Here is a 126,718-nt window from a genome sequence, read left to right as displayed (position 1 = left end):
GTAAAGGGATTGGCATTAAATCTCCTCTAATCTGCCTTTGTTTCCAGGGCTGCCCTCATTTTGAAATATGAGAAATCCATCCAAAGAAGTTACACCTACAGATCTTTACCCATGCAATTTCCTCTGCCTACACTGCCACTGAGAGCCCTGGAAGACTCCTACCCATCTTGCACTCAGGAAGACAGACCCTTCTCTTAGAGTCTTCCCTCCCTACAACCTCCCCACACAGCTATAACCACTTCCTCCCCTGGGCAACTCCTATCCCCCTCATGCAGTTCTGCTATTGTCCGCTCTACTCTCTACCACCATTGTGTGTTTCCATATCTGTGACCCTTAGCAGATGATGAGCTTCTCCAGGGCACAGTTAGGGCACAGTCTGTTATTTTTCACAGCTGTGTCCCCAGACCCTAATAGAGTGCTTCACACACAGTGGGCATCCAGAAAGGCTATTGGAGTTGAGCTGGTGAGATGGCTGGGCCCCTGTGTGTCCTTTCTCTGTGACTGTTTTAAACCAACCATCTTCCTCAATTATTAATCCAGTAAAACCACTTGGCTGTGCCTCAGCCCCCATCTCTGCATATTCAGGTTGATCAACTGTGGTTCTGTGGGCAAGAGGGCTCCTAAGGGAAGGACAAGGTGTGAACAACATGGAGCTGATGGCTACACCCAACAGTATCATTCCTGCTGCTTCTTATGCACCTGCAGGGCATCCTGCAGTAGACAGCAAGGTAGACATATTCTTGAACAAAAGTGGCACCCTCTTTCAGGGAAGACTGCAGGTCAGGGAACAATGAGTGTGAAAGGAGAGAGGAAGAGAACAGCAGCAAGTATGTCCAGGTGGAGCCCAACCACCATAGCCACTAATGATGGGGCAGAGGTTGCTACAGGCACACAGAGCACCAAGGACTCCAGAAAGATGATCTGAGCCCTGTTATGTGGGAAGTGGTGTTCAAAGCAGATGGTTTTCTACATTTTGAGGAGTGGAGGTTTTTCTAATGGAGAAGACTAGGTCTCAGGAGCTGGTAAGGAGGAGGGCTGCTATAGTGACAGTTCCTGTCCCCTTTGAGCTCCCAGATACATTCCTGACGGGAGAGGGCAGGAGTGAGCATTTGAAAACTATAGCAGCTCACTATCATCATGTGGACCCATGTGACATGACTGTTTGGCCTGAAGAATCATGAATTACATGACAAATAAAACCTCAAAGTTCTTAAAACTCAAAAGAAATAGAAGACATTTAAGCTGAGCTTGTGCACTTCCTTCTCTCATTATCCTTTCTGTCAGCCCTGCTACAAAATTTTTACTCAGCCCTTACCAACTCTTTCCATCCTTCTGGCCTGTATGTCTCCAGCTTAGCTTCACACTGGCCCAAGTAGGTGGCCGTCTGATTGATAAAATGTATTCAGTCACAACTATCTCTCCAGACTACTTTTCTTTTCCTGGGAGCTGGTTGAACGGCCTGAAATGTCTATCATTGTAGTTTTTCATCTGTAGATAAAGGGTTTCACTGGGAAACAACCTGTTAACGTCCATAGCTGCCCCTGGAAAGTTTATGCAAGAATTCTTCTATTTATCTGTGTACTGATTCAAGGCAAACGGGGTGAATGTCACGTGCCGGTGTTGTGCCCAGCATGGGCAGGAATGCACAAAGTCCCTGTCCTTGGGAGGAGAGTCCCAGTAGGAGGAGAGAGACTCATAAATGCCCTTTATGGTGGTGTGCACATGGCATACCTCTGGAGCCTCTGGTTAACAGAGCCCTACAGAGAGGTAATTAAAAGAAGTGCTGCAAAGCTTGAATATCAACAAGGGACAGACATGGGAGGCTGGGAGAAAATCCCCAGGACAAGTAAGATAAAAGTCCAGAGAATTCTTTTTTTTTTTTTTTTTTTTTTTTGAGACAGAGTCTCACTCTGTTGCCCGGGCTAGAGTGAGTGCCGTGGCGTCAGTCTAGCTCACAGCAACCTCAAACTCCTGGGCTCAAGCGATCCTCCTGTCTCAGCCTCCCGAGTAGCTGGGACTACAGGCATGCACCACCATGCCCAGCTAATTTTTTCTATATATATATTTTTAGCTGTCCATATAATTCTTTCTATTTTTAGTAGAGATGGGGTCTCGCTCTTGCTCAGGCTGGTCTCGAACTCCTGAGCTCAAACGATCCGCCCACCTCGGCCTCCCAGAGAGCTAGGATTACAGGCGTGAGCCACCGCGCCCGGCCAGAGAATTCTGATAAGTTTGTGTCTCTTTTCAGTGGCTCCTGTGGGCTCTGTTAAATAGGATTATGCTGCTATACCTGGTTTACAGATGTAGAAACTGAGGATCAGTGATTGCAAGTGACTTCCCTGCAGGTATTGATCACAAGAAAATATTATACATCAAGCTAACATGAAGGGAGGTGAAAAGTCCTCTGCCGGTCTTGTACATCAGTGTGCAACACCTACCGCTCCCTGATAAGGCTCACTGTGGGCCATCGTGAGACTCGGGAATGAAACAGCAAATTGTTTGAGATTCTTGTTCCTATCTCCATGGTTATTCCCAGCACAGCTCCCCTGTGGGTCTACCAGAACAAAGGACTCTATCTCATTCCAGCAGGGAGCAGGAAAGGTGCAAAATCTGACCATAGTAATGGTATTGTTGAGAGTATCTCCCTCTTCATGCTTCCAAACAGAGAAGTCCACAGAATACTTGCACACTAGGAGCAGTTATAGTGTCATTTGATAACTATCAACAACTTAATTAGCTCTCCTAAACTTAAATCCTTTTTTGTTCTCTTTGAAACAAAACTGCTAGAAAAAGAAATTGGTTCATCTTCCTCCAAAACATATACTCACCTATGAGTATTTTGTAACTAAGCCTAACATGACCATTCACTTGTCCTGTGAACCTCAGGAACTGAATTGATTGGTTGGAATCTATACCAACACTATAGACTAGTCATTGGTTCGAACTAAAATGTAGCTGGCACTGTGTCCCAACCAATGTCAATGGATGTGCCCTGCAAGGGTAAATAATAGAAGGCATATTCTTTGTGCTACTTAATTCTAGAGAAGGTAACACCTCCTAACATGAAGAGATTTGCATAGTAAGAGTCATGTTGAATGAGTGAAGGAAGATATTGCATGTCAGAAGAGCAGCCGAACCACCCTGTGTCTGCCGTATACTCACTCCTGTATCAAAGTATTCCTCATGCTGGGCGCGGTGGCTCACGCCTATAATCCTAGCATCTGGGAGGCCGAGGTGGGAGGATTGTTTGAGCTCAGGAGTTCGAGACCAGCCTGAGCAAGAGCGAGACCCCATCTCTACTAAAAATAGAAAGAAATTATATGGACAGCTAAAAATAGATATATGGAAAAATTAGCCAGGCATGGTGGTGCATGCCTATAGTCCCAGCTACTCAGGAGGCTGAGGCAGGAGGAGACTCTGCCTCAAAAAAAAAAAAAAAAGGCATTCATATTCATCATGTACTTTTAAATCTCTGCTTGAAGTGATTAGGATACAAAGGTAACTAAGACCCAGACATTATTCTGTTTGCAAATAAAGACAAATAAACAAATAATTACTACACAGCCAAAGAAAAGTAATTATAGATGTAAGGGAAACACAGTGTCCTCGTCAACATCGAATGGCTCATTTTCTTTCTTGGTGTCGTTATCATTGAATCAAAGTTCAGTCTCAAAGAACATACAGAGAAGCATTAGGCTCAGATTATCCGTATCAGTGCACATGTTGTCCAGGGACTTAGTGATGTCAGGAGCATCATCACTCTGACATTTCTGTCTTTTTATATGGTTAGCTCAGGTGCTTACTCCTCTGGGAAGCCTGTCCAGACTTCTCACTGACTAAGGAATTGCTTGCTGTATAGGGAGGCAGCATTGTTCAGGAACAACTTGGTAATGGATTCAAACTTCAAGGTCACAATCATGAGGGTGTATACAAATGAAAGTAAGACTATTTTCCTATAACTGGGCACCCAACTCCCCATTCTTCTCAGCAGGGCAAAACTTGGTTTGGCCAAATGTGTGGGATCTAAGTTTTGGTTGCTGGAAAACAGAAGTTGTCAACATTTCTGGCCCTCATGGCTGGGGGTGGTGGTGAGGACAGTGGGAGGTCCAAGGACGTTCTCTCTTGGCATTGGAGGAGGTGAGGATCTCACCTGAATGTCATTGTGCGTTGGTTGGGCTTTGTGTCTGCTGTGTTCAGGGCACGTGTCAAGCACTAAATATGAAACAGTGAGAATTGTTGCCCTCATGAAGCTTATATTGTAACAGGAGAAAGACAAACTGAGCAAATAAATACAAATAATATTGGATTGAAAACTGGGATAAAATCTATGAAGTAAAAGCATCTTTTATTTAAGCTTCCTGCAGCATTAAGCAGCTGCTCTTTCTTTTTTTCCTTTAAACTCTATCCTCCTTTGAACGATATAAAGACAACAGAATCAACAGGACTTGGAGGATGGGAAGTGTGAGACCTTGGGCTTGTCTGGGCCTGTTTCCTCATCTGTCCATGAGGAAAACTGGCTAGACTTGACCCAAGAGGACCAAGGACTTCCTTATCCCAATGGGAAGACTGTTGCAGGACTGCACACCTCTGTTGACTCTGTGTCTGTATATGATTTTCTGAGTCATCCATCCCCTTTATTCTCCTTCACTTCTTTATATCATTTAGGGTCCCCCAGGTCTTCCAGCCCAGTTTAAAACCAAGAGCTCCTCTGGCCAAGAAGGAAAACAAAGATGGAATACAATGGACCTGGGAGAAGACAGCTGCCCATTTAAGCCAGTAGTTCTAAATTCTAGAGTGGTTTTTCAACTGGAACTGCCAAAAAAACTCTCACACACAAACTCCCACTAACACCCTCACACTGGCTCACACATAGGCCTTAGCTCAGTCAGCAAGAGCTGATATATATGATTCTAAGTGTTTTCCCTGCATTAACTTACTCAGTCTGTCCAACAACCCTATGACATTGATATTGTTACAAATCCTATTTTACAGATGAGGAAACTAAACCACAGAGAGGTTAACTGACATGCAAGGTTCCATCTCTAATTACTAGCAGAGCCAGGATGCAAGTTTAGATCTTCTAGCTTTAGATCCCAAGGTCTTACTGTTCAGCACATGTTCAGCCTTGGCCAAGGCCACACGGAATTCCTGAGGAGCAGCACTACAGCCCAGGCCTCCTCAATGGGGAATGCCCAGAGCTCTGTCTCCTGCTCAGGGACATCGTCAGGCCCCCTAGAAAACCCACTGATGAGTGCTTGGGTGAGGCAGGGGAAGTTTTTTCTGCTCTCTGGGCCCTGGAGTACAAGCACCTCACTGAACTTTATGGCAAAGAAAAGAGCAGGAGGAGGAGGAGGAGGACAATCACAACTGATCACTTTCTACTCCATTCCAGAGCTTCTATTTCCTGAATAAAATAACCACTAACATCTCCATGGCACTTCCCAGTTCCTAAAGTCCTTCCCATCTCTCTTCATCGATCCTCATGACAACTCTGTGAGATAAGTCATCCTGGGATGATTTTAATTCCCAATTTATAGATGTGGAAGCAGACACATGGGGATGAGACTTGCTCACGTGATTAAACCGCAAAGCCAGGGCAGGGAGGAAGATCTTACGATTCCAGATTGTGCCAGTGGCAGGCTTGCTAGGGTTTCAAGGGGCCTCCTGAAACCACTTGGCAGGTTCTGCCAGCGTCCTGCAGGGTAAATATTTCCTTCCACTCCTCTAAGCACATTGCCAATGTATTTAGAAATGCTACAGAACTGGTTGTGACTACAAAAATGACATGCACCATTCTTCTACACATTACAGAATTGTGTATTTTCTGAACTCACGATTTCAGCAGAAAGTGGGATGTTGCAAATAGTTCTGACATGTTGCAATCAAAACCATTTGGGTTTCTCAGATAGCAGAAAGTAAAAGGTCATGAAACGAATCAGCAAAAGAGAAAAAAACCTCAGACAACATGGGTATTATAACATTCCTGCTTTGAGGAAATTCCTACGACTGCTCCTATCACCCGTGGAATAAAATGTAAAGACCTCTGGGTAGCAGCACAAGACTCTTTTCATCTGACCTCAGCTGGCTACTTCAGTCTTGACTCAGTTCGGTTCTTCCCGTGTGTATAATGTTTCAAGCAAATTGTATGTTTGGCTACTCCCTAAGATCCTGAAAGGTGACATGTCTATGTCTCCTTGTATCTGCCCAGGATGTTCCTCAGATCCTAAAAAAAATAGTAGCAAACGAAATACAGCCATAATCAAAAGATGATATGCCATGACTAAGTAGAATATTACCCTGGGACTCTAGGGTAGTTAACAGAGAAAAAGTGTAAATACCAATATCTCAACAGCAGATTAAAGGGGAAAGGTAATATGAGCCTCTCAATACTTTTAGGGAAAGCATTTGATAATATTCATCTCCCATTATTGATATAAAAAATCTTAAATTACTAATAACAAGACCTTTTGTTAATCTGGTAAATGTATCAAAAGAATTAAAAATTCATCCTTAATAGTTTTAAACAACTATCCTCTATACATTTTTTTTGAGACAGGAACTCACTCTGTTGCCTGGGCTGGATTGCAGAGGCATTATTATAGCCCAGTGCTATGATTCATCGCACGGGGAAAGAATGATACAGCAAAGTGTGAACAAGACTGTCACAGAGGGAGTCATAACCTGAGACCCTAGGTGGGGTCCTCTAGTGCAAAGAGAGGACTGGAAAGACCCGCGGAGTTAGGGAAGGCAGAGATAAGGGGATGTGGAGCCTCCTGGGGTGGGGTGGGGCTTTCCAAATGAGTGACACTTGGCTTATACAGCCATGAACAGAGGGGTGCTTGGACAGAAGGGAAGGAGAGAAGCATTTCAGGCTGTGAGAATGGCCCAGCTTAACCATCACTATCATTGTTCAATATGTCATTTCTTGGTTACAACGTACAGTGTCTGAACTGAGCCAGTTTTAATTACTCTTTATAGGGAAGTAATCCACTTACAGGCCATGCTATGCACCTTGTACTCCTTGGGTCTGTAGGAGGCTTGAGGCTGGACAGGGCCCTCTATAAAGTGACAGGGCTTAGCAGGACCCATGATGACATGTCCCATGTTTCAAGCAAATATATCTGAGATTCTCAAAAATGCATAGAAATAAAATTTATATAAAATTTATATAACATAAAGTCACCATGTTAAAGAGGACAAAACATTGGGATTTAGTACATTCACACTGTTGTGCAGTCATTGCCTCTCTCTAGTTCCAAAACATTCCATTACTCCAAAATTAAATCCTCTACCCAATGAGAAGTTTCTTCCCACTCTCGCCTATCCCCAGCCCATGGCAACCACCACTGTGTGCTCTGTCTCAGTGGCTTTACCCATTATGGATGTTTCATATAATAAATATAATGGACTTTTATGTTTGGCTTCTTTCATTTAGCATAATGTTTCAGGGTTCATCCATTTTGTAGCATGTGTCAGTACTTCATCCCTTTTATGACCAAATAATATTCCAGTGTATGGATAGACCAGAATGTGTTTACCCACCTATCTGTTGATGCGCATTTTCATTGCTGCTTACGCCTTTTGCCTATTGTGAATTGTGCTGTTATGAACATCTGAGCACATATATTTGTTTAAGTAACTGTTTTCAATTCTTTTAGGTATATAGTTAGGAGTGGAATTGCTGGGTAAAAATGGTAGTTTAGTGTTTAACATTTTCACAATCCCAAGACTTTTTTTCATGGTGGCTGCACCATATTATATCCTCACTAGCAATAGGGGAAGATTTCAATTTCTGCACATGTTTTTGAACACGTGCTATTTTCCTTTTTTAAAAAATATAGAATCCTAGTGGTCATAAAGTGGGAAAATTTTCTGTGATTTTGACTTGGTAAAAATCTGTGAGAATACAGAGGGCAGATGCAGGGATCCTGCCCAGCCAGGAAAGCTCTGGCAGGACAAGGCAGAATGTTGCAGTCAGACTTGGTCTAAAAGACAGTTTTGAGATAAGAAAGAAGCACGCACAGCCATAAGGAAAAGAAAGGCATCGTCCCTGTTCTCCCTAAAGACTGACGACTCAGAATTTCCTAATAAAAGTCATTTTTAAGGCAAAAAAAAAAAAAAAAAAAAACATCTGTGAGAACAGATCAGAGACAGAGGGTGGCAGAAAAGGGTGTGGTGTGGACCTGAACCAGGGGGCCCATGGGCTTTCTCTGGACTCCAGGGACAGCTCTTCTCCCTGCTCTGTGAAGAGCTGGCAGGTAGGGATCCTGAGAACATGACTGATGTGCAGGCCCTGTGTGAGTTATTTAAGGTCCCTCAGCCTCAGTTGCCTAATGTATAAAATGAGTGTTAATGATCATGTGTTTCCCTCCCACAGGAGCCCAGCCCAGACCAGACCCTGCCCTGTGGCCTGCAGGGGGCTTCAGGTCTAGATCTGTGAGTCTGGCTGGTTTTGGCCCTGGCTGGAGGGAATAAGGCACATGGCCAAGCCTGGTACCTGACCCTTGGCTGTCCTACCATACATGTTGTCTCAATATGAAAGAAGTTCAACTCATGGCTGAGAGAGGACAAGAGTTATAGAGTAACCCCAAAGTACATTGTATGTTTTGTTTTATCAAGAAGGGGAGATGTGAGTTCAAGTTTTACTGATTAACAGGTTGGGACTTTGCTGAGGGTGGACTGTTGAACTCTTTCCTTCTCATCACCCATGTTTAAAGAGCTCTCACACTGACTGCTATGTGAAGAGCCACAGATGTCATAAATATTCTGGGACTTAATTTTCTGGATCTAATTGGGGCTGGCTGTGTCTGCCCAGCTGTATGGATGAAAGTTTTGAGGGAGACCACCCACCCCACCTTTTTCCACCCCTTCAGGGTCTGGAAGCCCCCACCTGTTAAAAGTCCTTCCACTCACCTGCCCCTCATCTGGGGAAGAAATTGTCTCTACACATTTCCCCGAATTGAGCACTCTGTAGGCAGGAAAAAGACAAATCCCCAAGGAGTCATAGAAGGAGGAGGGAAAGCTCATTCCTTCTGCACACACACAGTGTATTTATAAAACGCATTGAGATTTCAGCTGAGCAGAGTGAGTTATTCCACTTGAGCACAAAGTCACCAAAAATCTCAGTAATCAAGATCAATTATATTCAAATGCCATGTTGTAAAAATATCCATATTAATGCAAAAAAATCTATGATGAACTAAATGTCAAAATTTAAAATAAGGACGGATTCCATAGTTTACCTTTGTTTACACACCAGGGTTTGTGCAGGTCAGAACGTGTGTGCACCCAGGACATGCAGTGTTTCACAGTCAGGAGTCCTCATCCTGTCACTTGTACTGAAATACATAGTATGGACTGGTGATGGATAGAGGGGTGGAGAGATGGGTGACAAAGCAAAGAAAACAAAATACTAGGTGGCAGCTCTATGGCTATTAACAATTATTTCCATTGCCCTGTTCCCATTTTCTCTATTTGAAAATTGTCACTGTAAAATTTTGGAAGAAGCAGTCAGCAATATTTTTAACAGTTTAAATGCTTTTCAAATAGCACCCTCTCCTCAGTCCCCACTACCCCTGCCCTGGTCAGAACCTCACCACCTCTGTGGCCATCACCCTGGCCCAAGCACTATCATCTTTTACCCAAATGCCTAGGAAGGCCCACACCCCACCTCCCACTTCCACTCTTGCCCCCTCCCAGCCAATGTAAACACCCTCTAGTGGGTTCCCAAGGTACTTAATAAATATCAGACTCCTGCATTGGCCCTGAGATTCCTACCCGCCCCCAGCCTCTTCTCCTTTCACTACCTCACCTCACTCACCACCTTCCAGCCACATGGGCCTCCAGTCATTCATCAAAGCCAAGCCCTTTCCTGCCACAGGGCCTTTGCACTTGTTCTTGCTGCCAACTGGGAGGCTCTTCTGGCTGTTCATGACACCAGCACTAATTCTTCTTGGCTCTGTTTAAAATACCAACTCCTCAGAGAGGCCTTCCTTTACCCTCCAGGTAACCAGATCCCCCTATTACTTTGGATGTCTGCACCACATTCATTTCCTTCTTGGCACTTAAACAATATGTGATTGCTGGATTCCTCTGCCTTCCTGTTGGATGTTTCTCTCCTCACTATGATGTGAGCCCCTCGAGGGCAGGAATCCCTAACTGTCTAGGTTACCTCCATATCCTTAACACAGAGACAGTGCCTGGCACACAAGGGTTCAACAGTTGCTGGTGGAATTAATCAAAGACTTGGAATGCTATGGGACATATGCATGATAGTCCGGGTGGCTCCAGTCTCCTTTCACAGGCTCTATTGCTTCTCAGAGTAGCTGATCCCCAGCATGGCCTGTTCTCCTGCAAGAGCGTTTCCTCTCTTCTCTCTGAAGGAGTGGGCTGTTCAGCTTCCCCCAGGTCTCATGTCTCTGCTAGAAATTGATTACTTTTCGCTGATTCAGTACCTATCACCACTATAGGAGGGCAGCCTAACAGAAGATGAAAAGTTTGGAGCATTTAGGCACAGAGCCATCAGACCCATAGCCAATCTAACCTTCCTATGTGAAAAGCCACTCCAGTAACCCACCCTGGGAATGCAGGAATAATTCAGCAGGAACAACACATGTCTTGGCCAGCATGTCCTACACAGTAGGCATTATTCAGAATGTCTTCTGTATTTCATTTATTGAATCCCCAAATCATTCTATGAGGTACATATTAATTTATTTTACAGATGATAAAACTAAATCCCAGAGCAGTGAAGGAACTCCCCGTGTCCCAGAGCTGATCTATTTGGAGTGTGATTAAAACCCAGGTCATTGAACTCCAGAGTTGCTCCAGACCCCATGGCTATCTTTATAAAAATGTTCTTTGGGGAAATATTTGCAATTTTTTGTGTACAAAAATCCACACACAAGTCTGTGTCCTCTATTCACTTTCAATTGTTGCCAAAAAACCTGTTGAAATGAAGTCCATGGCCTTTAGACTCCTTGATCGTGGGCTGTCCTTTCCTGAGCCTATTCTAGACTTTCATTCAGACTTCTTTTCCTTGCCCAGGTAAATCTAGACCTGCTCTGTACAAACTGTGGCCACTAGCTATTGAGCACTTCAAATGTAGCCACTCCAGATGGACATTTGTTATAGAATGTTATATGCACTTCCTGGTAGAGTTAAGTCACCAGAGAGCCATAGATGTTATGGGAGAGACTTGCTTGTCATCTCAGGAAGAGCCAGCTTACGGAAAAGAGATTAAAAAAAAACAAAAAAACGGAGCAAGTGCAGGTTAGGAAAACAGTATGATTCATAAGTCATAGAAGCAAAACAAGAGAAAAAGAGGGAAGGCAGGGGAAGGGAAATTCCCTGGAGAGCATGAGAGGGTGGAGCATTAGAGAAAGGAAGAAGCCATGCATTCAGCAAGCTTCTCTCAACTACCTGCTCTTACTCAACCCTGCCTTAGAATTTTCAGGTAGAATAATCATAAGAAAAATAGTCTTTCCTTATAAGAACTCAAAATCTAGTTAAAATATAAATTAACTTAAAAAATTTGAAATCTGTTCACTGTCCAGATTCCTTCATCAAAAAGTACTTCTCCAACTTTTAATGAGCTTGGACTAGGGCCCAATCTCTCAGCTAGTGTCTTCTACAGCAGCGGCTCCTGGGAAGGGTCCTCCTTCCGGCCACTGTATGAGGCAGCCTCGGGCCGGGGCATCAGGCCCCGGACCCCCAAGACCCCAGCAACAGGACATCAGAAAGGAGACCGGGTGCCGCAGGATGCAGGGCTAGAAACACAGTAAGGAAAAGACCTGTTGAAAGATCAAAAATTTGGAGAAAGTGATACATCCCATTTCTTGTTGTGATTGCTAAGAAGAAGAAAATAGCTTCCGGATTGGTACAAGGGCTTCTGGGGCTGTTTAACACAACATTCCTCATTATTATCCTTGGTAGGTGGTCTTCAACTGTGCTGTGTACAGATCATCATGTTGTCTTCTTGATCTCTAGATTATGCTTATCGTAGGACAATGTTAGTGTTTTACCTTGCAAGGACTTAAAACTAAACACAAATTACAAAGTCTGCTTCTTCAGCAGTCTGGTCCTGCCATCAATTTAATGGCCAATCCTCAGTAAAGGTTGATACACTAAAGTCACATACTGTAAATATCCTTATTTTACCATAATGATATTTTTAAATGTTAAGGTATCTTATATAACAGGATTTTTTTTTTTTTGCCAAACTCTTATAAATTATACTTGTGTTTTTTCCTCCAACTAAGGTGAATACAAAATTTAAAGTTTATAGCCTCTATTCTCACAATGGTCTTTGGAGTCTTGTGAATAAATGAGGCTACCTAGGGAGAAAGTCTAGAGGGAAAAGAAAAGAGGATCTTAGGCAAGATCAGCACCTGAGGACTGGCAAGAGAAAGAACCCGCCAGAGAAACTGGAAGGACCAGCAAGAGAAGGAGGAGCCAACCTGGAGAGTGTGGTGCCCTGGAAGGCAGGGGAGGGGGAAGATGGTTTCCAAAGGAGAGAGTGATCAAGGAGGCAATGTTGCCGAGAGATTGAACAAGATGATGACAAAAAATGTGCATTGGCTTTATCAACATTGGTGACATTAATGAGAGCATTTTCAGTGGCATAGTGGGGGGAGCCAAATTCCAGTGGGTTGTCGATTTCTTCCTTGAAAGTAACACATATATATACAATTACCTAGTTAAAGATCAAATAATCAACTTAAATCTATTACACACAAAACAAGATTCTTTGTTCCCCTCCCTGCTCCCAAACCTGTTTCTTCCTCATCTACATGAATGGACCCTCCATTACCCCAGATTCTCAGTCCAAAATGCCTGTATGACGCTGTCTCATACCCCACATCCAAACCTTCAGCAAATCCTGTTGGCTCCACTTTCAGAATATACAGAGTCTGGCAACTTCTCATGACCCCCAACATTTCAGGTCCAATCCTCCATCCTCTGCTCTGGACTGTTTGCAGTCTTCTAATTAGGCTCCCTGCTCCTCCTCTTTCCTCTCTGTAGTCTCTTCACCACCTAGGAACCAGATAACCTTTTGAAAATATAACTGACTTAACTTCTCCTTTCAGAACTTTTCCAAGTCTTCCCTTCTCCGAATAAAATCCAAAGTCCTTACTTAGCTAACATGTCTTCCTGGATCCTGCCAGACATGCTCCCATTTCTGGGTTTTGCTCTTGTTATTCTCTTTGCCTAGAACCTGCTTTCTCAAGACCTTTGTACAATTTTATCCTCCTCTTCATGTGAGGTTCTATTTTGAGAGACCTTGTCTGATTACCTGTGATATTTTTAAAACATGTCTGCAAATTCTTTAAATTCTTCTCATCGACAGATGGAGTCTAACTCTTCTCCTCCAGAATATCATCTCACCTAAGCGACTCGCTTCTAATAAATAGAATGTGATGGCAGTGATGCTGTGTTACTTCCAGACTGGGTCATAAAGAGCGATATGTGGGATGCTTGCCCTTGGAACAGGGCTGCCACGCTGTGAGGAAGCCCAAGACACACTGACAGGCCACAACACAGGTGTTCCAACAACAGCCTTCACTGTGGTCCCAGTTGACAGCTAGCATCAACCATCAGACATGGGAGTGAGGGAGGAATCCTTCCAGATGACTCCGGCTCCGGCCTGTTTGACTGCAACCACATGAGAGCTCCCGAAGGAGAACTGCAAAGCTCATCCCAGTCACCCCCCAAAATATGAGAGAGAAAATAAGTGAATGCTACTGTTTTTTTTTTTTTTTTTTTTTTTTTTTTCGTTGAGACAGAGTCTCACTTTGTTGCCCAGGCTAGAGTGAGTGCCGTGGCGTCAGCTTAGCTCACAGCAACCTCAGACTCCTCGGCTTAAGCGATCCTACTGCCTCAGCCTCCCGAGTAGCTGGGACTACAGGCATGCGCCACCATGCCCGGCTAATTTTTTCTATATATATTTTTAGTTGTCCACATAATGTCTTTCTATTTTTAGTAGAGACGGGGTCTCACTCAGGCTGGTATCGAACTCCTGACCTTGAGCAATCCACCCGCCTCGGCCTCCCAGAGTGCTAGGATTACAGGCGTGAGCCACCGCGCCCGGCCAAATGCTACTGTTTTAAGCCACTAAGTTTGGGTCCTTTGTGATGAAGCAACAGAAAACTGGACCACAGTCTTTCCACCGTAACACTCTCTATCAATCTCTAGTCTCTCATAAATAAAAAAAAGATTTATATTTGTAGACTTTACCACTGACATACTATAAATTTATGTGTTTTGTGTTTCCTGTTCTACCCAATACCCTGGAACATCTGCTGCATGAAAGTAGAAAACTTTGTTCTCTTTGTAGATATATCCCCACTACCTAGAATGGTGTCTGGTACATAATAGTCACTTGAGCTCAATTTTTATTTGTTCAATGGATGCACCTGTGGCCCTGAGCTTGAACAGATCCAAGTTGAACAAAAACAGTGAGGGTGTGAAAGCATCATGTGACTTGGAAAGTACCAGACAGAAGATATTTGTTATTATCTCATTATTCTTGAGGATATGTCTACTTTCCCATTAATGATCCTTAATTATGATATTTTTAATAGAAATGTTGGGAATATTTTTCCTTACTTTTTTAAAAAAAGGCAATTTATTTTTGAAATAGATATTAAAATTCTGGTGAGTTTACAAGAGGTTCCTAGTCTGTAAGAGTGACAAAGCTTCTGAACTCTATAGTAGCACTGTTCCAGGATGACAAGGAGCATGTTATTCTCCTTGTTTCCCTAAGCAAGCAGCCCCAGGCCAAGACTAGAGCCAGGCTGAAAAGGTATTTGCCAAAAGAAGGATCATCTTACCCTATGTCCTTCATTGGAAGAGAGGACTCTGAGCCAGAAAGTTTCCCTATAAACCACCATAAGCAAGATCAGCTGAGGGTCTCTCATATTTATTCATTGCTGATCCTTTTTTTTCTTGTTCAATTCAATTTTTTTCCTATGGGGACAAATCATTGCATTATTCCCCATCATAGCAAATGCACACTGAGGGAAGACCTTTTCACGTTGATGTCAACTTTTCTTCACATAGTTTTTACAGGTTTGAGGTGAGATTTTCTTGCTATTATTGTGGTTTTATGGTCAGAGACCCAGGAAAGCCTGAATCCTGCCCTGCCAATCATCCCAACCCCTGGAGACTCAGGGAACAGTACCAGCCTGGGCTCCAGCTACCAGTTTATAAGCATCTGAGCCACATCCAGTGTCCTCCATCACTGGGCTCGCTGGGAACAGGTGAGCTGGAAAATAGTCTAGGTCTGCCTTGCTCCCCACTCTCAGCCCCAAATCTGAGTCGAAGACCTGTGGGTTCAGGCCCACTGTGGACAAAGGGAGATTGCTGACTGGACTTCAGCAAGATGCATAGGTAGAAGAGGACTAATCACAATCAGGGCCAGGCTGGGAGGAAGGCAGCTCCATCCCCAGATGCAGACACTGTGGGGCACACTGTCCTTCATGGAACACGGGCCGAAGATCTCCTTGGCCTCTGACCAAGTGGATATGTAATTCTCTTTCTTTTGATGGGGTCAGGGAGATAGAAAAGGAATGGGTTAAGGCAAAATCATGAGGGGAAGATGGTAAATGTTCTTTCTCCAGTGTTTGATGTTATTGTCATCATCATCATTATCTACAGCAGAACACTTTTATTGCATTGTTTTAAACCAGGCACAATGATAGAGTCTTCTGAGTATGTGGTAATTAAGATGAACAAGGCTTTTTTTTTTTTTTTTTTTTGGAGACAGAGTCTCACTTTGTTGCCCAGGCTAGAGTGAGTGCCGTGGCATCAGCTTAGCTCACAGCAACCTCAGACTCCTCGGCTTAAGCGATCCTGCTGCCTCAGCCTCCCTAGTAGCTGGGACTACAGGCATGCGCCACTATGCCCGGCTAATTTTTCTATATATATTTTTAGTTGTCCGTATAATTTCTTTCTATTTTTAGTAGAGACGGGGTCTCGCTCTTGCTCAGGCTGGTCTCGAACTCCTGACCTTGAGCGATCCACCCGCCTCGGCCTCCCAGAGTGCTAGGATTACAGGCGTGAGCCACCATGCCCGGCCAAGGCCTTTTTATAGAACTTAAAAAGGACCCAAGGGTCCCATCTGGGGCAGAGTTTGGGGTGAATGCGAATGATGCTAAGAAGAGCATGAAAATGACTGTCATAGAATTGGAGTCCTATGGAGCTCTAGAGGGGAAAGGAGACCCTCTTCTGGCTGGGGACACTTGATGTGTGTTCATTAAGAACATCATATTTTATCTGAGCCTTGAAAGAAATGTAGAATTTTATAGAAATAGCCAAAATGGACCAGCCTGAACAGCACAAGTGGGAATTGGAAAAGCGTGGTGTGCTTGGTACAATGGTGAATTCTAGACTGACTGGAAGTGTCAAATGGCCAGAAATTGGAGAGACCTGGACTAAAAGCCAGTTGTAGTGACCTTCTGAGAAATGCTTTCCTCCACTGCACTCCTCGCAGCCCAGGATATTACTCTGTTGGGTAGGGAACCACATATAACCTCTCCAGCCACAAACTCATCTTTATGAGGCCTTCCTCTCATGTCACTCTCCAGGAAAACTTGTGGAGAAGCTCATTCAAAGGATTAGGATGGCCCATTCACTTCATGTTCTTCACACCCAGAGAACCAATGCTAGGCCAGATCTCCCTTGTTTTTTTATCATGTGGATGGCAGGCCTTTCTTTCCTAGAAAAAAAGAGAGCACATGGTGGGACAGGGGGGTCTGCTTAGGGCTCATCAGGGTCAGTGGAGAGGACAGTCACTATAGGTCCTCCTGACACGAAAGCCTGGACCTACAGGAGACTATCCAATAGGAGGCAAGGCCAGGAGTGGGGTGGCTTCCAGGAGGATAGTCAAGCCTGTCCCCATGGGTTCAACACAGAACACGGGAATGCTGTGCGAGTGTGGCAGGTAATATCTGTAGAGAGAAAGAAATTGTACTGCATGAAGGTTGAGGGTTAAGGAACTGTGCACACCCATGGTGGCTCTCAGAGGGGCATCTCTTTAGCACAGGCCAGCAGCACGGGCCTTGGATTCCTGAGTTCATCATTTTCGTGTGGAATGTATGACCTGTCCACCTTCTCCAGAAGATCTGCAGATAAATTTGCATCTGCAGATGTGGTTCTGCATCTTTCGGGCAGATTCTATTCCCCCTTTGGTGTTCTGGGAGTACCCTGTGCAAGGGTCACAAAGCCGCATACTTGGAAATGACCTGCTAGAGCAGTGAGGGGGACTCCCCAGCCATGGTGACAATCTAGGACAAGAGGTCAGTGTTCCCCCTGACCTGTCTGTGCACCTGTCCATGAGGTTCATTTCCTTCCCAGCACAAAGACCCTGAGGGTGAAATCTGCTGTGTCACAGCCCATGAACCAAGCCTTCAGGCTGAACAGTTTCTTTAGAGCTCCCTTCACATCCTTGTTCCTTAGGCAGTAGATGAAGGACACCAGTGAGGGTGGCCATTTGGGCATCTCTTGAGGGCATAACATCTGACTGCAAACTCACATCAGGTCACTAGCTCTCTCCTCAGACTTGAGCCTCAGTGGCAGGGTGCCGTTATGGTGGTGCAGCCATAGAGGATTGTATTCTACCCAAGGAACCTCAACCCTTGTGTCATCATATCCAGGGAGCTCCTGATGATGGTCCCCAGCACCGGATCAGAGGGCGGCTGGCACAGTGCTGCTGTACCCAAGAGAGCTGCAGTGTTCCCACTCCTCTAGCCCTTAGGGAGTGCTACTCCTAACGCAAGGGAAAGTACAGTGCCCCAAAAGGGTAGACCCTCGGACAAAGGAAACCAAAGGGAGCACTTCTCAGTGTCTGAGAGCTCTTTGCTTGGGGCTGTGAGAGGCAGTTCCACTTTCAGCAGAGACACAAACTGTGTGCTCAGCTCTGCAAGGGAGCAGTGAAATACTATCCCACTGGCCAAGTGGCCTCTTTGCTTGAGCCCAGGCCTAGAGAGAGAGGGCTTCTCCCCCGTCTGCCCACCGCTGCAGACACAGCCCTTACTGCTCCCTCGGGAAACTGGCACAGGCCAGTGGAAGGGCAGCCTATCTGGGGCTGTGTGGAGGACCGTGGCTTGGCCTCCCGCCTGTGCTTGCAAAAAACGTGGGTCCCCTCAGGGAGCTGCAGTGTTCTTCCCACAGAAAGCGGGAGAGCCAGAGAGCAGGAGAGCTGTGTGTTTGAGGTTGTGGGGGAAAATTCCACATTGCAGCCATTTCCAGAGGGCACAGAGGTTTAGTGTTGAGCTGGAGGGCAGGCATCTCCTAGGCTCTGGGTACACTGCAGACTGGAAATAAACAGTAGTGCCTGACCGAAGTGAGTATCACAAGCGTCAGGACAGGAGCGTAACAGGGAAACAGATCACGTTCTTACCTGAAGTCTCATCACCAGACAGACCCTCTCCTCTGCGGAGACCTCGGGCATTTCACCAGGAGCCCAAACACTCCTCGATGCCCCCATCAGGGCAGGTGGTGGCACCAGCCACTGGGGGACCCAAGGGCGGGCTTGCTTGGTTAAGCTCCACACAGCTTCACGCCTTCCATGACTGAGCGCAGTGCCCAAGCCACCGCGCGCTCCTCCAACCACCAGAACTCTCTAACCAGAGAGCTTCTTCCCCCCAGAATGATCCAGCATAGACCTTACTAGTACCACCGCCTGCTCTTACCTGCAAGTGCCGCCTACTGACCTGGAGGTCGAACTGCACAACCCAGTACAAAATCTGCTGGCACAAGGACAACACGTTCGGGAATGAGACCTCTGCCACCCCGGCTCCACAAGAGGCCATGACCCTGCCCACATGCACAGCACATCACTACTACAAGCAGCATTTGGGAAAGCCACCACACTAAGGCTATCTATTCATATGACCGAGGAATTCCCAGAAGTAAACCCAGATGACCCTACTCAACATACATTGTAGTCACATCCTCAAGGGGAGATAAAAAGTTCCATCCAAACAAAAGTAAATTCAAAAATAACAAGAAGTGACAGTTTCTCCACATGGGAAGGAAGCCCCATGAAGTTTTGGACTAGCAAATTACCTACTAGAGCAGTCATGGTGACAATCAAAGACAATGAGATCTGAGTTCCTCCTGCCCTGTTTGTGCATCCCTGGGGCACAGACATAAAGGCCCTGAGGGGGAAGTCAGCTGTGTCACAGACCACAGAATAAAGCCTTCAGGTTAAACAGTTTCCTTAGGGCTCCCTTCATGTCCTTGTTTCTCAGGCAGTAGATGAAGGGATTCAGCATGGGGGTCACCACCATGTACAATACTGAAGCCAACGAAGCCTTGTCAGGGGAGTGGGAGGATGAGGGACTCAGGTAGACCCCTGTGATGGTCCCATAGAAGAGGATGACCACAGTCAGGTGGGAGCCACAGGTGGAAAAGGCCTTCTGTTTACCACGGGCAGATGGGACCCTGAGCACAGCAGACACAATGCGTGTGTAGGAGACAAGAATGCCAAGGAAGGGCATGAGGACGATCGTGCCCCCCAGCAGCAGAATCATGAGGTGATTGAGCTGGGTGTTGGAACAGGAGAGCTGGAGCAGGGGAATGAGGTCACAGAAGAAGTAAGGAATGATATTGCTGGCACAGAAGTCCAGCCGTGCCATGAGCAGGGTGTGTAGCAGGGAGTGGAGGCTGGCAATGAGCCATGAGCTCCCCAGCATCAGGGCACAGACATGCAGACTCATCTTGGAGGAGTAGTGCAGGGGGTGGCAGATGGCCACATAGCGGTCATAGGCCATAGCTGTTAAGAGGAAGTTGTCCATGTTGGCAAGCAGGATGCAGAAGTAGATCTGGGCTAGGCAGCCACTGTAAGAGATAGACTGAGTCTGCGTCTGGATATTCACAAGCATCTTGGGGACTGTGGCAGAGATGAAGCAGAAATCCACCAGGGAGAGGTTGCTGAGGAAGAAGTACATGGGAGTGTGGAGGTGGGTGTCTGAGCCAATGGCCAGGATGATGAGCAGGTTCCCTGCAGCGCCGACTAGGTACATGGCAAGGAAGAGCCCGAAGACCAGCTCTTGCCTGTCTGGCTGGCTGGAGAGCCCTAGCAGGATGAACTCAGAGGCCCTCGTGTGGTTCCTGCTCTCCATGGGCGACTCATCCTGCCAGGAGAGCCAAGCAGTCACAGAGGAGTAGGAGGTGGAGGTTTCCGTGCCTCCCTCTGTCCTACCTACACTCTCTCAGCTCACACCTAGTCGCATCACTGTGCTCATTTGGTACGAACCTCAAAGAAGGCTCTCAGACTATTTTAAAAAAAAAAAAACCAAAGCCTGAAGCAGGGAGCCCTACATCCTTGACAGACCCCAACGTCAGGGTGTGGTTTATGTTCCCGCTAAAATGCTACTGGCTCTGGACTGAGTGAGCCCCATCTCCATCTGCCATCACTCAGTGGAGAATCCTGGTGGTGTATGGCCATGTATTCAGTGCTGGCAGCAATGAGGGGGTTACTTAGAGTGTTTTATCCCCCAAATTTTCATCACACTCTCATTCTTTGATATGAGCAATTGATAGTGTCTCAAGATTAAGTAAACAGCTATAGAAATGTAGTTCCTCCCACTCCCCACAAGAGGGCCACCGGAGGTCATTTCCATATGAAATTGTGGGCGCACAATGGCACATGTGCAGAACCAGAGAGTATCGTCTGTACACACCCTCCTTCCCGCACACCTCTTTCCCCTTCAGTGCTTTGTCTCCCTTAGTCTCGGACCCCCATAGAGCCCAGGGCTCAGGGGGCTTTGGCTTCTTCTCATCACCAACTCTAGGTACCTTGGTTACGTGCTGATGCTGGGGATGGAGCAGGTCAGGGCAGCCTGGACAGAAGGGTCTGCTGCCCGGGACGGCTCAGCCAGTGTTTCTGCTTGGGCTTTACCCAGGAAAGGCCTCAGCCCTGGAGAGTGATCACAGACAGGTGGGAGTTGCCCCTGCAGATACCAAAGAGAAACTGCAGGTGTAACATTGCTCAAGGTCACAGAGATTATGGCAGGGCCACATGGGGATCCCACTAAATTGGAATTCATAATAGTTCACAGAGACTTCAGCTGAACTTTCGTTAGACATAGCATAAATTATTTTTCATGGATTCACAAGAAAGAGTGGGATTTAGGTATGAGAAAGCAAATCTATAAAGAGAAAGAGGAAAAAAGAAAGGGCTGGAGTTAGTGTGCTGATTGGGGATGGGGCACAAGCAATGGGGACATCCATCTAGGAAGGCTCTGGGGTGGGGTCTTGGCCCCTGGGACCTGGGTGGGGGTGAGAGGGGAAATCGGTCTTGGGAGGCTGACTTTGTCCCCGCCACGATGTTGCTGAGGTCCGGCCTGCTTGGAGCAAGGAACTTACCAGCACGGTCAGGCAGGGCAAAGCAGGGATGGAGATCTCAGCTACTCGGGACCTCCCAGCTGGGTTCTTGGCCTGTGCTGAGAGCTGTGCCTTTGTATAGCCGATAAATGGCCCATTTTGAATTGGTGTTTTACTGATTTGATTCTTTTAGGGACCAATCCTTTTGTTCCTTTGGTAGGATTTTTTTTGGAAAATGAAAACCATAAGATGGAAATGCAGGAACCTAAGAGGAGAGAAATCTATTTGTTGATAAGAATAAATGAAGAGAAACGTATATGATACTTGACGTGGCTGAGATCTTCATCTGATCCGTGCTCAGTAAAGAGCTTTTATGAGGTGATGCGAGAGAAAAGAAACAATACAGGACACTTTTGTCATTCACAAAAATCTTCTGGTCAGATGTGAAATATTTGCATCAATACCTAGGGCCAGGAAGCTGACACTTATTGAGCACCTGCTGTGTGTCACATACAGGGCTAGCATGTACACGTGTTTAATTCCATCCTCACGCCAGCCTAGACGAGGTCAGCATCATTATTCTTTTACAGATAAGTAAACTGACACAGAAAGTGCTCAAATAATTTCCCCCAGAGACATCAGCACTTGATTTTAGGTCAGTGTGATTTCAAAGCAATTCTCCTTCATTTCATGGCTTTGAAAAGACACAGGAACAAGTGCTACTAGGAATCTTAAACTCTAGATATGTGTATAAATGGATCGGGGAGTCCTAGGGTAAGCAGGTTGGAACTGGAGTAGGTGAATGGTGCAGGACATGGTTGGGGAGGGAGTCTGTCCTGGGGAGAGAGCACCCATTGGTGTGGCTGCCGTGTAGATGCAAGGGTGACAATGCATGTGTGCAGGGAGGCAGTGTGTGCACTGACAAAGGCTTGACCTTTCCTAGACTAATATTCCCTCCCAGCCAAGGGTGCCCGTGTCCTCCCTTCACTTCCAATACCCCCAATTTTTCCCCATAGATATAGGAGAAGAAAAATCTTCTTGTTACTACTTCCCAGTTATTAGAAATATTCTCTTTCCAAGGACTTCTATTTTAAGAAAACCAAAGCTGAGAAAGTGTCACTAAAAAGAGAAAGGGCTTTCTCCCTAGTTTCTGGATCACTGCTGTCATGATGAAGACATCTTCCGCTTTAAAAATCCACCCTTGACCTTCATGGCTTATCAAATAAAAATAAATGACTACTTAAAAATACATAAAATATTCCCAAAGATGCAAAAAGAAGTAGAAAACATGAATATAATACTAATACAGAAAAAAATATAAAGTTATTAAATAGTTTCTAAAAGGGAATCTGGGTCCAGTGAAGAAAAATTTCTAACATTCTAGGAACCAATAATTCATTCAACAATTAAAAAATATAAAAATGATAGCATGTTAATTATCTGAAAATGGATATAGTAATAATGTTTGCTTAAAGGTGGTGTTGTGAGGATTAAATAACAAAATGCACAAAACATGCTTAGAATAGTGTACTGCACATAGTACACACACTGTGAACATTAGCTATGATTATTATTACTATTACTCAATTCATGTTTAGAGGTAAATATGATTGTAACCTCAAACTAAACATAGACAATGAAAAGAATATTTTAGGCCAATTTTGTTCATAGACATAGATACAAATGCCACAGATAAAATATTTACAAATAAAGAAAACAACGTTTTGAAAGAATTAGCTGTTAACCTCAAAGAAATCTATTAACGTAGTTGATCACAAACAAAATATCGAAATAATGTCATTAGATCCAGATAAGGCATCCAGATGAATTTATCATTGCCTTATAGATTAAAACTCTCAAAATATTAGAAGTGTTTCTTTAATATAAACTGTGTATTTTAAAATGAGTCAACATATTTATTGAAGAACACTTCAAAATTTTCCTTAAGAAGACATGAATGTTCTCTATTATCATTCCTCATTTAACATTTCCGTAGAAATACTGGTGATGCCTATCTGAAAATAAAAAAAGAAATAAAAACATAACATTTTGCAAAAGATATATTTATAACTAAGCTATTAAAAGAAATAAGGCAATTGTTAGAAATCGTTTAGCAAAGGTGCAGAATATAACATCACACAAATATGAATTAATTGCTTACTGATATACCAACACAAAATAATAATTAAACGAAGCAATGAAAAAGATGATTTTATTCCCACTAATGATGAAATTGAATATTTGAATTTGGATTCAACTTGAAACATAAAATATTTGTTCAAAAAAAGTTATAACATAAAGTTAAGGAATATGTAAGATATAAGTAGATTCTAATTGAAAGGCATACATATAATTCAAATGACTATGCTTTTCAAGGAAGTATATAGATATGTTATTATCTATATACTTGTTAATGTACTTAACTTAATAAATTAATAAATGTACACTATAGACCAGGGAATTTATTATGTAGTTAAATGTTAGCTATTTAATTCTGCTCCAAACTCTATAGATAAGAACTCTTATCTAACTGAGGCTTATAGAGATTAAGTAAATGTGTAAAAATGTAAGAATTTAATATTTTGAACCACACAGGAGGAAACAAATAAGATGAAAAAAGAAGATAACTGGTTCAAAGACATTTGTTGAAATATCATTCTTAAATTTTAAAAATTTGAAACAACCAAATGTTCAACATAACAGAAGGATATATTTGCAAACTATGACATATCAATGCAATTGATCACTACACAATAAAAATGACAGTGTGTCAATTTCTGGATATTTGTCTATGATATAGATTTAAAAGCAGAACAAAAGATATCCTATAGTACAGATGGAATTTGTGACAAAATGTTTGCAGTAGAATTATACATACACCAACAAAAATAAGATGCTAATTTGGAAAGCAATGGGAACAGGCTGAGGTTTAATTTCCACTAGTTTATTCCCTGCTGAGTGCTTACATTCATTGTGATGCTGGCAATGAGGGAGGCCATTCAAGCAGTCAAGCTGTCCTTAGTACCAACAAACATGTTCTGAGGTCTCTTTCCAGGTTAAACATTAGAAGGGATTGGAATTGCCAGACAACAGAATTGCTGGAGAAGCCTCCATTGTAGGGAACAAGGGCAGGGACTGAGAGAGGTTGTCCACGAACCAAATCCTCTGTGATTTAGGAAGTGTGCACTCTGCTAAAACAATGGGATTGGATTCCTGCCTAGATTCCAAGGTCCCCTATAGGTTTCAGGTTCTGCTTGTCTTGGGGAAGTAGAGGAAGAGGAAATGGCTTTTGCCTGAGATATTTAGGGGCTTTGGGGAAGGAGGGTCTCTTCCTGCACCCACAGTGGCACTGACCTGTCCAGTTGTCTGATTTCTGCCCCTGCCCCCTCCTGAGTTGCTCCTCCTGTTTAAGGAGGGCAGAAAGCTCACAAGAAGCCTGAGGCTGGAGACACAAGCCTGGGCCCCATGGAAAGCAAGATGAGAAAGCAGTTGGGTAGATGGCAGGGTGGGACAGGTGGTGAGGAGAGCAGGGCCCCATTCCCTGATTCCTGGGCCAAGGAGAAGTGTGTGGGCCTCACACTTGGATTATTTGCAGGGTTACTCTTGGGCTCTAGGGAGCAATCCCCATGGGCATAGTTAGAAATAAATATGTAGTAATTGCCTGGGGTCCTGCTGGGACCATGTCTCCTGAGCTGCAGACTTATAATCTAATTTATCTTGTTGATTCTATCTCCAAAGTTCATGTTGATGTTTAACTTCCATATATATGTAGATTTTCCAGTTGTCCTTTACTGTTGACTTCTAGTTTTATTTCATTGTGATTGGAAAAGATACTTTGCATGATTTTAATCTTTGTAAATTTATAAGGACTTGATTTGTGGCCTGACATGTGGTCTATCCTGTACAATGTTCCATATGCACTTGAGTAGAAGGTGTATTCTTCTGTCCCTGGGTGGCATTGACTGCATTATTCCTTTTTATGTTCCGCCCTCTCAAGTTAAATGTCATTAATTCCATGTGTGACAGTAAAGTGATCTAGGTCCCTTTAATTTATTAATTCATGCAGCAAATGGTTACTGAGCACTTATTCTGTGTCAGGCTCTTTTCTTGGTACTGTTGAGACAACAGCAAACAAAGCAATGTCCTTACCCTCATGGAGCTTACATTCTAGCAAAACAGACAAGAGCTATAATATAAATAATATCATACTACCTCATGGTAAGTAGGATTTAAAAAATAAAGTAGAAGAAGGGGGAAGATAATGAAGAGTTATGCTGTAGACAGAGTAGTCAGGGAAGCCCATTTTGGCAATGTAACATTTCAGAAGATATCAACAGGAAATGAAGGAGTGTCTAGCAATTCCAAGACCTGGGGAATGATGTGTGCAAAGGTCAAGTGGAAGCTGGCGTGTCCAAGAAATGGCAAGGGGTCGATGTGACTGGCAATTAAATTAAGCAAGGAGTTGCAGATGAAATGGGAGAAACAGCCAGGGGCCAGATCATATACGGCATTTAAAGTCCAAATAGGTCCTTTGAATTTTCTCTAAGTAGGATATAGGGAGAATTTAAAGCATTTTAAGTAGTAGAATGAAATGATCTATGTTTTGAAAGGATGGTTCTAACCACTGTGTTTAGTATAAGAGCAGAAAAGGGATGCAACTTAGGAGGCTATTACAATAGTTCAGGAAGGATATAATGGTGAAAATGGTAATGTATAGTCATTGTCTTGGTCAGTTGAGGCTGCAATAAGAAAAATACTATAGACAGGAAGGTTTAAACAACAAACATTTATTTCTCACAGTTCTGGAAGCTGGGAGGTCCAAGATCAAGGTGGACCAGAGTCAGTGTCCAGTGGGAACCTGCTTCCAAGTTCAGAAAACAAAAAGGTGAAATCATGAAAGTGAAGATTCCTACCTGATATGGCAGGACCAATTTAGACCAAAGCAAGGCACAACGTACGTTTTTAAAAAGTTAAGTTTCACAGGGGAGGATTCTGAACACCTAGTTTAGCACAAGAATCACACTAGGCACTCAATAAATATGTCTTAAATATAACATATTATAAGCATTATTTGTATGTATTATGATATATATATATGTATACAAAACGTATTATTCCTGCCTCCTTCTGAATTCTTATATATTGTGATCCAAAGAACTCTAAGGGTCTATGAATACAACTTTCTTATCATCTTTCCTTCCTTCAGCCTATCTTTAATCACCCTTAATTTTCCATGTTTCCAATATGAAACAATATACTCCTATTTTATACTCCATAAATACCCTTTGGTGGCATGTTTTATGTATGTTTTCTGTTAATGAAGATAATAAGGGGAAAAGGACTTCATATCTTTATCTTGCTATCTTTCTTCAGAGTGTCACTGGCCTTTATATGCCTTCTTTTAAAGGGAATATTATTAAGTTTTTGCCTAAATCTCTAAAGATCTCAGAACATGGCCCATGGTGCTTGATTGACTGACATCAAGTTAAAATAGTAGAATTTGCCATATCATTCTTGCAGCAAAGAGCATCAGGGATCTAGATCCCTGAAAAGTCTTAGAGACACACCCAAATCAATTTAAAGAGCTTTTCCCATTCCACTCTAAACTGGGGGTAACTCTAATGCAGTCACTAGGTGATAATATCTCTTCTCAACACTCTCCTCAGAGCCTTAGCTACATCCTTATTCCGAAGAGTATAAATCAAAGGATTCAGTGTGGGAGTAATGATGCTATAGAACACAGAACCAACTTTGTCTTGCAGTGGAGTGCGCTGAGACCTGGGCCTCATATATGAGAAGATGCAGGCACCAAACCAGAGGGAAACAACAATGAGGTGAGAGCTACAAGTGGCAAAGGCATTTCTCTTACTCCCAGCTGAACGCATATGAATGACACTGTGGACGATGAAGGCATAGGATGTAGAAACCAGTAAGATAGGGAGGAGGAGAAGGAGGATAGTGCTGATATACACTGTGGTCTCATAAACAGAGATGTCACCACATACCAACTTCACAACAGCTGGGAACTCACAGTAGAAGTGGTGGATTTTCCGAGCCCCACAGAAAGGGAAGTGCATCAAGGTCACTGTGTGAACAAGGGAATTCATGGATGCCCCTAACCACGACATAGCAGCCATCATCAGTCCCACCTTTTTGTTCATGAGCACAGTATAATGCAGTGGATGGCAGATGGCGACATAGCGGTCATAGGACATGAGAGCTAGGAGAAGACACTCCGCACCACCCAGGGACAAGTAGAGGAAGTGCTGGGCAGCACAGCCCACAAAGGAGATGGACTTCTTGCCCGAGAGGTAGTTGGTAGCCATCTTGGGGATGGTTGTGGAGACGTGCATCAGGTCCATGAGGGAGAGCTGGCTGAGCAGGAAGTACATCGGTGTGTGAAGCCGGGGGTCAGCGCAGATGAGGAGAATGGTGAGACTATTGCCACTGACTGCAATAAGGAAGACCATCATGGTCAAGGAGAAAAGGAAAAGGTGGGTGAGAGAGTCATCAAAGAGCCCCTCAAGGATGAAGTCAGCCAGATAGGTCTGATTCCTCTGCCACATGTCCCCTTTCTCAGTCCCTGGGGAAACAGAGAGGAGATGAAGGGTGATTCCAGAAATGCTGGGGTACAGACTACCTGACAAAAAGCACTTTGGAGTGCAGGAAGAATTCATGAAGAGAGTTGTTTTTTTCTATTTCTAATTATGCAACAGCTCTAATAATTGAAATAACATTTTTTTTAAAGAGAAAACCTAAAATCTGTCTTCACAAGCATGATCAGTCTGATTCTGTACTATATTAAGTGCCAAACTTCTAGACTCATGTCATTAAGGGGAAAACACGCATTTGTGTGCATACCCACAGGGGCATGTACATGTTTATATATATGCACACACACACACACACAAATAGGTTTGGGAGGGTTTGCAGGCAGTTTCAGGGTGTTGGGTTTTTATTGAGGATTTTTTCCTTATTTTATCAGTGAGGGTTAACCAAACATTCTGAACAGGGTCTGCATGTACGTATACAAGTAACAAATTTTGTTAGGAACTTTGGCCTTACACAGTTGTGGAAGAAGGTAAGGCAGTCTGTATAAGGCTATCTCACCTTTGTGTCTGATGCTGGAACTTGAATTCCCTGGGGCAAGTTGTCAATAAGGAAAGTTGGATGTAAAGAGGGGCCGATCAAGGACAGGCTGGTACCCACAAGCATGAGCTGTAACCCACAAGGGAAGACTGAAACCCATGTCAGTTCTTGTTGCCTCTGCAGCTGGTGGTGTGGGTATCTTGCAGAAGCTGGGGCTCCTCTTAGTGGCACTGATGCACACATCCGGTGAGGTCAGAGGAGCTACAGGAGGACTCAGGGGCCCATAGAGCAACTGCAGGCCCAACCGCTGCTTCACACCACTGAGCTGAGTCAGCAGACCAGTGACAACTGTGTAAACCGCAAAACAGCTGCTTTCCCTCAGCCCTTTGAATCTCTCATTCTCTTCTTGGCCCACCTTAACTAGAAACACACGAAAATAGGAATTCTGGGAAAAGTAGTTTATCCTAGCCAAGCCACCATCTTCTATCAATTTGGCACACAAACACTACTTTTTAAGTCACGCTTAATCTCTAAATAAACACAACAAATTCATGTCTCTAACATGATCCAACCACCTGCAAACAACCAAACACATGCTAACCTTTTCCCCAGAAGAAAATACAAAGGTAGATTTGGGAATTTTTGTTTGTTTATTTGCCTTTGGATGATGTTCGTTCTTCCCCTAACTGAGTCATATGTCCCATTTCATATTTTGTAACTTAAAACAAAAATATTTGATTAATATATATGTAAAATATTCCTACAGAAACAAAGAAAAAGGAATCATTACTATTAGCTACAGAATAGATCATCCTACACAAGTACTAACCCATTCCTTGGATGTCAGCCCCCTTTTCCCCAAGTCTCCTGCTATTGGCCAACGGACCCATGAATAAAGCAGCCACGGAAGAACGGATAAAGATTTTGAATGGCTTCAACAACAAGAAACACCCACCAAGGCCAATCTGGCTACAGCTGCTGCTGAGTGCCCAATGTGCCAACAGCTGAGACCAAAACACTGAGTCCCAGAGATGGCACCATTCCGGGATGATCAGCCAACTACTTGGTGGCAGATTGATTACACTGGACCACTTTCAACCGGCATGGGACAGTGAGTTGTTCTTACTGAAATAGAAACTTACTGTGGATATAGATTTACCTTCCTGACCTGCAGTGCTGCTGCCAAGTGTACTATCTGTGGATTCATAGGATGTTTTATTCACCATAATGGTGTCCATGCAGTACTGCTTCTGACCAATGACTCATATGACAGCAAATAAAGTGTGGAAATGGGCCCATGGTCGAGGAATTCACTGGTCTTACCTTAGGTCCTCTATCATCCTGCAACAACTGGCCTGACAGAACTGTAGAATGGCCTTTTAAAGATCAGCTAGTTGGCAATACTTGCATTGCTGGGGCCATGTCCTCCAGGATGTGATGTATGCTCTAAATCTGCATCCAATTTATGGTGCCGTTTCTTCCATAATGAGCATTCACAGGACCGCAAATCAAGGAGTAGAAAGCGTGAGTCCTATCACTATAACCTCTATAACTATGAACCACCAGAAAAATTTTTCTGTCCTGTCCCTGCACTTTGAGGTCTTGCACTTTTAGAGGTCTTAGTTCCAATGGGAGAAATTCTTCCACCAGGTGTTACAACAACGATTCCATTTAATTAGAGTGAAGACTGCCACCCTGCCCTTTTGGGGTCCTCTTAGCACTAACTGAAGGCAAACAAGGTTTGTCTATTAACTGGTCTGATTCATGCTGACCCACAAAGGGAAACCAACTTACTACTTCACAATGCAGATAAAGAGACACCTAGAGTCAGGAGATTTTCTAGGGGACCACTTTGTACTCCCATGTGCAGTGAAATAAGTAAATAGAAAACAACCCAATTCACAGAGGACTGTTAGTGGCCCAGATCCTTCAGAAATGAAGGTTTAGGTCACCCCACCAGACAAGAAACCATGATCAACTGTAGACAAAGGGCATAGGGAAAGGGTAATGAAAGAGGGTATTTACAAATACCAGCCATAAACATGTGAGCAACTATGAAAACAAAAACTGTAGTAGTTATGGGCATTTCTTCCCTATTTTGTATATGTACATGTGTGTATATACTTACATATACTGATTATTTTTCTTTCTTCTTGTCTGTCATTGACTTATCTAGCATAAGAGGTATTAATAATAGTTAACTCATATCTCAGTATTTAAGTTATGGGATGTTGAGGGTTAGGGTCCAGACATGGGAACCCCAGGAGTGGGACAGCAAGACTTTGCCAAAGAGCAACCTGTGGACATCTCAGTTCATTGAGCAAAAGCTGCTTGACCTTGAGGGGAACATTCCACTGACCAGGGATGTCTGCAAACAGACCCTGCCTTGAAGCCTGAGGGCTACAGCCTGGATGTCTGCAAAGGGCCCCCCAGGCTTGTAATCTGAAGGCGGAGAGAATGATCAAAGGATGTCAGCCCAGCAGATAAGAGCAGTTTGCTATTCTAAGCCCGAGGCAATATTCCCATCTCTCTCCTGAGTTCATGTCTCAGTAAGTGAGGAACTCGATAAAGTGAAAGAAGTACGTGGTCTCTTTGTTCCCGTTTGGATTATACACTTTACTACTAACTCATGAGCTTTTCACGTGAAATCATTGTAATCTATAACATGAAAAAGAGAATAAAAACAGGTGCTAGACTTCAGTCAATACCACTTGGCTCGCAGGAATGCTGGTAGTCCCCTGACATTCCCACACCCTTTCACTTTACTTTTTCTGTCTGTGTCTTTGTCTCTCCCGTCTCTTGCAACACACACTGCCAGAGGACCTGGTTACATCAAGGGGCGTCGCAAACCTCTGATAATGAGATACAGTAGGGAGAGTATCAATAAAATAGGAGTAAAATGAATTTTACCCAAGGACAAAAATAGGAATTCTATATCATTTTAAGGGGAAAGGGGCTTTATATCTTCTACTTTTTGGAATAAGTTTAGCATGTTTTGGGTTGTACATGGAATAGCTGTATCAGGTAAGGTATAAGCATAACTGTGGCATTGGCTTTATTTGGAGAGGAAGTATGATTTCAAAAGTGACATATATGGTACCAAGGTGACACATAACAAAGGCACCATACTTATATACTGGAAAACCAAAAAGAAATATGCCGCAGTTAGACTTGAGAGCCTTCAAATTATGAATCAGGCTGATAAAACTGGATTGTAACTTTTAATCAGTCAAACTTGCCAATCTGCCCTGTATTCAATTTGCACATATATCTCACAGATCAGAATAAGAACTTGATCTTCACAGCGAAGCATGACTCAAAAAAATTGATCCTCCAAATATACACCCTGTCCTTCTTGGTGATTTTCCCACTGGACATCTCACTAGACGTTCATGCATTGCAGATTACCTACTAACTTTTTAAGCAGAGAACTCTGCACTGAATGCACTCTTTAAAGAATAATTTCATTGGTAAGAAAGAGGTCACATCTATTATCTCTTTCCCTACTAATGCAGCCTATGGTCTCATCTTTCTGGCTCTCACCTCACACTGGTATTTCACACTCAGCTTCTTATCAACTAAAAGCCCAACTTCCCCCACTCCAACCCAATCGAGATACCCACACACTTCCCTTTTACCAAGTATCCAAATACTTCTCTAACTCTTTCCTCATTAGCGTCCACCTTTCTCTTAATCTGCGTAGCGTATGTTGTTCACCATCTGACCCATGTGTCTCTTCCATGCTCAGCAAGTTTCCTAATAATGTCCCATTCTGATTTGTGACTCTCACGTGGCTTGTTTTCTCTGCCTTCTCGAGAACCTTTCTTCATGGACTGACCAAATATCACTCTCTGACTGAAGTGATAAGTGGACAATACCCTAGTTTCTAATAAACTTTCCTAGATATCTCAAGCCCCATCATTATCTTACCTGGAATTTCCTCTGCAGAGACTTGTGGGCAGACAAGCATAGATGTGAAATGGAGAAGGCAAGATAGGTCCACACTGACCAGCTTAGCTGCCAATGAACAAAACAAGCCTTTGCTGAGGTCCTCATCAGTCTTCCTTTCCTAAGCCTGGAACTCTCCATTTACTGGTGGAATGCCATGGAAGGTATTGTCCCGACACAGTCATCCTTGCTCAAACTAATTACCCCAGTGAAAGAGCATCACCAGGAGAAACAGGAAATGTGCCTGTTCAGATTTTGACCTCCATCACCACATACCACGACAGATTAAGTACCTCAACTTCTTTACCCTCTACTAGTTGGGCCTTGGAATGATGCATGTGCTTCCTCTGTCTATAAATATATATTGGAGCCAAACCTCCATCCCAATATGAAAGCTTGGGCAATAAAAATTTCCATGAATGTTACTTTATTAAGAAGGTAAATTTAATACCAGCTTAATCATCAGTATATTCACACCCAAAGGAAAATCTGTTTTGGGTTTTCTGTTGTTTTGGATCACTCAAGGCACTCTGTTCTTAGCTTTATAGCTCCTTCCCTACTTCATAAGATATAAATTTGGCTTATGTAGTCCTAAGACCTGGAGAGCCTTCCTGACTGCACAAATGTTTCAGCAACAGTAATCACAGTGGCTAGAATGAAAACAGACTTCATCTGCTGTGAGTCAATCATGGAAAAGGAGCAACATCTGTGAGAGAGAAAAACATCCCCTAACCCAGAGGACCTATGATGTCAGCTGAGGCAAATTGAGGACACTAAATAGATAGCATCAGGGATTCCAACCCAGAGGACACATCTTGGATCCTCTCTGGGGATCACATTACTCAAGACACCAATTAGACTGTGCTGTGTACATGGACTTAAGCATCCTCAAATGGCTTTACTTGCAGTTTGTTTGTAGGGGTCAGGAGAATGAGATTTTGGGGGAGTTCGCCTGTGAAGATAGCATGGGAATATTTTCTCCAGGAGTCAACTAACTGTGGAGACAAACAATCCCTACAGTCTCTCGATTGTTTTTCATTTTAGAACCCAGCTCTCTCTAGCCCCTTTCCATCCAACCCGTTTAAGAAGACAGTCTGAGTAATATTCAGTTTCTCTTGCCCACAGGGCCCTTTTCAGGGTTTTTCATATGCGATGTCATAGAAAAGAAGTCAAGGAATAGAAGCAGGCAACTCCTACCCTAGCTGTTGGTCATACTCCAATTTTATAGGCTACATTACCATAACATGTCAAGAGATTTCAGATACAGAAGTAATATAAGAAAATTGTATATCACTCCTTCTTCTCCTCATTTACTCCCAACTCATTCTCATGCTCTTCCTCTGGGTTATAAGGATTATGTTAGGTTATTCTTTGTGTCTCTGTCTCCATTTAGATCGTAAAAATGTCTTATTTCTCTGAGCTTATCTTGGCTTGATATTGGGTTTTTTGTTTTGTATTGTTTTTTGGTTTTTGTTGTGGTTTTTGTTTGGTTGATTGGGTTTGGGTGGGTTTGTTTGTTTGTTTGCTTCTATTTTTTGCTATTGAGTGGTGGGATTCTCTTATACATTTTGGATATTAGCGCTTTATCAGATAAGGTCTGCAAATAATTTCTCCCATTCCATATTTTGTGTTTTCTTTTCTTTTCTTTTTTTTTTTATTTTTATTTCATCTTATTGTTATGGGGGATACAGAATTGCAGGTTACATACGTTGTCCATGTACCGCATTTCCTCCCATTTGTTGTGTCCTTGCTGTTCATAAGCTTTTCAGTTTACTGTGATACCACTTGCCTATTTTTCTTCTGTTTTCTGCTTTTGGTGTTACACCAAAGTAATCACTGCAAAAGCCAATACTGTGAAGATTTAATCCTATTTTCTTCCAGGGGTTTTTTTCATTTCAGGTCTTACATTTAAGTTGTTAATTCATTTAGAGCTTTTTTGGTATATACTGTAAGATAACTATCCAATTTCATTCCCTTGCATGTGGATATCCAGTTTTCCCACCACTATTTATTGACAAGATTATCCTTTCCCTATTATGTATTCTTGGCACCCTTGTCAAAGATAAGTTGACCATATACACCCCAGTTTATTTCTGGGCTGGCTATTCTGTTCCATTGATTTCTGTGTCTGTTTTTATGCCAGTATCATACTGTTGGATGATTGTAGCTGTGGATTATGTTTTGAAATCATGAATCATAATGGCTGTAGCTGTCTTCTTACTCAAAATTGCTTTGGCTATTTGGGATCTTTTGTGGTTCCAATGAATTTTAGGACACTGCTGGTGGGATTGCAAATTAGTGCAACCCCTGTGGAAAGCAATATGGAGATACCTTAAACAGATATAAGTAGACCTACCATTTGATCCAGCAATCCCATTATTGGGCATCTACCCAAAAGGACAATAGACATTCTATAAAAAAGACATCTGCACCCGAATGTTTATAGCAGCACAATTCACAATCACAAAGATGTGGAAACAACCCAAATGCCCATCAATACATGAGTGGATTAGTAAAATGTGGTATATGTATACCACGGAGTATTACTCAGCTATAAGAAATAACGGTGATATAGAATCTCTTATGTTCTCCTGGATAGAGTTGGAACCCATTCTACTAAGTGAAGTAGCCCAAGAATAGAAAAATAAGCATCACACGTACTCACCAGAAAATTGGTTTCCCTGATCATCACCCAAGTGCACATTTGGGAATAACACCAATTGGGTGTCGGGCAGATGTGGGTGGGGGGAGGGGATGGGTGTATACCTACGTGAGTGTGATGCGCACTGTCTGGGGAATGGACACGCTTGAAGCTCTGCCTCGGGGGGAGGGGTGGAGGGATATGGGCAATATACATAACCTAAACTTTTGTACCCCTATAATATGCTGAAATTTAAAAAAGGGAAAAAAAACAGAAAGTTGGGGGAAATATAGACTAAGAGGTTTGATATGTGTGTCTGGAGTTCAGAAGAAAAATAAGAATGGAAATGTACATTTAAATAACAAAACCATATAAGATTACTTGGGAAATGAGTGAAAACAGGGGAGGGGCCTGAGGACTAAACTTGGGGCAATCCAACATTGAAGAAGTTACAATGATGAGAAGACATGAAGGGCCAATGAATTTGGGGTTAAACTGAGTGCAGTGCCCACTGAAGAAAAGTGTTTCAGAAAGGAAGGCATAATCAACTTTGTCAAAGGCTGTGAAGTGAACCAAAAATTGACCATTGGGTGTGTTAATGTGGAGGCCACTTGCGATATTCATACTAACGGTTTCCATACGGCAACGATGATTAAAAAAAAAAAAAAAAACAACTAAACTGAGCTCCAATGAGAAAAGCAGCAGAAAAAGTGGAAATATTAAGCAGGAAATAAAAAACTGTTTTCAGCAATTTTTCTATAAAACTCTTTAGGCTTTGCAAGAATGAGGGAGGATTCTTTCTAAGATGGCAGCTATGAAAGTATGTCTATCTGTAGGCTGATAGTATTAATCAAGTAGAGTAGGAAAATTAATGACACAGAAGAGAGAAGGAATAATTTCAAGAGCAAGATCCTTAAGATCTGGTGCACAAGTGAAGAGGATGCGATAGGTAAGAGATCTCTGCAGATCACATGCTTATGATTACAATGTTAGACCTTCTCCATGTTGTTAATCCAAATAATCTGGTCCCCAGTGGATAAATTCCACTATTGCCTGTGCCTGGGCTTGTTTTGTGGAAGATTGGGCAGTAGGTGAATACGGTCAGTAGTCTTCAGATAGATTTCTTCAGTCCTCCCACTGATTCTGTCATCTTCCCTGACTTCCTGCAATAAAATTCTTTTCTGCTTAGATCATTCAGAGTTCATTTCTCTCACTTGAAACTAACACATAATCTCAGATAACCCTATTTTTCCCATTAAACATACGAGATTACTGAGGCCTGGAGAGGTTAAATAATTGACCATGTATCACACCGTTAGCAAGTGAGACTTAGGTCTCATCCAAATCATTCTGATTCTGAATCACAATGCTACAAACCCTCAGAAAACAGAAGCTGAAATAATGAAAGTGAAGATTCTTACCTGATATGGCAGAACCAATGTAAACCAAACAAAGGTACAATATACATTTTAAAAAAGTTAAGTTTCACAGGGGCAGATTCTGAACACTTAGTTTAGCACACGAATCATGCTAGGCACTCAATAAATATTTCTTAAATATAACAATAATTCTGTATATGTATTATTATGGTATATGTATACAAAATGATTGTTCCTTCCTTCTGAATTCTTACACATTGTGACTGAAGGATCTCTAAGGGTCTATGAATATAACATTTCTATCATCCTTCCTTCCTTTCAAACAGCTTTTAATCACCCTTAATTTCCCATGCTTCCAATATGAAGCAATACACTCCAATTTTATACTCCATAAATACCCTTTGATGGCAAGTTTTATATATGTTTTTGTTAATCAAGATAGTAATGGGAAAAGGACTTTATATCTTTGTCTTGCTATCTTTCTTCAGAGGCTCACTGGCCTTTATATGTCTTCTTTTAAAGGGATTACTGTTAAGTTTTTGCCTAAATCTCTAAAGCTCTCAGTACATAGCCCATGGTGCTTGATTGACTGACACCAAGTTAAAAAAGTAGAATTTGTGTAAACCACAACATTCTTGCAGTAGTCAAAGAGCATCAGGGATGTAGATCCATGAAAATATCTTACAGGCACAGCCTAATCAATTTAAGGAGCTTTTTGCATTCTATTCTAAACTCAGGGCAACTCAAACACAGTCATTGGGTGATAATATCTCTTCTCAACACTCTCCTCAGAGCCTTAGCTACATCCTTATTCCGAAGAGTATAAATCATAGGATTCAGTGTGGGAGTAATGATGCTATAGAACACAGAACCAACTTTGTCTTGCAGTGGAGTGTGCTGAGACCTGGGCCTCATATATGCAAATATGCCAGCACCAAACCAGAGGGAAACAACAATGAGGTGAGAGCTACAAGTGGCAAAGGCATTTCTCTTACTCCCAGTTGAACGCATGTGAATGACACTGTGGACAATGAAGGCATAGGAGATAGAAACCAGTAAGATAGGGAGGAGAACAAGGAGGATAGTGCTGATATACACTGTGGTCTCATAAACAGAGATGTCACCACATACCAACTTCACAACAGCTGGGTATTCACAGTAGAAGTGGTGGATTTTCCGAGCCCCACAGAAAGGGAAGTGCATCAAGGTCACTGTATAAACGAGGGAATTCATGGATGCCCCTAACCACGACATAGCAGCCATCATCAATGCGACCTTTTTGTTCATGAGCACAGTATAATGCAGTGGATGGCAGATGGCCACATAGCGGTCATAGGACATGAGAGCTAGGAGAAGACACTCCGCACCACCCAGGGACAAGTAGAGGAAGTGCTGGGCAGCACAGCCCACAAAGGAGATGGACTTCTTGCCCGAGAGGTAGTTGGTAGCCATCTTGGGGATGGTTGTGGAGACGTGCATCAGGTCCATGAGGGAGAGCTGGCTGAGCAGGAAGTACATCGGTGTGTGAAGCCGGGGGTCAGCGCAGATGAGGAGAATGGTGAGACTATTGCCACTGACTGCAATAAGGAAGACCACCATGGTCAAGGAGAAAAGGAAAAGGTGGGTGAAAGAGTCATCAAAGAGCCCCTCAAGGATGAAGTCAGCCAGATAGGTCTGATTCCTCTGCCACATGTCCCCTTTCTCAGTCCCTGGGGAAACAGAGAGGAGATGAAGGGTGATTCCAGAAATGCTGGGGTACAGACTACCTGACAAAAAGCACTTTGGAGTGCAGGAAGAATTCATGAAGAGAGTTGTTTTTTTCTATTTCTAATTATGCAACAGCTCTAATAATCGAAATAACATTTTTTTTAAAGAGAAAACTTAAAATCTGTCTTCACAAGCATGATCACTCTGAAATTCCAGAATTCTAGACTATATTAAGTGCCAAACTTCCAGACTCATCTAGTTAAGGAAAATATACGTGTGTGTGTGCATGCACACCGTGGCATGTATATGTTTATATATATGCACACACATACAAACACACACGCACATAGGTTTGGGAGGGTTTGCGGGCAGTTTCAGGGTGTTGCGTTTTTATTGAGGATTTTTTTACTTATTTTATCAGTGAGGGTTTAACCAAACATTCTGAACAGGGTCTACATATACATATACAAGTAATAAATTTTGTTAGGGACTTTTGCCTTACACAGTTGTGGAAGAAGGTAAGGCAGTCTGTGTAAGGCTATCTCACCTTTGTGTCTGATGCTGGAACTTGAATTCCCTGGGGCAAGTTGTCAACAAGGTAAGTTGGGTGTAAAGAGGGGCCAATCAAGGGCAGGCTGGTACCCACAAGCATGAGCTGTAACCCACAAGGGAAGACTCAAACCCAGGTCAGTTCTTGTTGCCTCTGCAGCTAGTGGTGTGGGTATCTTGCAGAAGCTGGGGCTCCTCTTAATGGTGCTGAATGCACACATCTGGCACGGAGGTCAGAGGAGCTAAAGGAGGACCCAGGATCCCATAAAGCAGCTGCAGGCCCAACTGCTGCTTGACACCACTGAGCTGGGTCAGCAGATCAGTAACAACTGTGTAAATGGCAAAACGATGGTTTCCCTCAGCCCTTGAATCTCTCAAGAATTTCTCCTTGGCCTACCTTAACTAGAAACACACGAAAATAGGAATTCTGGGAAAAGTAGTTCCTCCTAGCCAAGCCATCATCTTCTGTCAATTTGGCACACATACAAATCTCCGTAAATTATACTTAATCTACAAATAAACACAACAAATTCATGTCTCTAACGTGATCCAACCACCTGCAAACAACCAAATGCTAACCGTTTCCCCAGAAGAAAATACAAAGATTTGGGATTTGAGAATTTTCATTTGTTTGCTTGCCTTTGGATGATGTTCATTCTTCCCCTAACTGAGTCATATGTCCCATTTCATATTTTGTAACTTAAAACAAAAATATTTGATTAACATATATGTAAAATATTCCTACAAAACAAAGAAAAAGGAATCATTACTATTATCTACAGAACAGATCATCCTACACAAGTACTAACCCATTCCTTGGATGTCAGCCCCCTTTTCCCCAAGTCGCTCTTGTCATTGGCCAATGGACCCATGAACAAAGCAGCCACAGAAACATGGGTAAAGATTTTGAATGGCTTCAGGAACAGGAAACACCCACCAAGGCCAATCTGGCTACAGCTGCTGCTGAGTGCCCAATGTGCCAACAGCTGAGACCAACACTGAGTCCCAGAGATGGCACCATTCCCGGGATGATCAGCCAGCTACTTGGGGTGGCAGATTGATTACACTGGACTGCTTTCAACCGGCATGGGACAGTGAGTTGTTCTTACTGGAGTAGAAACTTACTGTGGATATAGATTTACCTTCCTGACCTGCAGTGCTCCTGCCAAGAATACCATCTGTGGATTCATAAAACGCTTTATTCACCATAATAGTATCCATGCAGTACTCCTTCTGACCGATGACTCATTTGACAGCAAACAAAGTGTGGAAATGGGCCCATGGTCATGGAATTCACTGGTCTTACCTTAGGTTGTCTATCATCCTGCAACAACTGGCCTGACAGAACTGTAGAATGGCCTTTTGAAGATCAGCTAGTTGGCAACACTTGCATTGTTGGGGCAATGTCCTTCAGGATGTGGTGTATGTTCCAAATCTCCATCTAATTTATGGTACCATTTCTTCCATAATGAGCATTCACAGGACCACAAATCAAGGGGTAGAAAGAATGAGTTCTATCACTATAACCTCTATAACTATGAACCACCAGAAAAATTTTTCTGTCCTGTCCCTGCACTTTGAGGTCGTGTACTTTTAGAGGTCTTAGTTCCAATGGGAGAAATTCTTCCACCAGGTGTCACAACAATGATTCCATTTACTTAGAGTGAAGACTGCCACCCTGCTGCCCTTTTGGACTCCTCCTAACACTGACTCAAGGCCAAGAAAGTTTGTCTATTGTCTGGTTGGATTGATCCTGGCCCACAAAGGGAAACCAGTTACTACTTCACAATGCAGATAAGAAGGAGACACCTGGAGTCAGGAGATTTGCTAGGGTGCCTCTTTGTACTCCCATGTCCAGTGATATAAGTAAATTGAAAACAACCCAATTCACAGAGAACTTTAGTGGCCCAGATCCTTCAGCAATGAAAGTTTAGGTCCCCCCACCAGAAAAGGTTAGGTTCCACCAGACAAGGAACCATGACAAACTGTGGACAAAGGGAATAGGAAATGGGAAATGAAAGAGGGTAGTTACAAATACAAGCAATCAACATGTAAGCAGCTATGAAAACAAAAACTGTAATAGTTATGGGCATTTCTTCCCTAGTTTGTCTATGTAAGTATGTGTGTATATATACATATATATGCTGATATACTGATTATTTTTATTTTCTCTGTCATTGCCTTATCAAACATAAGAGGTATTAATAATAGTTAACTCATCTCAGTATTTAAGTTATGGGATATAATTGGGAGATATAAATTAGATAGGAATAAAATGAATTTTACCCAAAGACAAATCTAGGGATTCTATATCATTTTATGGGGAAAGGGGCTTTATATCTTCTCCTTCTTGGAATAAGGTTAGCAATTTTGGGGTTGTACATGGAATAGTTGTATGAGGTAAGGTGTAAGCATAACTTTGGCATTGGCTTTATTTGGAGATGAAATATGATTTCAAAAGTGATATATATGGTACCAAGGTGACACATAACAAAGGCACCATACTTATGTACCTGAAAACCAACCAGAAATATGCCCCAGATAGACTTGAGAGCCTTCAAATTATTAATCAGGCTCATAAAACTGGATTGTAACATTTAATCAGTCAAACTTCCCAATCTGCCCTGTATTCAATTCGCACATATATCTCACAGATCAGAATAAGAACTTGATCTTCACGGTGAAGCATGACTCAAAAAAATTGATCCTCCAAATACACACCTTATCTTTCTTGGTGATTTCCCTACTAGACATCTCACTAGACGTTCATGCATTGCAGATTACCTACTAACTTTTTAAAGCAAGGAATTCTGAACTGAATACACTCTTTAAAGAATAATTCCATTAGTAAGAAAGAGATCACATCTATTATCTCTTTCCCTACTAATGCAGCCTATGGTCTCATCTTTCTGGCTCTCACCTCACACTGGTATTTCACACTCAGCTTCTTATCAACTAAAAGCCCAACTTCCCCCACTCCAACCCAATCGAGATATCCACACACTTCCCTTTTACCAAGTATCCAAATACTTCTCTAACTCTTTCCTCATTAGTGTCCATCTTTCTCTTAATCTGCGTAGCATACTCCATCTGACCCATGTGTCTCTTCCACGCTCAGCAAGCTTCCTAATAATCTCCCATTCTGATTTGTGACCCTCACATGGCTTTTCTTCTCTGCCTTCTCAGGAACGTTTCTTCATGGACTGACCAAATATCACCCTCTGACTGAAGGGATAAGTGCATAATACCCTAGTTTCTAATAAACTTTCCTAGATATCTCAAGCCCCATCATTATCTTACCTGGAATTTCCTCTGCAGAGACTTGTGGGCAGACAAGCATAGATGTGAAATGGAGAAGGCAAGATAGGTCCACATTGACGAGCTTAGCTGCTGATGATCAAAACAAGCCTTTGCTGAGGTCCTCATCAGTCTGCCTTTCCTAAGCCTGGAAATCTCCATTTACTGGTGAAATGGTGGAAGGTATTGCCTGGAAGGTATTGCCCTGACACAGTCATCCTTGCTCAAACTAATTACCCCAGTGAAAGAGCATCACCAGGAGAAACAGGAAATGTGCCTGTTCAGATTTTGACCTCCATCACCACATACCACGACAGATTAAGTACCTCAACTTCTTTACCCTCTACTAGTTGGGCCTTGGAATGATGCATGTGCTTCCTCTGTCTATAAATATATATTGGAGCCAAACCTTCATCCCAATATGAAAGCTTGGGCAATAAAAATTTCCATGAATGTTACTTTATTAAGAAGGTAAATTTAATACCAGCTTAATCATCAGTATATTCACACCCAAAGGAAAATCTGTTTTGGGTTTTCTGTTGTTTTGGATCACTCAAGGCACTCTCTTCTTAGCTTTATAGCTCCTTCCCTACTTCATAAGATATAAATTTGGCTTATGTAGTCCTAAGACCTGGAGAGTCTTCCTGACTGCACAAATGTTTCAGCAACAGTAATCACAGTGGCTAGAATGAAAACAGACTTCATCTGCTGTGAGTCAATCATGGAAAAGGTGCACCACCTGTGAGAGAGCAAACACCCCCCTAACCCAGAGGACCTATGATGTCAGCTGAGGCAAACTGAGGACACTAAATAGATAGCATCAGGGATTCCAACCCAGAGGACACATCTTGGATCCTCTCTGGAGATCACATTACTCAAGACACCAATTAGACTGTGCTGTGTACATGGACTTAAGCATCCTCAAATGGCTTTACTTGCAGTTTGTTTGTAGGGGTCAGGAGAATGAGATTTTGGGGGAGTGCACCTGTGAAGATAACATGGGAATATTTTCTCCAGGGGTCAACTAACTGTGGAGACAAACAATCCCTACAGTCTCTCGATTGTTTTTCATTTCAGAACCCAGCTCTCTCTAGCCCCTTTCCATTCAACCCATTTGAGAAGACAGTCTGAGTAATATCCAGTCTCTCTTGCCCACAGAACCCTTTTCAGGGTTTTCCGTGTGCCGTGTCATAGAAAAGAAGTCAAGGAATAGAAGCAGGCAATTCCTACCCTAGCTGTTGGTCATACTCCAATTTTATAGACTACATTCACATAACAGGTCAAGAGATTTCAGATACAGAAGAGATAGAAGAGGATGGCATATCCCTACCTCTCCTCCTTATTTACTCCCAACTCATTCTCATACCCTTCCTCTCCATTACAAGGATATGTTGGGCTATTCTGTGTCTCCATCTCTACTTAGATCCTAAAATGTCTTGCTTCTCTGAGCGTATCTGGGCTTAATATTGTTTTTTTGGTTTTTTGTTTTTTTTTTTTTTTGGTTTGGTTGTGATTTTTTGTTTGTTTGTTTTATTGTTGTTGCTGTTGCTGTTTTTGTTTTGTTTTGTTTTTGCTACTGAGTTGTAGGAGTTCCTTATACGTTTTGGATATTAGCCCTTTATCAGATAGGGTCTACAAATAATTTCTCCCATTCCATATTGTGTGTTTTCATTTTGTTGTGTCCTTGCTGTTCATAAGCTTTTCAGTTTAATGTGATACCACTTGCCTATTTTTCTTCTGCTGCCTGCCTTTGATGTTACACCAAAGAAATCACTGCAAAGGTCAATATTGTGATGCTTGTACCATATTTTCTTCTAGGAGTTTTATGATTTCAAGTCTTACATTTAAGTCATTGATTCATTTTGAGCTGATTTTGGTGTATACTGTAAGATAAGAATCCAATTTCATTCTCTTGCATATGGATATCCAGTTTTCCCACCACCATTTATTGACAAGATTATCCTTTCCCTATTATGTATTCTTGGCACCCTTGTCAAAGATAAGTTGACCATATAACCTGCGTTTATTTTCGGGCTGCCTATTCTGTTCCATTGGTCTCTGTGTCTATTTTTATGCCAGTATCATACTGTTTGGATTATTGTAGCTGTGTATTATATTTTGAAATCAGGAAGCATAATGGCTGCAGCTGTGTTCTTGCCCAAAATTGCTTTGGCTATTTGGGGTCTTTTGTGGTTCCAGTGAATTTTTGGATTTTTTTCCATTCCTTTAGAAAATGACATCAGGATTTTGATAGGGAGTGTGTTCAGTCTGTAGGTAAACATTTTTAACAATATTATTCTTCCAATTCATGAACATGGAATGTCTTTCCGTTTGTGTTTAATTTCTTTCATCGGTGTTTTATAGTGTTCAGTATACAAGTCTTTCATATCCTTAGTTTAGTTTATTCCTAGGTATTTTATTCTTGTCAATCCTATTGTAAATAAGATTTCTTTCTTAATTTTTTTTGAATAGTTGGTTGTTAGTGTGTAGAAATGCAACTGATTTTTCTATGTTGATTTTGTATCCTGCAACTGTGCTGAATGAATGTGCTTATTAGTTCAAAGAGGGTTGTTTTTTGGTGTACTTTTTAGGGTTTTCTACATATAAGATCATATTGTTTTCAAAGAGAGGTAATTTTTCTTTCTTTCCAATTTGGAGATCTTTTATATCTTCTTTGATTCAATGGTTATTCAAGAGTTTAATTTCCATGTATTTATGAGTTTTCCCATTTTCTTTATTGATTTCTATTTTGATTTTACTGTGGTTTCCCATTATCCTTTTGTTATTGATTTCTATTTTGATTTTACTGTGGCAGAAATGATACTTGAATGATTTCAATCTTCTTAAGTTTTTTTTTTTTTTTTCAAAAGGGAAGATGACAACTTTTATTTATTTGGCTGATTTTTTTCCAAAGTTCATCTTGGGAGCAGTTTTTAACCATAGGTTCAAACTTTTTCTTGGGTTGCAAAACTGCATCTGATTGCAAGTATGACCCAAAACATTTGTAGCGCTTCAGCTGAGAGGATGCCAGTAACTGTTCAACATCACAGTTCAAAGTCCCGTATTGTAAAAGCAGTTCTTGTAGTTTATGTAACCAGCAGATGAGGGGTTAACTCGTTACAGTGAACAACCTGTACTATTAGTTTACAACGTTTTTACATTCAATTACCACATAGTCCAAGTCTAATTCAAAACAAAATATACATGGGCTTAATTATTCAAGAACACTTTACTATTTGTCACTTAATTTCATGATTATATACACTCAGTCCAACTTTTTTGGTTTGACTTAGATTTTCACTGGATAAGTTCATTCTGTAAATTAAAAACAAATAAATGCTATATTTTCTCTTCTCCCACAGCTAAGAAATAAGGGTTTAAAATGGCAATTACATAAGTTTATTTCAATATTTCTTAAATTCACTTTAATTAAAAAAAACTAATTAAATAACCTAGCACGAAAGCTGTATAAAGAACATCAATGTAAAAGATACAAAGAAAATCATGATTCTAACATATCTATGATAGAGAAAAAAAATTTAGGTCTGTAATACTCTAAATATGCAGTCAACTAGCCTATTTTTGCATTGTCGAGCATATAAACACATTTGTACTTGCAGAAATCAGAATGACAGCATAGGAATTTCTATTGCTCTTTCAAGGTCCAACATTTCCCATGCTGCCAGTTCACTTCAGACATTTTATTTCCTTATCCAAATGACTAGCCAGTGTAACCAGGAGTTTAAAAGGTATCACCTTTAAGCAGGAACGCTTCTCAATTTTAAAGCCCATAAAATGTATGGTGTAACTTAAACATTGATATTTCTTCTAAATAATCTAATCTTGCAAATGTGCAAGAATCCAATGTAATTTTTATAATTACTTTTGTGTTTTTATTTATTATCTGATACTTTTTAAGAGGTAGGCCCTTCACAGTTGATATCCAAGTTGTTGGACTTAAGAGTCTTGGCAACATGCACATAATATTCTAGCAGGTAAATATTTTAATAGCAAACATAACTGCTTTTTAAAATGTGCTCAATTTAAAAGGGGAAATACCTTTGGAAACAATTTAGTGACTCTTGAACTTTTAAATATTCATTGAAATCCAAGCAATTGCTAGTATTTGTTCTTGTTAACATGGAAGTACAAAAGGAACTAATAGGTTCTGATTAAAGCTCCCGTATTTCCCAGAAAAATAAAAGCCCAGAAATTTGCAGACATAATAAAATTTATTTAAATTTCATGCAATCTAATAGCCGTAAGTATAGTTAAAAGAAGCTGTAGGACAATAACTTTGCTCTGTCCATAAGATGTAGCCTCATTCATGAAACGAATGGGAATTCCATAGTTAAGAAAGCACTATTGGGTTAAGTTTTATGTTTTGTGACTGAAAATAGTCTGACTAGGCTTTTCTTTTCTGAGGAGCAAGATTACAGGAAAGGCATTTGTCATTAAATATACAACTACAAAGTATCTTATGTAGAGATAAATCACAATCTAAAAGAGGCCCGGTCTTTGATAAATGGCCAACACTCAACATCAAGGGGGCTTCTGATAAACCCAGAAATTGTCTCTTCCAGTTCTCATGAAAAATTTCAAAGTCATTATATAGTTACAGCAGAAAGTCACCCTTCAATCTAAAAACCACCACAATGCTGCACTGTGGTTCATCCAAATCATGGTTAGCAAATTTGAGCTTTATACTTAAGAAAACTCAATTTTAAATAACTGAGATAAAACTTACACTGTGCTTGATTCTATTTATCACTGGTGATTTTAGTCTGTGCAGATTCTGATGATTCTAAATATGTGTTCATTTAGTTGCTGGATATAGATTTAGCCTTAACCAGCAAGGATCATCCAACCTTTAAAGTTACCGATAGGAAGAATAAACTGAGTACTTGTAGAACTGGCACTTGCAATGGATACGGTTTTCCTACGAGATGCATGCAGCTCTTATAAATACTAAAAGAGGCATTTTTGCCAGGTCTTAACATGCTTTCTTTATTGTAAATTCCACTAATTTAATGAGTTAATAGGATTTTCTGTAGAGGTACAATTTCATTAAGCTTTACTTATAAAAATTACAGTATGCTGTTCTTTTATTTTACAATTTACTGTATTTAAGAAATCATGTTAAAATATAAATTGGCAGAAAATAACTGATAAACCTAGTAAAGCAGTGTCACAGTTGGATAAAGGGATTTAATTGTATGTATGCACTGACCATCAAAAGAAGGGATCAGACTAATCCTTTCCTTTAATAAAAACTTCAACATTGTTTGTAAATGCCTCATTTAAAGGAGTGGGTAGGGAAAGAGTTTAGAAAAGTCCAAGTAATAAAAGGTATTCAATTACTTGGTAAAGTTAAAAAGCTAATGCAACAATGTTACATCCAGATAAAAAACATTATTCAAAAGCAATTCAAATACCGAAAAGGATTTCAAATTGAATATTTTATTAACATGGTAGTTGTCTTTATAACATGTGCACACACACTCGCACACTCAGAATGATCTGCCTGGGGAAAAATTACTAAATATGCCTAAGGGGAAAATGAAAAATAAAAAAATTCCTGTAGGTTTTCATTATTGTAGGCAATTATGTCCACATCACTTACAAAGCTATTGCCAAATCTGTCCAAGGAAGCAGAGTTTGAAAGGGGGAAAAAATATCAGGAAAAATTCAACAGTGGCATAGCAGAGCTCTCAATATGAGAAAGCTGACATAATGTGGACTTTTGCTGTGAATTTTTTCTTTGCAAAATATGGGGAGAGGTTTATCAATGGGCAGAAAATAAAAGAAGGCGGTGTGAAGTAGGCTTTTGCAGTCAATTTTCCTCACAGTATTGTGCAGGGTCATCAAGAAAATGCTTAGTCTTTCTCTGGAACCAGTTTCAGAACTTTTCCAATTGCAATGGTCTTACCCTCGTCTCTTAAGGTAAAACGACCCATCTGAGGGAAGTCTTTAAAGGTCTCAAGGCAGATGGTTCCTGCTGTCCTTAAACGAGCAATGCATACTTGATCTTGCTTCACAAAACGGGGTCGAGTCTTACTTTTTTCTCCTGACTTTTTGTCTACCAAGCAGATTAAGGCCGTTATTTCCACTTCCTCAATACAGGTGTGAATATGCAGCACCGCATTATACCCTGGGCAGATGATGGATTTGTGCTCTATAATCACTATCTGGGCATCAAATGTACGTCCAGAATGACAAAGATTATTAGGATCACAAAGTATGAATCCAGGAAGAATCTCCTCTTCTTCAATTCCTTTCAGTCTGATTTTGAGGTTTTCACCTGGGGCTACAGTATCAGTCTCTACATCGTCAGAAAGTATTCCAAGAACTTCCACGTTGTGCTTGTTTGGCATCATCACGAGCTGCTGGCCTTTACAAATAGATCCTGATTCCAGCTTTCCCAGGACCACTGTGCCCATGTCCTTGTACTTATCCACAATTGGCAGCCTGATTGGTCCATCAACTGATCTATTGAAGTTTGGCAAATTATCCAGATATGGAATAAATGGTAATCCGATGTACCAAGGGCAGAAATCCGACTGCTCTTTGAGATTTGCTCCAGTCAGTCCCGAGCAGGGCATGAAGTGAATGTCCTTTTTGGGATTGAAGCCAACTTTTTTCAAAAATGGCACTAGTTTCTCTTTACATTCTTCATATCTCTCATTGCTCCAATTTACTGTTGGATCATCCATCTTATTAATGAGCACAATTAAGTGTTTTACACCTGCTGTCTTTGCCAACATTGCATGTTCTCTCGTCTGTCCTCCTTTTTCAAATCCAGTTTCAAACTCTCCTTTCCTGGCTGAGATTACTAGCACAGCCAAATCAGCTTGAGACGCACCACCAATCATATTTGGGACAAAACTCTTGTGGCCGGGGGCATCTAGAATTGTGAAATGCTTCTTTTCGGTTTCAAAATAGGCACGACCCACTTCTACTGTTTTACCCTTGTCTCGTTCTTCCTGGTTTGTATCTAAGGCCCAAGATAAGTACCAAGTTTCTCTGTTTTTTTCTTTAGCTTCTCTTTCATACTTTTCAAGTGTCCTTTTGTCAACCATTCCAGTCAAATACATTATTTGTCCTCCAATGGTTGACTTGCCAGCATCTACATGCCCAATGAATACTACATTTACATGTTCTTTTTTAGGAGCACCTGGCGGTGCAACCACAGATTTAGGTTTTGGTATTTCCTCTTCCTCCTCCATCATTTCATGGGCACTTTCCTCTGGTGGCCTTCCATCTCCCAAGGAACTACCCTCTGGCTCTACTTCACTTATTTCTTCTTTGTGCTCCCATGATTCTTCTGGGGACATTTCTGTCTCTCCATTTTCTACAACAGGTTCTGAAAGGTCCATGCTAACAGCTGAATTTGAACCTTCACACAACGAATGTTCCTCTTGAGAGGATTCCACAGGTGCCGAAGGGCCTCCCGCGCCGCTGCCGGCTCCGTGGTTGTTGGCGGCGGCGCCAGCGGGAGGTGGCGGAGGCTGAGTCGGACCCCGGAGGAAGGACGGCACGAACTCGGCGGCGTGGACGTTGGGCACGAAGGGCTTGGCGTTGACGTTGAGTTGCCGGCTGAAGGCCGCACTGAGGTGCTCACGCTGGGCCTCGGCCCCCGCCGCCGCCATGGGGCCGCCGCCGCCACCACCACACGGGCCCGGCCCGGGGGCTTCCATGTCCGCCTGGTCCCAGCAATCGGGCGCCGACTCGCTGCTGCTGCTGCCGCTGCTGCTCCCGCCGCCGCCGCCGCCGCCGCCGCCGCCGCCACTGCCCGGATCCATGATCGGGGGGGCCGTGTGTGTGGTGAGGAGAGGGCGGGAAATGGAGGTGGGGGCGACCGACGGGGGAGAAGCAGGCCGCGATGACCCGGCGAAGGCAGCGAAGCAGAAGGGCCGGGGGCTAGCGACACGATCCCCGGCGTCGCCGCGGCGGCAGATACAGTCCTGACTCCGCACTAGCGACGGCGGCGGCGGCAGCTCAACCCTCCTCCTCGTGTGTGCGAGCGGATCTCCTTAAGTTTGTTAAGACTTGTTTTGTGACTACCATGTCATCTATCCTGGAGAATGTTCCATGTGTACCTGAAAGGACTTGTATTCTGCTGTTTGAGAGTGAAATATTCTGTATATATCTTTTAGGTCCATTTGGTCTATTGTTGTGTTCAAGTCTGCTATTTCATTATTGATTTTCTGTCTGGATGATCTATTCATATGGAAAGAGTATTGAAGTCTCCTAAATTATTGCATTCCTATTGATTTCTACCTTCAGATCTATCAATGTTTGCTTCATATATTTAGGTGCTCTGATTTGGGGTACATGTATATTTAAAATTATTATATTTTCCTATTCAATTGGACTTTTGAAATTACATAATGACCTTTTTTGTATTATGTGACTCTTTTTTACCTACATCTATTTTGTCATACATAAGTATAGCCACCTCTGCTCTCTTTTGGATATCATTTGCATGTAATAACTTTTCCTATCCCTTCACTTTCAGCGTACATGTCCTTAGATCTAAATTGAGCCTCTTGCAGACAACATTCAATTGAATCTTATTTTCTTTAATCCATATGGCTACTCTGTCTTTTGATTGGTGAGTTCAGTCCACTTACATTTAAAGTAATTATTGATAGGGCCGGGCGCGGTGGCTCACGCCTGTAATCCTAGCACTCTGGGAGGCCGAGGCGGGTGGATCGCTCGAGCTCAGGAGTTCGAGACCAGCCTGAGCAAGAGCGAGACCCCGTCTCTACCAAAAATAGAAAGAAATTATATGGACAACTAAGATATATATATACAAAAAATTAGCCGGACATGGTGGTGCATGCCTGTAGTCCCAGCTACTTGGGAGGCTGAGGCAGTAGGATCGCTTAAGCCCAGGAGTTTGAGGTTGCTGTGAGCTAGACTGACGCCACGGCACTCACTCTAGCCCGGGCAACGGAGCGAGACTCTGTCTCAAAAAAAAAAAAATAAATAAAAATAAAAATAAAGTAATTATTGATAGATACGGACTTACTGTTGACATTTGATTGACTGTGTTCAGTCCGTTTTGTAGTTCTTTTGTTCCTTTCTTCCTCTCTTGCTGTTGTCCTTTGTGTTTTGATTATTTTTTTTTTGGTTGCATTATACTTTGATTATATTCTCTTTATCTTTTTTGTATCTACTGCAGGTTTTTGCTTTGTAGTTACCATAAAGTTTGAATAAAACTTCTTACAGTTATAACAGTCTATTTTCAACTGATAACAACTTAACTTTAGTCATATACAAGGACACTACACTCTTACTTCCCCCCAACACACACACTTTATATTACTGATGTCACAAGTTGCTTTTTATACTGTATATCCATTAACAAATTTTTATGGTTATAGTTATTCTTAATACTTTTGTCTTTTAACTTTTATACTAAAGTTAAAGTGATGTATCCATCACCATCATTGTCCTACATTATTCACTATTTGTCTGTATCTTCACCCATGAGATTTATATTTTCATATGTTTTTGTGCTGCTGTTTGGAGTTCTTTCATTTGAACTTGAATATATATAGAAGTCATTATGTTAATTTCAGATGAACTACACTTTAGACCAGGGAAATTACCATGAATAAAGAGGTGTATTATATAATGATAAAGGGATCACCTCTCCAAGGAGACATAACAATCCTAAATGTGTGGATGGCAAACAAGCACATGAAAAGATGCTCAATATTATTTGTCATTAGAGAAATGCAATGGAAACAACAATGAGATACCATTACATACCTATTGGGATGGCAAATAACATACCAGAAAATACCAAATTCTGGTGCAAAACTGAAGTAACAGGAACTGTCATTCATTGCTGCTGAGAACGCAAAATGGTATGACCACTTTGGAAGACAGTTGGGCAATTACCTATAAGATTAAACAGATTTACTAAACACACTCCTATGTATTCACCCAAGCGAATTGAAACTATGAGACTTATTGAAAACTTGTGTTCACAAAGAAAAAAAAAAAAAACCTTTACACAAATGTTTATGGCCACTGTATTCATAATTTCCCGAAACTGGAAGCAATCTAAATAGCCTTCCACAGATGAATGGATTAGACAAACATAGATTCAGAGGATGGAATACCATTTACTCATAGAAAGGAGTGAGCTACTGATTCACACAACAACATGGATGAATCTTAAATGCATTTTTCTAAGTGAAAGAAGCCAGACAAACGGATATATATTGTATGATGCCCAATTAAAGGACATTCTGGAAAAGCTAAAACTATAGGGATAGAAGTGTCCAGGATTGGAAGGGCAGGTGGATGACTGACTACAAAGGGGACACACAAGGTAATGTTAGGATGATGAAACTATACTACATGTTACTGGAATGATAAATACATAACTGTATGCATTTTTCTAAACCCGCAGAACTACACATCACAAAGAGTGAACTTTAACATATAGAAAATTTCAAAAATTAACCACGATGTTGGAAGATTTCCAGGATGAAATGCAAACTGTAAGAAAGAATCTAAATATATTATAAATATATTACATAACCTCACTGAAGATGATGGGGCAGTAGAGAAAGAAGCTGCACAATGTAACTTTAGAAAATAGTGTTTTGATTCAAAAACATAATATAAAAACAAAAGAAATTGTACATAAACAGTGTACTGTAGTTGGTAAATTTCTCACTGGGATACAGGTTAACAATTCTGACTCTGCTTTACATGTATGCTGGGTTACAAATCAGTGGATGGTGAATGGTGATAGCCAAGTTTCTCACTACAAGAAAAGAAAATTGCAGACAAGAAAGGAGCGAAGGCTGCAATGAATATTGTGAAACTAGATTAGAGTCGGAGAAACCAGTATCAATTCATGGTTAGGTGAATACAAATATAGATGAATATAGAAATAATTATAGGAATGTGTGTATATATGGGTTCATTGTGTATACATGTATCTATCCTATCTTTGTCCACTGACTCTGGGAGAAGTGATACCCAGTAGCAATGAGCACACTCAGTGCCCAAATCTTGGTTTCTTAATACCATTCTACAATGAAAGGAAATAAAGCTTTTAGGAGGTTTTAGCACCGGGGAAATGAAAATACAAGATGATCCTGGGCATCCTTTAGTACCAGAAAGTAAGAAGGTGCTCGGGAACATAAGTATGGAAATAAGTTAAAAGAACAAAAGAGCCAATCTGAAAGAGTTTCTAATTGCCAAAGCTGGAACAATTTGAGTAACAAAATAATGTGGCATTCATTAGATAGAACCCAAAGGATAAAATAAGTTTCCATGAGCCCATTTTGATATAAAATATTGAATAACAGATGGCAGAGAAGTGATCCAAACATAAACATTCCAAGATATATATATAGATACTCCCCTGTCCCCAGGGTTTGAATTTACTTTTCATCCCTCCCACCCCAGCCCCTAAGTGTGAGTTAGACTTAGTGACTGGATTTTATTGTTTGTTTGTTTGTTTCAGAATTTTATGGGAGTATACCTATGGGGGTACACACATTTCGTTTACCAAATTTGCTTTTGTACAGTTTGAGTCAAAGTTATAAGTGTGCCCTTCAGCCAGTTGGTGTGCACTGTACCCAATAGGTGTGAATTTATTTATTTTTTCCTCCCCCCCCTTCCAGCTACTTAATTTCCCTTGAGTTTTACTTCCATATGTGCACATAAGTGTTGATATATTAGTTCCAATTTTGTGTTGAGTACATGTGGTGTTTGTTTTTCCATTCTTATGATACTTCACTAAGAAGAATGGCCTCCAATTCCATCCAAGTTATTACAAAAGATACTAGATCAACATTTGGTTTTATGGCTGAGTATTGCTCCATGGCATACATATACCACATTTTATTAGTCCCTTCATGTATTGATAGGCATTTGGGTTGTTGTGATCTTTGTGATTGTGAACTGTGCTGCTATAAACATTCCAGTGCAAGTGTCTTTTTTATAAAATATTTTTTTCCCTTTGGGTAAATACCTAGTAATGGGATAGCTGGATCAAATGGTAGGTCTACTTTTAGTTCTTTGAGGTATCTTCATACTATTAACACTTTCCATAAAGGTTGTACTAGTTTTCAGTCCCACCAACTATGTATAATTGTACCTTTCTCTCCACATGCTCACCTGCATCTGTTGTTTTGGGACTTTTTGATGAAAGCCATTTTCACTGGACTTAGGTAATACCTCATTGTGATTTTGATTTGCATGTCCTTAATGATTAAAGACAATGAGCATTTTCTCATGTGTTTTTTGGCCATTAGTCTGTCTTCTTTTGAAAAGTTTCTGTTCATGTCATTTGCCCACATTTTAATGTAGTTGTTTGGTTTTTTTCTTGTTGATTTGTTAGAGTTCTTTGTAGATTTTGGTTGTCAGCCCTTTATGAGATGTACAGCATGCAAATATTTCCTCCCATTATGTAGGTTGTCTATTTGCTCTATTGATTCTGTCCTTGGCTGTGCAGAAGCTATTTAATTTGATCAGGTTCCACTTACTTATTTTTGTTGTTGCTCTGATTGCTTTTGGGGTCTTCCTCATAAATTCTTTGCCTAGGCTGATATCTAGAAGAGTTTTTCCAACATTTTCTTCTAGAATTCTTATACTTTCATGCCTTAGGTTTAAGTCTGTTGTCCATTGTGAACTAATTTTTGTGAGAGGTGTGGATGCTGTTTCAGCCTTCTACATGTGGCTTTCCAATTTTCCCAGCACCATCTATGGAATAGAGATTCTTTACTCCAGTGTATGTTTTTGACTGCTTTGTCAAAGATCCAATGGCAATATGAAGATCGATTCATAACTATGTTCTCTGTTCTGATCCATAGTTCTATGTCTCTGCTTTTCTGCCAGTACCATGCTGTTTTTGTCACTATAGCCTTGTAGTATAGCTTGAGGTGTGGTAAAGTTATGCCTCCTAATTTCTTCTTATTATGTAGAATTGCATTAGCTATTTGGGGTCTTTTCTGATTCTATACAAAGTTTAAAACTATTTTTTTGAGATCTGCAAAAAATAACATTGGTATGTTAATGGGGATTGCATTGAATTTGTAAATCACTTTGGGTACTATAGACATTTTAACAATGTTGATTCTGCCAATCCATGAGCATGGTAGGGTTTTCCATCTGTTTACATCATCTGCAATTTCCTTCCTCAGTTTTTCATCATTTTCCCTATAGAGGTCTCTCACCTCCATAGTTAAACATATTCCTAAGAATTTTATTTTCTTTGTTGCTACTGTGAAAGTTATCATGTCTTTGATTTGATTCTCAGCTTGACTGTTATTAGCATATATGAAAGCTATTGATTTTGTAGCCTGAGACTTTGCTCAATTCATTTATCAATTCCAGGAGTCCTCTCAGTTGAATCTTTGGGTTTTTCTAGATATAAGATTATATCATCAGCAAAAAGTGATAGTTTGACATCTTCTTTCCCCATTTGGATACTCTTGATTTCCTTTTCTGTTTGATTGCTCTGGAAAGGAATTCCAGTACTCTGTTGAATAGAAGTGGTGATAGTGGGCGCCCTTATATGGTTCCAGTTCTATGCAGGTATACTTTCAATTTTTTCCAATTGAGTATGATGTTGGTTGTGGGTTTGTCATATATGGCTTTAATTATTTTGAGGTATGTCCCATCTATGCCAATTTTGTTAAGAGTTCTTATCATAAAAAGGTGTTGAATTTTGTCAAATGCTTTTTCTGAGTATATTGAGAGGATAATATGGTCCCTGTTATTGCTTCTATTTATATGGTGAATTACATTTATAGATTTGCATATGTTGAACCATCCTTGCATCTGTGGGATGAAGCCCACATGGTCATGGTGAAATGTTTTTTTGACATGCAGTTGAATTCAGTTGGCTAAGATTTTATTGAGAATTCTTGCTTCTATATTCATAAGGAATATTAGTCTGCAGTTTTCTTTTTGGTTGTGTCCCTCCTGGCTTTGGTATCAAGGTCATATTGGCTTCATAGAATGAGTTAAGAGGATCCCTTTCTTCCTAATAGTATCAGATAATTTCTGCAGTATGAGTACCACTTCTTTTTTATAAGTGTGGTAAAATATAGGTGTGAAACTCTCTGGTCTGGGACTTTCTTTGTTGGAAGATTTATTTTATTTTATTTTATTTTTGCTGCTTCAATTTCAGTGCTTCATATCCGTCTGTTCAGGAATTCTATTTCTTCCTGTTTGAGCCTACGGAGATTGTGTGTTTCTAAGATTTTGTCCATTTCCTCCACATTTGCAGGTTTATGGGCATAGAGATTTTTATAGTATTCAAAGATGATGTTTTGTATATCCATGACATCAGCTGTGATTCCGCCTTTTTCATTTCTAATTTATCTTATTAAAGTCCTTTCCCTTCTGCTTCTGGTCAATCTAGCAAGAGGCCTGTGAGTTTTGTTTATCTTTTCAGAGAAGCAACTCTTTCTTTCATTAGTCTTCTCTATAGTTATTTTGTTCTCAGTTTCATTTAGTTCTGCTCTGACCTTGGTTATTTCTTTTCTTCTTCAGAATTTAGGATTGGTTTGCTCTTCCTTTTCCAATTCCTTGAGACAGTATCTGGCTTTTAAAGCACAACTATGGAAAGAGAAATATGATAACTTTACAACGGAGAAATTTGACAAATGCTACCTTGACCAAGTGGTGAAGATTAACATCACCAATGAAAAGACTTGCCCTCGAGCTGGGAAGCCAGGGAGCTCCCAGCCATCATGGCCGCACATCCTGGGCCCCCATGATGGTGGCCCAACCACTGCCTGATACCCAGACCCTCTCTGGATTCACCCAGTGGGGAACTTCTGGTCTCCCATTCTAGGAATCATGGAGCTCTCCAGAGGGGATGATACGCCAGGATCTACTCCTGCCTGCCCTTCTGGAGAGGGCCAAAGATACGGACTGATCTTCCCTCCCTGCCTCTTTCCTCCTCCTTCCACTCCATGGGCCAGAGACCACCTGACCACCATGGACATGACACTTGAGTGCAGCCAGACTGAGTCCACAGCCCAGGGCCAGGGCAGGGTCACTCCATCCATGTGCAGCCAATAGCACCAACATGAGGAAACCACCAACTGTGCAGGGTGGGCGGTAAAAGCTTGGGTCTCAAGTCTCTGGATGCAAATGGTTGAAATCCCAGATGACCAGAAAAAGTGTAAGATACTGATCACCAAACTGTCTTGGGGAAGTATTAATTGCCAGCCTGGGAGCAAAAGTTTCTGTCTTGAAATAAACTAATAAGTCAGGTTATACATTTAACAGAGTAAAGACTTGGAGAAATACCTAAAGAAAATTGAAAACTGACAGTTTCTTCTCAATCCTGTTTGTACATCAAGAAGCATCCAGACTTTCTGGGAGGTTTTTTTGTTTTGGGGTCTGTTTGTTTTTTTTTAAAATACATACAGACATGTAGATCCCATCGCATACTTGATGAGAACAGAAGGGCTGATATCAAGACTCAAAAACCGAGGCAAAAAAACATGAAGAATAAAATGAGCAAACGAAAAGTTTTTCTCAGTTGACGATGCAAGTTCTTTGCAATATTAAGTATGAAGGCAGTCACAAAGGCTTGACAAAAGAGGAAAAGGTTTGGAATTGTTGCCACCAAAGATGTAAAAAGAAGTAGAGGGATGAAAAGTAAAGTTTACCATGCTGCTCAAAGAGCCCACTTGAAGTCAGAAAACAGAATTTGTAGTGGAATCAATCAACCTCTGATAGCCCAGAAGGAACAGTGGAGGAAAGGTACTGATGAGTTTCCAAAGGATTAGAAATTAGTAAGGCAGGTACTGGAGGAAGTCCTGATGGGCAAGTATATTCATTTCCTAGGTCTGCCATAACAATGTACACAAACCAGGTGGCTTAAAAACAATTGAAATTTTTGTCTATCCTCTTTTGGAGGCTAGAAATGAGAAATCAAGTGTTGGCAGGGCCATGCTCACTACAGAGCTTCTAGGTGAGAATTCTTCCTGGCCTGTCCTAGTTTCTGGAGGCCCCAGGTGTTCCGTGGCTTGTGACAGAATAACAAGCTCTGCCTACAACCCCTGCTTCCATCTCCCAGACCCAACTTCCCTGTGTTTTCACTTGGCATTTTCCTGTGTTTGTACACAGACATATGTGTGTGGACATATGTATAAATTTCCATCTTCTTAAAAGGACACCAGATGTACTGGATTGGGGCCCACCTAAATGACCCCATCTTGATTATAGCTGCAAAGATCCTATTCATAATTTCAAATAAGGTCATATTCATAGGTAGGACGACTTCAACTTTTTGGGAAGACAATTCAACCATAACAGCAAGTATCCTGGGAAGCTAAGAAGTCAGTAGAAATTGTTGAATGAGTTGTCTGCTCAGATTGAAAAGAAAGACAAGCCAGGATGGGCTGAGACACACGAAGCGGGGGTTAGGAAAAGTGCTGAGAGTTTCTAAGAATCATCATTAAACCACTGCCAGAGAGTATTTATTGAAAATCTAGGAGAAAATATATTAAAATGTTAGTAGTGGTGGGATTATAGATAACTTTTAATTTTCTTGTATGTTCCAAATTACACATAGGTATACATGACTTTTATACCAAAGAGAAACAATCACTATTTTTAAAATAACTATCAGTAATTGTCACAATCCTCTGAGTACATATAATCTAGAGCAGAAAGTAAAGCCAGGAAAACATATACAGGATAAAAACATATAACAAAATAGTAACCTGAAACAAAGATGATGCTGACACCCAATCAGCATTCAATAAACATTTACACATAAAGGTAGAGTAGAATAGCGTGTGGGATTTCATCTCACACAAATCTGGATTTTAATCCCAACATTCCTATTAACCAGCTAAGCAATCCTGAGCTAGTTACTCTGAAGTGTTCAGTATTCTCCTTTATACAAACAGGATTTAAATTTCCATCTTCATTTCAAGCTGCATTATATGAAGATGCCAGGACAATGTAGATATTTAACACAGGTTTCTCAACATGGTCATTACGACACGAATGACCTCCTATAAAAAACCTATGAAGTTGACAAATGTACAGTAAACGGTTGAGGGTAGAGACATGGTCAGGAACAGAGAACAAGTAGCATGGGCAGAGGGGAAATTTCCTCAAGGTTCTGAGCTGGAAAACTGGGAGACATCAGTACTTGCTGAAAAGAAGAGGCATTGCATGACTGGACAGAAAGTGATTCTGTACCTTTGACATATTGCAGAAAAAGTGAGATAAGCCTATACCAGGGGATGTCCACGCTATGTGCCTATAGTGCCAGTTAGGGTACCTCATGCTGCAAGTAACCTAAGGAAATGGAAATTGCCTTACAAAATAAGGGAAGGGATTAATTATCTCATATAGCAAGAAGCTTCACATTAGGGAAATTCGAATACTTTAACTGGGGCAACAAAGACTATGTTTCTTACACCTTTTCACTCTTATTGTATTCTCCTAGGTTCCAAAATATCTGCTAACATGAGAAGTGGGGCTATGTCTTCCAAAACATCTCTTTCTTAAAGCTACAAATACATTCCCCAGAAGCACTGTGAACAATTTCCTGTCCCATCATCACTGGCCTGAATTACCTCCCATGGATCTGCCTCTTCTGAAGCACATGTAGGGTGAAAACCAAATGGTTCAATTAGGGAGACTCAGAAGATGGACTACCCAGGAGACTGGACATATGAAGCCAAAGAAGAGGGTCAGGGGATGTGTGTCACTGAGCTAGGGTACAGGGAAGGATTTGGGACCAGGGGAAGAATAGCCTCATTTCCCATCAGTCACTCGTGGGATGACTAAAGATGCTAATGGACCTAACCAAAAAAACGGCCGGAGACGGGTGACAAAAGAACAAGAAAAAGTATGTAGGTGCACTCCATCCATGGCACTGTAGAAGGAGACACTGCGAGCCTCATGATCTAGGTAAACCCCCACCCGGTGAACAGCTGGTTCTTTGTTGGGGGGAATTAAAAGCAGGTTTTTTAGGGGCCGATAGCCAGCTGAACTCCAATGAATAGCCCAGATTCCCACATGGGGGGACATACTTGAACTATCAGTAATCCCCATGATGTCCTCCTGACACACCCCCACAGCAATCTCCAGGCCACCTCTGTTCTCAACTTCCCAGTAATGCTTCCCTGAGGTGAAAACGTTTTTTCCCAGAACACAGGGTAAGTGTTGAAATCTCTCAACGTGTGTGGTCTTCTGAGAATTCTTCCATCCAGCAAAGTAGTTCCATGCTGTAGAAAACACTGGCCATGAACTCTCTGATGCTGCATTTTTCACATATCTCCCTTCCTGGGCAAAGACAAGTTTGGGATGAGCTGTGTCTTCAGCTACATTTACAGCCACTGCAGAGAAAATGAGAGTTGAGGTAAGTAATACAGCAGCTTATCCCCAACCCTCCTCCAGAAATGCCCCTCTTTTCGAATGTCACTTTCCTCCTGCTCCTCCCAATAAGCACTGTTAGGGATGACTCCTCAGCTGGGCCTAGCAGGCCCTAGGATGGCTTCTCCCAACCAGACATCCTCATTTCCCTTCTGCTCTGAAAGGGTAAGCCCCAGAAAATGGAGAGCTCATTATTTCATGACTCAAGTCTTCACAATCAGCATAAAATCTGGAGAGAGATTAACAAATTCTGACTTGTTTCAGGACTAAAACCAAGGTTTTTGACTAGCTGGTTCTTGTATGGGTACACACAGATGTCACGTAGATGAGGGATTAACAGAACTGAACTCATTATCCTATACCCCTTTCTACCTCTTGGGACTAACTCCCTTACATGCAGATGTCTTGTATCCTATGTTCTCTAAGTTGTCAGAGCATTACCTCCACACAAACACTCATGCTTTCAAATCTTGAATTTATTCTTAAGTCTTCTCTTCCTCTGACTCTCAAAGACTAATTAGTCACGAAGTCCTATCATTTCTCCTTCTGAAATATATCACTTTCTTTTCATCCTCTCCACTCCTGTCACCACTCCCTTTATCCCATCTCTCACCTTAACTCTGCAAATTCCCTTCCTCCTCAGACTCTCCTTGTCTGCTTACTTTAAGGTTCTTTTTTAAAAAAAAAATCAGGAATGTACTAGATTTTGGCAAATGCTTTTCCTGTATCAACTAAGACAATCATGATTTTCCTTTCTTAGTTTAATGATATGGTAAATTACATTGATGTTCAAAAGTTAAACCAACCCTGCTTTTCTGGGATAAATCTCATTCATTTCTGAGCACAGCAAAGCCTTGCTAATAAAAAAGAAAAAGAAAAAAAAATCTTGCTTCATTGTGATTATTATATATTATCCTTTTAATACACAGTTGGATTCAATTTGCTAATATTTTTCTCAGAATATCTTTATCTGTATTCATGAGACACATTGATCTATAGTTGTTTTCTCTTGTAATGTCTTTGTCTGATTTCGGTAGTATGGTAATGTTGGCCTTACAGAAAGAATTGAGAAATATCCCTTTGTCTTCATTTTTTTATAAGAGTTCCTGTAGAATTGGTATTTATGTCTTAAATGTTTGGTGAATTCACCAGTGAAGCCATTTGGGAAAGTTTTTAACTACAACACCTATTTCTTTAATAGAAGTAAGATTACTCTTCATGAGTCAGGTTTGGTAATTTGTGTCTTTTAAGGACTTTGTCCATTTCAACAATGTTGTCGGGTTTATCGGAATAAAGTTGCTCATAATATTCTCTTATTATCCTTTTAGTATCTGTAGAATCTGTAATGATGTCACCTCTCTCATTCCTGATGTTAGTAATATATGCCTTCTTTTTTCCTATCTTTCTGGTTAAGGGTATATCATTTTATTGATATTCTCAAAGCACCAGCTTTTGCTTTCATTGGTTTTTCTGTTGTTTTTAATTCCATTGCAATGATTTCTGCTCTGATTTTTATCATTTCCATTCTTCTGTTTACTTTGGCCTTTACTTGCTCTTCTTTTTCTAGTGTCTTAAGGTGGAAGCTGAGGTCATTGATTTGAGAAACTTCACTTTTCTCATACAGGTGGTTAGTGCTATAAATATCCCCTTAAGTAATGCTTAAGCTGCATCCCACAAATTCTGATATATTGTGTTTGCCTTTTCATTCCATTCAAAGTAGTTTCTAATTTCCCTTTTGGCTGCTTCTTTGATTCATGTGTTATTGAGAAGTATGCTACTTAGTTTCCCAATATTTTGGGGTTTTTTCCAAGGATATTTTTGCTACTAATTAGTCAGACAATATATTTTGTGTTACTTGAATACTTTGCATTTATTGAAATTTGTTTCATGGCCACCTTGATCTATCTTGAAAAGTGTTCCACATACACTTAAAAAAAAATGTGTATTCTGCAATTATTGGATGGAGTGTTCTATAAATATCAGTCAGGTCAAACAGATTAATAATGTTATTCAAGTCTACTATATCCTTGCTGATTTACTGCCTATGTCTTCTAAAAATTATTAAAGTATTGAAAACTCCAACTGTAACTGTCTATTTCTCTTTGCAGCTCTATTCATTTTTGCTTAACATATTTTGAAGCTCTGTCATTATGTGCCTACATGTTTAGAACTGTTATGTCTTCCTGATGAATTGACCCCTCTACTGTGAGGAAAAGACCTTCTTTATCTCTGCTAATATTCCTTGCTCTGAAATCTACTTTGACACTAATATAGTCACTCCATATTTCTTCTGACTAGCATTAACATGTCTCTTTCCATTCTTTTCCTTTAAATATATATGACTCTTTACATTTAATGTGTTTCTTGAAGCATATAGTTGGGTCTTGCTTTTCTTATGCAATCCAATCTGCCTTTTGATTAGGGTATTCAGACCATTTAGATTTAATGTGATTATTAGTATGATTAGGTGTCAGTCTATTATCTTGCTAATTGTTTTCTATTTGTCCGATTTGTTGTTTTTTTTCTTCTTTCTGTCTTCTTTAGGATTAATCTTTTTATGATTCCACTTCATTTCCTTTACTGATTTATTGGCTATAAATCATTTATTTTAGTGGCTGCTTTAAGGTTTACAGTATACATATTTAATTTATCAGTCTACCTTTAAGAGATACCATACCATTTCACATATGTTCTAAGAACCATGTAATAGTATATGTCCATTTCTCCCCTCCCAACCTTCACACTATCGTCATGCTTTTACTTATACATATGTTATAAACTCCACAATACATTATTTTTTGTCTGTTTAGTCAATTACTCTACTGGTCAGTATTCTCAACAGAAACAGAACCAATAGGATATATATGTATGAGAGATTTATTACAAGGAATTGGCTCATGTTATTATTGTCACTGGCAATTCTAAATCTGCTGTGTGTGACGGCAGGCTCAAGACCCAGAAAGAGTCAGTGTTCCAGTTCAAAGGCCATGAGGAAGAGCCAATGATGCAGATGAAGTCCAAGGCAATCTGCTGTAGAATTCCCTCTTGCTCAGGGGAAAAGTCAGCCTTTCCTTCTATTCAGGCCTTCAACTGACTGGGTTAGGCCCACCCACATTATGGACAGCAATCTACTTTACATAAGTCTGCTGATTTAAATGTTCATCTCATCCAAAAACATCCTCACAGAAACACCTAGAATAATTTTTGACCAAATACCTGGGTACTCAATGGCCAGTGAGGTTGACACATAAACTTACTGTAACAACTACTTTTTAAAGAGATTCAAATAATGAAAAAAAAGACACATTTATTCATGTCATTACCATTTCTAGTGCTCTTTTATTCCTTTGAGTAGACAAGATTTCCATCTGGCATAATTTTCCTTCTACCTGAACAACTCTCTTTAACATTTCTTGAAGTAGTCTAGTGTGGATAAACTCTTTCTTTTAGGCCACAATGGATAGCCTCCCCTCCATTTTCTCCACACCTTAGTTCATGCTGCTACCTCTGCTTGGAAGAGTATACCCCATTTTCCACTTAGCAAGACTCCTACTAATTCCTCAAATCCCAGAATTGTCACCTCTGCTGTGAAAACGTCCCCACTTCACCCCCAACAGAGTCCTTTCTCTGTACTTCTGTAACGTTTTATTACCACTGACAAACACTGACTCCTACTAAATTACAGCAAGTTATATGTGTCTGTCTCTCCAATTGCTTATGAACTCCTAGGAAGAAGAGAATGGGTCTCTCTTTTTGTATCACTAGTACCTTGTAATACACAATGTGTATTAAATAAATGTTTCTTGAATGAAGCATATATGCATTTATTATTAAAATTTTTCCTGACACTCTTATCAGCTGCATGCTCTATTTCCTCTTTCCTTTCCAGACTTCTCTGTTTATTCTCTTATTTGAAAGATTTCTAGGGAGCCCCAAGTCCTAGAAATTCTGCTCACCTTGGTATCGCTTTAGCATTTCCTTCATCATTGGTAGCTGGCATGCTGTCTTCACCTTTGGAACTTCAAGGGAACAGTTCACATCCTGCATCTCACTCCTAAGAAAGTATAGCTCTTCTTAGAAGATAACTAGTGCAGCCAAGACCCCTAATTCCCAACCAAAAAGTTCCAAGCCCAAAGCTCAGATCACTTTTGTTCCCACTCCTCCTCACAAAAGTGATCAGTATAACATTTCCTCCACAGACTCCTCAGTGTGCACCCAGATGGATCTATGGAGCCCAGGCCCTATTTCCCCTCTGCTCAACCTATGTCTTTATCATTCTACTCAGGTCCCCATAAGAGAGCAGGAACTCATACCTGGTCAACATATCTTTTGGATTCTGTGAAGAGAAGAAAGAAAGAAATTATAGAACTTCGCCTTGAGACCTGGTACACAACTCTGTGAGCAGGTGTTTTTGTCAGTTGCTTTTGCTCATGTCACATGCCAAAGCCAATGGATTGACACAATCTTGTCCTTTTTCTCATGTGACCCCTCTGTACTATTTGACAATGTTGACCAATCCCTTTCTTGAAACCCTACTCTTTCTCCTTTGGCACAATGACATTAACTCTCTCCTGGCTTCTCACCTACCTTGCCATCTATTTTCTTTCATCACAGAGCCATCTTCTTTGCTTGCCCTCTGGCGTCATCCTAGCAGCTCCACCTTTGACCTTCTAATCTTCTCCTTCCCTTTGTTTAACAACATTACTTTTAAGTTATAATCACCGAGGACACTTTTATAATGCCTGAGTCCAAAGAGTTTTTTACACAAGTGAATTTTACTAAACTTTAGGGAACTGAAAAATACCTATCGTAAGTTGTGACAAAAAAAGAGAAAAATATAAAATTGTCCCAACTTATTTAAAGAGACTATACCTTGTTCCTTAAGCCATTAAAGGAAATACATGAAAAAATTATAGACCCATTTCACTTAAAAACATATTAATAGATGCAAAAATTCTAAGTAATATATTGGCTAGTCAATGCTAATGGTGTGTTTAAAAAATACAGTTCCTCTCAAAAACCTATGGTTATAGGTTTCTCAGTCAAATCTTGAGAAAAACATTAGACAAATTCCAATACAGGGGCATCCTACAATATACTTGACCAGCACTCCTCAAAACTGCCAAGATCTCCAAAAACAAGAAAAATCTGAGAAACTGTCACAGCCAAGAGGAGCCTGAAGAGACATGACAACTAAGTTTAATGTGGTATACTAGTTGGGATTCTGGAAAAGAAAAAGAAGATTAGATAAAAATTAAGGAAATGTGAATAAACTATAAACTTTAGTTAATAATAATGTATCATTGGTTCATCAATTGTAATGAATGAAGCATACTAATGTAACATGTTAATATTAATAATAGGAGAAACTGGGTGAGGGGGGATGTGGGAATTCCCTATACTATCTTCTCAACTTTTTTGTAAATCGAAAGCACTCTTTTTAAAAAATGGTTAATTGCCATAAGGAAAGTGCTCAATCTCACTAGTTCTCAGGAAAATGCCACCTACCTTTTTTGTGGAGAAAAGGCATGTAAATTTTATTAACATGTACATGGGGAGAATCACAGAGTGATTCCCTGCCATCTACCTTTCAGGGGAAGGGAGGAGGTACTGATTGAAGGCATGAGATAACATTACACACCTTTCAGGTTAGCTAAAATTAAAGAAATGACAATTCCAAGCATTGGTGAGGATACAGAGCAACTGGAACTCTAACACATTGCTGGTTAATAGTGTAAACTGATATAACCACTTTGGAAAATGGTTTGGAATCATCTACTAAAGCTGAACACACATACATGCCCTGTGACCAGGAATTGCTCTAATAGGTACATAACTGATAGATAAGTGGACAAATGTGGAACAAAAAAGATGTTCATGTATATTCATAACTGTTTTTTATAACACTAAAATCTAGAAATAATCCAAGCTTCCCTCAACAGAAAAAGGACTAATATTTTTTTTGGTGTATTAATACAATGGAATACAGTACTATTCAGCAGGTCTCTCCACTTCAGCACTACTGACATTTTGGGATGGTAAGTCTTTGCTGGGAGCCAGGGAGAGGTGTGTACTGTGTATCATAAGATGTTTAACAGCACCCTATTAATGCTAGGCGCTAATAGTAACCATCCTGAGTTGTGAAAACCAAAAATGTCCCCACATTGCCCTGTGGAGAACAAAATCACCCTGATTGAAAACTACTGATGTGGAAATAAAGGGGCAAGATGGCTGCCTAGAGACATCACTTGCTGGACAGACCCAGAAGGAAGGAAGGGTTTCAGATAAAGGAGAGGGGACTCAGCTCAGGTGAAGGTCAGTAAGAGAAGTGCCAGAGCCTGCCAGGGACCTCACAGAGGAAAACTTTGAAGCAGAGAAGGAAGAGGATAAAGCAAAAAAAGATAATGGTGAGGACCAAACCCAGAGAGGCTCAGAGCCCAGTGAAGGGATGAGGCGGAGGGAGGGGATCCCTTTTTCCCACTCACAAGCATTCAGTGATCAGCTGGGCTACCAAGTTACTAGGAAGCTTTTCCACCCCCACAAGCCCAAGCACTGCGGCAACCATGGAATCGTGGGGAGAACTTGAATGACCCCAGAGCTTGGACATTCTGTGCAGGGCTCCCCTCCAAGGAGAGTGACCCCAGAAGCTGGAGAGCCAGCTTTCTTCCATTCAGACTCATTTCTTGCCACCTCTCCCTGACCCACTACAACTGGGAGTGCAGTTTGAGCCAAGAATTTGGCAAGCAGCTGCCTCTCCCCTGCTGGCACGTCCTGCAGTCCGAGGTTTCCACAGAGATTGGGGCCCGTCTTTGCCTTTGAGGACCTGCAGGAGACCCGGTGTGCCCAACCTGGGAGCTCCCTACCTACCAGCGTTTCACAGAGACACACACCACTGGGTCAGACACGGAGGCTGGATCCTGTGCCCCCAGGACTCTAGCAGGTTGTGGGGGGAACACAGGGTGGGGGGGGGGGTGGGAGCTGGAATCAGGAGGCGAAGAAACCCACATGGGTGGAACTGGTGGGAGACTACTATGGGCATCTGAGACACAGCGATCTGGGAAAGCGCCTATCCCCCCACACACATAGGAAAGTCATGCTGTCAGACCAGGGTGGTCTGGCAGGGAAGATCCCAGCCTGAGGCGCAACAGCAACCAAGGGTAGCACCATTCAGGCACCTGAGGGCAGGGACAAGGCAAGAGGGGTGGAGCTCACTTCCCACAGCTAATCTGCGAATTGCAGCCCCTCACTCACAAGCAGCCTTCCTGGTTTGGAGACCCAGCATCGACATTCCTCCTAGGGACCGAGATGACAACACTGAAACCATGGCGAGGCTCAAAGCTGCGCTGTCATACCAGGAAGGGTCCCCAGGCGGGGAGGATCCCAGCCCGCTGGGCCAAAGCAACCAACTGCCCCTGTTCAAGTGCCCAAGGGCAGGGACAAGGCAAGAAGGGCAGAGCTCACTTCCCACAGCCAGTCTGGGAAGTGCAGCCTCTGTCACAAGCTGCATTCCAGGTTTGGACAGCCAGTCACAACCCTCATCCCAGCGGCTCCCCTTCGTGGCCAGGAGAACAGCCTACGAGCCCTGCCTAGGCTTTGCAAAGCCTTCCAGGATCGCCCAGCCTTGCCCCTCCACCCAACTCTGCTGCGGGGGGAAATCAAGCAACCCCCTTGGAGTTACAAGGCCCCTCCCATAGCCTGGGGCACTCAAGTGCTCCATCCAAAGGGCTAGAGCTTATTACAAGCACAAAAGAACATCTCTGCAGTTGGCTTTCTCCTGCAAGTATCAACCACTGACAGACAGGGAGAACAACTCTATAGGTCATTACAGCATCTACCAACTCAGTCAAACAGGGCATGGCCGATTCTTACTCACAAGCATCACCCACCATCTCGGAGATTAAGCTAGGGGTCCCAGTACAATTCACACTGATTGGAAGAGGGGAGGACAGCAGGATAGAAGCAACCCGAGGGGACACTGGTTTTTAGGAGGGAAGCAAAAGTTACAGGCAGCTGGATCTGTGAGAGGTCTGCCTCCTCCACTGCAGACCTCTGAGCTGATCGGGCAGCTGCTCAGAGTCCGTGCAGAGACACTGCCTCAGAAAGCAGGTGTAGCAGAGATCTGGTGCCTGCCAATCCCAGGTGTCTGCAACTGACATCATCCTGATCATTCTGGTGCACAGAGGCAGGTCTGCACAGGACCCAACCACAGCAACAGCCTTGGCATCACCCCCACCGAGCTAGGGAGGCAATAGATGCTACCCTGTGCTGTGCCTTGTGACTGGGGGCCGAGCACACCTCCTCCCCAGAGTAGGGGCTGAACAGAGGAGGAGCCCCAGATGCCACAGTCACCACTTGGGAAGACTGGGGCTACTGCTTCAGTGGGTCCTAGGTGTGGAGGGAGAACCTGGCTGAACAGCAGCGTGGGCCTGCCTACAGACCCTGGGCAGTTGAGACTGCATGACTGGGCATCAGGAGTCCCCATACTGGTGGACCAGCCCCCAATATGGGTAGCTCTAACCCCAAAACCTCCAGAGCCAACTCAGAAGCTCTCGTTGTGCCTGAGTCTGAGGCTCCGCCCCTGTGGCTCCAGGGCCCCTGCCAAGCCTACAGCTCCACCTGAGACTCCAGAATTGTGCATGGACCCCGAGACCCGACTACTGAGTCCCCACCACTACCACTGGGCTGGCAGAACCTCCCCAAGGTCCAACACTTCACTCAAGACCACCCAACCCTGAGCAGCCATCACCCCTGGACTTGGTTTGAGAGAGTCCCCAGCAAAAGAGAATGGGTGCCCTGCAATCTTATTAACCCAGAGCCAGATGAGAAGAAACCAACAAAAGAACCCTGGCAACAGGTAAAAACAAAATAGCTCAACAATCCCAGTGGAACTCAGTGGAGCTACCGCAGTGGACTCCACCCACAAGGAAAGTGCCAAAATGACAGAAATGGAATTCAGAACATGGGTTGCAAATAAGATGACTGGAATTGAATAGGAACTTAAAAACCAACAAAATGAAGCCAAAAAAATATTTCAGGAAATCAATGAAAACAATGAAAGCCACTAGAGAACTAGACAACATAAGAAAGGATATCATAGAACTTAAAAAAAAATGAAAGAGTCATTTAGGGAATTTCAAAATGCAGCAGAAAGCTTTAACAACAGGCTAAACCAAGGAGAGGAAAGAATCTGAGCTTAAAGACATGCTCTCGAGATAACCCAGTCATTCAAGAGGCAGAGATGAGTATAAAAAAGTCTGAAAAACAAAACTGAAAGAAGTTATAAGGACCCAAATTTAAGTGCTGAGTTAGAATTATGATCTTTTATAGGTTGCTGGATATTAGATATTATTTAAATGAAGGTACCAATCAAAATTTGGGGATAAAAACAATATTATATCAAGCTATCACTGTAATGATTAAAAATTAGCAAGAAAGGTAAATTCTCATAACTGTTGATACAATTATGCACTTTGTGGTTTTATGCTTGGCTTTGTTTTACTGTTTAATACAGAATAAGTTTACAAATAAGATGAATCAGAAAATCTTAGATATGCTTCAAATCCTAAATTATTAGACCATGTGAATCTAAGTATCTCATATTACTTGAGCTCAGCACATCTAAATATCACATTAATTTCCTCTGAATGGTGAATCTTTTACTCTTTAATTGTATAATGACAATAGTACACAACTACCAACAAAGAGAAGACATGTCTTCTGTTGAACCCACTCACCACAAAGGGCATTCAGCTCTAAAGGCAAGGAGTTCAGTCAGTGATATTAACTAACAACTCCATAAAGAGGGAGATTATCCCCTCCTGGGCCTGTCTTACCTGGAGCAACTGCAGGGTGGAGGCCTGGCTCTTCTCCCCAACCTCTATGATGAGCTTCTTCAAGGAAATGATTATTTCATTGAGCCTTGACATGTTCTCATTCAGTTTCTTCTTTGTCTCTTCTTCTTCTTGGTTCAGTCTCTGAAGAAACAGTTGCTCTTCTTCATTCAGGAAGTTGTGCAGCTTTGAGAACTCTGTACTGATTCTCATTCGCTGATTCTTCATCTGCACCTATGGCCACATGACATTTGCTCATTCCTTGTTCCACCTGGCCTCTGCTCCTAAATTCCTTGCACGGGACTCCCCAGCAATCCATGGTCTTTTCCATCCTAATCAAATCCTCTAGAAGAGCTCCTGTCCATTCCAATACAAATTTCCATTATTCCTTTATCTATACCTACATGATATCCTAGTACTAGTCAATACAGTATTCATTCATTCTTCCTAACATTTGAGTCTCTACTGCTGAAAGCAATCCCTTGTTCGGATATTTTCTAAACTAAAATGCACTTTCACATTTATTATTTAGTTTGGCCCTCAGAACACCTGTTTAGTTTTGTTAAATCTTCACCAGTGTGTGTGTGTGCGCGCGTGCGTGTATAATACCTCCCACTTACACTTGCCTCCCTGAAAGTCCATTCATCTGTTTCTTTCCACAGTACCACGATCCCAAACCAACTCCAACCTAGAGAGTGCATTTAAGGAAAAGTAGGAAGGAGAGGGGCACTACCTGAAAGTAGAGATATGGATATGAAGCGTGCAGAACTCACATTGCCCGAAGCCACAAGTCAGTAAGGAAAGATACTTCCTCTCCCATCATCACTTTATCTGCAAGAGACCTGACCTCTGATGACACCCTGAAAGCTCTTTCCTGCAAAACTCCACAAGCAGCTCCAGATTGAAAGGGCCTCAGGGACAAGATATGCCCAACAGCTCCTGCTATTACCTTCCACTTTGTAGTATTCTTCGCTTCCATGTCCTGTAACTGCATGACTTTCTTCATCTTGGCTGTGAGACTACACTGACACTGAAGAAGTTTCTCCTGCCAGCAGAAACACACATAGGTAAGAAATCATCTCTCCATGCATCTTCATTTTTTAAGAGCTATATGTCACCTAATCCAAAACGGGAATGAGATTGAGAAAATATTTAAGATAGTCACAGGCCTATGGTAAGAACTATTCTGGTCTGTAATCATCACACTATTAATATACTGAGTTTTCCTAGTAAGTTGGCAAAAACTAAAAACTGCTAAAGGATTAACAAATATCTAGTACTGGCAAGGAAGAAGGCTTCTGGCACCATAATAATAGGAAAGTAAAAAGGTGCCATCTTTTTGAAGGACAACTGGCAGGATTTAACAAAATTTAAAATATGCATAATCCTACTTCTAATGATCTATCCAATGAAACATTAACAAAAATAATCAATATGTAAAGGAATGTTCACTAGAGCATTATTCATTATCCACCCATAAGGAAACATTAAAACAAATTATGGTATATTAATACTCTGCATCAATTTCAGGTAGCTCTCCCTATATTGACATGAAATACATGTTGCATTAAGTTTAAACAAGCTGTAAAACAGTATGTATTATATAATTCTGTGTTGAATAAATATGTATGTCTGTGTACATGTGTGTTTTTATGTGTGTGCATATTTGTATGTGAACAGAAGAGAAATCTGGAAGGATATACACCTAAGTATTAACACTGGTTATTTCTGGGGAATAAGAATAGCTTGAAAGTTGTAGGAAGGGACTAGAAATTTTATAAATTTATTTTGTTTCAATTTCTACAACATACATACACCATTTTTGTAATTTAAAAACACAAATAAGTTATGAAAAAATAAAGTAAGCAATCAACACTGACAAAGTGGGCTGTTGAGGGGCAGCGCCTGATAGCCGAATGTCAGACATGAATGACCACAGAGCCAGAAGTAGATGGGTCAGAGAAACAAACAAGAGGGAAACCAATAGGAATTGAGGACCAAATCCCTGTAGGAAGAAGGGGTCCAGCGATAGCACTTGGATTCTGATTTGAGTAACTAGATGGATTGTAGATTATTTACCTAATTAGAAAATATAGGAAATTGAGTAATATATAAATGGAAGGAAAGAAAATCAATCCCATTGAACAACTGAATTTGAGATGCCTATGGGACATCCAACCGGATATGCAGGCAGTTAGGAGTCAAGAAAGAGATCTGTGCTGCACAAGCAGATTTAGGGTTTAAAGCACAGGTGGCAGTTAAAGTCACAGGTATAAGTAAAATTACCCTGTAAGATTCTATAGAGTAAGAAGAGGATACAGGCTAGAACTGGGAACAATTACATGTAAGGGGTATGCAGAGGATGAAAATCCTGCAAAGGAATCCATATAAATGGCAGTTGGTGAAAAACCAAGGACTAACAGTTTCTTACATTCCAAAGGAAGAGAAAATTTAAATTAAAAAACAGGTGAATAGTGTCAAATGCTGAAGGGTGACCTAGGGCAATGTGTTGTAAGTCTGAATGGATGTCAAAATAAAAACCTAAAAGGAAAAGAAAGACGTGAATACAACTAAGGAATAAGCTGTACAACGTTTTAAAAAATTCTTCCTAAGAGGATAACAAAAACTAATAGGTATAACTTTTATTCCAATCATTTACAAATGACAATGGTTAAAATAAAGTTAAATAATTTAAAAGACTGACAACAGCAAAGTTGGCTGTTATTATATAATTATAAATTAATAATTACATAATTATTCAATTTATATGGATTCCATTTATATGGAATCCATTTTTCCATAATTCCATTTATATGAAGTTCTGGAATAAGAAAACTGTGTTGGGAAAAAAGTCAGAACAGTGGTTGCACTGGGTGGGGGAAGAGAGCAGAGAATAACTGGGAAAGGGCATGAAGAAAGTCTCCGGGTGATGGTAACATTCTTTATCTTGAGAAGGGCTTCGGTTATCCAGGTGCGTGCATTCGTCAAAGCTCAGCAAATGTACACTTGAGATCTGTGTATTTTATTGTATTAAATTTTACCTCAAAAAAATACCATAAACAAATGTTAGATCTGATTAATTATATACATTCTGAAGTATTTTGTTTGCATTTGAATTTAAAAAGCTTAAAAAGGAAATGGGAAATGATGGTTGCAGAGAGGGATACAGACAGACGGCTATGTGATAAACAAGTCAAGTAAAATGCTAATGGTAGAATCTAGACGTGGGTTTACTGGTGTTCTAAAATTCTTCTAACTTTGATGTATGCTTGAAAATTTCATGATAAAATGAAATAGGAAAAAATAAAATTAGGTTATAAAAGGGATTTATACAGTTCTGTTAAGTAGCACAATAACGTCTGTGCTGTTGTCTTTCTGCCATAATTTTTCCTAACATTATGTAATCTATTTACTATTCCTAGTGGTTAACTTAAATTGGTATATAACCCTGCTACTCAGTAAGCTATCTCATGTAATTTTACTGTTACTCGATTATTAATAACTGCCACTTTGTGATCACTGTCAAATTTGAAGCTTGCAATGAGATATGTAGCTCCTTTAAATATGACCAAGATTTTTTGAAACTTTGATAATGAAAAAAAAACCTTTTAAATAGAGATTTTCGATTTTTTAAAAAGCCTTTTAACAATTCCATAATGCATAAATTATCTCATATGATTCTATTATTCAAGATTCCACCTAAGACTTTTTGAATCTTGTCACAGTTGGGATCTAAACTGGGACCTGAGTTAATCTGGCAACGCTTTGGGGAAAATTAGACAACACCTTTCCTGCAAAAACAGAAACTGCCTCGAGATGGCAGGAGGACAACACCAAGCATTTCAAAGCTGAGTTAGAGGTAAGAGAAGTTTAAAAAATCACTTTCTCTTCATTTAATCAGAAAATTGTATGTACATAAAAACATAAGCATAATAAAAGAGCATACACTTATAGAATGAAGACATTTACTGATTGGGATCATGTATTAATAGTTCAAACAACATTAAACTTCAAAGCAGAAGATCTGAGTTTCAGTATAGACCTTCAACTAGCCGTGTCTCTGTGAGCAAATCAGCCTCACACATTTCCTGGCTGGCAGCTTCCTTAGCTAGAAAATGAAGACAACTGGACTAAATGTCTCTTAAATACCATCCTAGCTCCTACGTTCTGTGAATTCCAGTCACTGCAGTCAATCCAGGCAGGTAAGTCTACCTCTGAAATAAACCTCAAATCTGCCTACTTGCCATCCCCACTGCCACCGCCTAGTTTAAGCCACCATCATCTCTTGTCTGGACACCTACAATAACCTCCTGACTGGTCCTCCTACTCGGAGTCTTATCCTTCTCTCATCCAATATCCACAGAGCAGCCACAATAAAAACCAATCAGATCTTGTCACTCCCCTCCTAAAGATTCTTCATTGGCTTCCCTCCTCACCAAGAAAATTCAATCATCTAATCATGGCCTGACATAAGCCAGCCCTGGCCTACACCTCGCATCACATCTCATGCTACTTTTCCCAGTGCTCATTGTGCCCCAGGTCCACAGACCTTCTTTCAGTCCCATAAATATAACCAGCTCTTCCTAGCCTCAGGGTCTTTTCATTTGCTGTCCACTGCCTGGAATGTTCTTCCCACAGTTCCTCAGATAGCTGACTCCTTCTTGCCCATCAAGTCTCAACTGAAATGTCACAGCCTCAAAGAAAACTCTACTCACCTCATTAAAGCCCCTGCTACTCCTCTGGCATAGCACTTTCTTCTTTGACAGCAAGCATCACAATCGGTGATTATTTCATCTGTCTATTGTTTACCTCCCATCCCAGCCCAGCTGGGCTGTGCGCTCCATGCAAAGTCTTTACCTGTCTTGGTCACCACTGGATTCCCGGTGCTGTGTCTTGTGCTATGGAACAGTGTCCGACACAAAACCAGTACTCAATAAATTTATTTGTTAAATGAATAGAATGGAGGGATTAGCTACCAGAGTCAGAGGACTAAATATGGGCATGAGGGGATAAGAGCTGTGCTTGGAAGCCTTTTCCATGCAAACAATTTGCATCCTGAGGTTTATGAAGCTATTTCTCCGTTTTCTCTTTTTCTACCCCCACCATAACAGGTGTAGAATGGGGATACTTTCCATAGATTTAGGAACACCTAACTTTTCCAACTGTCCAACTTTTAAGAGATAGTCAGTCCACCTGAGTATACGCTGAGAATGGTATGCTTGGAAACAGGTTAGCTCCACCCAAGAGCAACTTGATGCTTTTCTAACTAACTTGGGATGGAATGAAAGATGGATAAATGGAGTAGTGACTAAGCAGAGGAGGATGCAGAGAAGGGCAGATATCAGGGAATTCTGCCTAATAATCTGACTCCTCAACACCTGCCCAGTCAACACTGTGACATTCAGCCCACTCCAGTGTCCCACTCACCCCTGTCCAGTTGGACTATTTTGCTTAATCCCCAAATCCCACCTCTTCCGAGATTCTCAGATTAGTTATGGCAGAGTGAAAAGTGTAATGGATTTGGGGGTAAAGGACCTCAGTTCAAGCTTAGCCACTTCCTAGCTCTTGGAAGCTCTTGGACAAGTAACCTCACATCTCTTTGCCATAGTTGCCTCATCTATAAAAAGGAAATAGAATTCACATAATAGGATTCCTATGAGGATTAAAGAATTACAACATGAAAAATGTTTAAAACTATGGGTAGTGCATAAGTAATAAAGAATTAACTATCATTAACATTATTACTGTTGCTAATGATTGATGACTTAAGGGCTATGTTTCGCTTGCATAACCATCCACTTACATTTTTCTCAGCCTTCACCCACAAATGTATTTTTCCCTTCACATTTCTCTGATGGGTCCTCTCCATCTCTTTTGCCAGCTACTAACCACTGGTCTTTCACAAGCTTCTCTTCACGCCTGTCTTTTTTTACTCTCTATGTGGTACCCCTGGCAGAATCTCATCTGCTTACTTCTTCCAGGACTTCAAGAACAGGCTAACACTTCTAAAATATTGTCTCTAGCCTCTTAGGCCCCCCACCTCCTGTCCCTCTTCCATGGACTTCCTGTCACAGTTACTTCACACTCAACATATCCCAAAACAAGCACAGAATTTTCTATCCTAAGCCTATTCTTCCTCCTGTGTACCTTACCTCAGTTAACCCCATAATCATCTACCTGGCATCAGAAGCAGAAATCTGGACTACCACCCAAGATTACTCTCACCCTCCAAGTCCAGTTAGTCACAAGCCATTTAACTCAAGCTCATAACCAATCCATCACCTCTTCTCCTTCACCCCTGCCCTGCACTAATTCAGGTCCATATTACCTCTCGCTTAAAATGGCACAACAGCAGCCTAATTCATCTTCTCCATTCATCCACATGGATACCAAAGTAATCTTTCTAAAAAAAGAGAAAAACTGATCATATCATTCCCTGCCTTAAAACCCTTTAATGACTCGCCACTGCTCGAAAGAGAAAGCGTCCAATCTTTTTAGTGTGGTAAACAAGATTCTTCATGACAAGGCCCTTCCTCTTTCTTCAGCCTCAATTCCCACCATCGTCCCTCCCATGCTCCACACTCCAGCAGTACTGAGCAAGCTCCAGTCCTCTCACACAGCACACACTATTCCACACCACAACATTTTAAGTATGCTGTTCCTGTGGGCTAAAATACCCTCTTCCCTACCTGTACTCACCCTTCAAGAGCTAAAGTTCATGTTTAACATCTCTGTCGAGCCTTTCCTCACTTGTCACTGATCACTCCAACCTCAGACCTTTCATATACTTGGTAAACATGCCAACAACTCTCACACATGCTAAAATTAATGGTCTACAGGCTTGTGTCCCTTACAAGACAACGCCCATGTCTTTCTCATCCATTTATGTTCAGATTTCCAGAACAATGTTTGGCACATGACCAGCATCAATAAAGATTACTGAATGAAGGAATGAATACACACTTTCTAATTTGGCTTTGCATCTGGCTTTCCTGTTCATAGTCAGCATAAAACTGTACAGCATATTACAGCTTACAAAACATTTTTATTGCATCATTAAATTTGTGTATTTGTGTACTTACTGAATATCAATTCTGTTGGAGACCACTGGAGTTACACCGCCAGTAATGGAAGGGGGTGGGGCTACTCTGGAAAGGATGATCAAGGAAGGTCTTCAAGCTAAAAGCTAAAAGGATCTAAAGGATGGAAGATGTGGGTAAAGAGAACAGACTTGAAACAAAAGCAAGAAAGCCAGTGTGGCTGGAGCAGAGGAAGGCAAACTGACTTCTGCAACTGAAGCTTCTTAACCCCTGAGATAGGTAGGACAGACAATCCCCAAATTCAAATGTTAAGTGATTTTCCCAACTGATAAAGGAAGCTAGTAACAAAACCCATCCTCATCATTCCAAGCCAGGCTTTTCCCAAGCCATAGCTATGGCTTCCATGGGTATAGACCTGCACTGTCCAATACAGCATCCATCGGCCACACAAGCACCTGAAATGTAGATAGTCCAAACTGGTTTGTGCTGTAAATGTAAAATGAATACCAATTTCAAAGACCTCCTATGAAAAAAAGGATGTAAACTATCTCATTGATAATTTTTATATCAATTAACATTGAATGGTAGTTTGGATAATTGAGTTAAATGTATTATTAAAATTAACATCATCTATTTTCTTGTACTACTAGAAAAATTTCAAATTACTTATGTGGTTCACATCATGTTCCTATTGGACAGCACTGGTACACACCCTCATATGTTTTTGTATTAACTAGGAGCTCCCTAGTGGCTCCCTTGAAAATTCTGCAGAATGATTGCTGAAGCATGCATCACCCCTCTCCCCTAATCTCAGGTACAACCCCAGCTCTGCGATCCAGATCCGTATGTCGCTTAACTTATCTGAGTTTCGGGGGGGGGGGGGGGGAGGGGGGGAGGTTCATGCTTCCAGTGAGAATGACAGCCACTTCCTGGACATTTTCTGAGAATTAAGTAAGCATTCTCAGGCAATACGGCAGCCCGGTAACAGTAACCGCAACGGCCAGCTCACCCGGTAGCTCTGGAAGGCCTCATCGATGGGCGCCAAGGAGTGGGCCTGGTGTTCCTGGGACTCCCTGCACACCAAGCACACGGGCCGCTGGTCGTCCTCGCAGAAGAGCCGCAGCGGCTCCCAGTGGCGGCTGCACAGGCCCGGGGGCACGGGGCCCTTGCGCCGGCGCCGAGTCTTCTCCGTCAGCCTGGCCAGGGCCCAGTTGGGCCGCAGCGCAGCGGGCGCTGACGGCTGCCTACACTCGGGGCAGGAGAACAAGCCGCCGCCCGGCGTCCAGCTGCGGCGCAGGCAGCCGCGGCAGAAGTTGTGGCCGCACTCGATGGACACCGGGTCCTCGAAATAGTCCAGGCAGATGGAGCAGGTCAGGTCCTCCTGAAGGTCCTCGGCTTCCATGCCGCTTCTCTGCTCCAGAGCCGGGGTCCTACTTGAGGCGTGGGAGGGGCCCACAAAATGTGGCTGTCCCGGAGAGCCCAGTTGCCCTGGGACCCGCGGGCAGCGGCCTTGACCCTGAGCGGACAGCGCAATCTCTCTTCCGGGTATGAGCGCGGGGCGTGACGGGACGGCGGGCGGCTCCCCCAGACAACAATAGAGAAGCGGGGATCTCCCGGAAAGCCTAGAGAGGACTTGGGTGGGGCACTGGAGTGCAGCTCCCGCGAGGTGTCCAGTGGAGCCCAGCGGGGAGGGAATTATATATTTCTCATCAATGGATTTTTTATCTTGTATTTCTGAGGCACTTTCTTTTTATTCTTCCCACTTTATTCCTTTTCTCATGAATGAGATTTGTTAAAAAAACTTTAGACCAATAAATTTAACGGAATTTATTTGTGCAAAGAACAAACCATGAATTGGGCATCACTCAAAACCAGAAGAGGTTCGGCGAGCTCTGCCCAGCAATGTGAGCAGCTAGCTAGCTTTTATAGGAAGCAAAGTAGAGCCATCACCTGATTGGCTACAGGTAGGCGTCTGCCTAATTTGGTCATAATGTGATGAGGTATTTGCCTTATTGGGGCATGGTCTGATCAGTTGGTTGCCTGTTACTGGCTGAAGCTCAGCTGTTGTGATTGACTGACACCAGCTATTTGCTGTAAAAAATGTATATACTAAGTTAGGTTTCAGTTTGTTTATGTCCTAAGATAGGTTGTAGGTTGTTATATAGGACAGCCTTAGACTAATAGCCTCCTGCTTATTTAACAGATTTCTCATTCTTCTTGTGTCCCAATATCAGATACTGCCTTTCCCGTAATAATTTGCTCAGTATGATTAAATGATTTGAAAAAGGGGTTCCTGAGATTTCTGTTTTGAGGTTATCAATAAAAGTTCCATAGAATATCTACTTTTAAAACATTCAAATTATACAACTAATAACTGTATTTTCTTTGCAAATTGAAATACTATATTGAAAAGGAATCTGAGTCTTTAATATAGACCAAGCAGGAAAAAAATTTCTTGATCAGTTACTGATATCTACCATGAGTATTTGTGGTGAGTGTGTGTCTGTCTATATATCTGCCTACGTGTTGGATGGGAAGTCACTGCATTCCTGCAAAGTATTTGTTCCCCCCTCAGTAATCATTTAAATCTTTTCAGGTAAATTCCTTAAGATCCTTGTCTTAGTTCATTTGTGTTGCTATACAGGAATACCTAAGACTGGATAATTTATAGAGAAAAGAGGTTTATTTGGCTCACAGTTCTGCAGGGTGTACAAGAAGCATGTCACCAGTATCTGCTTGGCTTCTGGTAAGGGCTTCATGCTGCCTTCACTCACAGTGGAAAGTGGAGGGGGCCTGGCATGCAAAGATCACTTGACAGGAGTAGAAGCAAGAGAGAAAATGGGAGGGAGGTGCAAAGCTCTTTTTAACTACCAGCTCTCATGAAAACTAACAGAGGGAGAGCTCACTCATTACCACAAGGACAGCATTAAGCCATCCATGAGGGATCCACCTCTATGACCCAAACACCTCCCCCTAGGCCCCACCTCCAATATTGGGGATCAAATTACAATATGAGTTTTGAAGGGCCAAATATCCAAACTATAGCAGCCCTTATGTCTTCTGTCCTGCCATACTCCTGAGATGACCTTCTTCTTTACTAAGAATAATTGAGGCTCCCTAATTCACAATTTTCTGCATCACAAAATGTCTATAAGTCTGTATATCAGCCAAGGTTCAATCAAAGAAATAATCACTACGATTCTTTTTTTTTTTTTTTTTTTTTTTTGAGACAGAGTCTCACTTTGTTGCCCAGGCTAGAGTGAGTGCCGTGGCGTCAGCCTAGCTCACAGCAACCTCAAACTCCTGGACTCAAGCAATCCTCCTGTCTCAGCCTCCCGAGTAGCTGGGACTACAGGCATGCACCACCATGCCCGGCTAATTTTTTCTATATATATTTTTAGCTGTCCATATAATTTCTTTCTATTTTTAGTAGAGATGGGGTCTCGCTCTTGCTCAGGCTGGTCTCGAACTCCTGAGCTCAAACGATCCGCCCACCTCGGCCTCCCAGAGTGCTAGGATTACAGGCGTGAGCCACCGCGCCCAGCCCACTACGATTCTTTAAGTCTGCAGAGCAAGCAGTTCAAAAGGGAAGATCAACATAAAGTGGGGAAGAGCAAGAATGAGCTGGAACCTAAAACACAAACTGGTCTTTCTTTTACTGTGTCCAACTTTGAAGATATGGGTATCCCTGCTAGAGGGACTGACACCAGTACTAAACACACACTTGGCTCAGGAATCAAAAAAACTGAAGGATGACCCAGGGGAAGGCTGATTCCCCATGCCAACAAGGTGAACCGGCTGATAGGTGACAAAAGTACATGAGCTGCAGTAGCACCTAGTGTCCCTGCACCACCCTTTCCGGTATAAAACTGTAGAGCTGCTTCACGTCTGCCCTCCAAAACTTACACAAACATGTCTTTTTTAGACTCCTTTAACCAGGAACAAATAGGAAAGGAAATTCTGAGAAACATAGTTCAGTTTAACAGAGTTGACACATTACAAAATCACCACTGTCTGCCCCTTGTCAACTTGGCACCCACACAGACCTCTCTAAAACGTATTTACTATCAAAATAAAGCCTACATTTTACACATAAGTTATCACTAGAGAAATATGAAGCCTGTAGTGCACTGAGGATAACCACAACAACAGTAAACTTTAAACCTAGCCCAACTCCTGACTATAATGACACACCACCACCAACACTATGTACTATGATATAGCAGAAGGAAAGGCACACTCATCTCCAACCATAATAATATTTATTTAAACATCTGTTTATACAATGTGTCTGGCTTTCAATGAGAAGAAAAAATTAATAATTGTACAGAAAGACCAAAAAACACAGTCTAAAGAGATAAAGCAATCATTAAAAACCCAGACTCCTATGGCATAGATGTTAGAACTATCAGAAAGGGAATTTAAAATAACCATGATTAATATGATCAAGGACTTAAGGGGAAAAGTAAACAACATGCATACTCAGATAGCTAATTTCAGCAAATAGATGGAAACCATAAGAAAGAATAAAATGGAAATTACAGTAATAAAAAATATAATAATAGGGATGAAGAATACCTTCACTGGGTCCATTATTAGACTCAACACAGTTGAAGAAAAAAGATCAATAAACCTAAAGGTAAGTAAATAGAAATTACTGAACACAAAGATAAAAAAGAGTGATAAAAACAGAGCAACCAAGAGCAGTGGGAAAATATCAACTATCAAATCAGGAAATAATGGCTGAGAATTTCCAAAATTAGTGAGAGACATCAAACCAATTTAAGGAGCTCAGAGAACATCCAGCAGGATACCTTTCTTAAGATATAAGAAACCAAAGTTAAAATTAAGAAACTAAGCTTATTACATTCAAACCTCTGACAACCAAAGACAAAGAGAAAATCTTGAAGGCAGCCAGAGAAAAAGGACACATTATCTACAAGGGAAAATGATAAGTACTGTAGCAGCCTTCTCCTCAGAAACCATGCAAGCGAGGAGATAGTGCAGTTATGTCTTTAAAGTCTTAACAGTGTCTATTCCTCTGGAACCACTTCTGGTACCAAATTATCCCAAAATTTAGCAACTTTAAAAATTAGCATATTATCTCATACAGTTTTGGTGGGTCAAAAATTTAGGAGTGGCCTGACTGGATGGTTCTAGCTCAGGGTTTCTCATAAAGTTACAGTTAAGATATTATTCAGGAGGATAATTATATGGTTTAATTTGTTAATGTGGTATATAGCATTAAGCCCATATGAGAATCTCTGTTTCCCTGGCAGTGAAAGCACTAATAACAGGAATAATGGTTAAAATTATATGGCAGTGAAAGGGGTTGATGTTGGGTCAGGCTGAGTATATGGGTAGTTTATTTCCTCTTTTTAAGGGTTTCGTAATACCTTGTAGTTAAAAGTTACCAAGAGCACTGCCCAACATCTGCAGCTGATCTACCATTTCTGAGAGTTTTATTTATTATATATCTTACTTCAGAGAGGTGTACCCTTGACTTCCTCTTGAGGTCAACGGTGCAGTCAGTATTTCCCAGAGGGAGAAGACTGGTTCAGTTTTCCTCCATCCTTTGTTTCCTGTCATAAGACCTTCCACACCACCACAGATGCCTTCTCAACACTGCCTCTGATGTATAAATAACTTTAGGATCCCATTGAGAATATTCCCCTTTTCTGGTTGGGTTGCACTCATGTGGGACCTGTCAGAATAGCATCACAAAGGCTTTGAAAATTGAACTAACATTGGAATCGCAACCCTCAGAAGGCTGGTCAGAACTTGTGGCCTGAACCCAACTGGGTTAGTTGCCTATTAAAACATAATGTCAGCATTCCCCACAGAATTTAAACAAGACCAAAAGCATCATAGTAATATTCAAAATGTCCAGAATACAATACAAAATTGATTGGCATATGATGAACTAGGAAAATCTCAACTCACACTGGAAAAAGAAATCAACAGATGCAAACTATGAGTTGCCACAGATGTTAGAATTGTCAAAGACTAGAAAGCAGCTATTCAAATGGAAGGATACAAAGTCCCAGAAAAGAAATAGAAGATATAAATAATAATCATATGGAAATTTTAGAACTGAAAAATACAAAAACCATCATCACTTTGTATCGAGGGTACATACTATCAACATCACTTATCATGTTAATGTTAACCTTGATCACCTGGCTGAGGTAGTGGTTGACGGTTTTCTCCCCCGTAAAGTTATTTTCCCCCCCTTCCCCAGTTTTACTCTTTAGCAGGAAGTCACTATGTGCAGCCACACCTAAAGAGTGAAGAGTTATGCTTCACCTCCTTGAGAGGGGATATTCTTCTGCATGAGAAATTTGTCAATTATCTCCAATTTATTTATTCAATTATTTATTTATATCCGAATGGACTCATGGATTCTTATTTTATACTTTGGGTTATAATCCTGATATAGTTTAGATGTTTGTCCACTCCAAGTCTCATGTTGAAATTTGACCCCCAGGATATTGGCGGTTGGGCCTAGTGGGAGGTGTTTGGGTCATGGTGGTGGATCCCCCGTGAATGGTTTGGTGCTGTCCCCCTGGTGATGGGTAAGTTCTCCCTCTAGTAGTTCATGGGAGAACTGGTTGCTTAAAAGATCATGGGCACCGGCTCTCCTCCCCCCTCCCTGTCTCCCTTCTCTTCTCTTCTCTTCTCTTCTGTTCTCTTCTGTTCTTTTTTTCTTCTCTTCTTCTCTCTTCTCTTCTCTCTCTTTTTCTCCCTCTCTTGCCATGTGACAACACCTGCTCCCCTTTTGTCTTCTGTCATGATTGGAAGCTCCCTGAGGCCCTCACCAGAAGCAGGTGCTGGTGTGCTCCTGTAGTCCCAGCTACTCGGGAGGCTGAGGCAAGAGGATCGCTTGAGCCCAGGAGTTTGAGGTTGCAGTGAGCTATGATGACATCACTGCACTCTACCCAGGGAGACACAGTGAGGCTCTGTCTCAAAAAAATAAAAAGAAAAAAAGAATAAACATACAGATCAATGGAAAAGAACTAAGAGTTCCACAATAATTCCATACATCTATGATCGATTGATTTTCAACTAGGGTGCCAAGACCCTTCCCTATTCAATGAGGGAAGAATAGTCTTTTCAAGAAATGGTACTGGGACAACTGGATATGAACATGCACTAGATAAAGTTTGACCCTTATCTTACACCATACACAAAAATTAACTCAAAACCAATCTTAGACATAAATGTAAAAGTTCAAACTATAAAACTCTTAGGTGGAAACATAGATGTAAATCATCATGGCCATGAATTAGACAACAGTTTCCTAAATATGATACCAAAATCATAAGTAACAAAAGAAAAAATGGGTAAATTGGACTTCATCAAAATTTAAAACTTTTGGCCGGGCGCGGTGGCTCACGCCTGTAATCCTAGCTCTCTGGGAGGCCGAGGTGGACGGATCGTTTGAGCTCAGGAGTTCGAGACCAGCCTGAGCAAGAGCGAGACCCCACCTCTACTAAAAATAGAAAGAAATTATATGGACAGCTAAAAATATATACAGAAAAAATTAGCCGGGCATGGTGGCGCATGCCTGTAGTCCCAGCTACTCGGGAGGCTGAGACAGGAGGATCGCTTGAGCCCAGGAGTTTGAGGTTGCTGTGAGCTAGGCTGACGCCACGGCACTCACTCTAGCCCGGGCAACAGAGTGAGACTCTGTCTCAAAAAAAAAAAAAAAATTTAAAACTTTTGTACATCAAAGAACACTCTCAAGAAAGTGAAAGACAAGCCACAGAATAGGAAAAAATATTTAGAAATCATATATATGATGAGTATCTAATGCCCAGAATATATAAAGAGCTCTTACAATGCAACAACAAAAATACAAATAACCCAATTTTAAAATGGGCCAAGGATTTGAATAGACATTTTTCAAAACAAGATATAAAAATGTCAAAAAAAAAAAACACATGAAAGATGCTCGACATCATTAGCCATTAGGGAAGTACAAATCAAAACTACAATGAGCTATGACTTCATACCCACTAGGATGGCTAGAATTTAAAAAAAAAAAAAACACTAAATAACAAGTGATGGTAAGGATGTGGCTAAATTGGAACCCTCACACATTGCTGGTTGGAATGTAAAAATAGGGCAGCTTCGGTGGAAAATAGTTTGGCAGTTCCCCAAAAGGTAGATTAGACATAGAGTTTCCATATAGCCCAGAAATCTACTGCTGGGTATTTACCCAAGAGTACTGAAAACATATGTTCACACAAAATTTGATACACAAGTGTTCATAGCAATATTCATAATAGCAAAAAAATGGAAACAATCCAAATGTCCACAAATTGAAGAATGGATAACATACCAAATGGTATACCAAAATATGGTATATTCTAACAATGAAATAACATTAAACCACAAAAAGGAATGAAGTTCTGATACATGGTACAACATGAACCTCAAAAATATTAAGCTAAGTGAAAAAAGCCAGACACAAAAGACCACTATTGTATGATTCCATTTACATGAAGGTGTAGGAGAATCCACAGAGACAGAAAGTAGACTTTTGGGTGCATATGTTTGGGGAGAAATAAGAGGTTGAGGATAATCGTTAAAGGGTATCGGGTTTTTGTTTTTTTGAGTTGATGAAAATGTTCTAAAATCAATTGTGTTGATGGATACACAACTCTGTGAATATACTAGAAATTATTTAATTGTATACATTAAATAGGTGGATGTTATGGTATATGAATCCTATCTCAGTAAAGCTGTTTTTCAAAGGGTGAAATAAGGAGAAATTGTGCATGATGGCATTTGCTTTTTTCCTTAGTCACCTTGGCTGGGATCTGACTAAAGTAGATAATGGATGCTTATGAAACATTCCTGTGGCAGGAGTAAAACTTATTTTTTCCCTAGTTGCCAAACCATCACTTGGTGAACTAATGTCTTTCCTTAGAGATGAGCCTGCCTAACTTACTTGGGCATCACTTGGGATTCAGAAGGAGAAAACAAACCAGGTAACTGCTCTTTGCTGAGACTTTGAGGGCAAGGAAGAACTGAGGAGGGGGTGGGGTTCTGTAAAAAGGTGGGTGAGTAGAACACTGTCCAACAGAAATGACTGAGGGACGCAAGAAGCCTGATATTCAGATTTCAGTTATCCGCTGAATCACACTGTGATATAAACCTCTCTTGCTCTTACTCTCGAATCAGCAGTATAACAGCCTTTTCTGTGTTGTAGTGGGGGTTGTGAGTTTAAAAAGTAGGGACTTGGTCCTGCATTTGAGTTGCTGCTGTGCTGGAGAACAGCTGCAGGGCACCAAGTGGAGAATAAGAATGAAGCAGAAATCAGAGCTATCAGTGGGCAAAGGGACATAAGCCCCTGAATTCACAGTAATCTTCCTAAAGTATGTGGTTGGGCATTTGAATAAATCTTCTCTAGATATTAAGGGACATTGGGTTATACATGCTTGAAAGGCCAGAGTTTCCAGCTATAACATATGCTGCAGGGCTGAAGAACACTCATAGGTTGCAGGACTTTGGCGCTGGGAAAGCAGACAATGTGGAACAACAAAAAAGAGATAAATGAGTCACTGAGGCAGTAAGGATCATTGTCTTCAGCAACAGGAATACCAACACAAGTCGTCAATATTTATTGAGCAGGGCAGGGGAGAGTCATGGTTTATGGAGGCTTCTGCTGGCTGCCTGTTGAACCGAGCCCATGCAAATTGTGATGTTGACACCAGAGAATTTGAGTAAGAAGGTACAATCAGGAACTCTTCAAGGAAATGCTTTAGACAGTATGGCCCACCATGGCCCTTAGAGATCCTTCAACAGCCTCTAATTTGTCATGGACATGAGTCCCCACTCCATGGATGTTGGGAAGAAGATCCAATCATAGGGTTTCCTTCAGACAAGCCAGGTGTCTTCATAACTCTGCAAAGTAGAGAACCAAGCAGAAGCTGAGATTTTTCCTAAGTGTAAAGAGACCTAAATGGAAATTCAGGAGGTACAATGGACTAGCACTGTCTTCCTGGTTCACTGGAAGGAATCATCAAATTGAAAGGGATGGACTTTGGGAGATGGGTGGAGAGCAGCGGTCAGAATACATCTGCCTAGAACCTGATTATCTACTTTGTAACATGCAGAAGTTGTACTTCCCAGAAGGGTGAGTGACCCCCCCCCCCAAAAGGAGGTCATCAGGACAGAGACATCAGTGGCAGGAAAAGAGAGTATCCTTCTCACCTGCTTCTCGAAACTGCTCTTTGGTTTCCACCACTGGAAAGCTATCAGTTGGTTCCTTGTGTCTTCTGGTGCTCTCTGAAGTTGGGCGGTAGTTAGAGGAGGAAGATTTGTGCTTCTGGATCTTCCACCATCTCCCCAAACCCAGAAGCACAAGCTCCAAAAGAGTAAACAGGAGACAGAACCCACTGACCCCAAACATGGTCTTTAGGAAGATGGTCTTCTCAGAGGGGCGGGACAGAGTACAGGTTATACTACCAAGGCACGGCTCTCGACGACATGCAAAGGAGCTGGGCATCTGGAACCCATACAGATGGTACTGCCCTCCCAGGGCTGCCCCCTCAAGGACCAGTCGAGCCCCCAGCTGTGCCATATAGGCCCAGAGCAGCCGGGGGCTTCCAGCCCCTGGGGCACCTCTGCCACTCTGCCCTTCGTGGAGCAGGGTCTCCTCCTCCTTCTTTACCTTTCCTGATTCTTCCCAGTGCCAGATCACATGATACAGGGTGAAACCCATGTAGAGGGCACTGGGAACAGCCACCAACATGACCTGGAATGTCCAGAAGCGCAGTGGAGAGAGGGGATGGAAGGCATCGAAGCAGGCAGCCTTGCAGCCCGGCTGCTGGGTGTGACACACGAATTCACTCTGCTCATCGCCGTAGACGCCAGGCCCACTGGCAGCCAGCAGCACAAGACGGAATCCCAGGAGAACGGGGAGCAGGAGGCGCCCCACCGGGGTGGAGTGCCCAGCCTCCTCAGCCAGCAGCTGCCGCAGGAAGCTGCCAGACATCCTGCTATGGAGCAGAGGACAGTAATCAGTCACTGCACATGTGTCGCTCACTGTCCTTTAGAGGGAGCTGCAGTCCACCTTGTCACTCCCAATCCAAGGATGGGGAGGCAAGCCTATTTGCTCCTCCCCAAGGATCTGGTTGATCAAATACCAAGACTCTGATTGCACCTATTTACTAGTTAATGAAATCATCTATGTAAAATAATAATAATGAGTGTGCAGGGGTGTGGCTCTCTGTCTTCCGCCCTCCTCTTCTGTACTGCTGGAGTGGAGAGGAATTCTCAGGTAGAGACCAGGGTCCGTCTTTGTCTCATTCCTTCCCTCCCTCCCTCTCTCTCTTTCCCAAAAGCTACATGTCTAACAGCGCCATGGTAACAAAATCAGTGCTGACACAGGGAGGGAACGTGCGCGCGCGCTCTCTCTCTCTCCCTCTCTGTCTTCTTTTCTTTGCCTCCAATGCCCTCGGGCACACACAGTGTGTCTGGATGGGTCTCTACTCCTCTACTCCCACGAGAGCGAGAGCGGTGAGATTGAGATGCAGTTAGGTTAAAGAGTTAAACGGGTATGGGATGAAATGAACAGGACAAGTGTCAAGGCTTGCTTTAGTCTGATGCTCTTGTAAGGCCTACCTTACAAGCTTACAAAAAAAGAGAATATTTGGAATGTAACCCAGTAGAATTTACCAGAATTAAATGCCATGGGCTTTGGGGCCAAAGCCAGAGCTGACTGGATAGAAATTGAAAATCTGACTCCCATCTGCCATTGTTCTTTGGGCATTTATCTCACTTGTGGTAAGAGTGACCACAGTCAGGGACAGGCTTCAGAAATTCCCTGGACAAAAATATCATCATGCAGCAAGCCCAAGTTCACCACCTTCATCTCTATCCCAATCGGCAGCCTTCCCCAACGCCCAGCAGCTCTTTCGAAACATCATTTAGCACAAACCCTCACACACCTGGTTCCTCTCATTCTCAGACCATGTGGTGTGGTCTCAATGTTGGTGTCCTCCCAAAATTCATATGTTGGAACCAAATACAGTCATTCCCCCCTTATCTTCAGTTTCCCTTTCCATAGTTCAGTTACCCACAGTCAACACAGTCCAAAAATAGTAAGTGGAAAATTCCAGAAATAATTCATAAATTTTAAGTTGTGCACCTTTCTGAGTAGGTGACAAAATCTCACGCTGTCCCTCTCCATCTCACCCATGTGAATAATCCCTTTGTGCAGCATATCCCCACTGTAGATACTCCCCACCTGTTAGTCATGTAGTCGTCGTCTGTGTTATCGATCGACTGCCACAGCATCACAGAGCTTGTGTTCAAGTAACCTTCATTTTACTTAATAATGGCATCAAGACACAAGAGTAATGATGCTGGAATATTGTTATAATTGTTCCATTTTATTATTCATTATTGTCAATCTTTTACTGTGCCTAATTTATAAATTAAACTCTACCATAGGTGAGTATGTATAGGAAAAACATATAGGATTTGGTACTATCCATGGTTTCAGGCATCCACTGGAGGTCTTGGAATGTATTCCCTGTGCATAAGAGGGGACTGTTGTACCCAGTGTGATGGTATTAAGAGGTGAGGTTTTTAGGGGGTGTTGCTATAGAGGAATACCAAATACTGGGTAATTTATAAAGAAAAGAGGTTTATTTAGCTCATAGTTCTACAGGCTATATAAGAATAATGGTGCTGACATCTGCTCAGCTTCTGGTGAGGGCTTCCTGCTGTGTCAAAACATAGCAGAGAAGATCAAAGGGGAAGGGGGCACGTGTGAAGAGGGACCAAACCCTGGCTTTGCAATAACCACTCCCAAGAACCAACTCAGTCTCACAAGAGCAAGAACTCACTCACCACCGTGAGAATGGTACTAAGCCATTCATGAGGGATCCTCCCCCATGACCCAAATACCTCTCACTAGGCCCCACCTTGCAACACCACCACGCTGGGGATTAAATTTCAACATGAGATTTGGTGGAGACAAACCAACCATATCCAAACTATAGCAGAAGGTCCTTATGTCCTATCCTGAATGGGATAAGAGCCCTTCCACCATGTGAGGACACACAGAAGCCACCATCTATGAAGAACAGGCCCTCACCAAACACCAAATCTGCTGGTGCCTTGATCTTGGACTTCCCAGCCTCCAGAACAATGAAAAATAAATTTCTGTTGAAGGATGGGCACGGTGGCTCATGCCTGTAATCCCAGCTCTCTGGGAGGCTGAGGTTGGAGGATCACTTGAGCTCAGGAGTTTGAGACCAGCCTGAGCAAGAGCAAGACCCCATCTCTACTAAAAATTAAAAAAAAAAAAGAAGTAAGTTTTTGTTGTTTATAAATTACCCAGTCTAAAGTATTTTGTTATATAATAGCAACTCAAACAGGAAGACAACATGCAAACCTCTTATTCCACAGAGAAAATAGAGACTCCTTGATGTGAAACCCCACAGCTACCACTTTCTCTTCTCTTCATATTTACTTCCTTCTCCAATATCTTAGAGAAAAAGGTGTACCTACACTTGTCCAAAGCTACTTTCCCATCCAAGTCTGTGTCTTTGGGTCTCTCCTTTCCTGCTTCTTCAAGGATTTGATCCCCCATTATCTTCCCTATACTTCAGACTCCCCCTGTTTCCTCTCTGTGAATATGCTTAGTTATCTCCCTTAGCTCTACTAATAATAACCTGGGTTTCTAAATTACCATGGCAGCAAATGAGACATGCCTCATTTGTTTCATATCAGCCTCCCAATTATAATACCCAGAAATATGCACAAAACAATTTTCAATTGGCATCAGTGTCATAAACTATACATGAGAGCAAACCATATGCCAAAGCTTAGGCAAAATGGTCACTTCTGTGTAGCCAGAGCAACGGAATGAGATGCTCCCAAGGAAATGTTATGTAAGGGCTTCAGTTGACCAGAGAAATATGTTGCCATCCACCAACCGTAAGAGAACATATTTGAGCTACTAGGAGTCAGACTTTGAACCCCTGCCCGCCACTCAGTCCCTGTCTTTCTGCCTCTGTCATACACTGTGAAGATTCAGAGGTATATTAGGCCACTGAAAATTCTATTCTATAAAATTGGGTTACTGGCCAGGCATGGTGGCTCACGCCTATAATCCCAGCACTTTGGGGAGGCCGAAGCAGGAGGATCACTTAAGCCCAGGAGTTCGAGAACAACCTGGGCAACAGCGAGACCCCAGTTCTATAGCCAGGTATGGTGGGCATGTGGTATGTGCCTGTAGTCCCAGCTACTCGGGAGGCTGAGGCAGGAGGATCACTTGAGCCCAGGAGTTGGAGGCTACAGTGAGCTATGATGATGCCACTGCACTCTAGCCTGGGAGACAAAGCAAAACACCTGTTGCAAAAAAAAAAAGAGGGGGTTAAAATTTTTAGAAGAAATCTATTTTCAGTCTCTAGAAAGATGCAAAATTGGTCTCATGATCAGAGATGGCAGATTGAAGATAAATATTTATCTCTTATCATTCTCAAGGCTCCTCAAAAGTGACAGTGAATGGGCTTTTTAAATGCATAATAAACCCACTACAAATTGAGGATGAGAAAGATCAAAAGCACAATTAAAATCCACCTTGGTCTTGGCAACAGGACCAATTCTAAGGAAAATCAAATAGGGGTACTGGAAAACATACTTGAGAAGCACTTCTAGAATTCAGAGGAAGAAAATGCATAATTGAAAATAATAAAAGGTAAATAGATATGGAAACAAAGTCTGCTTCCTAATTTGAAAATCAAGACAATAATAAAACAAAATCACTATCGAGGGAGAAAGAACTTAGTGAAGTGACTTGGAAAGAAGTAGTTTTTCAATAAATGTTTGGCTAAGTTTTGTTTGGGGAAATATTGAGCTCCACAGAGGACCAAAAGGAAGGTTCACTTCCAATGCTGGTATTGGGTTTCTCAACCTTGGCATTGTCTGGAGCCAGACAATTCTTTGTTGTGGGTGGTCTGTCCTGTGCATTGTAGCATGCTTAGCAGCACCTCTGGTCTCTACCCACTAAATGCCAGCAACATACCTCTCCCCTCCCATCTACATTGTGACCACCAAAAATGTCTCCAGACATGGCCAATTGTCCCCTACAGAGCAAATTCCCCCCTGGTTGAGAAACGCTAGGTCAGGGTCACACTGAGCCATCAGTTCTCCACTCTTGGTCTCAGTTACCGGCTCTGCAAAGCACATTGCCTGTACCAGAACATCTCAAAGGCTTTTCTAGCCTCCCATTTGATGGGGCCGTGATAATCAGCCCATCTTCTGGATTAGCCACACAATCTTCCTCAGCCAGCACCATCAGTGAGTGTGCCTGCAGCCCTGCCCTGCCTCATAAGTGTACAGGATCCCTGGATTTAAGGAAGGCAGCCTCAGAGCTCTGAAGGTGTCTGCCCTGGCTCTCTCAGAGAGTTAGCAGATTAAATGCTAATTTGGTAAATTCTCAAGCCTTACTCTCAGCCTCATCTTATTTCAAAGTGCAGGCCAAGCATCCTCTAAACACATTTCTAGCATTTTCCCAGCAGACTTGGAATTGATCACAGGGCGGCAGACCTTGTATATTGTAACTGTTAGGAACTTGAGTGGTTCCCAGAGGCCCTATCTCTGGTTCCTCTCTCTCCCACCACAGCTCATGACCGGACACCCAAATGTCTTCAGAGACTCCCGGAACTGAGCTGAGGTCTCCAGAGCTCACCACAGAGCTTTGGGGGGTTGGAAGGGAGAGAGGGGCAACAGCGGGCCTAAAGGACCTGCCTGAGGATCCCTTGGTTTAGAGCTCCCGTAGCTAATCCTAAGCACACTTCCTTGCTGTTCACCCGTGGCTGCTACTGCCAAAACAATGCTTATTTCACACACATTCACTTGGGGCCTCCTGTAGTATGCAGACAAATTCATCTCCACCTCCCAACATCTGCACACCAAAGGGAGCTTCCTATACAACAGCCCCATCCTCCCTCATCCCCAGCTTTCCTGGGACCCTGTGGTCTCCCCAGTCAGGTCCAGATGTCCCTGCTCCACCTGTTTCCTTCTCTGAAACCAGCATCCTCATCCCATGAACAAATCTGCAGCTCTGCCCCACAGGGGACAGGGCCCCCAGGCCAAATTTCAAGGCCCTGAGAGCTGAGACAGAAGAAAGCGGAGATGCTACCAAAGCTCCCAGCTCAGCATTGTTGACAGAGCTCAGCTTAAAGGACACTCCTGTTTCTAAGAGTGGAGAAACAGTTTGCAAATAAATTTGTTGACAAGTTAGCAGGATCTGAGCCCTCTCAGGATTTTAGTCAGTGAAACAAAAACCATGAGCTCCAGAGTTGGGAGAAGAAGGAAGGGCTTGAAGGGATTTTCAAATATTCTCACAGATTTTTTAAAATTCCATCATGATTTTGGTAAGAACTTTTCTAAGCACCTCTTATTCTTTTGGAGAAAAAAATTTCAGGATTCCATTGGTGGGAGAATCCATCTCAGGGAGTTACAGTGTGAGGGAGGGAATGTCTAGTCGGGAGGGCAGGACCGCGAGGCTCAGACCCAGGCTCACAGCTGCATCGTGCTCCACCCAGCCTGGAAAATGTTCTAGATTCTTTTATTCACAGCGTGGCCATGGAAGAGCAACACTGGCATCACTAGGAATGCAGAATCTCAGGCCACACAGCCCAGGCTTGCAAAATTATATTTGAATTTTAATATCCTCAGGTGACCCGTGTGGGCATCAGAGTCAGAGAAGCCTCTATAGAGCCCAGGGCAGCCCCCTCACCACCACCACCAGGCCCTGAGGCAGCCCCGCCACTCTCTGCCCCTGCACTCACCTGGTATGTTTGAGCAGAAGCACCCACAACAGGGGAGAGAGGCAGAGAAAAGAGTCCTCAGACTGGAGCCCGCAGGTCCCACTCTCCCCAGCGCTGCCTCCTGCCGCTGCCGCCCACTTCTTCCCCCTCCCCTTGTCATTCCTGGCAGCCTTCCTAAAGGGGAAAGGAATGGCAGCTGGAGCAGCGGCAGGCCCGCTGCTCAGCTCTGCAAAACAACTCTCTGTTGTTGAGGGTGAGGGGTGTTTCCTAAGGGAACTGAAACAGGGATTTTTCAGACCATCTGAAAGGGGAGTGGCGGCTTCAGTGTGTCTCCGACATTGGGGTTTGCAGGCAACAACCGACGGAATTCCCATGGATTTGAATCTCTACTAACCCCCCATTCTCCTGCCCAAAGTACCCAAAGCACAAGTTTACACACAGAAGAGCGTGTGTGCACACATCTGCCTAAGTGTATACATGTATGTATTTGTGTGTTTGTATTAGTTGGCTTTATTTCCTCTGTCAGTCTTCATCTCAGAACTCATGGTAGCCTGGGATGTCCTCTCCTCTTCACTCAGAGAAATAGCACAGGCTCCTTGCATGGCATGGTGGGAATCTGCTCCATGTGCTCTCAGCAACCCAGAGAGCCCAAGCCCCCATCAGCCAGGCCCACTGAGAACTGTGACACCTGCCCCCTGACACCCCTTCCTGCCTCCATGGCCAGAACCAGGATCCCCTCCAAAGACATGGCAGAAAAGGTGAAGGGTCAAGTCAGGGCGAGCAGATGAGTGCATGGGAATGTGGACTGAGGGGCGGGTCTGTTCTGTTACCTGAGGCAGCTCCCAGGTCAACACTGGACTCTTCAAGGCAGAGGACATGCTGCAGGGAACCTCAGTTGCAGATACTGCCCCTGGCTTAGTCACGAGGTTCAGCCACAGTGCTCCTTCTCTCTATGCCTGGGCACAAAAGCCTCCTCATAACCCAGGACTGAATCAGCACCCACCACCCCAAATCCTATTCCCTGATGGCCTTGTTTTTCCCTAGACTCTGTCCAAGACCCTGGTTCATTCTTGTTTAAGGCTCTCCAAAACATCTGCTGCCAGCAATCAGCTCTGCAGAACCAGTGGTCCCTGCAGGGATGAGATGTCTTGATTCTCTGGTGCTCTCCATAGGTTCAAGGATGGGGTCTTAAGAACATTTCCCAGCAGCAGAGTTCCCCACTACTTCACAAGGGTGGCTATCCTCAGAGCCTCTGGGAAGCCTCACACCCTTCCTGTAGTTCCTAGAGGAGAGTGGCTTGCAGGACATTCTAAGAGAAAACAACATCCAAAGAGAAATCCTCTTGGCATCATCCTCTCTAAAGCAGAAAAAAAATAACACAAAATATCATGTGAGAAGATTATATTGAGAGCTTATACAAATTATAAAATATTTCTAAGTGCACCAGGATATAAACTTGGCAAGGACATGGAAAGACCATTCATAGAAAAGGTAAAGGCTGTAAATACTAGATCTAGGTAGGAATCAAAGAAATAGTCAGTAAAATAGCAATGAAATACTATTTTTACCCACTCATCAAAGACTATTACTGATCACCCAACATCCATTCTTCCTTTTTTCCTTAGTAGGGAAATCCTAGTTTTACTTAATGTGCCCGGTTAAAAGGTAACATTTCCAAGCACTCATTGTAGTTAGGGGTGACCTAACACTTCTGTGATTTCCTGTTTGTCTTCATATTATATATTTTAGACTCATACATGTTAATATGAGTATGAATATGAATATGAATAATACTCATACATGCAGTTGAAGTTTATTAATGTTCACTTCTGTGTAGTCCTTCATTGTTTAAATTGACCACAGTTATTTATGTCTTCTAATGTTGATGGACATTTGGGTTGTTTCCAGTTTTTTCTGCTTTGACAACACTGTTATGCATTCTTATCCATTTCTATTTCTGCACATATGCATTATAGATCTGTTCTCCCACATCCATTTCTCTAGAACTTTGAACACTTTATTCACAATTTTCCATAAGTGTTCTAACATCTCAACTTTATTAATGGAAGCTCTTGCTTTTTCCCAGTTCTCAAAAGCCATCCAAGCAGCATATTATATCACCCTCCTAAGAATAATCTTGCTAAGGTGTTAAACCCTGTGTCACATGAGAATGTCCTGTATTGACCAACTCCCATATCCAGCTTTATATTTTAGCCCCCTCCCTTTGATCCAAAGGGCATCTACTTAATATCACCACCCCAAGTCTCAGGATGTTCCTTTTCCCTACTGAGGTCCTGACTTTGGCACTGGAGACTTGCCTAGGGTGAAAATTCAACTTTCTCTGAAGTCATATCACTCTTACAGTTAAGTCCTCAGCCTGATCTGTCTGCCCTCAGGCAACTAACGATAAATACTGCCAAGGAGGCATTCTAACTCTTATATTTTCCTTTAAATTGATTACTTATTGCCCTTAGCCTGACATTTTTTTTCTCTTCAAGGCATAAGTGTTGCTCAGTCATAGCCACCCAATTCCAAAGTCCTTATACTTAAAATTTGTTTCATATCTTTTAAATGCCAGACATGTTGCATGAGCCAGTGCATCTACTTCCACCTGTATCCCAGCCAGTTTACTCCAAGTAAAAGTCTTAACCACTGCACTGCTAAAGCACGCCAGAGACTATTAATACTTTACCTACCAACAACAGTGCTGTCCAGGTTGCCAGTGGGCTGGCAAGTGACCCAGCCCCAGAATCCGATTCTCATATTGTGCTTCCAAGGACCACTCTAGGTACCCACCATCATAGGTTTGGTTTCATAGAAGCAGAGCCTAACAGAAATTTGAATACATATGATTTTTTTAAGTTTGGCTCCTCAGCAAAAGGTCTGTAAGGAAATGAGGGAAGCAGAAGAGGTAATGTAAAAAAAGCTGTGCAGTGATGACATCTATGTAAAGTCTGAAGTTGGTCTTATCCATACGGGACTCTGAAGCATAAATCATACACAGATTTAGTCCTCATTAGGTAAATGGGTTTACTTTTTGTGTCCCAATATCATTTAGTCATTGGCACTGGGAAGCCATGGCAGAGAGGAAAGAGTCATGTTCTCCCAGGTGAGGCCATCTCTTTAGAGAAGAAGAGAGTCCGTGAGCCAGTAACACCCAGCATTAAGGAGAGCTTGCGAATGGGTGCTTCAGTCCAGAAGAGGGAATCTAGACAGGGGACCAACATCAGATAAGAATGACAATAGATGTCTTGTTGAAAGCAATACAAGCTAGAAGACAGTGGAAAAACATCTTTAAAGTACTCAAAGAAATAAATTGTCAACCTACAATTAAATACCCAGCAAAAATATCTTTCAAAAACTAAGGCAAAATAGGGACTTTTTCAGATATATAATAGCTGAAAGAATTCATCACCAGTATGAATGAAATAATTTATGCACTATAATAAACATTAAAGGAAGTCTCTTGCACTAAAAGAAAATGATACCAGATGGAAATTTACATCTACATGAAAGAATAAAGAAATGGTAACTAGGTGGGTAAATATAATTTTCATTATTATTTAAATCTCTTTAAAGATAATTGATTGCTTAAAGCAAAAAAATATAACAATGTAGTATTGAGTTTATAACACATATAGAGGTCAGATATATGATAGCAATTACATAAAAGCCAGGAGGGAAGAAATGGGAATGTACTTTGTAAGGTTCTTATACTGCGGGCAGAGCATAATAGCAATTGAAGGCAGACTGTGATAAGGTAAAGATACAAAATGTAAGCCCTAAAATAACCCAAAAAGAGTTATAGCTAATAAGGCAACCACAGAGATAAAATGAAATATATACATGTGTGTATGTGTGTGTGTATGTGTGTGTGTATAATTAATCCAAAAGAAAGTAGAAAAATAGGAAAAGGGGAACAAATGAAGCACATGGAACAAATAGAAAACAAATATCAACATGAGAGGTTTAAACATAACCATACAAATAACCACATTAAATGTATATGATCTAACCATTACAATTTATAGGCAGAGATTGACAAATTAAATTAAAAATCAACACCTAATTATATATGTAGCCTAAAAATAACTCATTTTAATTATAAAGACACAAATAGGTTTAAAGAGAAAGGGTAGAAAAAATATACCATGTTAACACTAATCAAAAGAAATCTAGAGTAGCTATATTAATACCAAAGTAGATTTTGGAGCAAAAATATTACCAGAGATAAAGAGGTTCTTTCATTATTATTAATATAAAGGGGTCAGTTTATCAAATCCTAAATGTTTATGCACCTAATAACAGAGCTTCATCGCTTCTCGGCCTTCTGGCTAAGATCAGGTGTCTAATAACAGAGCTTCAAAATGCATAAACCAAAAACTAATAGACTATCAAGGAGAAATAGACAAATTCACAAAATAATCAAGGAGCCAACACCCATCTCTCAACAACTGATTGAACAAGTAGACAGTAAGCATATAGGAGGCTAGAAGAACACTATAAGCCAACTTGACCTGGATGACAATAGAACACTGTACCCAACAACACATTCTTGTCAACAGCACAGAGAACATTTATGAAGATAGACCATATTCTAGGCCATAAAACAAGTCTTGATACATTTAAAAGGATTTACTCACGCAAAATATGTTTTCTAATCACAATAGAATTAATAATGATGGTTTCCTGTGTGTATACATAGTCAAAACATCACATTTTACACTTTAATTGCAGTTTTTTGTACGTTATACTTTAATAAAGCTGTTTCTGAAAAGTGAAGAAGAGCATGAAAAACAAGCCTTGTCATCAGAGATACAGAAAGAACCACAAATCAATAGCAAAAGATAAGCAAGAGAAAAAATAGGCAAAAGTCACGAAAAAGCACTTCACAGAGGAAATCCTAGTGGCTACAAACAAATGAAATGTTTCCAGAGTCAACTCTTCGCTCTCTGCTGAATCGTTTCTCAAGGAGGAGCCACAGTGTCAGGTGTGCTCAGCACATTTTTGCTAACAGCATGTGATTATGCTCTTGCAAACCGAGAACTGAGACCCCACCACTTGGGGCTCTGCAGATGGTCCGGCCAGAGTGATCAAAGTCATTGTCTAAAGGTCTGAAGTGGGGGTGGAAAGTGGGGAGATGCACAGGCCTGGGGAATAGGGACACTTTTTAAAGTTGCATGAATTTCCCCTGATTCCTCAATGGCTCCATTTATAAATGTCCACTGCCCTGGGTCAGTGTGGGCATAAGGGAGGAGGCTACGGGTGGTGTTGAGGATTGGGGGTGAAGGGGGTCCTGCCTATTTCTAAGCTTCTGACAGGACCCTAAAGTACCAAGACAAACTTCTCTTTCACAATGATTATCTGAGGACCGGTGCCAGGAAAGAGGTCCCCAGGGTCAAGGGAGCTCTCATTCCACTTCTTTATTCTACCAACAATGCTTTCCTTGTCTCTCCTCTTCCCACTAGACAAGACCAGCCTCCTCCCACGGCCATATGTTGATGACATGTGCCAAGGCCTGGGCAACAGGGCACCCAGGGTGCAGGGATCACCCAAGGGTAGGGAGTGGAGAGAAGTGTGGAAACCTAGCATCTATGTAGCCCAAGAATGATGGCAGCAGGGATATTTCTTCTCCCTCCTTCCCTCTTTTCCACAGCTGGATTTATCTACCTGGTTTTGGGGAGAGTGAGAGACCCAGGGAACAAGGATTGAGGAGGAAAGTGCCAGAACTTAAAGGAAAACCTCTCCCCACAGAGTTAGATGAAACTGCCCTGGGCCTGGAATACAATGTGACCTAGAGAAAAAGGAGCTAAGCTAGCGCTGGGCCCATAATCACACGGAAATCTAGAGGAAACAGAACTATAAACTGATGATTTCTTAAGACTGCACAGGTTTCAAATATGTAACATTTACAAATAATCAGCAAATGCATGTCTTTCTTACCATCATGTCAAGGATTCAACTGAGCAACAAGTTAAGCACAAATAACTGGTGATATGGAGGCAGCACCCTGGTTTTATTCCATTCTGATCCCTTCTGGTTCATTGCCTGAATTTTCTAATAAATTCTCCTTTCTGCCATACAAAGACAAGTCCTTCTGCCCATGTGAGCATGCAGTGCCGGGAGGCCAGCGGAAAGAAAAGGTTGGGCAGGAGGAGGGGGTGGGCATCTCTTGATCCCAACAACCAGGTCCTCCTTCTTGACCTTGGCTACCCCATAGGGGGACTCCACAGTTGACCCCACACCTCTGAATCCTCTCTACTTCCACAGGTCCTTACTTGCTGACTTACTCTACATCAGATTGTCCAGGCCCAGCAAAGTCCTCTCTAGGTCTCAGGCCACCACCTTCCCCAATGACCAGGCCTTCTTCTGCCATGATTTTAAAGGTGGGAAGGTGGATCCCCAGGACCCTAGAGCCAGGTGATGGGGATGGGGGAAGACCAGGGAGTAAATCTCAGTGGCAACCTGGAAAGACATCATGGACTATTCCAGTGACAAAGAAAGCCAATGAACGGAGGGCTGTGGTTGGCAGGTAGGGACATGCTGTTTTGACAAACTCATGGGGCAGCCCCAAGTGGGTGTGAAAAGGGAGTTAGCAGGAAGAAAAAATCGGCACCCCTAAGAAGAAACAAAGGGCACAAGTAGCAATGCACGGACATGTCCTCATCCCTGACCACACAACACAGCTGCTTCTTCCTTCCCCAGCGCTTCCCCATCCTCACTGCAGGCCTCAGCTCACACAGGGAGTGACGTCAGAGTCACTGCTCATCCAGGTACCTCTGACCTCTCTCCTCCACTCCCCCACCCGTCTGAGGGCATCCATCTTTAGCAGGTGTCAGACTTACCTTCACGTGGTGGCTCTGCCAGTCACTAGCTATTTGACATTGAGCAAGTGACTTAACTATCTGGGCTGCATTGCATAAATGAGTTGTGCAAATTCAAGGTAACCAAAGCAGCCTGTGTGAGCTTCATGAGGGCAGGAAAGGTATGTCTCTTGATCTACCCAGTAACCCATTGCCCAGGACAACATTCAGCATAACTTGCTCAGTAAATACAGTCCAGAGTTTGCAAGCCACGCTAGGTGCTCATAGAACATTGTTTTCCTTTCCATAGACCGTGACATCTGCATGGAGCCATAAGGAGCCGCCAGTCAGTTTACACATGAGGAGAAAGACTAGGAATAAGGAACATGTGCCGGCCACACAGACTGCCAGATACGGCACAAAACTAAAGGCCGGTTCCTCAGACCAGAAGAACCATTGCTATAAGGCATGGAATAAGGAGTTAAGGGTGGGATTAGTGAACAAAATGTCCAAAGTGCAGACCGTCAGGCTCCAAGAAGAGAAATCAGGCAAGTAGCCTGGACTATCTCCTAAGTAGGAGGGATGAAGGCAGAGAGGACAGGGAAGGACACTGACTGGAACAGAAAAGTCGTAGACAGAGTCATGAGTCACAGGGATGATCAGCACTGGGTAATTATAGTGGATGGGATTTACCAAGTACAAGCTATCTCATTTAATTCTCACCCAGAAAAAAATCCTCTATGATAAAGCTATGCCTATATTATCCATTTTAATGATGAGGAAATTGAAGCACACAGAATTAAGTAACTTGCTCAAGGTCACAAATTTAGCAGGTAGTTGTGGAGCTAGCATTCAAACCTGTTTGTAAAAACTGGGTCATTAACCATAACGCTCACTCTATTGGGTAAGCCCTAAGTAAAGGTTGCACTGACCCCAGAAAGTGGGGCTTCAGGGAGGGGGAAACAATGGAGAATTACTGAGAGTTGGTGGTGGAGATGGGAACATCAGGAATTTGGGATGGGGATGATACAAGCAGGATAAAGGATTAGAAGCAATTATTCTACAATCACTAGACAGGGCAGATGGATTCTTAGATGAAAAGTCGCAAAAAGTCTAAGTAAGGTTAAAAATAATTTTCATTTAGTTTTGGAATACTTAGGAATGTTGTCGTGTCTGGTTCTCTTAGTATGTACAAAATATCCAAAGAAATAAACTCTGTTAACGGACTTCAAGCGGTTGCAACGCTGATTTTTCCCTCCGAGCCCGCTGATGGGCGCCCTCTTGTGGCAAAACGTGATATTACTCCTAAGACTCAGGAAATACCAACCTGCGAGTAAAAAAGTCCGGCTCCGACCTTACTCAAGAGAAGACATTAAGAGTTTTGTTTTCAAAAGCCTTTTTTCCTACTGGGTTGAAAATTTCACTGGGTATGAATAACTAGAGATGGGGAAGGTTGCGCTAGAAAACAGTAGAGAATAGGAGGGCTTCTGGCCCCCCACTCAGTTCAAACTCCAGTTCCTTGGAGGTTAAAGGTTAAGCTTAAGGAACGATTCCAGAAGGACTTGGAAAGTCTCTTCCTCTGACAGAGCTGCTTCACGGACCCAGGGGAAGGCGACGTCCAGGGTTAAGGAGACACTCCTTCCCCCGCGTCCCTGCGGAGGCGAGCGCAGCTCTCACACCCTGAGCCCTCGGAGTGCTGGGACCCGAGACTGCCACCGAAGGGACTCAGTGTGGGCAGACGGGCTGTAACAAGAGGGATCCAGACCCGGAGAGGCACAGAGGAGAACTCTGGGCTTGGAGAGGTCCCGCAGCTCACCCGAGGTCACTCTGTGTGTAGCTAACACAAAGCCCTCTGCACCCACCCACAGCCCCACAGAGGCCTCCGGGGGTCCCCCTGGGCGGGCCCCGCCGCTCTCCGGCCTCCGCAGTAGAGAAAGGCTGTTGGAGCGAGACGGGGTCGAGACCAGACGGCCAGCGGGATCTCGGTGCGCCCACCCAGGCCTTGGACGTCAAAGCCGCCCCGATCCCCGGCCCCCGGTGATCGGGCGCCGCCTAGCGACCTCTTTTATGTCGTTTCTCCGGTGCTCCGGCCCAATCACCGTGGGATTGAACTTGGCCCCGGTGTGCCCAACAGACTAGCTAGGGCCGGGTGGTCCTGGCCTTTGGCCCTGCAGTGGTGTACCCGGTTTGCCAAAATTATGTGCAGGTACGCACCGGGACAGATATGAGAGGGGCGGTCTCCGTTCAACCCCAACCCCAACCCTAATCCCCATCACAGGTAGGTTGGTTGGCTCAGGGCACAAGTCCCTTCCGCCAGCAGGAACGACACAGGCAGGGGAAGGCGTGGGGCCGTCCCCTGAGGCAGGTGCTTGCCAGGTTCTGAAATTAAAACCTACTTGCAAGCCAATAAATTAGCCTTTTGCTGTTTCATGGATGCTGGCGGAAGAAAGAAGAGCTCTGGCTCCGAGACTAAGGGCTATTGATTGTGGCACAGGCAGCAGCGTGAGCACCGTGTTGGTGAGAGTTTCCCAGGGCTGCTGAGTCCCAGATGGCCTTCGAGTGGCCCAGGTGGGTGCTGTGCAGGCAAGGAACGCTGAATTCGGGGAATTCATGTATTTACAGTGAGTTGTGGGTCAGGACCTCATCCTGTGAGGCTGCTCGCTGCAAACACTACCCTGAGGAATGGCCTAGGGAGAGACCAGACAGGGGCTTGCATTCTTGACATGCTCCCAAGAGCCTGTAGGGAATCTCAAGGCCCACGGTGGATTGCCCCTCTCAACAGCATCCTCCCCAGTCCCTCCCACCGCTTTGCGCAGGGTCGACCAGTTGTCCAAAGGGGGGGGGGGCAGGGAGGAAGGGGATTTGTAGGCTGATTGTTCTCATGGATTTGAAGAGGATCATGTCAAAACCGTACTAATACATTGATCTTCATTGACTCTCATGGACATGGACAGAGGATGAGTTCAGGATTGTAGGCTACCAATGGGCCACCACCCCACCACTCTGTGCATGCTTGGGGCTGGGGCTGGATCTGTGAGTGTTGCCTGGGATCAACAGCACCCTAGGGTGGTGGGGTGGAGACTGCTGATGCCCACCCACCCTGACCCCAGGCTCCATGGCTTGTGTCAGGTGTGGCTAGAGGGGAAGCAGTGCACCTAAGTCCCCAGCTGGGCTTTCCAGACCAAAGCAGCCACAGAAGGGGTCATCTCGGGGCTGTGTCCTCACTGGCCAAGATCAGCGTGGTGACTTGGTGCCCTCCTGGCCCAGCGTAAGTGTGAGCATCGAGGCATGGATGGACTGCCCTTCTAGCTGGCCCTAGAAAGCTCCAGGTGCCGGAGCTGAATGATGGGCTGTTCCCTCTGCCAGGGCTGGGGGCGGGGGGTGGAGGGTGGGGATGGGTGCTGCATTTCTGTTGGGGGACTGAGGGGACAGAAAGATGTGTAAAAGCAAAAGCACATTGTCCTTGGCAGCTGATGTGATGGATCAAACTAGCAACGCCCTCCTGTAATAAATGGGCATTTGAATACTAACATACTTTCTAAAAGCAATGCTTGCAAGGGCACAAGGGCACCCTGGAGAAAACAGCAGCCAGGTGGCATCTGTTCGGGCAGCAGAGAGAGCCCACCTCGTCCTCAGCTCCAGCCCAGGTATAGACAGGGTGGGTTCCTGAGGGATAACTGAGGCACCCAAATAAAGTCCAAGTCCTCCTTGCTGGTGGTAGCACGCTGATGTAGCATGCGGAAGTCAACAGCAATTTCCTCAAATGAAAAAAGATTTCTCATCTTTTGATTAGTATGGGGTCCTTAGTTCCTCCCCCTTTGCTCCACTGCAGTGGAGAAGAAGTCCCATGATGGGCTCAGGGCGCAGCCCAGAGCCTCAGCCGGACACCTCCCCCGCATGAGCCACCTTGCGGGCCCAAGCAGAGAAGTCTGTGTCTAGAAATGGTTCCAGTTCCTTTTCCACAGCCCTGATGAAATAGATTACTGGAAGGACTTTTTCCTGATGTGATGCAAGAACAAATACAGTTTGTGTAATTCCGTTTTCCGAGTGGATCGGCAAAAATCCCCCACACAGGAGGAACTGCAACACCGTGCTGCTGTCGTGAGTGACTGACTCTCCTTTCATGCTGCCTGCTAACTCTGGGCACCAGCGTGGCAGTGGCCTCTCTCAGGCCTAGCAGATCACAAACACAGTGGTGTAGTATTTGTTCATACAAGGTCTGAACGGAAAAAATTGGGGCCATTCCACCCTCTGAAAGTCAAACTAGCTTAAGCTGAGGAATATCTCAATTGATTGTTTTAATAAAATGTATGTCACCCAAAGAATGGAATTAATCCCAGGTGCTTGAGTCAGGTATCACAAACAACAAATGGAAATAAAATCTATTTATTATAATTAAAACATATTGAATTTTTAAGTGGAAAATGCCTAGAGATTTCCAATAAAGATGGCACACTGAACACATGCCTCTGCTTTCAATCCATCCCACTGAAACAAAAGAAAAGGGGTTTTACTTTTAAAGACATAAACCCAAAACGTCAGACAGGGACTGGGGGATAACAGCTACATGAAAACATCTAGAAAGCAGAAGGAAGTGCCAACAGACCTAGCAGAACTAAGAAGTCTAGATTCCATAGCATAAGCAGGGATGCTTAGCACCAAACTGATTTGCACCTTACACACCTTAACATCCCCAAAAGGCTCAGGAAATGACAGCACAAGGTACCTCTGGAAGTGGCCATAAAAAGAAGGGATAAATAAGGAAGACTGGTTGAAAGTCTAAAAGGCCATTATCTTCCCCCATTGCAAACATTTAAACACCCCCATTTCAAAACATTTCCTCCCTGAGTTCCCAGAATGCTGAACCCTAGGCCGCCTTGCAGACTCTCCTCCAGGCAGAAAGGTGGAAAAGGTTTCTCTGAAGAATCTTATCAACCCTGAAGGAGAAGCCCTAAAGATAAAGACACTGAAAGTTCCCTAACCAAATGACCAGTCAGCTCAACCTAGAGTAATCCTTGCAACCAACAAGCTCCTGCACACGCTCAGAGCTTCAAAGCAGCTTCTCAGTCTCTCTAGTGAACATGATCAGACACCCTTGTCCTTGAACATGATCAGATGCCCAAGGATCAACAGACGCCAGAGTTGAGCCTCTAACAGGACAGGCATAGACCTAGGCAAATAAACAGTAAGGAAGTAACTTTCAAGAAACAGAGCTCAGTGAGGAACAAGGCAATTTTACAAAAACTAACTAAAATTAATATATTAATACCTGGAGACAGTAGGTATTGCAACCAGGAAACACAGCTAGGATGCTTTTTTTAAAAAAAAAAGGAATATTTGGAAAATGCTCTTAGAAATTAAATATATGAAAGCAGAATTTTAAAAACTCTGTAGAAGTGTTGTAATATATTGTTGAGGAAATCTACCACGGGGGCAGATTGCTCATGAATGGCTTGATGTTGTTCTTGAGAGATGGGATTAGTTGTCTCAGTAACAGATTCATCCTTCAGAAAGAGCGGGTGGTTATTAATATAAAGCCAGGAAGCCCCTCAGGTTTTCCTCTCTCTTTGCACATGTCTGTTTCCCCTTTGACCTTCTCTACCATGGTGTCATGCAACAGGAAAGCCTTTGCCAGAAGCCAGGGTCATACTCTTGAACTTCTCAGCCTGCAGAACCATGAGCTAAATCCCCAGTCTCAGGTATTCATTTTTAGCAACACAAAATAGACCAATACGGTGACATTCTGGAGGTATGCCTGCGATAGACAGGACTTCATCAAACTGAACCAGGAAATCCCAGCCTGAGTCCCCTTGGACCCAGAAGCCTTGAGCCCCAAGCAAAAGTGGGAAGCAGGCAGCATCTGAATGAAGCAGGCTGAGGCCTGCCTGGAGGAGGAGTGCCCCGAGATGCTGCCAAGGAATCGCCTGCCACCTGGACTAAGTGTTCATGCTGTTTGTATTCTACTTACCAGCATGGAGGAGGACAAGGACCAAGGAACCCTGAGGAGCAGGCACATAAGAGGGTAGATGACCCAATGGAAGGGAAGGAAAAGGGCTTAGGGGTTCAGAATGATGTTCCTCAGAATCCTACTTAACCCACTAAAAACATATCATCAATCCCTCTTGAAACCCAGGGAAGAGGACCCAAGTTGTGATTCCATCCTAATTCCAAGCTCTTCCAGGGAGAAATTGGCCTGGATCAGCCCCATGGTCCTTAGTTCGCTCTCATATTAGTATTTTTTCTTACACAGTATTGAGCGAGCAATATATCAAAATGCTGTCTTTGACAGGTCTATTCAATTTAGTCAGGGAAGAAAAACCAAATAACTGAGAAGGAAATAACCTACCCAGTGAATATTTCAAAGCAACTTCTTGTACTTTGAATAAATAAAGAGTAGCACATGACAGGATAAACATTTCAGATCAAAAAAAAAAAAAAAGTCAACATGAGAAGGCCAGGGCTGGGGAAGATTGGAAAGTGAGATCCAGCCTGACCCAGGACAGGAGAAATGGGGGAGGGTGCCTGAGGGGGAGGAAACCTCAAAGACCCAAGTCCTGGCCAGGCGTAGGGGAAGGGGGGCATGGAGCCAGAGCCACTCAGTCCTCTGCAACCTCTTTAATACAAATCCAAGCCTCTCCTGTGCCTCAGTTTCCCCGGCACTCCCTCACTCCTGGTGAGACACGGCCCTCCAGTCCAGCTGCTCAACATTCCCTACGGCATGTTGAACTTGGCCCCCACATAGTCAGACCTTATTTGAGAACCTCCAGCCCTCCAGGGCACAACTTAAGGAAGAAGAAACTGGCCCTGAGGTTTTAGACTCCCTCCAAATTCCTTTCGGTGTGTTGGTTCAAGTGAGTCAGCAAGAGCCATACACAGGTTCCAACCCCAAAAGACAGCAGAGCTCTCACACCTGACTGCTTTATTAAGTCTCACCTGCCTTTGCCTGTGATTTTCTCTCTTGAAGGGCAAGAACTTCCTGCACCTCCTATCCTCAGCCTCCCACCCTGGATTACTCCAAAATCAGTCCTCCTGGCTGAGTTCCTGAAAGAGACCATTCCCTGCCTTCAAAATTCTGAGTCAACTGTCTTATCTTTCTTGAAAGCCTAAATTTGAAGGCCATGCCATTTTTTTATGCTTTTGCTCCAATTTGAAAATCAAAGGTGAGAAATAATTTCTTTAGTCTACATGAGATTCATATTTATCTCTTCTGGCACAAAATGTCCTATCTGAATAGTAGCGGGCCCCCAGGGAAGAAGAGACAGTCCAGAGGGAAAAATAAAACAATTGATATTTCAACACACAATGACATCTTCAACAAGTAAAACATTTCAGGTCAATTAGGAAACCAAAAGTCCCCATGAGCAGACAGGGCTGAGGAAGATTTGGAGTGTGAGATCTGACCTCACCTACAACAGGAGACATGGGTGGGGTGGACCAGGGGCAGGAAACCTCGGAAGACCCAAGTCATGGGCAGGTATGGGAGGAGGACAGGGGCCCTGAGCCTCTCAAATCCCAGAGAAAACTGCCCAGAGGAAGTCAGATATCAGAGATGTAAAGGTATAAGAAAAATTGCCAAGAACAGGTCAAAAGATTCAGAGTGGAGGGTCAAAAGGGCCTTACAAGGGAGGTGACATGGCAGGGGCCAGGGCCACGGGTCTCCACTGGGCACACCAGGGACAATTAAGGGGTCCCAAGAACCACATGTGGGTCCTTCCTCAGTCACCTCCTGCTCAACCAACGAAGTACCACCAACACATTGTCCCACAGGCAGGGCCAATTCCAAGTGCAATTTGAGGAGGCCCCAACCTGGAGAGGCTCTTTATCACAAATTATCTCCCTCTTTAGTAATTTCTTAGTCACTTTAGAATAGCATGTCGCTCTATACTTGGGGGAACCCTCTGCAAACAGCCCACCATCCTCCATGGAAAGACTTGGCTTCCAGAAAACTGGCTGCATTTGTATCCTGTAAGTTTTATGTTATGCATTAAAGATTATCTTGAGAATAATTGGCAAAGGAGCACTTGGCACAAAAAGGTTGAGAGCAACTGACCTAGAGTAATGGAGCAGCCAGAGACCAGTCGTGAGGGAAAGGACACAATCACGGACTGTTCCCCGTTCATCACATGTCAATGGACACGGCCACTGACCAAGGCTCTCCACAATCTGATTCCAACCTCCCTTCTGCATTCATCACCCCCACAACCCCACCCCTCAACTGTCTCCATCAGCTCTCTTTCCACCCAACTGGCCTCAGTAACCCTCACATGTGTCTGGTCTCTCTCTCTTTTTGTCCTTGCTCATTTATTTTTGTTAGTGTTTATCAGCTGTCTTCTTTCTGCCAAACAGAGGAAGGAACAGGACAGACATCCTCCCTGTCCTTATGAAATTTGGCCCCATCTGCCAACAGAAATTCTATCCCTGTTCAATATGCTGCTCACCCTCCTCCCATGATGCCTTTGCTGATGCCTTTCCAGGCTGGAGAACTATCTCCCAAGAAGCTCTTGTTAGTTAACACTGACCTTCAGTGCCAATCCTGCAAGATGGGCAAGAATGTCTGAATCACAGTTTGTCATTAGATTGAGTGGGTTTGGGTAATTAGATTACAAATCCTACTTTTTTGTTATTAGAGTTTTTTGTTTGTTTTGGTTTTTGTTTTTATTTTTCGTAGAGACAAGGTCTTGCTCTGTTGCCCAGGTTGGTCTCAAATTCCCGGTCTCAAGCACTCCTCCCACCTGTGACTCCCAAGCACTGGGATTACAAGCCTGAGCCATTGCACTTGGCATAGATTTTAATCACTAGACATTGTTAGGTTCTTGTTTGTCTTTTTCAGCCTGGTAACTGAAAAATAAGAGATTCTTTCTATGCCATTATAGAAATGACTCAATTTTCAGATTGTGCTGTGAGTCAATAATTTCTGCATTTGAGTTTATTCTCTTTCTCTTTAAGGTTTCTACCACTTTTGGACTCAAGCTCCCTGGCCCTTGAACCTTGGTTTCCTCGTGTTCTTTACTCTGCCCCATAGTAGCAGCCACTGGGGACTTAAATTGTTGCCTTCAGTGAAAATTTTATTCTAGTTGATCACAAGACAATATTCAGCCACCACTGCACACAGACCCGCAATAAATCCCCAAGACCTCTGTATCCTCACTGGCTTCAGCCACAGTCTGGCCCTGCAACCAATGTCAGGTTCCAATTCCTCCACTTCCCTGAGCACCTGTTGCCCCAAAACAATCTTTGTACCAATATCTGTATCACTCACGACCATTCGTCATTAGAAACACAATATAAATCTGATGTTAAGCCAAAAATAAATTTTTCTATTGATTAGCTCCCAGAGCCCACGCAGAGGACAAAGAGCCCAGACTCAGAATTAGGCAGGAGAAGCACAGTCAAAATCGCACCCAACTAGTCCTGGAAACACACTGCAGCTGCCAGCAGGGGGCACCAGATGCCACAGCAAGGACCAATATGACACCACCATGGACTAGACACTGGGCGCCCCCATGGCTACTGCTGCCCTGCTGCCCCCAGGAGCTGGCAGTTGCAGCCACTGCCAAGACCAACAGAAGGGATTGTCCACGGTGCCTGCTTCCCTGTTTCCCTGACCCTGACTAAGTGTCCAGGGCAAAAGCTCCTGCCTGCTGAGCCCACACCATGCCCACACCTGGTCCTTCTATGGCAAGGGAGGCTGCAGAAGGGGGAATCTGACTGTTTCTTCTTCCATGATGGAAGATCGGGATTCCCCAAGCATAGACATGCAAGCAGGGAGAGATGTGAATGTCCTCCACACAGAGCCCTGACAGGCTAGGGTGGGAGACAGTGATGGTCCCAGCCCTGCTGGGATCTACTCATGTCCAGGCTTTGGACATGTTGAGAGCTTTTCCAGAGAGGAAGGATGAAGTGTAATCTGACAACACCCAAATCCACCTACTCCCCCCATGGGGATGTCATCATAGACCGGGAGAGTGACACACATCCCAGCCATCTGCCCCCTGCCACACACAGCTCCAGCCCACTGACATCTTTCCACCTGAGACATACACGATGCCCCAGTCCCGTGACCAGCTGTCTCAGCTCTCAATCTGCAGACCCTGCCTGTGGACCCACTGCCCATAACCTCTGCCCAGCCTGGTTCCTCTGCCCTGTTTCCTCACTCTCAGGGGAGGAGCCCGTCCTGGCATTCCCATTGGCCTGTAGAGTCTCCTCCCCTGGGCAGGGCCCCAGGACCCAGGGAAAGACCTGTGCTTCCTGCCCAGAACCTCAGAACCTTCCAGCCAGGCACAATGGTAACAATGGTGCCCGTCCTGCTGTCTCTGCCACTCCTTCTGGGTCCTGTAGTCCCCCAGCAGGCCCAAGCTGGTGAGTGGGGAGCAAGGGGTGGGGACTGGAGAGGCCTGGAAGGAAGGTGAAGAACAGGACAGATGGGCTGGGAGGAGCCCCTGATGCACCTGGGATTCCCTGGTGTACGATAGTGATGGGTGTCCAGGGACATCACCTAACTCAGCTCACACACAGCTAGGAGTATTTAGCACCTGAACCAAGAATCTGCCATATTAAATCAAAAATTTGTAACACCCAGGTGAGTTATATCATAAATTAATTATGGAACTAATTATGGAAATAACTCCCTCTCCCAGCCCTCCTCTTGTACCAAAATGCAAGGTACAACCCTGGAAATTCTTTTTTTTTTTTTTTTGCATTTATAGAAACCCTGGGAATTCTAAGATCAATCTTAGTCTTACCCCAGGCCTATCCATTCTGTGTTATTTCTTCAGTTTTCTAGTAAATTCTCCTATGTCCTCTAACTATATGTATCGGTCAGGTTTGAATAACACTGTTTATTTCTCACTCATGGCAAGTTCAATGCAGATCGAAGACTTTCCTCTCCACAGGGGGACTCAGGGATGCAGGCTTTGCACCTTATGACTGCTCTGTTTTATCCTGTGGTCTCCACAGTCACCACTTAAAGAGAAGCAACACAGAGGGGCCAAGTCAGCTCCTAGAGCCTTGGAACAGGAGAAAGACATCCCTTCCATTCACGCTCCCTTCAGCCAAAACTCAGTCATATGGTCCCAATATGTACACAAACAGGCAAGGAAATATCATCCTCTTACCTGCCAAGCAGAGGAAACAACATAGTGAAAATACAGGATGGTCCCTGAAATGCCATCCCCATAATGAACAGCCTGTTCTCTCGAGTGAGCCTCCAGTGGTGTGAGGCTGACTGAGGGCAGAGAGCTGGGAAGGGGGAGGCCCAGTGGCCAGGTCTTCCCACCTGGCCCTCTGCAGCCCCACGGTGGGACTCCCCTGCGAAGACCCCACCCCTCAGAGTCTTCTGCTCTTTTGCAGGTCGTTACACCCTGACCTATCTCTACACCGGGTTGTCTGAGCCCACTGAAGGCTACCCCAGGTTTTGGGCCATCGGCTTCCTCAATGACAAGGAATTCTTCAACTACGACAGTGAAAGCAGGAAGGCTGAGCCTGTGGGACCATGGAGGCACGTGGAAGGAATGGAGGATTGGGATCAGGAGAGCAAACTTCAGCAGGCCAGGGAGGGCATCTTCCTGGTGACCCTGCAAGACATCATGGCCTATTACAATGACAGCAACGGTCAGTGCACAACAGACGGCTGGGTGGAGGGTCTTAGCTCAGAGGCAATGGTAAGGGGTCAGAGGGATGGAAATGGTCCCTGTCCAAACAAGGAACAGGAGGCACAAGGAGAGATGCACAGACATGTGTGCATGCCCCAGCCCACAGCACCTGCTTCCTCCCGCCCTGATGCTCCACATCCTCACCCCAGGCCTCAGTGCACACCAGGAGAGATGCTGGAGTCACGCCTTCTCCGGGCATCTCTGACCTCTCTCCTCCACACCCAACCTGTCTGAGGCTGGCCCCAATGGAGAAGTTCTCAGACTCACCCCTGTCCAAGGGTGTTGGGTCCACAGTGAGGCAATGTTGGCATCAGTCACACCTGGGTTCACAGGGTCGAACCTCCAGTCACTAGCTGTTGACAGTACACAGGTTCCTTGCTTATCTGGTCTAAATCTGCAAAAACTGAAGCATTGGGACCTACCTCCAAGAGATGCTGTAAAATTTATCTGTCTGTTCCACGAAGGACAAAACAATCTGTCTCAATCTCCCTCAATCTCCCATCACCTAGAACAGGGTGCAGCCGATAATATTTGCTCAATTGAAATTTTTTCAATGAATAGAGAAAGAAAAGCTACCACATACCATAGCCCACACCAGGAACTTAGTAAGTGCTGGATTTAAAACCACAGACTGCTAGAGTTACATGGAGCCATAAAGATGTTCCTGTCCATATTCAGCAGACCCGGAAAGGGTCATGCACGTGCGGTGTGGGGAGCTGGGGCAGAGCCAGCACAAAGACCTGTCCCTGTGTCCCCAGCCTGGCACTCTTTCTCCTAAACACACTGCCTGCCTCCCTAGGCAGCCAGTCTCAGGCCTGGTGGACTTTGGATGTTAAATTATTATAGGGTGGGTGTTAAAATGTGGGCTTCTGAGTACAAAAATGTCAAGAGGCTACATGGAATATAAAGGTTAGCAAACGGACATGAAAGATTTGCAGAAATCGGGAGGATGTGGAATGGGAAGGACAGTGGCCTGGGCCGTGTGTCAGAAATAGGAGAGGGGAGGGCACAGGTGCCCAGGAAGGACACTGGGGTGGGGGGGGGGGGTCGTTCACTGACTGAAATACAAATGTCAAAGTGAATAGTTACGAGGAAAAAGGATGAAGAAATAAACACAGGGCATTAGAAATTAATAGCAGCTAACATTTATTCAGCACTTGCTATGTGCCAGGTTCAGGTACCAACATGATAAATGCCCACAGAAACCCCCCACGTTAGTACTTTGCCACTGCCTTTTCAGAGAGGAGCAAAGAGAAGCACAGAGAGGTTATTGGCTCAAGTTCAAGGTCATGAAACAAGCCAGGTGGGCATGAGGAGAGATCTGGGATTTGAGCCCACGTGGCTTGAGAGCTCTCAGAGCCTGTGCCAACAGCACTGCCCAGTATCCGATAAACACCTGCTCTTACAATCACAGTGAAGAAGTTGTGTCTCTCTGCCCGAAGGAGGTCAGTTTCTCAGAGTTGCTGATAGGCAAAGGGGTTGGGGCTTTAGAGATTTAGAATAAAGATTTCAACCACTGGAAAAGAGGGAAAAGTGATCAAATTAGGTTTAATCAGGTGATATTATGAATTCCACCTAGAATTGAGGGAAAAGGAGAGATGCCCATAATCCATAAGAAACCATTAGTAATTTCTATTGAATTGTGACATGCACTTTCGGGTGGTTGTGGCAGGTTGCTCGGCGCTCACATAAATCAAAGACCTTCACTAGAAGGTAAGCTGGAGAAGGGCTAGAAATCTGCCCGTATTCTGTATCTCTCTCAGGTTCCCTGCTTGGGAAGAACACGTCTCATCTCAGACTGCCTGAAATTCCAAACCAAACAAAGTTTCCCCCTCTCTGCCTGCTGTCTGTCCAGGTGGTAAACTGTTTGCCATGATAAAGGGACGGCATGCTTAGATTTCAGAAACCTCCTATTCAGTTGAAAGTGTGCAGGAGGAAGAGTCATTCAGATGTGCTTGGCACCAGGCTGACTGGCTTCCTCTGGTTTGGGGGAGGCTTCAGGGTCTCACACCTTTCAGGGAAGGTTCGGTTGTGAGCTCCAGAATAACCGAAGCAGTGGAGCATTCTGGAAGTATGGCTACGATGGAGAGGACTTCATTGAATTCAACAAGGAAATCCCAGCCTGGGTCCCCTTGGACCCAGCAGCCTGGAACACCAAGAAGAAGTGGGAGGCAGAGGAAGTCTATGTGCAGCGGGCCAAGGCCTACCTGGAGGAGGAGTGTCCTGGGATCCTGCAGGGGTACCTGAACCACAGCAGGCACATCCTGGACCGGCAAGGTACTCACCGCTTCCCGCCCCCAGCACTGAGCTGACACAGACCAAGGTGACACAGAGCTGACACAGACCTAGGAGCTCAGGGAACATCTCAGGCCGGTCTCTGCCATCCCTGGATGTCCCTCACACCCCCAGGAGATGAAAGGATGTCTCTTTCACCTGGTGTCCTGGCATTCGTTCCTTCCCTGGAAGGACATGATGTGGGATCCAAAAAAAAAAATCTCCATCAAAATTTCAGAAAGGATGGGTGGGAAAAGACATCAGTTCAATGGCAGCTTTCCTAAATTTCCCCCAGTTGACAGATGGGGCTAACCAGGGGAAGCTGAGGTTACACTAACACTGTCCTTAAGAGGCAGAGATGGGGCACAAAAATCCATATTTCAGATTCCAAATCCCATTGGTGCTTCTCTCTACAAAGACGTCGCCTGTCTTGGTGGTGGAGAGAAGGCAGGTGTGTCAAATGTCTGCCCTGGAAGGACCAGAACAAGCCAGCGTGACCATAATTCGTGGCCACAAGCTGAGACGTTGACTGAAAGGTAGTGAGAAGTGGGACTGTGCGATGGAGCAGGGAAGAGTTTGCGGGACGGAGCTGCAGGCAGCTCTAAGGAGCTGGGCTCAGACTGAGGGAAGGGGCAGCTGCAAGCCACTGAGATAGAGGAGACACAGGGAGGAGCGTGGGCATCACAGGTGGGCGCCTTCACAAGTCAGTACACACTGGGAGGGGGGACCGGGAGGAGAGGAGCCAGGGACATTCCATGATCCAGCAGGGAAGGCCTGAGGGAAGCCTCGGCCCTCCCGCACCTCCGTGAAGCTTTCCTGGGGGAGGGTGGGGGAGGGTGGGGGAGGGTGGGGGAGGGTGGCAGGTACAGACTTAGAGCTCTGCTGATCCCTGACATCCAGGGAGGGGCAGTGGGAAGAGACATGGGCCAGGAGAAGTCACCCTCGTCCCTCAGTGTCCACGCTCTATGCCCCCACAGATCCTCCCTCTGTGGCAGTCACCAATCACACCACCCCAGGAGAAAACAGTACCCTCAGATGCCAGGCCTATGACTTCTACCCAGGAGGAATTGGTCTGCACTGGACTCGGGACGGTGAGGTGCAGGAGTCTGAATCAAGGGGTGACGTCCTTCCCAGCGGAGGGGGCACCTACCTGTCCTCCGTGGTGTTAGAGGTGACCCCTCAGGACAGAGAACTTTATTCCTGCCACGTGGAGCACAGTGCCCTGGCCCAGCCCCTCTCAGTGCCCTAGGACAGCAGGCAGGATGCAGGGGCTGGGGACAGTGGAGGGACTCAGTCCCAGTAGCCGCCCTTTCTGCCTGTCGTGGAGAGCTGAACTTCACAAGTCACCCTCAGTGGCATGGGCAAGGCCTGGGAGCCGTGCACGGGACAGACAGGCGGGGGATTTGCAGAGACGAGACGGAACTCGGGGCACTGAGCTGACTCTCACGGCCACGTCGCCTCACCTTGCTAATCACAGCCCCTGTGTCCAATCTGTAGAACCTAATAAACAATAAACTTGCCCAGCACAACACACATAGGTGTTTTGCATTTTGGAATACTGTCAAAGTGAGAGCCAGCTTTACCATTCCTCCTTCTCCTAAGCATTCAACTCCTCCCAAATTCTTGGTCTTTACTGAAAGACATGTTTCCTGGGCACCTTGACCTGGGCCATCCCAACTGTGGCTTAGACCACCTGGTCCCTTCGGTATTGTCCAGGCTTCCACTGCTGACATCCACAGATGTGGCCATGGCCCCTCTGCCTGTGATGACCCAGAATTCTGCAACCTCTGCATCCTCTGCCAAACAAAAGCAAGATTCTTCTGTGCCTCAGTTTCCCCAGCAGTCCCTCATTCCCTGTAAGATATCCCCCTCCACTCCAGCTGCTCCACATTGTCCACAGTATGTTGGCCTTGACCCATGCACAGCAGAGCTTAGTTGAGAATCCTCAGCCCCCTCAGGGCACAACTCAAGGAAGCAGGAACTGGCCCTGATATTCTTAGACTCCCGCCAAATCCCTGTGAGTATGTTTGTTAAGCTAAGTCACCAATTACCATACACAGGTTTCAACCCCAAAGACAGAGCAGAGCTCTCATACCTGACCTTTTCACTAAGTGTCACCTGCCTAGGACTGTGTTTTTCTTTCTTGAGGAACAAGAACTTCCTGCACCTCCCACCCTGGATTACTCCCAAATCCATCCTCCTAGCTGAGTTCCTGAAAGAAACCATTCCCTGCCTTCAGAATTCTGATTCAACCGTCTCATCTTTCCTGAAAGCCTAAATTTGAGGCTATAACTTTTTTTTTTTTTAATGCTTCTGCCCCAAGTTGAAAATCAAAGCTAAGAAATGACTCCTTTAGTCTACATAAAATCCACATTCCCCTCCTTCCGGCACAAAAAGTCCTATCTGGATGGTAGAGGGCCCCAGGGAAAAAAAAGACAAAAATAGTCAAGAGGAAAAAATACCACAATTGATATTTCAACATATGATGACACCTTCTACAAATAAAAGAGAAAGGATAAACATTTCAGATCAATAAGGAAATCAAAGTCCACGTGAACCTGCCAGGGCTGAGGAAGATCAGAGTGTGAGATCTGGCCTCGCCTACAACAGGAGAGATGGGGGAGGAGGATGAGGGGAAGGAAAGCTCAGAAGACCCAAGGCGTGGCTAGGTGTGGGGAGGAGGACAGGGGCCCAGAGCCACTCGGAACCAGAGAAAACTTCCTGGAGGGACTCAGACTTCAGAGGAGACAGGAAGGCCTAAGACAGCTGGCCAAGAAAAGGTGAGAAGTTTCCTAACCAGGTGGGTGTGAGGCAGCTGAGAGGGGAGGATCATAGAGGCCTGACAAGGGAGGTGACCTGGGAGTGGGGCTGGGCCACAGGCATCCACTGGGCACACCAAGGACAATTAAGGGGTCCACAGAAGCCTATGTGGGCTCTTCCGGGGTCACCTCCTGCTCACAAACACATTGTCCTGCAGGCAGGGCCAATTCCAAGTGCAATTTGAGGAGGCCCCAACCTGGAGAGGCTCTTTATCACAAATTATCTCCCTCTTTAGTAATTTCTTAGTCACTTTAGAATAGCATGTCACACTCGCTGTACTTGGGGGAGCCCTCTGCAAACAGCCCACCATCCTCCAAAGGTGCATGGAAAGACCTGGCTTCCAGAAAACCGGCTGCATCTGTATCCTATGAGTTTTATGTTATGTGTTAAAGATTATCTTGAGAATAATTGGCAAAGGAGCACTTGGCACAAAAAGGTTGAGAGCAACTGACCTAGAGTAATGGGGCAGCCAGAGACCAGTCGTGAGGGAAAGGACACAATCACGGACTGTTCCCCGTTCATCACGCGTCAATGGACACGGCCACTGACCAAGGCTCTCCACAATCTGATTCCAACCTCCCTTCTGCATTCATCACCCCCACAACCCCACCCCTCAACTGTCTCCATCAGCTCTCTTTCCACCCAACTGGCCTCAGTAACCCTCACATGTGTCTGGTCTCTCTCTCTTTTTGTCCTGGCTCATTTATTTTCGTTAGTGTTTATCAGCTGTCTTCTTTCTGCCAAACGGAGGAAGGAACAGGACAGACATCCTCCCTGTCCTTATGAAATTTGGCCCCATCTGCCAACAGAAATTCTATCCCTGTTCAATGTGCTGCTCACCCTCCTCCCATGATGCCTTTGCTGATGCCTTTCCAGGCTGAAGATCTTTCTCCACGAAGCTCTTGTTACTTAACATCGACCATCAGTGCCAATCCTACAAGATGAGCAAGAATGTCTGAATCACAGTTTGTTATTAGATGGATTAGGTTTTGGTAGTATTTCCATATTCATATTCTCTCTTTTTTTTTTTTTTTTTTTTTTGAGACAGAGTCTCATTCTGTTGCCTGGGCTAGAGTGCCGTGGCGTCAGCCTAGCTCACAGCAACCTCAAAGTTCTGGGCTCAAGCTATCCTTCTGCCTCAGCCTCCCGAGTAGCTGGAACTACAGGCATGTGCCACCATGCCCAGCTAATTTTTTTCTATATATTTTTAGCTGTCCAGATCATTTCTTTCTATTTTTAGTAGAGACAGGGGGGGTCTCGCTCTTGCTCAGGCTGGTCTCAAACTCCTGACCTCGAGCGATCCTCCCGCCTCAGCCTCCCAGAGTGCTAGGATTACAGGCGTGAGCCACTGCAACCAGACCCATATTCTCTTTATTGATTTTTTTTTATTTCAAAGTAATACAGGGTTACGAATGTTTTGGTTACAAGGATCACTTTTGTAATGCTTGAGTCAGGGTTATAAGTGTACCCGTCACCCAGATAATGTTCATTGTACCCCTTAGGTAGCTTTTTGCTAATCACCTACTCCCCACTCCCCACTGCATAACTCTGATTTTATCTTACTGAGGTTTTTGGTTTATTTGTTTTGCTTTAATGTATATATAATTTTTTTTTTTTTTGAGACGAGGGTTTCGCTATTTATCCCAGGCTGGGCTTGAACTCAAGACTCTCCCACCTCAGCCTCCTCAGTAGGTGGGATCACAGGTGCACCCTACCAGTACCTGACCCACCGCCAGCTCTGTAGCTCTTCATAATGGGGCTTTATTGGTGGCTTTTATTTCTTTCATTCTGGCAACTCTGAAAGATAAAAGCTTCTTTCTGCGCTACTACAGAAATTGCTCAATATTCAGACTATGCTATGAGTCACTAATTTCTGCATTTGAGTTTATTCTATTTTTGTTTACATTTTCTACCACTTCTGCACTCAAACTTCCCAGCCCTTGGACCTTGGTTTCCTCATGTTCTTCACTCTGTCCTATAGTATCAGCCACTAGAGACTTACACTGTTGCCCTCTACGAACATTTTACCCTAGTCCACCACAAGACAGTACTCAGCCAGCTGTTTTCCCACCGCTGCACACCAGACCTTTAATAACTCCCCAACACCTCTGCACCCTCACTGCCTTCAGCCGCAGTCTGGCCCTGTAACCAATGTCAGGTTGTCATCCCTCCATCTGCCTGAGCGACTACTGCCTGAAAACAATCCTTGTGCCGATTTCTTATCAGTCAGGATCATTCATCATTGCAAACATAATTGAAATCTGACTTTAAGCAGAAAATAGATTTTTCTATTGATGGCTCTCAGAGTCCACGCAGAGGACAAAGAGCCCAGATTCAGAATTAGGCAGGAGAAGCACAAAGTCACACCAGACAACTAGTTCTGGAAACACACTGCAGCCGCCAGCAGGGGGCACCAGATGCCACAGCAAGGACCAATATGACACCACCATGGACTGGACACTGGACTCCCGAATGGCTACTGCTGCCCCGCTGCCCCCAGGAGCTGGCAGTTGTAGCCACTGCCAAGACCAACAGAAGGGATTGTCCACGGTGCCTGCTTCCTTGTTTCCCTGACCCTGACTAAGTGTCCAGGGCAAAAGCTCCTGCCTACTGAACCCACACCATGCCCACACCTGGTCCTTCTATGGCAAGGGAGGCTGCAGAAGGGGGAATCTGACTGTTTCTTCTTCCATGATGGAAGATCGGGATTCCCCAAGCATAGACATGCAAGCAAGGAGAGATGTGAATGTCCTCCACACAGAGCCCTGACAGGCTAGGGTGGGAGACAGTGATGGTCCCAGCCCTGCTGGGATCTACTCATGTCCAGGCTTTGGACATGTTGAGAGCTTTTCCAGAGAGGAAGGATGAAGTGTAATCTGACAACACCCAAATCCACCTACTTCCCCCATGGGGATGTCATCATAGACCGGGAGGGTGACACACATTCCAGCCATTTGCCCCTTGCCACACATAGCTCCAGCCCACTGACATCCTTCCCCCTGAGACATACACGATGCCCCAGTCCCGAGACCAGCAGTCTCAGCTCTCAATCTGCAGACCCTGCCTGTGGACCCACTGCCCATAACCTCTGCCCAGCCTGGTTCCTCTGCCCTGTTTCCTCACTCTCAGGGGAGGAGCGCTTCCTGGCATTCCCATTGGCCTGTAGAGTCTCCTCCCCTGGGCAGGGCCCCAGGACCCAGGGAAAGACCTGTGTTTCCTGCCCAGAACCTCAGAACCTTCCAGCCAGGCACAATGGTAACAATGGTGCCCGTCCTGCTGTCTCTGCCACTCCTTCTGGGTCCTGTAGTCCCCCAGGAGGCCCAAGCTGGTGAGTGGGGAGCAAGGGGTGGGGACTGGAGAGGCCTGGAAGGAAGGTGAAGAACAGGACAGATGGGCTGGGAGGAGCCCCTGATGCAGCTGGGATTCTCTGGTGTCCAATAGTGATGGGTGTGCAGGGACATCACCTAACTCAGCTCACACACAGCTAGGAGTATTTGGGGAACCTCTGTTCTCATGCTAAAAAAGAACTTAAAGAATCTGAATCTAAAACTCTTAGTTGACAGATAAAAAAAAAAAAAAAACAAAGACCACAGAGGAAAAGTGACCTGCCTGGGGTCTGACAACCAGGACCAAGAAGGAACCATACATGTAGAGCTTCTTCTGTTCTTGTTCCTGTCCTCCTTCCAAAGGCTGGACACACCTGGCCGACTCTGAGGGCAAAAGAGGGCACCCCGGGGGGGCAAAGGGGAAGGCAGGGTAACTGGAGGAATTGGGGGGGTGGCACTAGAAAGGGGACCCGCCCACTCCCCACACAGGCAGACGCTGCTGTAGTGGGTCCGCAAGGTGAGGGGCCGGGAGAGAAGACAGCAGGGACCCAGGGAGATCCAGAGTCAATTCCAGGGCAGGGGAATGAGGCTGTTTATGACATGGAAATGTTTAGGATAGATACATGTAAGCTCATGATTTCTCAACTGGGCAAGCTTAAAATTTCTTACATTACCAAATTGTGAGAATACTTAGTTCATGTTAGTTTTATAGCAGACACATTTAGAATGATAATCACATTCTGCCCCCAAATCTGAATGAGTCACGTTCTCCAGAGAAGCAGTCCTAATGCAAAGAACATGTATATATGTTTTCTGTGTATGTGCATATATATAGAAAGAGATATTTGTATGTATGTCTATAAAAGAGAGATTTATTTCAAGGTGTTGGCTCACACAATGGTGAGACCTAGCGAGTCCTAAACCTGCAGGACAGACCAGCAGGCTACAGCCCCAGGGAACAGTTGATGGTTCAGTCTTGAGGCCTAACACAATCTGGAAGTAGAATTCTTTCTTCTATGAGGGGGCCTCAGCCTTTTCTCTTGAGGCCTTCAACTCATTGCATGACGGCCACCCAGGCTATAGAGAGTGACCTTCTTTACTCAAGTTCTACTGGTTTAAATGTTAATCATATTTAGAAACGAAGGAGCAAGAATAATTTCATCACTTAAACTAGGAATCTGCCATATAACCTCCAACATCAGTAACACCCATGTGAGTGATGTCATGAATGAATTATGGAACTAATGAGGGAAAGAGCCATGGCTCCCAGCTCCCATCTTGTACCACAATGCAAGGCACAGCCCTGGGAATTCTGAGATCCATCCTAGTCTTACTTGTGCTGATCCATTCTGGATCATTTCTTGAGTTTTCTAGTGAATTCTCCTTTCTACACTTTCCAATTGTAAGTATTTCTCAGGTTTGACTAGAAATGTTTATTTCTCGCTCATGCCAAGTTCAACGCAGTTTAGGCAACTTTCCTCTCCTCCACGGGGTCACTTGGGGATCCAGGTTGTTTGCATCATCAGAGTGTTCAGTTTCCTCCTGTGGCCTCCACATTCAACACCTAAAGGAAAGAGAGACAGAGAGGCCAAGCTAGCTCCCGGGGCCTTGGACCAGGAGAAAAACATCCCTTCCACCCATATTCCCTTCAGCCAAAACTCAGTCACATGGTCCCAATATATCTATAAGGAGGCTGAGAAATATCTTCTTGAAAATACAGGATGGTCCCTGAAATGCCATCTCCATTATGAAACAGGCTGTTCTCTTGAGTGAGCCTCCAGTGGTGTGAGGCTGACTGAGGGCAGAGAGCTGGGGTGGGGGAGGCCCAGTGGCCAGATCATCCCACCTGGCCCTCTGCAGCCCCACGGTGGGACTCCCCTGCGAGGACCCCACCCCTCAGAGTCTTCTCCTATTTTGCAGGTCGTTACACCCTGACCTATCTCTACACTGGGCTGTCCAGGCCCGGGGAAGGCTACCCCTGGTTGCAGGGCACTGTCTTCCTCAATGACCAGGCCTTCTTCCACTACGACAGTGAAAGTGAGAAGGCTGAGCCCCTGGGACCGTGGAGACACATACAAGGAATGAAGGATTGGGAGAAGGAGAGCCAGCTTCAGAAGTTCAGAGAGGGCATCTATCTGGAGACCCTGCAAGACATCATGGCCTATTACAATGAAAGCAACGGTCAGTGCACAACAGACGGCTAGGTGGAGGGTCTTAGTCAGAGGCAGTGGTAAGTGGTCAGAGAGATGATAATTGTCCCTGTCCAAACGAGGAACAGGAGGCACAAGGAGAGATGCATGAACACATGCCCATGCCCCAGCCCACAGCACCTGCTGCCTCCCGCCCTGGTGCTCCCCATCCTCACCCCAGGCCTCAGCGCACACCAGGAGAGATGCCGGAGTCACATCTTCTCCAGGCACCTCTAACCTCTCTCCTCCACACCCAACCTGTCTGAGGTGACCCCACTAGAGAAGGTCTCAGACTCAACTCTGTCCTGGGGTGTTGGGTCCACAGTGAGGCAATGTTGGCATCAGTCACACCTGGGTTCACAGGGTCGAACCTCCAATCACTAGCTGTTGACAGTACACAGGTTCCTTACTTATCTGGTCTAAATCTGTGAAAATTGAACCATTGGGACCTACCTCCAAGAGATGCTGTAAAATTTATCTGTCTGTTCCACGAAGGACAAAACAATCTGTCTCAATCTCCCTCAATCTCCCATCACCCAGGACAGGGTGCAGCCAATAATATTTGCTCAATTGAAATATTTTCAATGAATAGAGAAAGAAAAGCTATCACACACCATAGCCCACACTGGGAGCTCAGGAAGTGCCGGTCTTACGACCACAGACTGCTAGAGTTACATGGAGCCATAAAGATGCTCCTGTGCATATGGAACAGATATAGGAAGGGTCATGCACGTGCGGTGTGGGGAGTTGGGGCAGAGCCAGCACAAAGACCTCTCCCTGTGTCCCCAGCCTGGCACTCTTTCTCCTAAACACACTGCCTGCCTCCCTAGGCAGCCAGTCTCAGGCCAGGTGGACTTTGGATGTTAAATTATTATAGGGTGGGTGTTAAAATGTGGGCTTCTGAGTACAAAAATGCCAAGAGCTACATGGAATATAAAGGTTAGGAAAAGGACGCAAAAGATCTGCAGAAGTCGGGAGGATGTGGAATGGGAAGTCTTGGTGAGGACAGTGGCCTGGGCCGTGTGTCAGAAATAGGAGAGGGGAGGGCACAGGTGCCCAGGAAGAACACTGCGGGGGTCGTTCATTAACTGGAATACAAATGTCAAAGTGAATAGTTACGAGGAAAGAGGATGAAGAAATAATCACGGAGTATTAGAAATTAATAGGAGCTAACATTTATTCAGGACTTGCTATGTACCAGGCTCAGGTACTAACATGATAAATGCTCACAGTAAGCCCCGACATTAGTACTTTGCCACTGCCTTTTTAGAGAGGAGCAAAGAGAGCCACAGAGAGGTTACTGGCTCAAGCTCAAGGTCATGAAACAAGCCAGGTGGGCATGGGGAGAGATCTGGGATTTGAGCCCACGTGGCTTGAGAGCTCTCAGAGCCTGTGCCAACAGCACTGCCCAGTATCCAATAAACACCTGCTCTTACAATCACAGTGAAGAAGTTGTGTCTCTCTGCCCGAAGGAGGTCAGTTTCTGAGAGTTGTTGCAAATAGGCAAAGGGGTTGGGGCTTTAGAGGTTTGGAATAAAGATTTCAACCACTGGGAAAGAGGGAAGAAGTGTTCCCATTTGGTTTACTCAAGTGACAATATGAACACCTAGAACTCACAGTGAAGAAGAGCATTCCATAGTCTAAAAGAAACAATTAAAAACCTATTAAGGCTGGGTGTGGTGGCTCACGCCTGTAATCCTAGCACTCTGGGAGGCCGAGGCGGGTGGATCGCTCGAGGTCAGGAGTTCGAGACCAGCCTGAGCAAGAGCGAGACCCCCGTCTCTACTAAAAATAGAAAGAAATTATCTGGCCAACTAAAAATATGTATAGAAAAAAAAAATTAGCCGGGCATGGTGGTGCATACCTGTAGTCCCAGCTACTCGGGAGGCTGAGGCAGAAGGATTGCTTAAGCCCAGGAGTTTGAGGTTGCTGTGAGCTAGGCTGATGCCATGGCACTCACTGCCCAGTATCCAGTCTCACAAAGTGAGACTCTGTCTCAAAAAAAAAAAATCTATTAAATTTAGTAATGTACTTTGGTGTGGCGGTGACAGGTTCCTCTGCACTCGCCATAAATTCAGATGAAGAGATTCATTAGATGAGATACTGCAAAGGGACAGAATTCTGACCCTATTCTATAAGTCTCTGAAGTTCCCTTGCTGGAAAGAGTGTATCTCACTTCAGACTGTCCCGAAACACCAACTTGGAATTTGTGCCTCTCTGCCTGCTGTATGTCCAGAGAGTAAGTTATTTGCCAGGATAAAGGGACTGCATGCTTAGATTTCACATACCTTTCTTCCTCTGGGTTGAAAAGTGTACAGGAGGAAGAGTCATTCAGATGTGCTTGGCACCAGGCTGACTGGCTTCCTCTGGGTTTGGGGGAGGCTTCAGGGTCTCACATCTTACAGGAACGGTTGGGTTGTGAGCTCCAGAATAACGGAAGCCGTGGAGCATTCTGGAAGTCTGCCTATGATGGAAGGGACTTCATTGAATTCAACAAGGAAATCCCAGCCTGGGTCCCCTTGGACCCAGCAGCCTGGAACACCAAGAAGAAGTGGGAGGCAGAGGAAGTCTATGTGCAGCGGGCCAAGGCCTACCTGGAGGAGGAGTGTCCTGGGATCCTGCAGGGGTACCTGAACCACAGCAGGCACATCCTGGACCGACAAGGTACTCACCGCTTCCCGCCCCCAGCACTGAGCTGACACAGACGAAGGTGGCCTCGGGCTAGGAGCTCAGGGAACATCTCAGGCCGGTCTCTGCCATCCCTGGATGTCCCTCACAGCCCCAGGAGGTGAAAGGATGTCCCTTTCACCTCCTGGCATTTGTTTCTTCCCTGGAAGGACATGACGTGGGATCCAAAAAAAATCTCCATCAAAATTTCAGAAAGGATGGGTGGGAAAAGACATCAGTTCAATGGCAGCTTTCCTAAATTTCCCCCAGTTGACAGATGGGACTAACCAGGGGAAGCTGAGGTTACATTAACACTGTCCTTAAGAGGCAGAGATGGGGCACAAAATCCATATTTCAGATTCCAAATCCCATTGGTGCTTCTCTCTACAAAGACATCGCCTGTCTTGGTGGTGGAGAGAAGGCAGGTGTGTCAAATGTCTGCCCTGGAAGGACCAGAACAAGCCAGCGTGACCATAATTCGTGGCCACAAGCTGAGACGTTGACTGAAAGGTAGTGAGAAGCGGGACTGTGCCATGGAGCAGGGAAGAGTTTGCGGGACGGAGCTGCAGGCAGCTCTGAGGAGCTGGGCTCAGACTGGGGGCGGGGAGCTGCAAGCCACTGAGATAGGGGACACACAGGGAGGAGCGTGGGCATCACAGGTGGGCGCCTTCACAAGTCAGTACACGCTGGGAGTGCGGACAGGGAGGAGAGGAGCCAGGGACATTCCATCATCCAGCAGGAAGGCCTGAGGGAAGCCTCGGCTCTCCCTCACCTCCGTGAAGCTTTCTTGGGGGAGGGTGAGGGGGGGTTGGGGGAGGGGGGCAGGTACGGACTTAGCGCTCTGCTGATCCCTGACATCCAGGGAGGGGCAGTGGGAAGAGACATGGGCCAGGAGAAGTCACCCTCATCCCTCAGTGTCCACGCTCTATGCCCCCACAGATCCTCCCTCTGTGGCAGTCACCAGTCACACCACCCCAGGAGAAAAC

At 43.5% G+C, this 126,718-nt stretch overlaps 7 protein-coding genes and 1 pseudogene across 7 annotated transcripts in view; 2 read left to right on the top strand and 6 right to left on the bottom strand.

Annotated features, from left to right (window-relative positions):
- Positions 1-19,181: 19,181 nt before the first annotated feature.
- LOC138394612 (putative olfactory receptor 1F12P) lies at positions 19,182-20,126 on the bottom strand. Its single transcript, XM_069486769.1, has one exon. The coding sequence runs from the start codon at positions 20,124-20,126 to the stop codon at positions 19,182-19,184; it is 945 nt and encodes a 314-aa protein (XP_069342870.1).
- Positions 20,127-26,960: 6,834 nt separating this feature from the next.
- LOC138394489 (olfactory receptor 2AE1) lies at positions 26,961-27,896 on the bottom strand. The gene has a single exon (XM_069486500.1). The coding sequence runs from the start codon at positions 27,894-27,896 to the stop codon at positions 26,961-26,963; it is 936 nt and encodes a 311-aa protein (XP_069342601.1).
- A 9,244-nt stretch (positions 27,897-37,140) lies between these two features.
- Positions 37,141-38,079, bottom strand: LOC138394487 (olfactory receptor 2AE1-like). Its single transcript, XM_069486498.1, has one exon. The coding sequence runs from the start codon at positions 38,077-38,079 to the stop codon at positions 37,141-37,143; it is 939 nt and encodes a 312-aa protein (XP_069342599.1).
- Positions 38,080-46,475: 8,396 nt separating this feature from the next.
- On the bottom strand, positions 46,476-49,881 carry LOC138394478 (eukaryotic peptide chain release factor GTP-binding subunit ERF3A pseudogene; annotated as a pseudogene).
- An 8,736-nt stretch (positions 49,882-58,617) lies between these two features.
- On the bottom strand, positions 58,618-78,723 carry TRIM4 (tripartite motif containing 4). Its single transcript, XM_069486497.1, has 6 exons — positions 78,213-78,723; positions 71,113-71,208; positions 70,167-70,397; positions 64,647-64,669; positions 64,290-64,387; positions 58,618-60,296 (listed from the first exon to the last, which is right to left on the bottom strand). The coding sequence occupies exons 1-6, from the start codon at positions 78,603-78,605 to the stop codon at positions 59,713-59,715; spliced, it is 1,425 nt and encodes a 474-aa protein (XP_069342598.1). The 5' UTR covers positions 78,606-78,723; the 3' UTR covers positions 58,618-59,712.
- Positions 78,724-87,096: 8,373 nt separating this feature from the next.
- Positions 87,097-88,208, bottom strand: GJC3 (gap junction protein gamma 3). Its single transcript, XM_069486502.1, has 2 exons — positions 87,425-88,208; positions 87,097-87,115 (listed from the first exon to the last, which is right to left on the bottom strand). The coding sequence occupies exons 1-2, from the start codon at positions 88,206-88,208 to the stop codon at positions 87,108-87,110; spliced, it is 792 nt and encodes a 263-aa protein (XP_069342603.1). The 3' UTR covers positions 87,097-87,107.
- Positions 88,209-111,066: 22,858 nt separating this feature from the next.
- On the top strand, positions 111,067-116,261 carry LOC138394490 (zinc-alpha-2-glycoprotein-like). The gene is made up of 4 exons (XM_069486501.1): positions 111,067-111,164; positions 112,155-112,415; positions 114,458-114,733; positions 115,708-116,261. Exons 1-4 carry the CDS (start codon positions 111,089-111,091, stop codon positions 115,977-115,979), a joined length of 885 nt encoding a protein of 294 aa, XP_069342602.1. The 5' UTR covers positions 111,067-111,088; the 3' UTR covers positions 115,980-116,261.
- Positions 116,262-120,786: 4,525 nt separating this feature from the next.
- LOC138394488 (zinc-alpha-2-glycoprotein-like) overlaps positions 120,787-126,718 on the top strand; it is a 6,441-nt gene continuing 509 nt past the window's right edge. The window contains exons 1-4 of the mRNA XM_069486499.1: positions 120,787-120,878; positions 122,797-123,057; positions 125,454-125,729; positions 126,672-126,718. The exon at positions 126,672-126,718 is cut by the window's right edge and continues 509 nt beyond it. Coding sequence (XP_069342600.1) covers positions 120,803-120,878; positions 122,797-123,057; positions 125,454-125,729; positions 126,672-126,718 — 660 coding nt within the window. The 5' untranslated portion in view covers positions 120,787-120,802. The remainder of the gene's footprint in view (positions 120,879-122,796; positions 123,058-125,453; positions 125,730-126,671) is intronic.

This window comes from Eulemur rufifrons, chromosome 14, assembly GCF_041146395.1.
Source record: "Eulemur rufifrons isolate Redbay chromosome 14, OSU_ERuf_1, whole genome shotgun sequence".
Taxonomy (NCBI): domain Eukaryota; kingdom Metazoa; phylum Chordata; class Mammalia; order Primates; family Lemuridae; genus Eulemur; species Eulemur rufifrons.
This window is presented reverse-complemented; position numbering and strand designations above follow the sequence as displayed.

Bases quoted from the DNA above. Each gene is read 5' to 3' on its own strand.
- LOC138394487 (XM_069486498.1), bottom strand. From the start codon at position 38,079: ATGTGGCAGAGGAATCAGACCTATCTGGCTGACTTCATCCTTGAGGGG.
- LOC138394612 (XM_069486769.1), bottom strand. From the start codon at position 20,126: ATGGAGAGCAGGAACCACACGAGGGCCTCTGAGTTCATCCTGCTAGGG.
- LOC138394490 (XM_069486501.1), top strand. From the start codon at position 111,089: ATGGTAACAATGGTGCCCGTCCTGCTGTCTCTGCCACTCCTTCTGGGT. The intron at 112,416-114,457 runs GTCAGTGCACAA...GGGAGGCTTCAG, and splicing joins CTATTACAATGACAGCAACG to GGTCTCACACCTTTCAGGGA. The intron at 114,734-115,707 runs GTACTCACCGCT...ATGCCCCCACAG, and splicing joins GCACATCCTGGACCGGCAAG to ATCCTCCCTCTGTGGCAGTC.
- TRIM4 (XM_069486497.1), bottom strand. From the start codon at position 78,605: ATGGAAGCCGAGGACCTTCAGGAGGACCTGACCTGCTCCATCTGCCTG. The intron at 70,398-71,112 runs GTAATAGCAGGA...ATGTGGCCATAG, and splicing joins AGAATACTACAAAGTGGAAG to GTGCAGATGAAGAATCAGCG. The intron at 60,297-64,289 runs GTGAGCAGAATT...TTTTCTCTGCAG, and splicing joins AATGCTAAAGCGATACCAAG to TGGCTGTAAATGTAGCTGAA.
- GJC3 (XM_069486502.1), bottom strand. From the start codon at position 88,208: ATGTCTGGCAGCTTCCTGCGGCAGCTGCTGGCTGAGGAGGCTGGGCAC.
- LOC138394489 (XM_069486500.1), bottom strand. From the start codon at position 27,896: ATGTGGCAGAGGAATCAGACCTATCTGGCTGACTTCATCCTTGAGGGG.